This window comes from Cricetulus griseus, chromosome 5, assembly GCF_003668045.3.
Source record: "Cricetulus griseus strain 17A/GY chromosome 5, alternate assembly CriGri-PICRH-1.0, whole genome shotgun sequence".
NCBI lineage: Eukaryota > Metazoa > Chordata > Mammalia > Rodentia > Cricetidae > Cricetulus > Cricetulus griseus.
The window spans coordinates 143,348,050-143,467,135 of NC_048598.1; the positions used below are offsets into that span (position 1 = coordinate 143,348,050).

A 119,086-nucleotide genomic window follows, 5' to 3' on the forward strand; every position below is an offset into this window, starting at 1 on the left:
TTTGTCTGTACACACTGGGATTGACAAACAGATCTGCCACTTGTCGGGTGGGAAAGGGAAGTGTCAGAAACAACAGATTTGGGATTTAAACCTTTCCCTCCTGTTTCTTATCTTGAGTTAAAATAATGCAGTTTGAGCCCAAGAAGAAAAGTGCTCTTTGAAAAACAACCCTAGAAATGATGGGCTTGACTCTTTCAGGCATCAACACAGGCCCTCTGGAACCTGCACAGCAGTCTTCTCCTTGTGGGTGGGACAAAATAGAAAACAAATCCTATGATAGTTACTCTCTATGACATCTGTTTTTAGCTAGTCCATCGACAAAGTCCCCTTCCAGGCTGCTATCTACAGTTTACTAACTTCTACCAAATAAATACATGCAATATTATGCTCTGGCCCCACCTTAGGTGTCCTCTTAAGAAGTTTCATCACCAAGAAACTCCAGGTTCCTGGAGTCAGACGAACTACTTGTAACTGACCCCTATCCAAAACCACCTTGCCTTCCAGATCCCAGGGTCCCCTTCCATGGGCTACAAGCAACAGTCAAGCACAGGCATGATGGGTGCCCAAGCTTGGCTATCCCTGCCAAGGCTGCTCAGCACCACAGGGACGCGGCTACTGCACCCAGGACCCGCGGCTCCTGAGCCCAGGACTCACCCATTTCAGTAGCTCCAAAATCCATTGCACACACACCACAGAGGTCCAGGGCCCCGACATAACTGAGGCCATGGGTGGAGGCCCCGTAGCAGGCCCTCTAGCCAGCAGCACACCTGGGCTCAGTAAACTGGGTGCTGGGAATGGGTAGGCTTTGGTGGGATCGCACCACTGCTGCCCTGTTGGAGGAGCCCTGGTTGCACCCTTAGTCTTGCAAGCTAGGCAGAGAGGCCCCCTTTACCTCCTTAGCTCTGGGGACACTTCTCTGCTAGCACTGAAAGGGCCCACACTGTGCCCTCCAAAACCGGAGTAAGGGACAGCTAGAGCACGAAAAGCTGAAACAGCAAGTGTGGGGCTGCAGCCCTACACCCCGAGGACTGGGGTCCAGCCCCGGAGGGAAAACTCCCAGTCCCCGAGTCCCAGCTGCTATTGCACTCTGTCCTATCAAGTCTAAAAACCACACTGTTATGGAGAACTAAAAGCTGAAACACGGAGTTTGGGGCTGCAGCCCTACACCCCGAGACTGGGGCACAGCCCCGGAGTGAAAGCGGTCAGCCCCCTAGCTAGTCTCAGCTCCTATAGCACTGTCCTATCCTCTCCAGTACAAAAACCACACTGTGGAAACCAGGGGCAACCCTCCCTCCTATGCAGAGAAACTGACCTGCGTCATAATCCAGGTCACAATATAGTCTGGCGCACCAGTCCAAGGTTCAGAATTCTGGACACCGAGACGTCAGAGTTTAACCTCTTCTGGTCAAGCACACTTCATGTCTAGATATTTCAACCAAGATAGTTAAGGAAAATATAATTGCCAATATTTACTAAGCCCACGAAAATAAGCATACTTAGTAGGTTTCATTAAATATTCTATAGAGACTCAAATATCATGCTCCAATTAGTAAATTATGTTTTCAATTTCCTAATTTCTCTGGTATAATTTTCAGTGGAGGATATTTCTTTTTGTTTGTTTCCTGGTTTGTTTGTTTCCTGGTTTGTTTTTCCCCGAGACAGGTTTTCTCTTTGTAGCCCTGACTGTCCTGGAACTCACACTGTAAACCAGGCTGGCGGAGAACTCAGAGATTTGCCTGCCTCTGCCTGCCTTGTGCTGGGATTAAAGATGTGCTCCACCACTGTCAGGCTGCAGAAACTCCCACTCAGTGTTCCTGAAACGGCTCACGGAATCTTTTTGTTGTTATTGTTGTTGTTTTGGTTTGGTTTGGTTTTTCAAAACAGGGTTTTTCTGTGGCTTTGGAGGCTGCCCTGGAACTGGCTCTGTAGACAAGGCTGGCCTCCTACTCACAGAGATCCTCCTGCCTCTGCCTCCCTGGTGCTGGGATTAAAGGCAGGAGTCACCAACCCCAGGCAAGGAATCTTTGTTTTAATTTACTCTTTTACGGATTGAATTTGTTTTCATGCATATTTTAGTGCATTCTGCTTACTCTCTCCACCACCTCCTTTTGTTTCCCTCTCACCCAAGACCCCTCCCACTTCTTCCCTGAGCCCTTCCAGAATTCATGCTGTTTTGTTTTGTTTTGCTTTGGGATCCACTGCTTGTATGCAGGACTATCAGAGTGGCCACAAGTTTGGAACTATTCACTGGAGCCTGATGGGCTCACTACCTGGTAAAATACTGAAGGCAATAACTGTCCCTCCCTCACCACCAGAGTCCATCAGTTGTCAAGCATACAATAGGAAGAGAACTTAAAAAATAAAATAAAATAAAACTATATTGGCCGGGTGGTGGTGGCACACACCTTTAATTCCAGCACTTGGGAGGCAGAGGTAGGCAGATCTATGTGAGTTCAAGTCCAGCCTGTTCTACAAAGTGAGTTCCAGGACAGCCAGGGCTACACAGAGAAACCCTGTCTAGAAAAACAAATAAAAACAAAACCTCATTTGGGAAAACAATTTTAAATTTAAATATGGAATGTCAGAAAATGTTCAAACATTTTTGTCACCTGTGAAGTTATCTTTGCAATGTTTTTTATAGAGACTGCATTAGAAAAGGGTTCTCTAGAAAAACAGATCTGATGGAATGAATCTCTCTCTCTCTCTCTCTCTCTCTCTCTCTCTCTCTCTCTGTGTGTGTGTGTGTGTGTGTGTGTGTGTCTGTGTGTGTGTGTGTGTGTGTGTGTGTGTGTGTGTGTGTGTGTGTAACTGGCTGTAATAACTTAACAGGCTGCAGTGAATGGAAAGTTCAAGAATCTAGTAGCTGCTCAGTCCCAGGAGAAAGGGTGTCTCAGCTGGTATTCTGTTATGCTGGAATCCCAAAGTAGGCTCCAATCCAGTGAAGGAATGGATGTCTGAAGGCAAGTACAAGCAGCAAAGAGCCAAACCTTCCTTCTTCCTGTCCTTATTTAGGGTTGCAGAAGAATGTGTGGCCCATATTAAAAGTGTGTCATCCTGACTCAAGATCCAGATCAGAGGTGTGTCTTCCGGATTCAAAGGTCTGGACTACAAGTGGAATCACCCATTTCAAACAAAGCAGAACATCTCTCAGAGGTACTAGCTATATTTCTGGATTATAGTTCACTCCAAATATTGTCAAGTTGACAACCAAGAATGCAGGCCACAGAGATGTACACTAAAGTGAGGCTCCAGAAGTCTATGGCTCTCAAAAAATACTTAATGATTTTGAAATTGAATTTCAAATCCAAGTCTTCCTTTCCATATTTACTCTTACCATTTAATGCTCATAGAATGCTCAAAAAACATAATAATTACATAGAATTTTATAGGCAAGGGTTCAGACCTATCTTGAATATATTTTTATTAAAAGTACCAAGTGAGCAGATGGAAATTCAGAGGTAACAGGATGCTACTATTAGCAAAATGTACCAAATGAAATGTGAGTGGAAAGGTCTGCTCTCACAGGGCTAAAAACATCTACAACAGCTCATTTCTTAGTGTGTCCAAGAGACTGTTCCAACCCTTTGAAGCAGCAGACTCTGTTCAGCAGTCCCCAATTATTACATCAAATCTCTTACTCCTTTCTGATTTTGCTGCCTCTTACAATTTGAGTGAGCTACTTCGAATGCTGAGAATCTGAGGGCCTGTGTCTCAACAACTCCTTTCTGTGGGGGACAACAAACTAAGAAAAGCTCTCCTCCCCTACTTGTTCACAGGAGTACCATTTAACATTATAATACTTATTTTAACTCTCTGTTATTTTTATATACAGGGGTACATTGTTAATGAGGTGTACGGACACTGATACACAGATGATCCCAGTCTATGGGGCTCTCTTCAAAAACACTTCAATGACTTTATGAAGCTAAAAAGCAAAACCTGTCTCAACTCCCTAATTTGCTGTTCTTACCACTAAATGATCAGTAGCTACTGATAAAACATACTAATTACACACAACTTTTGCATATGAGGTCCAGAGAGCCTTTAAGTCTGGTTATCTGCCCAAAAGGTGAAAAGCCTTAGGCTTTTTGCTTCCTGCCCCTCTGAGGGCAAAGGTTGGTACTGTCATCACTAATGTCTATACCCTCTGGCACATAGTAGGCTCTTAATATTTAGAAAGACAATAGTACCCTGTATTTTCTTTAATCATCGCTTTGGGTCTCAAATTATAAAAACTCTTCCAAGGCTGCCTCACAGATAATACTACATTACCGTGGATTTAATTACTTCACTCAAGTATAAGATTTTTTTTCTAATTGAGTTTTATATCCAATTCTCTATCAGTTTGTAAACACATATAAGACTTTACAATTTCCTAGAGAGAAACTCTGATCGTGTTCATAGCAGCACTCCCAACAAGTCTGATTAGCCTCTCTTCTAAGTGATATTTCTGTTAACTTTGGGGAAGATAAGGTCAGTTTTAAGGGTTGGAGCCTGTTTGGGAATGCACAGACTTGCCCATCTTCTCTACAAGCACTACTTCTTGAGCAGTATGAATTGGTCAGTCACCACATTTTCTTTTTTTAATTCTATAAATGAACTTTTTAAAACAAGGAATAATCAATGAGCTCATCAAAATGAAAGCTGACTTATATAGTATTTGTGACTTGCTGGGAAACATTTTCTTTCAAGGTAAGTAAGGCTCAAATTTGATGGAGACGACACCTTCAACTTCAAGGCATCCTTATCGTCTGAGATAGTATCTGACATGGCTAAAGAAACTAACTTGCTGGGTGTTGGTGGTGCACTGCTTTACACCCAGCACTTCAAAGGCAGAGACAGGTGGATCTCTGTGTGTGTGTAGACCAGAGGCCAGACTGGTCTACAGAGGGAGTTCTAGGACAGAGAAACCCTTACTCAAGGAAAAGAAGAAGAAGAAGAAGAAGAAGAAGAAGAAGAAGAAGAAGAAGAAGAAGAAGAAGAAGAAGAAGAAGAAGAAGAAGAAGAAGAAGAAGAAAGAAGAAGAAGAAGAAGAAGAAGAAGAAGAAGAAGAAGAAGAAGAAGAAGAAGAAGAAGAAGAAGAAGAAGAAGGATAGAAAGAAAGAAAGAAAGAAAGAAAGAAGGAAAGAAAGAAAGAAAAAGAAACTTTACAGATGACATTTTTATACATGAATATAATGTAGATGATTATGGCCACCTCCCATCACCCTTTGCTGTTCCCCTTTCCACTTCTGCTTGTCCCTTCTACTTTCTAGACAACTTCTACTTTTTATTCACTTATAGTTGAAATACATACAGGAGAAAATGTGATACTTGTAGTCCCGATCTGGCAGATCTTTCATTTCATGCATTTTTCTGCAAAGGATGTTGCTGCTCTTCACACCTAAAGAAAATTCTCTTGTGGATACATCTCATTGATCCATTCAATCACGTCTTGATGGGCATCCAGGCTGACCTCATTTGTGATTACTGAGAGTAGCACAGCAGTAAACATGGATGTGCAAATATCTCTGCTATGTGTGGTGTGTTGGATGCATGTGTGGTGCATGCACATGTATGCAGCTGTGCATGCTCATATGCATGTTCATGCACACAGACGCCAGAGGAGGCTGTTGACTATCTTGACACAGTGTCCTTCACCCAACAGGAAGCTCACCTTTTCTGCTAAGCTGGCTGGCATGTGGGCTCCTAGGATCTACCTGTGTGTGTCCTCTGAGGTTACATGGGAACTGAGATTTAAACTCAGGTCCTTAGGCATCCACAGCAAATACTCTTACTCACTAAGCCATCTCCCCAGATCCTAATTAGTGTTTTTAATAGGACTTGTGTTATTATGTCTTAGTAGGATCACAATGAGGAGTATGATTTCTTCCCCATATAAGTCAAACAGCAAGACCAAATCTAAGAATTAATAGACTTTTTAAAATTGATTCTTTGTGGATTCCCCATCATGCTTAGTAGACTTTGTTAATGAGATAGTGCTGAAATTTGGATATGGATTATTCTCCAAGTCCAAGTATTAAAGTAGGCCTGCCTGGTTTGTCCGCCCACCACCCTCTGTCCTCCAGCTGCCACCCGAGCCTGAGGTAAGTCTGGGTGCTGCTCTGTCCCCAACCTCCCCCATCAACCCCTGCTCACCTCTGCCTGAACCCCACCCTGGGCAAGAGTGGACCTGCCCAGACCTGAAGGCCCACCCTGAGTCTGGACACACCTCACCCTGTGTGCCCTCCACCCTCGGCCCTCCGGCTGCCACCTGAGCCTGCTGCCTGAGCCTTAGCCCTCTAAATGCCACCTTTAGAGAGGGAGAGACGCCACCTGCACCCACTGGAAGAAGGGATGGAAAGATGACAGAATAAGAACACACTTAACAACAGAAAGACCAATATGACACCATCAGAATCTAGGGACTCCACATCAGCAAGAACTGAAAAGCCCAATGCAGAGGATGAAGAAGAGATGGACCTTAAAAATTATCTTTTTTAAAAAAAAGATTTTATTTATTTATTATGTATACAGTCTTGTGCCTGCATGCCAGCAGAGGACACCAGATCTCATTCAACGTGGTTGTGATGCTGGCAACACAAAAGCTGGGTAAACGATCAGGAACCACTGATGTAAGCATAGCCAATAAAATACAAGAGATGGAAGGGGGAATTTCAGGTGTTGAAGACTCATTAGAGGATTTACAGTCATCGACCAAAGAAAATCTCAAGTTCAACAAATCCCTAACACAAAATATCCAGGAAATATGGGACACCGTGAAAAGACCAGACCTAAGAATAATAGGTATAGAAGAAGGCAAAGAAATTCAGCTCAAAGGTTCATAAAACTTAGTCAACCAAATCACAGAAGAAAACTTCCCAAACCTAAAGAAGGATATCCCTATGAAAGTACAAGAAACTTACAGAACACCAAATAGATTGGGACAAAAAGAAGTCCCCTTGCCACATAATAATCAAAACACCAAACTTACAGAATAAAGAAAAAAATTTAAGAGCAGCAAAAGAAAAAGGCCAAGTAACATACAAAGGCAGACCTACCCAAATTTCACCAGACTTCTCAATGGAAACTTTGAAAGACAGAAGATCCTGGATAGATGTTCTACAAAAGCTAAGGGAACATGAATGTCAGCCCAGACTACTGTATCCAGCAAAGCTTTCAATCACTATAGATAGTATAGAAAACTAGATATTCCATGACAAAACCAGATTTAAGCAATATATATCCACATCCAGCCCTACAGAAATTACTGAAAGGAAAACAACCTAATGAAGATAACTACACTCAAAAAACCATAGGCAATAGATAATCCCACTTTACCAAACACCAAAAAAAAAGTTGGAAATCCACACACAATAACACCACCAACAACAACCCCCAAAAAAACAAGAATCAACAATCAATGGTCATTAATATCCCTCAATGTATATGGTCTTAACTTGCCTATAAAAAGATACAGGCAAACAGAATGGATACGAAGACAGAATCCATCCTTCTGCTGTTTACAAGAAACACACCTCAATTTCAAAGACAGACAGTACATCAGAATAAGGGGTTAGGAAAAGATTTTCCAATCAAATGGGCTCAAGAAACGAGCTGGTGTAGCAATCCTAACATCTATCAAATAAGACTTTAAACTAAAAGCAATCAAAAGAGATGAAGAAGGGCATTTCATACTCATCACAAGGAAAAGTCCATCAAGATGAAGTCTCAATCCTGAACATCTATGCCCCAAATACGAAAGCATCCACATTTGTAAAAGAAACATTACTAAAGCTCAAACGACACATAAAACCACACACACTTATAGTAGGAGACTTCAACACCCCCCTTATACCACTAGACAGGACCACCAGACAGAAACTTAACAAAGAAACAAAGGATCTGACAGAAGTTATGACCCAACTGGGTTTAACAGATATCTATAGAATATTCCATCCAAACACAAAAGAATATACCTTCTTCTCAGCGCCATATGGAACCTTCTCAAAAATGGACCACATAGTTGGCAGCAAAGCAAACCTCCACAGTTACAAAAGAATTGAAATAACTCCCTGTGTCTTATCAGACCACCATGCATTAAAGCTAGAATTAAACAACAATACGAATTGCAGAAAACCTACATATGCGTGGAAAATGAATAACACCCAATTGCACCATTCCTGTGTTTAGAAAGAAATAAAAAAAGAAATTAAAGACTTCCTAGAATTTAATGAAAATGCAGACACAACATACCCAAACTTATGGGACACTCTGAAAGCAGTGCTAAGAGGGAAGTTCATAGCACTAAGTGCCCACATGAAGAAACTGGAGGAAAGTCACATTAGAGAATTGACAGAACAACTGAAAGCTTTAGAGCAAAAAGAAGCAAACACACCAAGGAGGAGTAGATGCCAGGAAATAATCAACCTGAGAGCCGAAATCAACAAAGTAGAAACTAGGAAAACAGTACAAAGAATCAATGAAACAAAGAGTTGGTTCTTTGAGAAGATCAATAAGATAGACAAACCTCTAGCCAAACTAACCAAAAGGCAGAGAGAGAACATGTTAATTAACAAAATCAGAAATGAAAAGCGGGATATAACAATGGACACTGAGGAAATCCAGCGAATCTTCAGGTCATACTTTGAAAACCTGTATTCCACAAAATTCGAAAATCTAAAGGAAATGGACAGCTCTCTGGATAAATATCACTTACCAAAACTAAATCAAGATCAGATAAACAGCTTAAATCGACCTATAACCCCTAATGAAATAGAAGCAGTCATCAAAAGCCTCCCAACCAAAAAAAGCCCAGGGCCAGATGGCTTCACTGCAGAATTCTACCAGAAATTCAAACAAGAGCTAATTCCAGTACTCCTCAAACTGTTCCGCACAATAGAAGCAGATGGGATATTGCCAAACTCTTTCTACAAGGCTACAATCACTTTGATACCCAAGCCACACAAAGATATGACTAAGAAAGAGAACTACAGACTGATATCCCTCATGAACATCGATGCTAAAATACTCAATAAAATATTGGCGAACTGAATCCAAGAACATATCAGAAAAATCATCCACCATGATCAAGTAGGCTTCATCCCAGGGATGAAAGAATGGTTCAACCTACGAAAATCCATCAATGTAATCCACCATATAAGCAAACTGAAAAAGAAAAACCACATGATCATTACAATAGATGCTGAAAAAGCCTTTGACAAAATCCAACATACCTTCATGATAAAGATCTTGGAGAGAACAGGAATAACAGGAACATATCTAAACATGATAAACGCAATATACACCAAACCAACAGCCAACATCAAACTAAATGGAGAGAAATTCAAAGCGTTTCCTCTAAAATCAGGAACAAGACAAGGCTGTCCACTCTCTCCATATCTCCTCAATATTGTACTTGAAGTTCTGGCTAGAGCAATAAGACAAAAAAAGGGGATCAATGGGATACAAATTGGAAACGATGAAGTCAAACTTTCACTATTTGCAGACGACATGATAGTCCACATTAGTGACCAGAAAAACTCTACCAGGGAACTCCTACTGCTGATAAACACCTTCAGCAAGGTAGCAGGATACAAAATTAACTCAAAAAAATCAGTACTCCTACTATATACAGATGATAAATCCAATGAGAAAGAAATCAGGGAAACATCACCTTTCACAATATCCACAAGCAATATAAAATATCTTGGGGTAACACTAACCAAAAAAGTGAAAGACCTGTACAATAAGAACTTTGAGACTTTAAAGAAAGAAATTAAAGAAGATACCAGAAAATGGAAAGATCTCCCATGCTCTTGGATAGGTAGAATTAACATAGTAAAAATGGCAATCCTGCCAAAAGCAATCTACAGATTCAATGCAATCCCCATCAAAATCCCAAGACAGTTTTTCACAGACATTGAAAGAACAATACTCAAATTTATATGGAAAAATAAAAAACTGCAAGATAGCCAAAACAACTCTTTACAATAAAGGATCTTCTGGAGGCAGCACAATCCTGGACTTCAAGCTCTACTATATAGCCATAGTTCTGGTATTGGCACAAAAATAGACAGATAGACCAATGGAATTGAATTGAAAACCCTGATATTGTCCCACGAACCTACAAATACCTTATTTTTGACAAAGGTCCTAAATCTATACAATGGAAAAAAGATAGCATCTTCAACAAATGGTGCTGGTACAATTGGATTCAGACATGCAGAAGATTGCAGATAGATCCATACCTGTCACCATGCACAAAACTTAACTGCAAATGGATCAAAGATCTCAGCATAAATCCAGCCACACTGAATCTTCTAGAAGAGAAGGTGGGAATTACCCTTGAACAAATTGGCACAGGAGACCGCTTCCTGAACATTATGCCAGTAGCACAGACATTGAGGTCTGCAATTAATAAATGGGACCTCCTGAAACTGAGAAGCTTCTGCAAGGCAAAGGAAACAGTCAGTAGGACAAAACGACCACACACAGAATGGGAAAAGATCTTCACTGATCCCACATCTGACAGATTTCCAAAATATATAAGGAGCTCAAGAAGCTAGCCACCAAAACAACAAACAATGAAATGACAAAGTGAGGTGCAGAACTAAGTAGAGAATTATCAACAGAGGAATCTGAAATGGCTGAAATACACTTAAGAAAATGCTCAAAATCCTTGGTCATCAGAGAAATGCAACTCAAAACAACTCTGAGATACCACCTCACACTGTCAGAATGGCTAAAATCAAAAATACCAATGACAATCTATGCTGGAGAGGATGTGGAGAAAAAGGAACACTCCTCCATTGTTGGCGGGAGTGTGAACTTGTAAGACCACTCTGGAAATCAGTATGTAGGATGCTCAGAAAAATAGGAATCAGTCTACCTCAAGATCCAGCCATTCCTCTCTTGGGTATATACCCAAAAAGTGCATGTTCATACAACAAGGACATATGTTCAACCATGTTCATAGCAGCATTGTTTGTAATAGCCAGAACCTGGAAGCAACCTAGATGCCCCTCAACTGAAGAATGGATTGAGAAAATGTGGTACATTTATACAATGGAGTACTACTCAGCAGAAAAAAGCAATGGAATCTTGAAATTCGCAGGCAAATGGATGGAACTAGAAGAAACCATCCTGAGTGAGGTAACCCAGTCACAAAAAGACAAACATGGTATGTACTCACTCATATATGAATTTAAGACATTGAGCAAAGGATTACCAGCCTATAATTCTCTTCACCAAAGAAACTAGGAAGCATGAAGGACTCTAAGGGATAAATGTTGCCCAGGAATGGAAGTGGCATGAACTCCTGAACTAATTGGGAGCATGAGGGTAGTGGGGAGGGAGCTGCTACAATAAGAGCAAGAGAAGATGAGTAGAGGAGAGGAAATGGAGGGGCAGAAATATTGAGTTGGGGAAAGAATAGAGGAAAGAGAGCAGGATGAGAGATACCATATCAGAAGGAACCACTATAGGCCGAGAAGAGATCTGGAACCAGGGAGATCTCCAGAGACCTACAAGGATGACACGATCTGACAATCCAGGCAATGGTGGAGAGGATAACCTAAAAGCCCTTCCCCTAAAATGAGATTGATGACTACTCTTTATGCCATCCTAGAGCCCTCATCCAGTGGCTGATGGAAGCAGAGACAGACATCCACAGATATACACTGAGCTGAAATCGGGAATTTAGTTGAAGAGAGGGAGGAATGAAGAGCGAAGGGGTCTGTACCAGGTTGGAGAAACCCACAGACACAGTTGGCCTGAACAAGGGAGAGCACATCGACCCCAGATGCTGGCGGGGAGGCCAGTACAAGACTGATCCTGACCCCTGAATATGGATGTCAATAAGGAGACCTCTGCACTCCATGGAGCCTCTGGTGGTGGATTAGTATTTTTCCCTGGTACAAGAAGGGACTTTGAGAGCCCATCCCACGTGAAGGGATGCACTCTGGCCCTGGACACATGGGGAAGGGCCCAGTCCCAGCACAGGAAGATTTGGTGGACTTTGCAGAGCCCCCGTTGAGAGCCCTTCCCTGCCTGGAGAGTGGTGGGTGGATGGGTTGGGGGTAGGTTGGGGTTGGGGGAGGAGGGATGGGGGTGAGGGGAGGGAGAGGGAGAAGGGACTTACATGTGATACAAGCTTGTTCTCTAACTAGAACTAATAAATTAAAAAAACTTAGAAGCAATCAATATACCCTACATAAGTGGATGAATAAACTGATAATCTAGACAATAAAATATTATTCAGTGCTCAAAAGTGTGAGCTCTTAAACTATGAAAATACTGAAAAGCTTGAAAGTGTATTGCTAAATAAAACAAGCTAAAAAACTACATATTGGATGGTTTCAAATGTACAAAATTTTACAATAGGTAGGTCTATGGAGATGGTAAACAGATCAGTGGTTGCCAAGGGCTAGAGGCTTGTGGGTGTGTTTATTGTTTCCTGTATATGTGCCAGGGCACATGTGTGAAGGTCAGAGACAACTCTGGGAGTTGGTTCTTTACCCTTCAAGCCTACATGCAAGCACCTGTACCAACTGATCTTTCTCTCAAATCCATTTAAGCCAATCTGTGTTTTTTAATTGGAGATTTAAGACCATGTTGGAATTATTATTAAGATGTCTTTGAATTAGAGACTGACCACCATTTACATTTAGGGTTTTATTGAGAAGTGTGTGTTAATTCTTGCAATTGTGTTGTAGCAGTTTCCTGGTAGACTTTTCTTTCTCCCTTACTTGTCTTAAAGGTTTGCTGGCCTACTGACTACAATGTTTGGTTCTTTCCTATTCTGTGTACTTCTTCTGTTTTCTTTTTTTTTTTTTTTTTTCTGAGACAGGGTTTCTCTGTGTAGCTCTGGCAGTCCTGGAACTAGCTCTGTAGACCAGGCTGACGTCAAACTCAAAGAGATCCACCAGCCTCCGCCTCTCAAGTGCAGGGATTAAAGCCGTGAGCCACCACTGCCCAGCTTTATGTTCATTTCATCTTATGAAGTTTATTCTTAGCTTTTATAATTGTGACAATCTTTCTCATCTGTACATAGTGATCTTTTAAGTACTTTTTGTGGTGCTGACTTAAGAGATCAGGAATTGCTTAGTTTTTGCTTATCCTGGAGCCTGTATGGTCCATCCGTGGAAGGGATAACCATACCATTGCTAGATACAGAAACCTTGGCTTGCAGTTGTTTACTCTCGAGCTAGAAGCACATCACCCTGTACTCTTTGGCCTTTGCATTTCTCCCAAGAGGTCTGCTGTGATGCTGACAGGTTTGCCTGTGTCAGTCATGTGGCTTTTCTGTTGCAGCTTTGTGTCGTCTTTCTTTTCTCTGTATTCTTTGCAGGGAGAGGTTCTTTTCTAGTCATGTTGGGAGTTCTAGATGTTTCCGATACTTTTTCTTCTGCTTATTCTAGTGTGCAGTCCCCTGGATCCATATGGTATGCTCTCAACTGGGTCAAATTTGTTTTGTTTTTGCATTTGCTGAACTTTGTTATTTTAGAGCTTCTATGAGGAAGGAGTAGTGTGGAGTGGCTTTTAGAATCTCCCTTTGCTGAATCCCTTATACAGGTTGTTTAATTTTTAATCCTAGTCTTGAATTGACTTCCTTATGCCTATTTGAATCTTCTTTTCAGTCTTGGTCACTTTTAAAAGTGTTTTAATTCCTTAACATCTCAACCATTTCAATATCATTTGATTGGGTTTTGGAGACTGAACTTTAATAGCATTCATATTTCTGGTGTTTCTACGCTGCAAATTTGTACATCTGTTGGGATCTGTAAGTTTTACATAGGGGTCTTAGTGGAAGATGTCTCCTGAAGTTTCAGTCCTCATTGCCACTAAGAAGAGAGAAAGCATAGTTCAGGAGCTGACCAGATATTTTGAAACCTAGAAAAATAAAAGCTAGGTGTGTTAATGCCTTTTAATACTAGCATTTGGGGGCAGAAACAAGTGGGTCTCTAAGATGAAGTCCATTCTGGTCTACATACCCAGCTTTAGGCCAGCCAGGAGTACATAGAGAGACCCTGTCTCAAAAAAATGAAAGAAAGAAACAACAGCTAACTATGATAAATGCCGTCTCATGCCAGAGGCTGTGTGCTATATTATGTGGGCATGGGAAATCCCGCAATGCAGCTGAATTTCTAACCCTGTCTGTTGGACTTTGAAAGCATAAAAAGCAGTAGGGCCAAGGAAGTCTGTGTTGGCAGGTCGGGACACAGACACTTAAGTGTTCAATCGTAGCCAGCATGTGGGTCTCAGGCCCAGCTATTAGGGTCCTCCATGTCCCTCTGTGGTGGAGCCCACTCTTCTCCCACATAGACTCAGGTGCATAAATCAGTATCCCAGCCATAAGCAGTTCCCTGGACCCACTGATTCTCAAGGTGGTTGTAGGTAGAAGTATCTGTCCCACAAGCTGCTCCCAAAGCAACCACACAGAGACTTAATATTTACTATACATATTTGGCCAATAGCTCAGGCTTGTTAACTAGCTAACTCTTACATTTCACTTAACCCATATTTTTATTTTTATCTAGGCTTTGCCATGAGGCTTGGTACCTTTTCTCAGCACCATATATCCATCTTGGTTCTCTCTGCATCTGCTCGCTACTCCTTTGACTCTGTCCTTCTTCCTAGCATTCTCTGTTTGGCTCTCCCCCTAACCTTATCCTATCCAGATATTGGCCAGTCAGCTTCTTTACTAAACCAGTCACAGTGACATATTCATACAGTGTATATGAATATTCACAGTGATCACTTGGTTGGTGGAAAGAGGAGAACTTTAGGACTTGTGCATATAAAAATGCAATGGCTACTGCTATCATTGGAGGAGAAATTTGATGACAATGCCTCTCCTAAAATGATTCACCACCATAGTACCGTGAATGAGCTAGTGCAGAGGTCCCTTGCCCAGCATCTGTTTGCTGTGCAAATATCAGATTTCTCATTTTAAGCTGTGTTGAAGGTTTTCTTTTAGATCTGTTTTATATGTGTGGGTGTTTTGTTTGCATGTTATGTCTATGCACCTTGTGTGTTCAGTGCCTGCAAAAGCCATAAGAGGGCATTGGGTCCCATGGAACTGGAGTGAAAGGCAATTTTGAGTCACTAGGTGGGTGCTGGGGCCCAAACCCAGTGAGACCCCTCTCTAAAAGAAAGCGTAGTCCTCAAATTCATGTGGATTTGGAGATGGAGCCATTGGCAGATCCTTAGAATTAGGTCATAAGTGGAAAACTATGTTGGCATTAATAGCTTTTGAAAGTAAGAGAGACAGGTACTGGTGAGCTTGATTGGTCACGCTACGATCCCCTATCCCTTTCTTCCCCATGTGTGACGCACCAAGAATGTGCCCACCCTGTCTTTTAACTGCCCAGCCTCCAGAACTATGTGCTAGGTAAATTTGTTTCTTTTGTAAATTATCTGATCTGGGGTATTTTGTTATAGCAACAGAAAATGCACTAAGAAGATGATTAACTCTGCAGGTGTTAATGTTGATGTCAGTGTTGTGTCTTAGTTCAAAATATGAAAATCAGTTCATCTTAGTTTCATTCAAAGAAATGGACTAAGTCCCACTTTCATTTTTGTTTCTCAACTTAAATACAAATGTGTGGACTTTACCTCTAATGCACTTACTAGATTTACAATTATTTTCATCTGCAGAGAGCACTCATCTCAGAAACTGAGAAGGTACTTCCTTCTAAATTAGCAGAGACTACTTGAGACAAAAACAAAACAAACAAAAAGGTTTATTTAATTTTATCTGTATGTGTGTATGCCTGAGTATATGTTTGTATAACCCATGCATTCTGGAACCTGCAGGGTTAGATGTCCAGAACTAAAGATAAAGGGCATCCCAGACTTCAGCATGGAGGCTGAGAACTGAACCCAGGTCATGTGCAAAAGCAGTAAGCACACTTAATGGCTGAGCCATCTCTTCAGTCCCTTGCTCATTTTTTAAAAGGTGTATTTATTTATTGTGTATAGTGTTCTATCTACATAGTTGCCTGCACACCAGAAGAGGGCATCAGATCTCATTTTAGATGGCTGTGAGCCACCATGTAGTTGCCGGGAATTGACCTCAGTAACTCTGGAAGAGCAATTAATGTTCTTAGACTCTAAGCCATCTCTCCAGCCCCACTTACTCATTTTTTAAGTGTATAGCTCAGTAGATGTTTACAGATTAATTTTGCTAAATTCAAGATTTAGAACATTTTTTATCTAACAAATTCTACTCTTTTACCCTAAGAAAACAATGATCCAACCCTGCTATTTGATTGTTCCAGAATTTCATACAGATAAAATACAATTGTATTATATACAATTAATAAATGCAACTTGTATCCATATTATAGTATGTATTAGCACTTGGTTCTTTTTTATAGTTTATTCCATTGTGTGGAATAGTACCAACTGGGTAATATTTACATTGTTTCTAATTTAATTTCTATTATGAATGAAGTTGCTATGAAGTTTTGAATGAAATTCTTAATATACTTTCTTTTATCTATCCTGGGTAAGCTCTTACATTTGAAATTATTGATCTGTATCTAACTGTTCAACAAACTGATGAACAATTTTCTGAGTGTATCATTTTGCACTGTCGAAATAATATGTGTGAGTTTTAATTCCGTATCCTTGCCCACACTTGGTATTATAAATCTTTGTAATTTTAGACATTCTGGGGTATGTGTGGTTACTCATTGTGGTTTCAACATCCATTTCTCTGGTGAGGGATAGTGAAGAACATGTTTCCATGTGCTATTCACCTTTCTTTCATCTTGGTTGCAGTGCCCCTCCCAACCTGTTACTTGTATTTTATTGGCATTGTTTCTGCTGCTGCTGCTGCTGCTGTTTTTGTTGTTGTTTTCCTTTGTCTGAGACAGGCTCTAAATCTCCCACAGGCTGGTCTGGAACTCACTGTGTAGTAGTTTGGCCTTGAGCTTATGGCATTCCCTCTTGAGCCTCCCAGGTGCTAGAATTTCAAGCATGTGCCATCCCATCTGCTTAAAATGCTTTTTTGGATTGAAGTCTTTTAAATAAATATATGTCTTAAAAGTATGTAATAGGCACCAGTGACAGTTGGACTGAAGGGAAAAACACAGATTGTGTGACTGCTCTACTATTAGTAGGAATTGAAAATGATGCAATTTTTACTTTATAGAATCTCATCCTCTAACACTTAGAAGTATTTAAATTTTTTCTTCTGAGAAATTAACTGTTCTAAGAATTCCATATGTGACAAATTAGAATGAAGAAATGACAAAGTGGAAAATGCTTCCAAAGCAAACAGTTACAAACTGTGACACTGTGCCTGTGGTGTGTGAGATGCCAGTGCTCTCAAAACAGCACCTTTCTTTCTGTTATTTGGTTTGCTCTTTGCTTTCGCCTTTGTTTTCAGTTCTCTCTTATTTGGTTGGGAGGTGTTTGTTTTCTTTTTAGGAGGTTTTGTTTTGTTTTTAGACAGGGTCTCAGACAGGTGTGTAGCCCTGGCTGCTCTGGAACTCACTATATAGACCAGGCTGGCCTTGAACTTAGAGAGATCTGTCTATCTCCGCCTTCTGAGTGTTGAGAATAAAGGGGTGCACTGCCTGACAAGAGCAGCTTTCTGTTCCTTTGTCAACATGAAAAAATGTTGAGGTCTTTTTTTTTTTTCATGACTTTCTTTGAATATTTTATAAAGTAAACTGTTTCTAGCCACCATTGAGATGCTGTCTTGAGTTACTAGAATGATCGATTTGAAACTTTCTGAAGGACAAAAGTTAGATGATTTCCTTTAGCAGTCCTAACATTTTACCTTGATGGTGTTGCATTGGTTTTAATCACTTTCATAGATTAAACAGTTACCATTAAAGTTATCCTAAGTTTTATGTTATTAAATCTCCACATATGTTCTGCTATCTGAATGAAGAAAATCAATGAAAAGGAAAGGAAAGGACATGACTGCTCCTAGGTGTGGTGGAGGAGAAAGTTTATTGCATATAAAAAGGGAGAATGGAGGTAGAGGCAGGGACAGGGACATCTGGGAGAGTCCAGAGTGGACATGGCCACACTGAGCTGTGGGGAGAGGGGGAGGGGAAGGGAGAAGGGCGAGAGGGAACCAGGTACAAAGGGGGTGGCTAACCAATTGTCTGTTCATAAAAGGGAAGGGTGGCCCAGACTGTGGGATGCAGAGGTCAAGGTAGAGGGCAGCCAGCCAGACCCTGTGACAGGTAGGGAATGAGAGATACTGGAGACCCTGCCAGCCAGGTCCACTTTGATATGTGAATAAACATTTCAGCCATTTGTTCCAGGTTTGAAACTTAACACTACCATCTAGGAGTTTGTATCTTAACTATTCATTTGCTTTCTTGTATTTTATTTATACTTTTGCTATTAGAGAAGTATTTTATAGCTGAAATTATCTAAAACTTTAAGGATCTTTACAGAGTTTTTGTTTGGTTTGTTTTGTTTTGGGGGGACAAGGTTTCTCTGTGAGGTAGCTCTGGCTGTCTGTCCTAGAACTCTCTTTAGAGACCAGGATGGCCTTGAACTGTTCACAGAGAACTGCCTGCCTCTGCCTCCCCAGTGCTGGGATCAAAGGTGTGCACCATTACCACCTGTCTGACTTGAGAAGTTCTTGTGATTGACATCTCTTACAACTTCAAGTGCTCCTGTTCCCTGTGTAGCCTCATTACTTGTACCTGAGACCTGTGAGCTCAGCATTTGGCTTCGGTCACAGTGTTGTCCACAGTCATTAAAGCTTGAGCACAAGCTGCCTTTAGCATGTTTGCTGTTTCTCCATACATACTGTCACTCTGAACATGCACAGCAGTCTGAAGGTGGTTTGGCTAGAAGGTAGAAACTCCTCTGGAATATCCTTTCTACATATTTTACTGTGTATAATGTATTAAACATTTGGGAAATCATTTTGACCATTTTCCTCCCATAGGAACCTCCAGAAGTTTAGTCTGTTTGGAGATGTGAGTGTTGTCCAGCAGCAAGGAAGTTTATCCAGCACAGACCTCAGCAGGTAGACCCTGACTGCAAGAAGATTAAGCAGTAAGTACACAGTGACTCTACAGGGGCATGTGTTAATAGTGAGTCTAGCTTTTGACTGAAAACTCATGAGACACAATCAAGAACAATGATCTTAGTTTTCTTTAAAAAAAAAAATATGGAGGTAACCTATAGGTGAATACAGTTAAGAGATTGGATGAATCTCAGAAACAATTTTGGACTTTAAAACATTGTTGAGACACTGATAGACTATGGGGACTTTTAGAGTTGGACTAAATGCATTTTGTATTATGATATTGTTACAACCTTATGGGGGCTAGTGAGTAGAGTGTGGTAGTTTGAATGTAACTGGCCCCCATAATTTCACAGGGAGTGAAACTGGTAGGTGGTGTGGCTTTTTGGAGTTGGAGTGGGTATGGCCTTGTTGGAGGCAGTGTGTCACTGTGGGGGCAGGCTTTGAGGTTTCCTATGCTCAGGAAACCACCCAGTATTTCAGTAGACTTCCTGTTGTTTGCAAGATGTAGGACTCTGAGCTGTTCTTCCAGCACCACATCTGACTGTATGCCACCATGCTCCCTGCCACCATGGTAATGGACTGAACATCTGAAATTGCAAGTGAGCCACTCCAAATACGTGTTTCCTTTATAAGAGTTTCTGTGGTCATCGTGTCTCTTCACAGCAATAAAAACCCTAACTAGACACCATCCTACCACAGGACACTTGGTCAACTATGTTCTAGCAGCTTTATTCGTAACAGCCAGACACTGGAAACAATCCAGATGTCCCTCATCCTTTAATGGATAAATAAATGTGGTGCATTTACACAATGGAGTGTCACTCGGCTGCTCAAAAAAAAAAAAAAAAATCTGAAATTTTTAGGTAAATAAATGAAATTAGAAAAAAAAAATCATCCAGAGTGAGGTATCACAGACCCCAGAAAAACAAACATGATATATACCCACTTATAAGTGGGTATTAGTTATTAAGAATAAGATAATCATGCTACAATCCAGAGAGGCTAAGAGACAAGGAGAGTGGAGGGGAGGATATGCATATATCTCCCTAGGAAGAGGAAATACAATAGTGAGTGAGTGGACTGGGGGCAGATGGGAGTGGAAACAGGAGGGATCAGTTGAGGGTGGAGGATAGGGAGTGAGAGTACTGGGAGAGATGAGTGGAATGTGGGGGGCGTATTTCAGGGATGAGATAGAAACCTATTGCAATAAAAACTCCCAGCAATCTACAAGGGTGACCCCAGCTAAGACTGGTATTAGGGGATCCACACTCTGAACCTGCCATATTCTATAACCAGGTGAGGCTTCCAGTAGAGAGACTGAGAGACCAACTCATTAACAAAACCTTCAACTTACAAGTAGTCATGGCTGCAAAAATATGGTGGGGTAAAAGTGGCTTATAACTTGTGGGAGTGACCAACTGTGATGGTTTTAAAGAAAATGGTTCCCAAAGGGAGTGGCACTACTAGGAGATATTGCCTTGTTGGAGGAAGTGTCACTGTGGGGGAGGGGAGAGAGGGAGAACTAGGGTTTATATGTAAAATGAAAAAAAAATTAATGTTTATGGGTCTATGTAAATATATGATATGACCTAAATACATGAATCTATATTCAAAAAGATATTGGAAAGCCAGAAGGGACCATCACCTGGAGCGATGTAAACATTACCTCCTAACAGATGCTTTCCATTGTTTCAACCAATGTCTACCTTTCTGCAAGGATTATACATTGCTTTTCTTTATTTTTAAAAATTAGGCAGAGAAGATTACACATATAACCTATAATTACACACTCTTACTGGTCAACAGTAATGCCCAATTTAATTTCTTGAGCTTTAACCTGTCCCATTATCACTTCAAGTAGCCTAAGTATAAAGGTAACTAAATGTGTTACTGTTTCAGGCTCTTGTCTTGATGCTAAGAACAAACTATGACTGAGCCAGAAACTGGGTCACTAGGATTCACAGACAAGGAAACCTAAATTTTGTATGTGATTATTACGGGCCTGAATTAGCACTTAAATTATACATTTGATTTCTTCAATTGCAAATCTTAGGTCAGATATGGAACAATTATGCATGTTTGTATGCACAATAAAATTCATAGCATACTGGAAGTATAAATTGCTAACAGAAAGTAAGATCCTGACCAGGGAGACAAAGAAGAAAAGTGGGTTTAAACAGAGATTTAATGATGTCAAGAATACAAATGTTTCAATATAAAACTTGACTATAGATCGTAACTTCTTTCTTCATAGGAACAATACATAAACTGACAAATTTGCTGAACCAAGTAATAAAATGGAAGGAGTAGAATTTCATGTTGTAAAAATCTAGAATAAGAACAGGGAAAACAGTGAATTCAATGAAAAGCTTTTCTTTCTGTGTAGAGCAGAAATACCTCCTGACCATTGTTCCCAATGATGCTCAGGAAACATTCCAGTTACAATCACACCACTGTGCTTCAGTCCCTTAACACTGAAGAAAAAACCCAACTTAACAGGCTAAACACACTTATAGGAAATTCATTGGTTGGGTCTCACTCTCCATTCCTATCAGTGTGCAAGACCAAGAACAGGAACACTAGTCTGAAGACACTTGAACTCCCTTCCTTAAAAAGAGGGGCCTTGTGATGGTTACACTGTGGCAACTCTCAACACAGCCCACAGAACACAATCAACATCTTACAAGTTAACTATAAAATGTCAGGCTTGGTAGTGCTCTTAATCCCAGCACTCCATGGGCAGAAACAGGAATACTTCCAAATTCAAGGCCAACTTGGTCAACACAGCAAGTTCCAGGACAACCAGGGCTACACACAGAAACCGAGTGTCTAAGAAAGAAACAAACAAAATCAAAAAATAAAGTGAGAGAAAGAGAAATTATGTAAGAAAACCACTCAGTAGGACTGGCAGGATACAGAGGAAAGTGCTCACTGTGTGATCCTGAGAACTTGAGCTGTCTCCAGAACCCAATGTAGAAAGATAATCTTCCAGCTGTCCTCTGATCACCATACATCCTGCACGAGAGTGGGCTTGTGTGTGCCTGCTGTTGTGTGTGCGCTCTCTCTCTCTCTCTCTCTCTCTCTCTCTCTCTCTCTCTCTCTTCCTCTCTCTCCCTCTCTCTCTCACACACACACATTGTTTTTGAACTGTTAAAAGAAAACTAGCCAGTGAAATAAGTTTAAACAATTCTGAAATTCATCATTAGACAACATCCCCACTTTCTTTAAAATTTAATCCATATTTAAATTTTTAAATTTTATTACTTTGAGTCATTCATATCTAACTCTTAAGAAGTAGGATACATATTTTGCAAGATAATTAAATCAGAAAACCCACAATGCATTACCTTTTTCTATAATGTACATATGCAGATGTTTTGTCTACATGCATGCCTGTGCACTACACACGCCTGTGCATTAATCCATTCCTGCTGCACCACATGCATACCTTGCACACTACATGCATCCCTGGTGTTCTGAATGCATGTCTGTGCACTACATGTATGTATATCTTTGCACTACATGCATGCGTGTGTACTACATGCATTCCTAGTACACTTGGAAGCTGAAGAGGCCATTGGATTCTCCAAAGCTGGAACTGCCATGTGGATGCTGGGAACCAAGCCCAGTCCTCTGTTCTGCATGAGCACCCTGACTTAACCACTGAGCCACCATCTCTCCAACCCCAGACACTTCCCTTTTGAACCACTGAATTATTGGTACAGGTAAAAAGACTAAATTATGGAGCCATGCTTATGTGAAACTGGCTGGTTTTATTATTATCAATGCCAAACAAGACTTTAATTGAATTAAAATTTATTTGATTAAACAGTTACCTTTACATTTGTCTACACCATGGTGAACATATTCCTGGTAGAAACACACAGCCTTTTAGGTTTAAGATATCCCCAACTCTAAGATTACATGTATAAAACTACCATAATTATGGATGAGGTAATCAAAGTAAAATATACTATCCAGAATGAAATAAAATGGAAATAATTTACTCATAAAATTCATATTTAAATCTTTATTTACAAAATACTATCCTGAGAATTATAATTCCATTAAGCTTCAATTTGAGCAACAATGTAATCACATAAGTAACAGCAGTTACTTAAAAAGAAAAGGAGAAGAAATGACTCCGAGGAAACTGTCAGGTCTCCTGTGTTTCTGGAGGTTCAGGTGCAGGTTGTTTGGAAGGAGGAATCAAGTCTGGGGGCAGCTCATTTCTACTTTCAGGATGTGGGGGTGGGGGGAAGAACCCAGCTCTTGGGGGAAGGTAAGGTGGAAAGCCCCTCGGTTCGTACACATTTCTCCCTGTTCGAAGAGATGGATAAAGGACAGTGAAACCCCATACTGCACACTTGTTAAACCACTAGCTCCAGCCGCTATTCTGATGTCCAAACACTCACAACACAATATTTAATCTCACAAATAAATCTTGACATTGAAAACTGTACTTCTTAACTACATAGGATTAGTAAGAACATCACCATCAGATTCAGCTGTGTTTGTCCTATCTTGGCAGATACCCTAGATCCCAATACACTCAAGACTTACTGTAAAACAGCTTTTTAACGAAGTAAAATTTTCAACTTCACATTCAGATCAGTGATCCTGACCTGATATCCTACTGAAAACATTTCCTGTAATGTCAAGGATGACCTTAAAACGTCCCAAACAAAACTCATTTCATTCCTCTAGAAGATTAAGAGTAGAGGTGAGGGCAGAGAGCAGACACCTAGGACAAGCTGGTTCTTTCTAGTACTTGAATCATGATTTACTGTGTAGAAACTTGTGATTCTAAAGGGTAAAGTATGCTATAAAGGCAATAAATTACTTTTATTCTAAAATGTAAGGGTATGAAGGAATTTCAATAAATTCAACAAATAACTAAATTTGATCTTAGATTTTAAATATGATCATGTGGGAACTACTATTTATGAAAAATACCTTAAAACACTTTAGTCAGTAATCTTAAGACAAAAATATACGCAATTACTTTAAATAATGGCCGAAATACATTTCTATCAAATGAAATACACATAATTTTAATCTTAAAACTTCTTGTAGCTGTGCATTGGTGGCACACACTTTCAATCCCAGCACTTGGAAAGTAGACAGGTGGATCCCTGTGAGTTCAAGGTTAGCCTGGTCTACAGAGTAATAGTTCCAGGACAGGCTCCAAAGCTATAGACAAACCCTGCCTTGAGGAAAAAAAAACAAAACAAAACAAAAACAAAAAACAAGAAAGAGACCCGTTTGTAATCTTACTGATTTTCCGACCTATCACAATACAGTTAAAATTCAAAACTACCTAAGGTAGATCAAGGTGAAGCCTTGGCCTCCTTTGTTGCTGGACTGTAACCTGTGAGCCATATAAACTCTTTCCTCCTCAAGTTGGTTCTGACCAGTGTTTATCACAGTAACAAGAAAAGCACAGATAAATGTTGACACATACATGGACTTTTTAAAAAAGCCTACCTGGGAATGGCGGGAAGGGCGGGCCAGCAAAGTCCCTTGGTGGAAAATAGTCTGGAGGACCTGCATAGATGTTTCCTGGAGGAGGTGGTGGGAATGGGGGAGGCCCTCTCATAATGGGTCTTCTTGGATCCCCTGCAAAGGGAGGGCCTCTGGGGCCTCTAAACAGGGGAACTGGTGGAGGGATGAAGCCAGGGCCAGCTGTCTCACATTCAGCAGGAGGAGAGTTGGGCACAGTTGAGTTCTGTAAGAGAGTGACAACCAGCAGTCAGTAAAGCTGCTTGATGCCCAGCTCCTTTCCTGGGATTGTGAGGCATAGAAGAAACAGTCCATGACATTACACAAGGCCTGGGAACAGGCTCAGTTTCCACACCTGTGTAGGAGCCCCTTACATGCTCTCTGAAGTATTTTTACTAACTCAGCAATAAACTTTAAGCTTGGTACTACTAATAGTCTACCTGGCTCTCCCTAAAACACTAGTACAGATTCATACAACAAGGACATCTGTTCAATGATGTTCATAGCAGCACTATTTGTAATAGCTAGAAACTGGAAGCAGCCTAGATGCCCCTCAACTGAAGAATGGATAGAGAAAATGTGGTACATTTACACAATGGAGTACTATTCAGCAGGAAAAAATAAACAACGGAATCTTGAAATTTGCAGGAAAATGGATGGAACTAGAAGAAACCATTCTGAGTGAGGTAACCCAATCACAAAAAGACAAACATGGTATATACTCACTCATATGTGGATTTTAGACATAGAGTAAAGGATTACCAGCCTACACTCCACACTGCCAGAGAAGCTAGTAAACAAGGAGGACCCTAAGAAAGACATACAAGGTCCCCTGGAGAAGGGGAAAGGGTCAAGATCACCTGAGTAAACTGAGAGCAAGGGAAGAGGAGGGAGCTAGGAGAATGAGAAGGGAAGAAGAGGAGGGATGCAGAGGACATGAGGGAGCAGAAAAGGTTGAGTCAGGTGAAGATTAGAAGATAACAAGAATGGAGATACCATAATAGAGGAAGACATAATAGAGGTTTACAGAGATAGCAGGCACTAGGGAAATGTCTAGAGATCTATAAGATGACACCAGCTAACAATCTAAGCAACAGGGGAGAGGCTACCTTAAATGCCCTCCCCTGATAATGAGACTGATATGCCACCCGATAGCCCTCATCCAGTAGCTGGTGGAAGTAGAAGCACCACAACTTATCACTGAACTGAACTGGAACCCAGATGCAGAGAAGGAAGAGTGAAGAGCAAAGGGGTCCAGACCAGGCTGGTGAAACAAATGACCTGAACATCGGGGAACTCTTGCTCCCCAGACTAATAGCAGGGATACCAGCATGGGACTGATCCAGACCCCAGGAATATGGGTTTCATTGAGGAAACCTTGGAAATCTACAGGACCTCCTGTAGTAGATCAGTTCTTATCCCTAGCATAGGTGTGAACTTTGGGAGCCCATTCCACATAGAGGAATACTCCCTGAGCCAAGACACACAGGGGTGGGTACATGGGTAGAATTTACTTTCCAATACTTACCCCAGGGTCACCTTTGGTATCATTCTTCCTGGATTCCAATTTTGAGGACCCTGGCCCATCTAGACAAAGAAATTAAACCAGTAAAAATTCATGAATTCTTACTTTATTCCCTGACCGTTTGCAGATCCAAATACACTGACATTTTCCACTCCCCTTGCTTGGACAGGGAACAACTTGACACAAATACACTAACATTCCACATTAGGATCCCCAAAGCAGCCTGAGACCTGTAGAAATTTCAACAGAACAGACATTCTTTTGCAGTGTGCTGGTCACCTTTCCAGCTGGTTCCCAGGCCTTCTTGCTGCAGTAGCCAAAGTGAACGACTCAGGATGTAGCATCCACTTCCTGTCTTTTCTGTGTGCTCTCTTTTCCCTCAGCACATAATACATACTTTCATGAAAGTACCCTTATAGATAACTCAACAAATACATAGTGAAAGTAAAATTTTGGAATTTTATTTATTCTCCATGTTATTTACTTTAATAGGTATAATAGATACACATATTTCCCAGCTTCAGTGGGTAGTGAGTGATACTTGAATGGATTCTGACAAAGTCAATCTACTACTCATGAAATGATTAAATAAGATAACTAAGAACAAGAACCCAAATTATTTTGCTGGTAGTCCATTGACATTTGCCTGCCTAATATCCTTGACTACATATAAATGGATTAAAAACAATGAGAAGTTAGCTATGGGACAGAGTAAAGTTAGTATGGTACCAAAACTAACCTTCACCACATATATTAGATGACACACCTGAAATATGAGACAACAAGAAACGGCTGGAGAGATGGTTCAGTGCTTAGGAGTACTGGCTGCTCCTTCATAGGACCTGTACTTATCTCAACAACCACACAGCAGCTCACAACCATCTGTAACTCCACTTCCAGGGGCTCTGATGCCCTGTTCCGGCCTTCTCAGGCATCAGGCATGCATGGGATACACAGAAATAACACTTTAGAGATTCTAGAGTCATGGGATATCTGCCAAAGAGAGCTGCTGACGGGGAGTGCAACCAGCCCAAGAGAGAGAAGTGCATCGCAGTCAACAAAGCTGAACAGAGTTGGAGATCTGAAGAGTGTTTTGACATCACACATGGAGATGCACAGTTTGGAGTTGCCCAGCTGGTTTTCGGTCTTGCTTGGTCCAGTATTTCCTCACTATGATCCTTTCCCTATGTTTTGGAATGGTAATGCATATCCTGTACCATTATGTGTTGGAATTATGTGAACTGCTTTTTTAATTTTTACAGGTGATTACAGTTAAGTGATTGCATGACTCTCAGAAGCAACGTGAGACTTTAAAACATTGTTTAGACACTGATAGACTATAGGGACATTTAGAGTTGGACTAAAAGCATTTTGTATTATGATATTGCTACAACCTTATGGGGGCTGGTGAGTGGAATGTGGTAGTTTGGATGTAACTGGCCCCATAATTTCACAGGGAGTGGCACTGATAGGAGGTGTGGCTTTTTGGAGTTGGAGTAGGTATGGCCTTGTTGGAGACAGTGTGTCTTTGTGGGAGTAGCCAACTGTGGTGGTTTGAAAGAAAATTGCTCTCAAATGGAGTGGCACTATTAGGAGGTATGGCTCTGTTGGAGGAAGTGTGTCAGTGTAGGGGTGGGCTTTGAAGTGTCTTATGCTCAAGTTATGCAGTGTCACAGTTCAGTGAAATGATTCCTAATGATATTCTGCTATACTAGTAGAGTAGAGCTTAGCATAATCATCATCACAGATGATTTATCTAGCAACTGATGGAAACAGATACACATCCACAGCCAAACATTAGGTGGAGTTCAGAAAATCCTGCAGAAGAGGGAAAGAAGGGATGTAGGAGCCAGAGAAGTCAAGGACATAGTAAGACCCACAGAATGAACTAAGCAGTGCTCATAGGGACTCACAGAGACTGAACCCACAATCAAGGAGCATGTTTGGGTCCAACCTAGGTCCTCAAGGTTATGGTTCAGAAGCATGGTGTTCTTGTCCTGCCTTGATATAAGGTGAGTCTTAGCGTAATTTGATATGCCATGTTCACTTGATATCCCTGGGAGGCCATCAGAAAGAAAGAGTGAATTTGGGGAAGAAGGGAAGTGTAGGGGGCCTGGAGAGGAGGGAGGGGAAACTACATGAGAGAAGCAAAAATTAAAAAAAAAAAAAAGTAGTAGTAGTAGTCTGAATTAAACCATCCACAACCAGTTTGAGAATAACCTAGGAACGAGCTGTGTGTGACAAGCAGGACAATGTATACACCAAGCAGTTCAGCTCAGACCGTAAGAGAAAGAAAGTCAGCCTCCGGAGTACACAACTTGCAGTTCCCTGCTGTAGTCCGAAAACCTGAAGCCCCAGGACTGTACTTGGCATCCACAGCTGCAGCCCTCTGTGGTGGTCTGAATAGGAATGGCCCCCATAGGCTCGTGTGTGTGAATAGGAATGGCCTCATAGGCTCATGTGTGTGAATAGGAATGGCCCCATAGGCTCATGTGTGTGTGAATAGGAATGGCCCCATAGGCTCATGTGTGTGTGAATAGGAATGGCCCCATAGGCTCATGTGTGTGAATAGGAATGGCCCCATAGGCTCATGTGTGTGAATAGGAATGGCCCCATAGGTTTGTGTGTGTGAATAGGAATGGCCCCATAGGCTCATGTGTGTGAATAGGAATGGCCCCATAGGTTTGTGTGTGTGAATAGGAATGGCCCCATAGGCTCATGTGTGTGAATAGGAATGGCCCCATAGGTTTGTGTGTGTGAATAGGAATGGCCCCATAGGCTCATGTGTGTGTGAATAGGAATGGCCCCATAGGCTCATGTGTGTGAATAGGAATGGCCTCATAGGCTAATGTGTGTGTGAATAGGAATGGCCCCACAGGCTCATGTGTGTGAGTAGTTGGCCCATAGGGAGTGGCACTACTAGGAGGTACAGCCTTGTTGGAATAGGTGTGGCCCTGTTGGAGGAAGTGTGTCACTGTGGAAGTGAGCTTTGAGGTCTCATATATGCTCAAGCTACGCTGTGTGGCATACAGTCCCCTTTTGCTGTCTGCAGATCACGAAGTAGAACTCTCACCTCCTTCTCCAACACCCTGTCTACCTGCATGCCATCATGCTTCCTGTCATGATGACAATGAACAAAACCCCTGAAACTGTAGGCCAGCCCCAATTAAATGTTTTCCTTTATAAGAGATGCTGTGATCATGGTGTCTCTTCACAGCAATAGAAACCCTAACTCTCTACAGGCAAGCATCAGGGAAACTTAGAAAAGTAAAAGGCAGGTCTTTCACCTGTACATTTCTCTCACTCCCAAGTAGGAGACACTTGCCAGCCAGAACATTGATCACCCCAGAAAGTATGACCTGGGCAGTTTCAAGAAAGGTGGGAGAACCTGCTATAGATACAGGAAGATTGCTGAGAGTTCAAGCAGCAATGACAAATGACAAAAGAATTTTAACAACTATATTTGTGTGTGTGTGTGTGTGTGTGTGTGTGTGTGTGTGTGTGTGTGTGTGTGTGTGTATCCCTCAAGACATGTAACTAAATTTTGGGCAAGAAATGTTTGCTAAGACAACAATGAAAATATTTACTTTTGTAGCTCTACATCTCTACATTGTTCAGATTTTCAAAAATAAGCACATATTACTTGTATAAGCAATAGTAACAACTGGGAAAACTTCCTGTAACATGAACAGTCAACTCTTAATACTCCTTTTAAATACACTTATTTCTAAAACGTTTCACAATTTTTAAGATAGAGAACATATATGGTTCTCTTTCCTTCCATCACTGTGTCCCAAACACAAGATGCCTTGCAAATATGAATAGTGACTGTTGTTTTCACACACCAGGTGGAGGGGCCATCATCCTTCGGTCTTGTTCCCATGGAGGTGACAGGGACCTGTCAGAAGGTGCTCTGGGAGCATCAGATAATCTGTTATAGCTTGTCTCTCCTCTTTCAGTGTTCATCTGATGGTCCAGAGGATTCTGAGGGCCTCGTGAACCTAATTAAAGAAAACTCAAATCAATATAATCTCAAAATGTGTCAGAAAAGACCTATTGTCAAATAAAATCAACATGCTTTTTCCAAGGTGAATACAGAGTTAGATAAAGCTTCCCTGGAATATATTTAGATTATAATTCTACCAAAACCAGACGGGAAAATAAGTTTGCAATGTATATAAACCAATACTTGATATAGGCTGGAAGGATAGCTCAGAGATTAGAGTATTTGCTTAGCTAACAGAAAGCTCTGGCACAAAATAAATAAGTAAATAAATAGCCAACAACACTTGCCCACAAAATTTATCTTTAAGGATTACCACCATCATTATTTTGCAATTATAATCACTTGTTAGATAATAACTACTAAGTCTGAAAAATAAGGTATAGAAAGTAAATTGTAAAGACTTCTACTAAGCAAAAGTATAAAATAAGTAAAAGATAAGGTTTTTGTTGCTTAGGCATGATTTCTATCGATCATCATAGAGGCCACATTGCTATATCGGCGATTCTGCTACTAACCATGTAGTTTCACACAACTTCCTTGGATACTATACTAAGCCTAACATTAAGAGATCAAAACTTGCATCAGAAATTATAATAAGAATCTCTAATTCTATCCAACAATGAGTATACATTCTAGTAAATCCCCACATCTTTCCTCCTAATTAGTTCATGAGAAGAAGGCTGGGAAGAGAGAACACTCAGGAGTCCACTAGGCTCAGCATATCTCAAGCGAAGCACACAAGCCTTATGAGAGGTTCAAAGACTCTCCTCATCACGTGCTACCAGGACCAAAGCCACAAGCCATGTGACTATCAGGTGGACACTGCAAAACCTGAAAATACAAAAGCTTAAAAGGTTTTAAGAACAAGTATTTACAATTGACTCTCTAAAAATAAATTGCTTTCCTCACACACAATCTTATTCAAGCTTTCAAATTTCAAGATAGTAAGAGGAAGGAGAAGGAGGCACTCTGTCCTTTCACTGATCATAGGAAACTTGCTCCAAATTGAGATTTTAGGCCTGTTGGTAACTTACCAAGAATTTCTGTAGCTTTTTGACAGGAAACAACCTTATAAATAATCTAAACACAATGTCACTTAAAAGCAATTAAATAGAAGAGGAAAATACCTCAACAGAAGAGGAGAAAGGAAAGGTAACTTTTACGATAATTTCAAACATTCATTTGACTACAGGCAATCCTTGACTTATGCGATTCAAATTCCAGTGAGTTAGTTTAGCCAATTTCTAGGGCACTGTGCTCATATATGGATAGCTACTATCCTTGTGTGTTGTGCAAAATAAACTGTCTTAATGAACATTCTTCTCTTAATGAAATGTGATAAAACTGTACAGAAAGCATCAGAAATCACAAAGCGCAATGGCAAACACTTTAAATGTGGTGGCTTTAATTACATTTATATTGGCATGTCATGTGACATGGCACACATTTCTTACTCTAAGTCCAAGTGTAAAAGGTGGTGGCAAGGGGACTGACTGACAGCACTGAGCCCAAGGCTTACAGTAGACATGTAAATTTCAAAACTTAACCCCTTTCTGGAGTGTTCAGTACAACCCCGCTAGGACTCCATGACTGGCATAGTCATTTTCCCTTGAAGCTTCCAGTTCAAAGCCAGCACAAGCAAAGCTCTTCCTGAGGTGAGCCAGGACTGGCAGGAGGTAGGAAAACAGTTCTGAATGGAGCAAACTGAGGACCAAGAAGACAACAAAGAGGAAACAAGCTGAGCGGCTCCTTCCCCTGCAGCACTCAGGAACTGATCTTCTCACAAAGGATTCTGAAATATTGACAATGACCCTGACTTTAGCAGAAGTACAGTTTGCCTGAGACTCTAGAAATGAGCGCACTCATTGTGAAATGTTGACATGTTTGCTTTAGCTGGCTGTTTTCAGTCTTGCTTGTTCCTGCCTCACGTTTAGTTTGTTAGATCACTTACATAAATGGTTAGAGACATTCATTAGCAGTTCCTGTACTTAACATAGCTATGGAAATAGAGAAAAAGCAAGGTGGCATGGGAGCAATGCACACAACCCCGGCTTAGTCTCTCAAAATGTCAATAAAAGTTAGCACTCCTGAAAAGGCCCCATCCAAACGCTACCTACAAGAGCACTTCCTTCAGATTAAAAGGGGGGATAGGGGTTTTCACATTCCGATTTACTATTTTAAAAAAGTTACTGAAATAAATGTATACATATAAAATTCTACATTCTGATCCTGTTTCATCAAGCACATTTTATGCTGGTTATACTGCTCTATCTTACGTATTCTTTAAAAGGTTTTATGTAAAATATAATTTTGAAAGATACCCATTGACTCCTCATTATGCAGTGTAGGTTGAGTATTCCTTACTGGAAATGCATGGCACTAGAAGTGTCTGCAATTTCAGATGATGGGGGAAGTCCTCCTGTATGTATGTTTCTCTTATTGGCTAATGAATAGAACGATGATTGGCAGGCAGGAAGTATACGTAGGGCCAGGAGATGAGGAGAATGCTGGGAAATGCAGGCAAATGGGGTTGCAATGTAGCAGCCAAAGGAGTTAGAGGTCTGGGCTTTCTCTGGGAAGCCAAGACCATGTAAAAATGCATGGATTAGCAGAAATGGATTAGTAATTAAGACAGAGCTAGCCAATAAGAAGTCCAAGCTATGGGCCAATGATTTAATAACTAATATAGCGTTCGTGGGTTCATTTGGGGGCTAAAGGGCCAGACAGGACGAGACAAAGAACCTCCATTTAGGTTTTCTCCCCACCCACCACCCCCACCCCGTGTGTGTGTGTGTGTGTGTGTGTGTGTGTGTGTGTGTGTGTGTGTGTGTGTGTTTATACACCTTAAGGGTTGAGCACCACAAACTCAAAATCTGCAATATGAAATGCTTCAAAATTCACAACTTTTTGAGTACTACACCCAAAGAGTCTGCCATTGAGAGCACTCTGGATTTCTGCATTTCCATAGTTGGGATGGCCACCTGCCTTAAACTGTATGCAAAAGAAGCAAGGTGGTATGGAGGATTTTGCTGTTTGTTTTGTTTTTGGGGTTTTGTTTTTTTTTTTTTTTTTTTTGAGGCAGAATCTCACTATGCAGCAATGCATGTCCTGGAAACCAGGCTGACCTCAAACTCACAGGGATCCTCCTGCTTCTGCCTCCTAACTTCTAGAATTAAAGGCATGTGCCACCATATCGGCCCAAGATTCTTTTCCCAGTTAAAAAAATAAGTAAATCTATGATAAATGCAAGGAATGCCTGTACTTTCCAAATGTCTATTTCCAGATTATTTTAAAGGTAAGTTGAGATGAAAATATAAAGTAAGGAAGAAATTTAGAGTAATGAAAATGTTTAAACAAAATACCTCTTCCTCCTCCCCCTGGAAGCAAAGGTGAGAGTCTGAGTGGACCCTCCAACAAAGTTGGAGGAGAGAGAAAAGCTCTCGTTTCAGATGAAGGTCGGCCCAGTGGGGAGGGACCATATGGGGAGTGCTCTGGAATGATTAAAACAGCAGATGTAAATGCAGATCCAGTTAGCTGTACCATAAAGTCAGAATCCCATTCAACAACTGTCATTGGGTCATCCTACTGTCGGCTTACGTCTAATCTGTGCCTTGACACTATACAGACTTAGAGCTTGGTATTTTTAAAGCATTTCAACAAATTAGACATTTAGTCAAATAAAAGCATAAGGTTGTATACATAAAAATTCAGAACTTGAATTCGCTCAGCTTTACTCCTATGTACAGAGTTCTGATGTTTTTAAGGTTTTATTTTTAATTTGCCATGTGTGTGTGTGTCTATGTGTGGGATATGTACATGCAAATAACAGCGGCATATGAGGCCAGAGGCACTAGATCCTGTAGAGCTGAAGTTTACACGGACCATGAGCTACTCAATATGTGTTCTAGGAACTGAACTCAGGTCCTCTGCAAGAACAATAGGTACTTTTAACAGCTGAGCCACCTCTTCAGCCCTAAGACAGTTCTGATTTTTACAATGTGAAGGTCAGGGGCTGGTGAGATGGCTCAGAGGTTAAGAGCACTGACTGCTCTTCCAGAGGTCCTGAGTTCAATTCCCAGCAACCACATGGTGGCTCACAACCATCCGTTATGAGACCTGGTGCCCTCTTCTGGCAGATATACATTGAAGCAGAATGTTGTATTCATAATAAATAAAATCTTTAAAAAAAAAAATGTGAAGGTCATAAGGTCTGTGTTGAATGTTGCTTATTTTTATCTGTGCAATGCTGAAGGCAGGCCACAAGCTCAAGAGAAATTTTACCTGGTTAAATAAACACAATTCTCAAAATATACTGTACATAAAAACCAACCAACAAACAAAGGAACCACAAACAAAACCAAACCATTAGCTACTGTAAGTAACCACACAAGTTAAACAAAGGATGCTGGTGGTATTTAGGAGTCACTGAAGGATTCAGGGAGCATGAAGTGAGTTTGCTTTTTGTGTTGTTGTTTTATTTTGTTTCTTGAAATGGTTTCATTATGTAACACTAGCTGGCCTGGACCTGGATATGTAGACCTGATTGGCCTTAAACTCACAATGATTAGCCTGTGCTCGACTCAGAGTAGAGTTAATGGTGTCTGGCACCATACACAGATATTTTGGGAACTTTGTGACAGCATACTTCCCAATATTTCAACTGGGAATATTTACAACTTGGAAGTGCTTGATTTAAGTCAGAGCCAGATAGGTCATGGTCAACCATGAAATGTTCTAGTAAGAAAGTTTGGGGGTTTTTATTTTTTGTTTTGCTTTGTTTTTTAGTGTTTTGAAACAGAGTTTCTCTCTACATAGCCTTAGCTCTCCTGGAAATCACTCTGTAGACCAGGCTAGCCTGGAAATCAGAGATCTCTGCCTCCCAAGTGCTGGAACTAAAGGCGTGCGACACCACTGCCCAGCTAAAAGTCACATTTTTAAAAGTAAACAAATGTATAAAATACTCTGAAGAGTCAGAAATTACTTTTGAATTTTACAAGTTAAAGACTCAGATATTTCCGGGCGGTGGTGGCACATGCCTTTAATCACAGTACTCGGGAGGCAGAGGCAGGCGGATCTCTGTGAGTTCGAGACCAGGCTGGTCTACAAGAGCTAGTTGCAGGACAGCCTCCAAAGTCACAGAGAAACCCTGTCTCAAAAAAAAAGAAAAAGAAAAAAAGAGACTCAGATATTATCATGCATCCAATAAATTTATCTGTAATCCAGATGACTAAGAGCCCTAACATTTTACAAATTAATCATTCCAAATTGTGATTATGCTTCTGAAGGTAAAAAATCAGTAACAAAAAAGAACTTAAGACAGCAGGGAATTCCCACTTGAAACACAGTAACTCTTACAGAGTGTACACTGCCCCACCAAATGGTCTACAGAGAAGACCAAAGCGGGGTTCACCCTGCATAGAGTCCGGATCTATCCACTTGCCCCACTCCAAGCTTTGTCACTATCTGAAGTCTTCAATAATCTGATTATCTTAAAATATAAGACATATTTACATTGTAGTGAAAGTTAGCTCTCAAAAGTGATTTGAATTAAAGGTATATTCTACCCATAAAGATTTCACTTCATAACTATAGGACTTTAATTCCACTTCAACTAAAATCACTCTGAAAATGATTAGCTCTTTGGAAATCATTAAAATACTAACTCAGTAATAAACTGGCAGAGGTACTAACTGCATCTTTGAAGGGCTAACTTCCCTGGGATAATTACAGTCATCAAACTCTACAGCTTGCCCTAACTTTTAAATCAATACTTTAAGAATTTTTTTGAAAGGCCATGTTAATTATCAAGCAAGTTTCAAAGTATTGTTAATATGGAAATAGTCACAATGCTATTCCACTTAAGAACTTCCTATTCATTCTCCCAAAAACTAACCAATGATTAGTACGGTAGTACTAAGAGCTTTTCTCTGAGAAAGGGAGATACCAGTCATTTTCATTACTGCTAAGAAACCAAAACCCAGAGTTAACAAAACAGTTTCAAATAAAATCCTCCCTACAAAATCCACAATACTTTTAGGTGAAAATGTCAACTTACACTAAAGTAAACTATTATATACAATATATATGGATACACAATATGTATTTTAAACAAGGGGTTAAAAAAAAAAAGACTACCTCTGCCAAATGCTGTATTTGGAATATCAGGTGCATAGGGATCTTTTTCTAAAAGTTCAAATTTAAATTCTGCTTCAGTTAATCTGCAAACAAAGAACAAACATCTCTACGTTACTCACCCGAAAGAAACACCACATTTTAAGCAAAGGCCACTTCCAAAACAGCTCTAAGCTTAACATCTGCTGAAAGAAAAAGGCCTACCACTGGTCTGCCCAGATCCCTTTCTACAGTTCCCCACTTTCTTGGGGGTGACTGGCTTCTCCGTAGAGGTGCTCATGTTTAGAACTTCTTAGCTCGATGAGTGCTATGTCTAAGAGTACACATTTCTGAAGTAGAACATCCTAGATAAATGTGTCATTTTATAACTAAGGAAACTGAGGCAGGGACCTTAACTGACTCCTAAATGAAACGGCCTAGGAGACAGTGCAGAAATGCTCTTAGTTACCTACACTTAACCTTGTAAAACTTGAAATCCCATTAATTGATACAAGTATTATATTTCTTTTTTGTTTTTTGGGTTTTTTTGGGGTTTTTTGTTTTGTTTTGTTGTTTTTGTTTGTTTGTTTCGAGACAGGGTTTCTCTGTGTAGCTTTGGAGCTTATCCTGACACTCTCTCTGGAGACCAGGCTGGCCTCAAACTCACAGAGATTCGCCTGCCTCTGCCTCCCGGGTGCTGGGATTAAAGGCGTGCACCAATAACGCCAGGCCGAATATTATATTTCTAAACTTTGTATCTTTAAATTTACATTTTAAACAAATGTTACTTTAGTTCCTGGTTCTTAGACTTAAACAACTGTTTGACTTTAATTTCTGAGCTATGAGCCAGAAGACAGAAACCAGTTTGTTTTTTTTTTAATTTTATTTATTTAGTATGTATATAGTATCTTGCCTGCATGTGTCTCTTCATGCCAGAAGAGGGCACCAGATCTCATTACAGATGGTTGTGAGCCACCATGTGGTTGCTGGGAATTTAACTCAGGACCTTTGGAACAACAACCAGTGCTCTTAACCTCTGAGCCATCTCTCCAGCCCCAGAAACCAGTTTTTAATGATTCTAAAAATACAATTTGGTGGCACACACCTTTAATCCCAGCACTCAGGAGGCAGAGGCAGGAAGATCTCTGTGAATTCGAGGCCAGCCTGGTCTACAAGAGCTAGTTCCAGGACAGCCTCCAAAGCCACTGAGAAACCCTATCTCAAAAAACCCCCCACAGTGTTCTGTCTGCATGTATGTGTGCAGGCCAGAAGAGGGCACCAGATCTCATTACAGAGGGTGAGCCACCATGTGGTTGCTGGGAATTGAACTCAGGACCTCTGGAAGAGCAGCCCGTGCTCTTAACTTGAGCCATCTCTCCAGCCCAGGTTTAATTTTTTTAAGTGACACTTTTTACAGTGTAACTTGTAAAGCTTCTTAAAGCGCCACTGTATTTCATACAAATTAAAACTTCACAGCTAGTAAAACTAAATAGATATTTCATAACATTATGTGGATTTACTACAAATTTTTTTTAATTTAACCTTATACAAGCATTACATGATGAAGAAACTATTTCAAGTAAAGTATTTCCATGAATACTTACTTTTGTCTATTGAGAGCATTTTCTTTCCTTAAATCATTGATGTTTCTTTCCAAAGTCCGAGCTGCCAGCTTGAAGAAAATAATACATTGTGAAGCTGTATCTATACAAATTTAAATGTCAAGAGCATGATGGCATATAATATAACAACCCAAAACAGATTAAGAATCTGCACTTATTGTAGTCATTTAAATTTAGGGAATTATTCAAAAAGGGAATGAGTTTCATGCCAGCCAAATGCATAAATATAAAGCTGGAGTATAATTGGCACTTGTTAATGAATGTTGCTATTTAAATGCAAAATCAGGGCCTAAAATGATTTAATGATAAAAATATCCAATCATAAGAGGCATGCTAGCAGACTAGCTTAGGGCAAAGTCAATGGGAACAGATGGTCATTATGTCCCTAATTCTGGTAAAACAGTTTCACAGAATGCCAATACAGGTCATTTTTTAAAAACTAAATGCAATCAATACATATTGCTCATCTATTAAGTATTAGACAATGCACAAATACAATTTAAGTAGTTAATATTTGTATGCACATAAGTGCATGCATGCAAGCTCATGTTTTTGTGTGTGTATTTGTTGGTAATGTACAGCACCATGTCCGGCTTAGTTATAATAAATACCACGAACATGAAATATTCCCAAATAATCATTAACAAAGGCCAAACATATGACATTCTACATGTTTCCCAGCCATTCTGTGGACTCTACAGATTAGACACAGAATATAGAAAACATTAGATATATCAAATGCAAAATGTAAGTTTACCATACATAGGCAGCAAAGACTAACACTCTATAACCACTAACTATTTACAAGTAGAAGGAACTCTACTTTCAAAAACTTTGAAATACACATGAGAATTGACTTTAGCCAATGAATAAACTAAACATTCACAGAAAACATATTTTAGTACTATCAAAAAAGATTTTTTGGCTAGGCAGTGGTGGTGCACGCCTTTAATCCCACTACACAGGAGGCAGAGGCAGGTGCATCTCTAAGGACAGCCTGGTCTACAGAGCTAATTCCAGGACAGCCAGCAATATACAGAGAAACCTTGTCTCAAACCCCCACACACAAAAGGATTTCTTTTGTGTAATTATTTTCTAATATGTAATCATAAAATCAATTTTGAACAAAAAGGAATGCTGTAAAATGTAACAATTCACTTAACTGTTTTAACATTTTATTTAGTTTTATGTGTATGAGTGATCCTCCTGACTCTGCTATAACTGGACTTTTGTACAAGGTGCTTGCTGTCTGACACTTATATATGCACATGTGTGCATTTTATATGTGTGTGAGCACACACGAGTGTGAGTGGAAGTGTCCTAAAAGGACAGAAGAGGGTGTCAATTCACCTCGAACTAGAATCACAGGCAACTGTGAGCCATCTGACTTGCTCAGAATCAAACACAGCTCAGGTTCTCTGGAAGAGCAGCAAGTGCTGAGCTTAACTACTGAGCCATCTCTCCACCCCCACAAACTTCTTGTCATGTCTATGTGATTCTATAATTAATTCAGAGAGAAAAGTATAAATAAAGCACAAAATAAAAGATGATTACTTCTCAGTGCCTCCTATGGTCTGACTTTGTAACATGATTTTAAGACTGGTAAAATTAATAAAATTAATAGAAAGTGATTATTTTTTAAACACTGTCTATATTTTTACCTCATCTAAAATGAGTAGTATATATAGGGAACTGAAAAACTTACCCAATTATCATGTGCCTTTTTTTCATGAGCAATAACCTAAAAAAAAAAAAAAAAGTTGTTAAAATTATTCTTAAATAAAAACATTCATTCCCACCACTAAAATTTAAGGCCCAAACCATAAACTCACACTGCCTAGGCATATCTCAAGCACTATAAGCATTTTGAAAGCATAATTTCATGTATACAGATGACTTACTCTACTGAACTTTTAAACAAAAACTGATAATATAAGTGTTTTTAATGCCAACAAACTGCATGAGACGATCAACAGATAACAAGCATAACATGGGACTGCAATGGTAACAGATATTCTTTGGGTTGCATAGTCCTCATTAACAAAGAAAGGAACGTTTCAGAAGTTTTTGATTTCAGCGTCTTTGGCTCCCTGGGTATATTTTAGTCTCACAAAACACCCAGGAGGGATGGAAGCTACAGTCCTGCATCAGTGCTGTTGAGTCAGAGCATTCTGACTGTGTAGACAGCAGTCATGTGACATACATACCTGCCCTTGATAAGAACGAATTGTTCTCTCCAACTCTTCTTCGACATCCTTGGCACGCTGTCTATAAGGAACAAGTAGTTACTCCTCTGTGGTAACATATATTATGGAATGAGAGTACATAGCTACAAGAGTACAAACAAGAGTGTTCTATACTTAATTAGAACCCCAAGACTCATCTTTTGAGAGACACTGACAGATTTTAAAGATCATCTTCTCCTCACCTAATTCCAACCTCAATTAAACCTTGTGAGCACTACTGCTTGGGTGTGGCTAACACACTGCCACTAAGATTTAGACAATACAGAAGGTCTCGCCCTGCCTGGCCTCAGGCTCAGTTATAATCTTCCTATCCCTCCATCCTAAGTGCAGAAGTCACAGGCACATGCCTCCATGCCTGATGCTCAGGTTTTCCTTTTTCAGGACTCAGAATCCTGAAAGATTAACACACATCCTGTAATCTTAACAGAGTCCCAGGACAGGAACTCTTTTTTGTTTTGTTTTTTCAAGACAGGGTTTCTCTGTAGCCCTGGCAGTCCTAGAACTTGCTCTGTAGACCAGGCTGGCCTTGAACTCATAGAGATCTGCCTGCCTCTGCCACCACCACTCAGCTCAGGAGAGGAACTCTTTTTTTTTTTTTTTGGAGAGGAACTCTCAAAAGGTAAAATTACAACTAACTTACTGCCGTTATGAAACAAAGAAAGTAATTTGTCGTTTTAGACAAAGCCCAAACTTACTCTTCCAAAGGTAAAGGGAAGTGTTCCTATGACTCAAGCTGCTGTGTTCCTATGACTCAAACAGACATTTTGTGTTTCCTAAGATCCACTGAGGACTGAACCAAAAACTATAGCTAGGCATTTATTTACTAAAATGCTGTGTGGCTTGTTCATTTAGTGGCACACTCATTGAATGTTAATACTGTGAATGTTCTTCCCCATCCAAACAAAGTCCAATCAATGAGCTTGAATTAACTGCTCTCTCCATTTCCATCTTTGAGATGGGGGTCTCATGCAGTCCAAGCTAGCTTCAAACTCACTATTTAGCCAAGGCTGGCCCTGATCTTGTGATCATTCTGTTCCCAGTGCCAACACACAGCGATTAACTATTTACAAACTTCTTGATATTAACATAAAATATGTCTAAACTTATATATCAAAGTCCCCCAAAAGAAAACTTTTCCTTTTTATATTTTCTGAATATCTGCAAAATAACAAGAAATTCAAATGCAAAGTAATGGAATAAAAATAAGCCAATTCACTGAGTGGTGGTGGCGGGACACACACCTTTAGCACTTGGGAGGCAGAGGCAGGCGAATCTCTGAGATCAAGGCAAGTCTGGTCTACAGAGTGAGTTCCAGGTCAGCCAAGGATACAGAAAAACCTTGTCTCAAAAACAAACAAAGCCATTTTGTTACTGCTTCCTGCTTCTGAGCATCCCAACAAGAAAGAGTACTTCATACCTGTAGGTCTCCAGCTCCTTGGTCGCATGGCTGATCCTCTCGTCCACTTTGGAAAGTTTTTCCTCTTTCTCTAATCGGCAATTTTCTTCTACTGTTAATTTCCTTAACAAAGAGTATTTCATTTCTTTTAATGTATGGAATTCATATAATCAGCTACACTTTTAAAATCACATGAGAACTGGTGTGTCCCACAAAGCAATTTCCACACACCACGGCAAAGGCCACATGCAAAAAAAAAAAGTCTGTGTATTTCTGATATGAAATTTAACATTCTAAACCCAATATCACATTGTTCTCATTACAGTGCTATTAGTATTAACAGTCTCAAGTGTTTTACATTATCGTAATTTACCCAGTATAAATATTAATAAAAACTTTTATGACTAACATTTATCATGGTTTCTTGTAATAAGGCATAATGTTTGTTAGTAAGAAGTCAACAACTAAAACTATGGCTTGTTTTGTTTTGTGTTTTTAAGACAGGGTCTCACAATGCAGACCTGAAACTCACTCTGTAGACCAGGCTAACCTCTAGTTCACAAAGATCCACCTGTGTCTGCTTCTTGAGTGCTAGAATTAAGGGTGTGTAGCTCCAATATTTTAATTGGTAGTTTAAAATAATAAGAGAATAAACAATACCAGCACCAGCACTAATCATGCACTACTTTTTTCTTGTACTAATAGTAGATAACAGGTAACTCGCTGAACCATTAGTGTGTGCCAGAACTGTCACTAGACTTTTCTGTGGGCCATTAAACTAGTCAGCAGCTTTACAGGACTATTATTTCCGTTGCATAAAAATGAAAACACAGCACAGAGAAACCAAATACAGCCACATACTATGTAACAACAGGTCTCTGATAAATGAACCAACAAGCCATTTCACCACTCTGTGGACATCAGAGTATACTTACACACACCAAGAGGGCTAAGAATCAGTGGGTGGCATTGTCATATCTGTGGTGCATGGTTTACCAACATGTTGTTACATGTCACCTGATTGTCACAGGGAGCAGGCTTTGGGAGCACATAGCCTTACCCTACTTCTGGATTCCTCCCTCTCCTTCAAGTTTAGGTTATGATCTCTCAGCACCCATGCTCCCCTCACTATCACAGGCTCCTGCTCTGGAACTATTTGCCAAAGCAAGCTCTCCCTTCTACTAGCTGCCTTGATCAGAATATTTTGATATTTAGGGTTTTTTTTTTTTTTTTGCTTTATTTTGTTTAGTTTTTTTCAGTCATGGTATTTTATCACAGCAACAGAAAAGTGACTAATACTACCTTAAAGTTGAAATTCATACACTGTGAAAGTAAACTCTACTGATGGAACTTCAAAGAGAAATCACTTTTTTGGGGGGGAAAGATCAGGAGTTAAAGGTCATAGTTGACTATAATCAGGGTCAAGACAGCATGGACTACATGGAACATTCTTGAACAAAATAAAAGATGTCTTATTTAATATAAGGTGTAGATTTCCTAACATTAAACTCACAGTCAACAGCACTGTAAGTTATGACCAAACAAAGTTCATCTGATACATGGTATTTGCTCCACAAAATATATCATGGCCTTCTTACCATCAAGAACAAGACAGCACTTAAGCACATGCTTGGGGTCTATGCCAACAGCTACATCACCAAATAAACAATTCTCAAAAGATGTGGTACTCAGAGAAGGACATTTGTTTACAGAATGAGAACTGAAAGACATTGCAGCGTTAGTCCTCAACAGGGAGTGTTCACAATGGGTACCTCAGAAGCTTTATCATTCTCAGTATACCCACGAAAGGCCATGAAAGCCCCCCAAAAGAACAGGTTTTAAGGTTACAAATTTATCAATAGACTTTACATCACACATACATACATACATACAGACAGACAGACAGACAGACAGACAGATACAATGTATGAAGGATAAGGACTGGCAAGGGACTTCCATTAACTTCCTAAAAGAAAATAAAAGTCTGCTAGGTTTTATAATGAAAAGTCCATGCTATAATTCATACTTCGAAATCTGCAATTGCTGGATCGGTGTCTCAAGGGTCTTCTCTCTGCCTGTATCTGGGCATCTCTGTGTACAAGCATACAAGCACAACCTGCCATCAATATTTAAGTTGAGCACTGAGCACAAGTATTGACTGGAAATCTACTATTTTCCTTTCAGTTTAGGCACTGAGAATATAAACAAAAATAAGATACTTCCTACAGAGTTTAAATTAATATGAGGACATGATGTTTAGAGCACAAAAAGGACTGTGAAGAAAGATAAGGGAAGAGAATAGCAGGTATTGTTTTAGGATACCAGGGATCCCTTCTTTAAGATGACAGTGGAACCCAGATCAGAATGAAACAAAGGGTCGAACCATGCAAGCACACAGAACACCAGTCACTGCAAGCAAAAAAAAAAAAAAAAAGGCATAAAAGACCTTAAGATACAGATGTGCTTGGCACACCAAAAATTAAGAAAGCCAGTGTCAACAGAGAGCAACAAAGAAAAGAGACACAGAATAGGCTAGAGCTAGCCAAAAGGCAGGAACAGTAATCTTGGATCTGAGAAGCCAAGATTAAGTTTTGCTTTAAATCTGTTTAAATGCACTTAGGGGATCCAAGAAAGACAGTGATAGTCCCCACAATTCATGTTTTAAGAGTTATTCTGAGGTTACAGAGGAAAGACAGTGCAGGAGGTAAAGGTATAAAAACAACCATTCATAGGGCTACTGTGATAAGCCAACTACTGCCAATGATGGCTTTAAGCAGAGTACTGGCAGAGGGCAAAATGCCATCAGATTAAAGGTTAGGAAGGGTGACAGGATTTGATGATAAGACAAACAAATATGGGACACAAAGGGGGCATTTAAGGATGTCGAGCAGCTGCCCTGTACACAAAGCAAATGATACTGTCAGTTAGTAACTAGAACAAGGAATATTAAGCAAGACTAACTTACACAGAAGAAAGGAGTCAGTATTACATACACTAAGCAGTTCCATCCAAAGAGATCACTCAGATTCCCTGACCCGGTTTGTCAGCATTAGTTTAGGGCAATAATCTGATAAACGCTTACTAGACATTAAGGAAGATTTTGTGAGATAGCTTGGAAATTCCAACATATTTACATTTTCTTCCATGAAGAAAAACGTTCAAGACCAAATAACATTCTTAAAAGAGAATTATTTGGTCCCGGTGATATGGTAAACTCTTTTAATCCCAGCACTCGGGAGGCAAAGGCAGGTGGATCTCTGTGAGTTCAAGACCAGACTGGTCTACAGAGTGAGTTCCAGGACAGCCTCCAAAGCTACACACACAAACCCTGTCTCAAAAAACCAAACAAACAAACAAAGTGAATGATTCTATGTAATTGATAACGTCCAATAATCACATGTGTAAGGCCTCAAATATGTAACACATACTTTAAAGCCATTTTACTTGCCATTCAATGGAGTTGCCCAACACTTCTCACCTGTGAAGCTTCATTTCGTTGTCTTGGTACAGTTCCGTCATCACTGTGAGTTTCTGCTGAAGCTTCTGTTTCTCCTTTTCAAGTTCTGAGTTAGCTGACTGCAGAGACACTTGTTCAGACTCCAGACTTCTGATACACTCTAGAAGAAAGGTTCGAAGTCAAAAAGAAACAAAACTAAAGGAATTTCATAAAAATAAAATGTATTAAAGATAGAAAAGATTGGACATGCCTAGGGTGATACAGCTATAGACAATTACTACAGATAACAGCAAACCAAACTTCCTCCAGCAACAGCAGAAAATCACTAAGGTATTTTGTTTGCCTAATTGTTTTTCACTATTTTAACTAAGATGTCACTTTTAAATTATTATTATGAGGATCTCCCAAACCTTCAACATTCTAATTCTAGCATCTGATTGTCAACGTGAGAGGTAACAGCCACTGAAGGAAGGCTATGAGGATGAGAGTTTCAACAGTGGGCATTTCAGCTCAGCATTCCCTATTTCCTATGCTGAATGTCTGTTATATCCTAATGAGAAGTTGCCTCAATAAACTGATGGTTCAGGCTGGTGGACAGAGCCAAGAGGTAGAGCCCTGGCCTAGAACACACAAAGCCCTGGGTTCAGTCACCAGTACTTCTTTTTCAGCCAAAATTATACATGTGTTGTTATTCAAGCCAGCTGATAACAAATGCTCATTTTCCAGTTGGGTGAGAGACCCTGTCTCAAACAAGATCAAGACTGGAAAGAATAATGACTTGAACTTTATTTCAACTGCTAAACTACTGAATCACCCACAAAAATGGGGAGATAGCTCAGTCAGTAAAGTACTGGCCACACAAACATAAGGACCCAAGTTTGAGTCCCCAGCACCCACATAAGCTCTGTCAACATACAGGAAAGGGAAAAGCAGGATCCCTGGGGCTCACTGAGCAGCTGTTCTGGCCAAGCAGCACAATCTAGGTTTAGTGAGACCCTTTCTCAACAAACAAGGTGGAAAGCACCTGAAGAAAACCCTGAACATCGACCTTTGTCCTCTATACACATATGAACACACACTAAAACAGAAATGAACAATTCTAAGTGATTGTGAATTCTGTATAAACTAGCAAACCACTGTTTTTTCAAAATCTCATTTCTCTTTCATTATAATTACTACAACTCTAAACAACTCTAGTAGTGAAATGAGAACCTCAACTCTGACCTCCTCTAAGGTATCATTTCCCAAAACATGTGTGAACCAATCTAACACACACAAAAAAATGCACTATGTCGCAAAAGGGCAGTTTCAAAATCATAACAAAAATGGAAAAGTTTAGTAACTATATGTTACTATAACTACAACTATATGTTACTAAATTCTAAAATGCCAGCTAATTAAATAGACAGTTTGTGTAAATCACTAATAGTAAATGGTACATGTACAATAGAGGAAATCATGCATAGGTGTTTTCTGCAAAACCTGTATATCTATATCAGAAAAAATGTCCATTTATGCTGTTAGTCAATTCCAACAAGTCACTTAGCAAGAAATCAATGTTCAATATAAGCTCTACTATAACTGAATCATACCAATACAAAGAAGTCTTACAAAACAAGAATTCTTTTGCCCTTGTATACTCTAGCTCTTTTGTCTCATACTTTACTTTAAAACTTTTAAAAATTAGTTTGGGAGCATGGGGGGCAGGCGGGAGGATGGAAGTGGAGAGAGAGGAGGGAAGGGGAGTGGGAAAAAAAGTATAGCTCAATAAAAAAAAAAAAGGGTGTGTGTATGTCTGTCTGTCTGTGTCTGTGTGTCTGTGTCTGTGTGTTTGTGTATGCAAAGATCAGAGGACAACTAGGAGGGGGCTGTTCTCTCCTTCCATTGGAGACTGAATTCTGGTCATCAGGCTCAGCAGTGGAGCTTTTATGCACTGAGCCCACACACTTTATTTTAAGAGGGCACTGTACAGGCCAGGTACAGTAATTATCAGCCTATATAAATGCAGACATGTGGGAGGCTGAGGTAGAAGGGTCAGAACTTCAAGACAGCCTGGGATTACATAGAAACACTGACTCCAAGAAAAGAGCACTGTAAATGATTACCAAAAAGGGCAGAGACTAGGGGAGAAGAAGATGGTTAGAAGAAAATGTTCACATTAGATGAAAATCAATTACATTAGATGAAAATCAATTACTGAAAATTTTTATGTCCCATTGAGAAAAAAAAAGTTGGGTAGAGAGATGGCTCAGCAGTTAAGAGCACTGGCTGGTCTTCCAGAGGACCTGGGTTCATATCCTAGCACCCACATGGCAGCTCACAACTGTCTGTAACTCCAGTTCCAGGGGATCTGACACTCACACAGACATATATACAAGCAAAAATAATAATAATAATAATAATAATAATAATAATAATAATAATAAAATAAACAAAAACCATTAAATAATTACAAAAACACCAAGAGAAAAGAAAGTTGGATTTGGAGGAACGCTATACATAGACACAGGTTTCCAATATTACTTGGGGATGGGGGGGAAAAAGATTGGCCGAGACCCTGGAGGAATAACTGGTGAACTGATTCTTTGCTACACTGGTACTTCCTATTAAGACCCATATACGTTGATACATGCCATAAGGAAGCTGCCTAGAGAGCAGAGTGCCTATTCCTCTCTGGATCTTCCATGCTATTAATACTACTCTTCGCAGATAGCAGCATTTCTTTTTTTAAATTAGACTAGTGTTTCTTCAGATCTAATAAAAATACAAGTACTATAAACAATAAGCAGAGCAAAGGTCATTTTTTTTAGTCATTTTTATCCAGTGGTTCAATCTTTTTAAACATTTTGCTCATTTAAAAAAAAAAAATTCAAAAAAACCTTTGAGATCCAGACAAGGACCCTTCTGGTCTTTTTCTCATCAGATCTCAACACTGGTCTTGGAGGTCAGAAAGAAGTAAAAGTACACTGAAGCTAGCCTCACAACGATCAAGTCTGGTATAGAGCATAGGTCCAGATTCAAACAGGTCTGACTGCTCTTTATAAGACAGGATAAGTTGACAATTAAAAGAGAAATGGGAAGTTCTGGGCAGCTGTAGCAATGGTTGACTACATACCTGAGACACTTCTTGTCCTCATTGAGAGGATTTTTGTTTGTTTCTGGCTTACTTGTTTTTAGCTGGATAACCAATAAAGGGGGCTTGTCTGTGATCAATGTCTGTAGTTAGAAACAGGAGGGAATGAAGCTCCATAAGCAGAAGCTTTTGGCTAATGTTGTATCATTTATGTACGTGTAACTGGATCAATAAAGACTGTTTTGGAAAGAAAATATAGATGAGGAGAAATAAAAAGATGCCTGTAGTCCCATACTAACCAGTACAGACATTTGAATATGCCCTTCCATTCTTTTCAGATATAAAATATGAATTTATTTCTTTAACAAAGTGAGACGTGATATAATTTTTAAGCATCCCAAACACAACTGGCAGAATTTGTTTTTCAATCTGAACGCTATCAGCAAAATTTTTTAATGTTCTCAATAAAAAAAAGTATTGTTATAGGTCTAACATCACTCCTATATATGCTAATAAACTATACACATACATTAAAGTAGTAGACCATCCTAGTTAAACTACTGAAGATCAATTTCTCAATTAAAAAAATTTAATACTTTTTAACTTCTAAAACTGTATCAAACATTTAACACTGTGTGGTAGCTTGAATGAAAAGGTGCCATAGGCTCATAGGGAATGGGACTATTAGGAGGTGTGGCCTTGTTGGAGGAAGTTGTCACTAGGGGTGGGCTTTGAGGTTTCATTCTTCCTGCTGCCTGCAGACCTAGATATGGAACTCCCACTCTTTCTCCAGCACCATGTCCACCAGTGTGTCACCATGATGACGATGGACAATTGTGAAACTGATCTTTGGCAGTGGAACTAGTATGGTCTACTACTTTAATGTATTTATATAGTTTACAGGCCCTAAAACTCTGGACTGTAAGCCAAATCCGATTAAATGTGTGCCTTGTAAGAGCTGCCATGGTCTCGGTGTCTCTTCACAGCAATAGAAACTGAAATACCTTTACCACTAAAGGCAAAACTCAGAATCAATTCACTCTCTTTAAGGAGACATGCACATTGAGAAACCTTACCTGTAAGATCATCGTTTGCTTTATCTACTTCAGATAACTGAGTGTAATTTTGGTTTCTTTCTCCTTCTAAGGCTTTTAAAGAAGCACTTAACTTAAAGAAAGAAAGAAGAAAAGCAATAATCAGTTACACAAAAGACACACACATCCCTGATACACCCCACACTACAGTTCTGCAGGTATTTTCCCTCTGATGATGTTATCACAGACAACATAAAGCCATCAGTCAAGCTGCAAAACAGCCTTCACACTACATTATCAGGGCTTCTCACACAGATTAGCTAAGAACAGGCAGAAGGAATAAACCAGAAGAAAACAAAGTGATTATTTAGTTCTCAAAATAGTATATGGAGCCATCAGGGTAAGAAAGTAACAAAACCAGAAGGAGAACACTGCAAAGGGAACTATAATATAAATACATTAACATTTTTGAAGTATTTTTAACAGAAGGAATGAGTGTAGAATTTGAACTTTTCTAAATTCCCTAATTATTTAAATTTCTAAAGTTAATATAAAAAGCAATTGATAAAGAAAATTCTAGGGGCTGGAAAGATGGCTCAGAGGTTAAGAGCACTGACTGCTCTTCCAGAGGTCCTGAGTTCAATTCCCAGCAACCACATGGTGGCTCACAACCGTCCGTTATGAGAACTGGTGCCCTCTTCTGGTGTGCAGATATACATGGAAGCAGAATGTTGTATACATAATAAATAAAATCTTTAAAAAAAAAAAAAAAAAAGAAAGAAAAGAAAAAAAAATTTTAGGGGTTGGAGAGACAGCTCAGTGGTTGCTCTTCCTAGGAAGCAGGTTCAACTCTCACCACCCACATGGCATCTCTCACAACTGTCTGTAACTCCAGTTCCAGAGAATCTGACACCCTCACAAAAACATGCATGTTGGCAAAAACCAATGCATGAAAAATAAATAAATTAAAGAAAATTCTAATCATTTCTCATATAACCTTAAGAAAGCATAAAAGCAATCTTTAAATTAGTTACTAAGGACAGACAGATTTAATCTCTGCTGTAGGTCCTCCTACTCCTCATTTTTATATTTACATAATAATACAAACCTTAGTAGCATAAATTAGCTTCTTCAAAGCTCCCTTCGGCTGGTTACCTACAGGGAAAAATAAAACCATAATTATCGAAGACATCCAAATGAATGCATTAATTCCTCAGCTAGTCTTACAAACCCTCTTCAAGACACAATAAGCAACTTGGAGCTCAGCTTAGCAGCTCTTGCCTACAATCTCACTTCAAAGCTGAGACAAGGGAATTACCATGAGTTTGAGGCCAGCAGGGGCTACACGGTGAATTCCAGCCCAGGTTGACCTACAGTGAGACACTGTCTCAGAAAAACAGTAATTAAAATAAAAATAGCAATTTATATGAGGTGGAGTGACCTACACTCAAGAAGCTAGACTTTTAAAACAATTTAATGTACTACAAAGTCCCAACAAAAACAGAATATTCACCTAAACACTGTCCATGGACTTAACTATTAGTGAACCATGGCTCCAACATCCAATATATTAGTGAACCATGGCTCCAAATGAAGTAATATTAAACATGAATTCTATTAAAAAACTATTTCTTACATGATAAATTTAAATGAAAAAATACAAATATAACTTTTATTAAAGCTCCCCTTATCTATTTCAGGAGCAGTGTGTCCATCTGTCTGAAATGCCATGCACTCTGACCATCTCATTTAGCTAGAATTTTGAGTAAATCTTTCACCTCTTCAGAGTTGTAGCCTCTCTCTCCTTTGCCCTATGTATCATACTTCTCTTCATTACAACAACTTAAAAATTTGCATAACTACTGTGGTGCCTTTTTTTTTTTAACTAATCTTGTGGGCATAAGAATATTTGTGAAGCCCTTTGCATTAGACAGATTACAGTACCTTAACCTTGACCACCATTAATTGTTACTGCAGTTGCTGGTTAGAGTATGGCTGTCATAAATGTCACAAAACTAAGATCCATTGAGCTATCTACTGTATTTTCAAACCAATTCCTCACTAAAACTTTTTGTTTGTTTTTTGAGACAAGATTTGCTACGTGAGCCGAGCGTTGGTGGCGCACGCCTTTAATCCCAGCACTCAGGAGGCAGAGGCAGGCAGATCTCTGTGAGTTCGAGGCCAGCCTGGTCTACAAGAGCTAGTTCCAGGACAGCCTCCAAAGCCACAGAGGAACCCTGTCCCGAAAAACCAAAAAAAAAAAAAAAAAAAGATTTTCTATGTGTAACAGCCAAGTACAAGTGACCAAGGAGCACGACACACATGAAGAATGAAGAGGAAACAAGGAGCCAGTCTCCATACCTAAGTGCACATCATTTTCTAAGTCACTCTTGACTTCTAAATCAAGATTACCATCATCTGTTACATCTTCTCCAAACACAGAAGTCCAATCTTTCATCTTTAGCAGGCTCTCCATCAGAGACTGGATATTGAATAAAAGAAGAAAATAAAAAGAGAAAGTAATCACTCAGTCAAATAGCTTTACAATTTAAAACTTAATTAACAGTAATTTAAAATTCAATCCAGAGCCAATGAGATGGTTCAGCAGGTAAAGGCATCTGCCACTAGGCCTGTTGATCTGAGTTTGAACTCGAGAACCAACATGGTAAGAGAAGGGCCTCCCAAAAGCTGCCTTCTAAACTCCGTACACATATCATGGAAGGTACATACCACACAAATTTTTAAATCAATCCACATAAATAATTTTCATATGCTCTAATTTTCTACCTGCCATTAAGATACATAAAGTTGTTTTTTTTTGTAACTGCAACATTTATAGACTATTAAACCTTAAAAATAAAAAACAAAACTTGCTGAGGATGATACATCTTTTATCACAGCACTCAGAAGGGAGAGGCAGACATATCTCTGTGAGTTTGAGGCCAGGCTGATATACAAAGTGAGTTCTGGTAAGAAAGGACTACCTCGTGAGACCCTATATCCAAAAAGAAAGGAAAGAAGGAAGGGAGGGAGGGAGGGAAAGAGGGAGGAAGGCAGAGAGGGATGGGAGGGAAAGAAAGAGAGAAAGGGAAGGAAGGAAAGAGAGAAAACAAAATCAAACAATATTTTATGATGGTTCCTTCTTGCTAACCACTATATGACTACAAAAGAGTAAAGTATTTTCTTCTGTGTCATCTGCCCCTGAGTGTGCAGGGGCACATCCGGCTGCAAGAGCATGAGGCAGGAAGACACAAGTGTCTTCTCTCACACTCTAGCTTACGGCTTGGAGACAAGACCTCTCATGGAATCAGAATTCCACTACTTCAGAAGCTTAGGCTCTCAACAAGCTCTGGGATCCACTGTCTCTGTCCCCAGTGCTGGGGCTTACAGGCATGTACAGCCTTGCTCATCTTTTAAGTGGGTGCTTAGAATTCAAACACAGGTCCTCATGCTTCAGAGCAAGTGCACTAACCCATTAAACCATCACAGCAGCCCCTAAAATATTTTCTTATGGCGTTTCTTCCATATCTTACTAAGTAAGAGTTGAACTGGAGAGACAGCTCAGCAGTTAGGCACTTGTTACTCTGCTAGAGCATCTAACCTCCTTTCCCAGCACCCATATCAAGCAGCTCACAGCAGCTTGTAACTCCAGCTCCAGGAGATCCAATGGTCTCTTCTGGCCTGGGTGGGCATCCACAGGGTGGCCTTTAACATATAGGGTAAAAGCTGTGTGGTGTTTCATCTATCTGAGAGATACAAAAGCTATGAAGATGTATGAATATCTATAAAAAGATCATAGACACCTTGGCACTGCACTCCCAGGCTCATACCTACACATGGACACACACAGATACACACTATTTTTAAAAAAATGAACATCCCTCTGGAGAGAAGGCTCAGCAGGTAACAGCACACACTGTCTTGCAGAAGGCCCAAGTTCAATTCCCAGCACCCATATCCAACAGTTCTCAACTCCCTGTAACCTCAGCTGCAGGGACTCCAACACTTCTGCTTTCTGAGGGGAGGGAAACTCACACGCACAGACCCACAAAAAATAAGCCATAGATTCTTGATTTATTCAAGGAAACAACTAGCTGGAGAGTCCAACTGAGACAGACAGACACATTGTAAAAGGATTGGAATGGAGCCCTGGAAGTTCTCCAACTGTGTTTTTGCTGCTGTTGCTTTTTGAGACAGTCCGACCATATAGCCCTGGCTGGCCTGGAGCTCAGACACATCTGCCTGCCTCCCAGTGCTGGGACTGAAGGTGTGCACACCATGCCTGGCTCAGCAGTGCTGTTTTAATCTCCTGAAGGAAAGAGTATTTTCTAGTAACACAGGTAACGTTGCTTCTGAGCCTACTGACCAAAACCAAGTGTGATGTACAAGTAACAAGATGACTGTGCACCATGCCTTTCTCTGGAGGATCCCATCTGAAACTACTTGCTAATCTCTTCCCTTTCTTCAAGGCTTCTGGAAAAACAAAAATGCCCTCCAACCCTGAGAAGTGCTGAGGTCTCACATCCCATTCCTTTTTATTTAGGAAGAACCCTGAGCTTCCAAGTAGAATAAGGAAGTTAGAGGAAGGAAAACACAGTCATCCCTCAGCATCCACATTGCACTGCTCCAGGATACCTGTCACTACCATTGCATGAAGACAAACTGCATGGGTGTTCACGTCCTTTACATCAGATAGCAGTGCTTGCATATAACCTATATGTATCTTCATGTACACGTCAAATTCTCCTAGACGACTTGCAATAACGAATGCAACACAAACGCTGCATTAACAGTTACAGGGAATGAGAGGAAGTCTGCACATGCACAGTACACAGGCCATTATTTTCTTTTATTTATTATTAGTGTTTGTTTTGGTATGTCTGTGAATTGAGTATGTAGGGTAAGCACATGAAGGTCAGAGGACAACTGAAGTCAGCTGGCTTTCTCTTTTTACTTTTCTGAGTTTGGAGATCAAACTCAGGTCATCACTTTTACTCAATGAACCCTCGCATCAGCCCAAATTTGTTAAGAGCAATATTCTGTGATTGGTTGAATTTAGAGAGATAGAGAATCCAGTATATGGCAAACTGTGAGTAAAACTAAAGCTAGAATGTCTTGAAAACATTCTTATTATTTTTTTACATTTATTTATTTAGGTGGGGAGCAACATATGTGATGGCATATGCCGGAAGATCAGAGGGCAATTTAGGAGTCAATTCTCTCCCTCCACAGAGTGAGTCCTAAGAATCAAATGAACTCGTGTCAGGAAGTGTACAGCAAGTGCTTTTACACACTCAGTACACTCAATGGCCTAGGTAATGTTAATTTTGTATTCCTATAATTAGAATCAAGTTCCAATTAGTGTATGTGGGTGTGAACCGAGAGCCATAAGGACGGGTTCAAGTACACACACCACAAAAAACCTACACAGGTCAGAAGACAACTTTTGGGGTCAGTCGTTTCTTTCCACCTTGCTTGAGACACTGCTGTGGAATCCAGGCTAGCTGGCCTCAAGCTTCTGCCAGACTCTGCCTCCATCTCTCTACTACAGGGCACTGGCATTAGATACTATGCTACAAAACCCAGCTTCTAAGATTCTGGGGATCTGAACACATATTGTGCTTACGAAACACATGATTTATCGTGGGAGCCATCTTCCCAGCCTGAGTTTTAATTATTTAAAAAGTTTTTGTAGGAATGAAATAAATAACACAAACTTAGTAGGGATAATAAGAATATTCAGCCAATATAATATAAACTTTAAACCCGGTTTTTCAGAGTTTTCTTAATCAACAGCAGCAGATGTCAGCATAACAAGAAAAGGTAAAAGTCATTATTTTCTTTCTTTATTGATAAACATCAGGCTAAATTACTGGAGAACAAACACATGTCATATTAACATATATATTACAAATCTACGTATTTTCAAGAATCATTTGAAATGTGACAAAAGACAAAATAGCAATAAAAGATGTTAAAGGTATTTGTATTTCCAATTAAGTATAAAATTGTGGCCAACTAGTGACTAAAACCAACGAGCCATTACCTTGATCTGATTTTCTTTATCATTTAGGACTTGCTCTGCCTGTACTTTGGATTCTTCAAATGTTACTTTCTGATTATTCAGTTGGTCAGCTTGTTCTTTCATAACTTCAGCTTCCTGTAAAAGCTGATAGGAAAACAACAGCAAGAATGTGAAAGACAACACAATGTTAGATGCATTTATTTAAATATTTAAATGTATCATTAAAAGAGATTAAAAAGATAGGACTGCTACTTAAAAAAGGAACTCAGATGTGCCTCCCTTTCATAAAGAACTTTCAACACAGAAGACTGTGAAATAACAAATATTCTCCAACTGATTTACAAGGTAAATTTTTATCAAGATTTTGACACATACTTAATCTGATAAATCTAGTCAATTATTTCTTTGTATTGCATATAGTATGTCGTATCTCATTATTTCATGTTATTTTTCTCATTATTTAATGTTATTTTTTTAGTCACCATGCTGCTTTGTCCAGAGTTATCTGAAGATGGGTAACTCTCAAGCATACTATTGATCTAGAACAGATATTCTGCAGATGCTCTGAGCCTGAACTGCACTGAAAGTTCCAGTCTAGCCTGGGCTACATGGCAGGACTTTGAAGTGAGGAGGAGGCACTATTGATTACAGTATGGGAAATCTACACAGGAGTCCTCACCACCATGTTCTCTGAAATCTAAGATGACAGAACAAAGATGTAAAAGGAAAAGGCATCAACCCAAAAAGAAAATGGACAAATAGCACGTAGGGACACAGCAGTAATAAAAAAGACTCCACAGACAATAGACAGAAGAAAGCTAAGCCAGTTAGGCAAACAGAAAATAAGATGATTTCACACAACCCAGAAAGGCTCATGATTTGAAAGCAGTACTAACAGAGGGAGGAGTGGAAAACAAAAGGGAAGAACTGGGGAACTGGAGAGACAGTTGAGGAGTTAAAAGCACATGCTGCTCTGGCAGAGGATCCACGCTCAATTCCCTGCACCTGCGCTGAGCAGCTCACAAGTGCCTGTAATTCCAGAGGAGCTAATGTCCTCTTCTGGCCTCTAGGGTGCCTGCACACACATGCACACACCAACACCCAGAAGCACACACATACATTCTCCTGTTTTTTCTCTCCTTCTTCCTCCCTCCTGCTCCTGTCTTCTCCTAGACATGCATATACGCGTCTCATTCTCTGCCACTCATCTCTTATCTTTGTTTCCTTTATGCCTGCATATAGCTGGATGTTTCAGCCCTACTGGTGTGCTTCAATCATGCTGGAAGGTATTATGCATACACCAGAGGAAAAAATTATATCAATGTCACCTACCTGTGAACCATGCAAGATACAGTAACAACACACCTCCAACATATGCCTACTGGTACAGTAGTGCCATAAATGCTATGAAAGTAACCAACCACTTCCTAATTGGATTTAAGACGAGCCAGCTCAACAAGATGGAACCTAGCCCAGCACAGTCACACACATCTTTTATCTCAGTGATCAGGAGGCAGAGGCAGGTGGAATTCTGTGAGTTCAAGGTCAGCCTGAGCAGCATAGGGAGTTCCAGGATAGCCAGGATTACATAGAGAGATTCTGTCTCAAAAATTAAAAGCCAGGTGGGTGGGGGGAGATCCAAACCTGACACTATTAAGGCCTCTGGTCTCTACACACAGTTACACATATGTATTCACATGCACAGGTTAACATTCTCACACACTCAGACACACGCACGCACGCACGCACGCACGCACGCACGCACGCACGCACGCACGCACGCACATGCACACGCACACAAAATCAACAAATAAAAATGTTAAATTATCACAATAATTCCAGTAACCCACAGAATCAAGAGATTTCAGAATACAAATGTCCAACATATAAAAGAAACACTATGAGACATCATCACATAATCTCAGATAGCTAAAGATAACAGAAGGATATTGTTTGTGAAGAAAAAAGAGCAGGAAACAAAGAAGGCAACATAATCTACACAGCATTCAAGTCCCAAAACCAAAAGTAGAATGGGAAGACAGTAGGGGAACCTGTAGCCACGCCTGCAAGGGTGTGGTCAGTGGCTGGTCAATTTCAGTTTCTTTTTCCCTTTTGGCTTGGGTACAGGCTGCTGCCACGCCGGCTGGCTAGGTCGCTCTGTAAGTAAGGCTTTTCCCTATTAAATACCCTTATATTTCCACTTGGCTCCGTATTGGTAATTTCCCACTATAGAAGACAATGCAGCAATGTCAAACTTTTATTTAAAAAAATGCAGCACAGCAGAAAGATCTCTGGGTTTGAGGCTAGCCTGGGCTACACAGTGAGTGCCAGGACTATTTCACAGAGAAATACTGTCCCAAAAACCACAATAAGACTTGGCTTACTTCCTTCATGGGAGAAGACAGAGATGGAAGGACCCACTTTTAAATCCATTATGGAAGATGGAAGTCTGCATGGGACACTGGCTGCTCTCAAAAGCCTACTCATTCACTACACAACTCCACACATGGGTCAGTTGTGAGGTGTACAGAACATCAAACGCTATATTCAGATCTAAATGAGTATCTGTAGACTACAAACCTCCTTCTGGCTTTCCTGAAGTTGAGAATTTTCATTCAAGGTATCTTTTATTATTCCCTGAAGTCGTTCTTCATTTATTTCAAATATTCTCAGGGTAGTTTTGGCCTAAGTAAAAGAAATACAAAGTCTATAACAATTTTTATGTATTCTCTGAAGAACATAAAATTTAAGTAAAAGCCAAAACATGACACTATTAACAGCAGAGGCAGTATCAACACTACTTTGATGTAACACTCATTTGTCAAGTGACTTTGAGCAGAATTATTGAAGCTTGCATGTACAATGTGGACAATTTTGTTAACTACTGAAATAGAAAAGAACAATTATTATTTACTGAAATACTGGTTTATTTAGCGACTTAATTAAAACACTACTTGTACTGCTTATTTGCCAGACATGGCTTCACTTGCTACCAGGAACAGAATGACTTGGAGAAATAGATGAAACAATGGGTCGTTGCCCTTAGCAACCTGCTACTGCCAGATACACTTCAGCAAAATCTTGCTTGCTTGCTGCCCACATTGTGATTTTAGAAAAGAAACTAGACCCAGAATTAAAGGCTTTCAGGAGGTGCTCTGGCTACAGTCCACTGGTGATGGTGACATCTCTCTTCCACAATCACTAGTGCAGGAGTAGTTATTCCAGAAAGATCCCACACTACTCTTTGTCTCCTGCCCTAAACTTGATACTGCGGGGAAGCAACTCTGTTTAGTATCGTTACCTGTTATACAACTTCAAGAGTGCTCAGATACAGCCATAGTTTAAATCTATCCAGGGGAAAATGAATGTCACTCTAAGTAACTCAAGTTAAAGCAAATGCATATTTAAGAGTCTCTATATTTCAAATACTAATGCACTATTTTATCACCTAATGTGATGGCTATTCTTAGTTATCAACTATATCTGGAATTAACTAAAACCCAAGCAAGCTGTGAATAATTTTTCTCAAATCATTTTGAAGTGGGAAGACCCACCTTTGATCTGGATTTTTTGAGATGCTATACCTTCTGGCAGCAGCCTATCTAAAGGACTTAGAAGGAGGAAGCATGCTTGTCCTCACTCTCACTGGCAAGTCCATTCAGACTACTTCGTTGGAATTCCAGTGGATACTGAATATCAGGTGAGACGCCCAGCCTCATGGACTGAGCAACTACTGGATTCTTGAACTTTCTGTTGGTAGACTGCCATTTTTGGACTAACTGGACTGCAGCCTGACGATTACTCTAATAAATCCCCTTTAGATAGGTAGGTAGGTAGGTAGATACATGGATGGATGGATGGATGGATGGATGGATGGATGGATGGATGGATGTCATCCCGTTACTTATGTTTCTCCTAGAATTCTGACAAATATACCAAATAATAATATGAAAACATAAATGTTCTTCAAAAGTGACAGACCACTTAAAGTAATTCAACTTAACTTACTTCAGCTACTTGTGTCTTGACAGACTTTGATTCATCTTCTAGAGATTGTATACTTTTTGAAATGTCTGTCATCTGAAAAGACAGTATCAGTCAGTAAGTATTTAATGAGTCTCTTTTGCTCCAAGACAACATGCATTAGTTAGGTACACTGTGAATTTATTATTAATAAAAGTGAGAGGCCAGATGAAAAGGCCTTGTCAGCTTGCTTACCGTGTGCTCACAAGGATTTTACAAATCATAATAGTACGTCTTCACAAATTCAATGTATCACATTACTTTTCAAGTTCACTAATTCATATTTTAAATGAACTCACACACCTCAAGATTTTCCTTATGTCAAGATTTTCCTTATGAATTTAAAGTAAAAAAAGTTATAAATATTATAAGTTAATACACACACACACACACACACACACACACACAATGTATATCTCCTTCACTATGATTATTCAACTTATATTATTTATGGTTACTTCCACAGCACACATGGAAATTTCCCATGGAAATGTACAAGAGAGCCAAGTGTGGGGGTGCACACTTGTAATCCCAGCTCTTAGGAGGCACAGGTAGGAGGGCCATGAGTTTGAGGCCAGCCCCAGTTATACAGTTATGCAGTTTTACAGCTATACACTTATACAGACTGGGCTACATTCTAAGACTGTCTCAACAAATGAAAACAATACGAAAAAAGGAATATGCAAAAAACACTTAGGATCATAACATCTAAAAAGTAAAAATTTGACAAGAGATGGTGGAAACCGCCTTTAATGCCAGCAAACAGGAGGAAGAGGCAGGTGGATCTCTGTGAGTTTCAGGCCAGCCAGGTCAACAGAGTGAGTTTCAGGACAGTCACCAGGGCTATTATACAGAAAAACCCAGTCTGGAAAAACCATAAAACAAAATAACAAACAAAAAAAAGTGAAAAGATCTGATGTGGAAATTTTTGTTCTCATGATCTTCTACATTCTATTTTTTACATACATGAGTTTCTTGTTTTGTATTATTTTGCTTTGGTTAGATTTATTCTTTGGTTGGTTGGTTTATGAATTTTATTTATTTATTTTCATTTATTTATATTTTTGAAGATAGTGTATCCTCTCCTGTCAGGCCAGGATAGCTTAGAACTCTTGCCTCCTCCTCCCAAATGCTGGGATTACAGGTTTGTGTCACTATGGCTGGCTTACATGGAATATTTTCATCAATATCGTATTATTATATAAGATTCATAATTCTCTTGGAAATCACAGGACTCACCAATTCATTCTGTTCATTATGCTTAGCTCTCTCTTCTTCTAGTTTCTTCTCTAAAAGTAGTATTTCATCTTCAAGTTTAGATTTATCTCTTTCTAGATTTTCATAGGTTACCTAAAATGGAAAGCTAACTTTAACAAGCCAGACACAAGAAATTTTAGTGAGGGTAAAAATCAGATGAGTATAATCAAGCAAATTAATAAACACTTTATACATTTGTTCATTTCTCTAATATTAAAGTAACAGCAAGTGTGGCAGTAGGCAGCAACTTCTATAAAAGTGTAAATATATTTCAGGCACCCATCAGCACACCAAGACAAAAAAAGATTACCCCTGAAGGAATTAATATGGTTGCATTCCAATGTACAAAGACAGAAGGGGAAAAATCCAGTAAGCACACCTTGTCGACAGTCTAAAGTATGTTAAAAAGCATGTTACAGGAGAAAAGGACAAGTTTAATTAAATACAAAAATAAATTTAAAAATCAAGAGTATGTAATCATATTTTCCATTGAATGACAATTTGTATAATATTTTTAATTTAAAGTGATTAATTATTAGATTGGTTTTTGGATTTTAGATACTATAATTAACATACCTCTGATATTTGCGATCCTTCAACAAACTTGTTAAAAAGAACAAAACCAAAATGTATTATTGTAGTCTCAAAAACGGTTTACTTATAATCTCACCAAATTTGACTATTTCATTACAGGACTTTTGGCTTGAATGAAGATTACTCTATTGGTTTGATTTTTATCTGCAAAGTCAATTCTCAAGCTTTGTAAAACTTGTATTACATTATAGTTTGTGTGCAACTATGATTACTACCCCTAAAGACGGTTTCAATTACTAAAATTTGATAATTTTCTAAGGTATTCAATGTAGACAAATTTCAACTCATCTTACTCATAATTCTCATAAATTTACTGTCATGACAAACGTGTGTTTATATTACCTGTAACGTCAAGTCTGAATGAGTATTTGTCTTTGTTACCCAGTAACAACTATGCTGTAGCATGCCAAGCAGCTTCTAAAACTCTATGTGGTTTCGGTTTGTTATATCTGTGTCTAACATTTGTTTTGAGTGTGTATGTGTGTGTCTGTGTCTGTGTCTGTGTATGTATGGGGTGTGTGTGTGTGTGTGTGTGTGTGTGTGTGTATGTGTGTGTGTGTGTGTGTGTGTGTGTGTTTTGAGACAGATTTGGCAATCCTCCAACATTAGCTCCCCAAGTTCCGGAACGATAAGCATGCCCCACACCTGCTAAATTCCTTTCATTCGGGGAAACCAATAAGTTCCTATTGGGATAGCACTTACAATAGAGGCTCGAAACATAACACATAGCAATCACAAAAGGTTCTTGAGGCTTACCCAATAAAACATAGCAACTACAAAGGGCTCTTGAGGATTTCACAGGTAACAAATTAAGGAATGTATTTGGAGTCTAAACTTCTTGTGGGTTCTACAGGGGCATTCTAAATCATAAGACAGAATTTCTACTGAGGACAGACAATGACAGAACTGCCACGTTGGACTGAACACCTAAATCAAAGGTACAAGGTCTGTTTTCTGTTTTATCACCAGCAGGAGCAGGCTGTTTCTATTTACCATACAGGCTCACACTCACTTTTTACAGCCTTACATTGCAAACAGTCGAGGCTCTCCATCACATCCTACTCTGTCTGCTAAGATGAATAATTGTGTCCTGTGAAACAGGAGAGTTAACTCTCCTAAACTCTCCATTCACTGATATCATGTTAATGACTGAAAACTGGCCATGATAGAGTGTGTAGACAGGGATTAAATATTTATCTCCATGCCCCTATTTACAATGTAAACCTCTGGTCTAATATTAGATAAGGCCTACTACCAAGGTAAGAAAAAGATAATATGGTCACACCCTGCTTGTCTCCTACTATGTTTAAATTTGTGAGAGTTCTCTGTCTCTTTCCTGGAGCAAACTATGTCCAAAAAAAAAAAAAAAGGAATGGTGATTTCAATGCATTCTTAGGAGTACAGAATAAAGGATTTCGTTCTATAAATCTATAGATTCTGAAACAATGATTTTATATCCCTCAAAACAAGTTAATAACAAGACCTGAAAATGTTTTTTTTTAATGTTTTATGCTACCTCCAAATGTTCTATTTTCTCTTTTTCCGTAGAGTTTAAGATCCAGATATACCATTTCATATTTTCTGAAATAAATTATTTTGAGAAGATAATGTATTTTTAATAACAATCTTTTCCCTAACTTTTAAATCATACTTTTTTTTACCTCCAAACTCTGTGCTTCTGTTGGCGCCTTGTCAAAGTTGGCCTCCTTTAAAGATGACTCTAAGCCTTCATACTGAATGAAACAAGGCAACACGTGAGTAAAAACTACAAATTTTTTCTCAAATTGTATCTAAATAGATGCCAAAGAAGCAAACAGAATCTATCTCCACATATGTAAAATTCCCTTGGATTTTCTGAGCTTAGTTTTGCAATCTAACCACTGTGCTGAGCAAAGTCAGGACCGCAAACAAGCCACAACCACCAGCCTGGGCAACATATGGCACTACTTTACCCTTCTGACCAGCAAAGTTGTCCCAAGTCTGCTGGGGGTGAAAACTCTAACAGCAAGAGTGACTAAAGCATATCTGAAGAAGTGAGTTGTCTGTTATCCACTGAACAAATCAACAGCTTCTCCAGTCTTTCAATGGAGCCATGTGTAGTAACTGGCTATCACATTTACACCAAGTGACAACGCAAGAAAGGAAGATACGATTTTAAGTTCCAGAGCAGGAAGGAAGACGAAATCTGTCAGTCCGAGACCAGGCTGATCTACAGAGAGAGTCCCAGGACAGCCAAGGCTACACAGAGAAACCCTGTCTCTTAAGTCTCAGCACCTCAGAATGTGTGTTATTTGGACACAAAGCCTTTAAAAATCAGTAGGTTCAAATGAGGCGGTTAAAACGACCCTAACCTAACATGACTGGTACCCTAAGATGAGAGCATTAGGACAGAGTGAGACACAACAAGCAGACAGCTATCTACAAGTCAAGGGACAGGCCACAGAGGAAGCAAAGCCTGCCTACATCTCCATGGACTCATTTCCAGAACTGTAAGGAAATTCACTCCTGCTGCTAAAGTGGCATTTTGTCACAGCAGCCCTAGCTAACTAATACAAAGCCCAAATGAAGACAGTGAATAAAGTCTCTACACCATAACAAGTAACAAAGTACCTTTACATCCTTGATAAGTGAAAATCTCATGACACATTACACTGCATTAAAATTGTAATTCTAAGCCTCTACCTTCTAAGGCACCAAACAAGACAGAAACATAAGCCACAGAGTAAAAGATACTTACAAGTGATATATATCTGACAAAACTCTTATACATAAGATAGAAAATATTAAAAACAAAAGTCTTTCTATATGACATAAAGAGAAAAAGATTATGAGTGCATTTAAAAGGGTGGAAATGGGTCAGCAAGATGGCTAAGTAGTTAAGGAGCTTGCTGCTTAGACTGATTGCCTGAGTTCAATCCCAGGGACCCACTTGGTAAAAGGAGAAAACTGACTCCTCAACGTCCTATGATCACCACACAAATGCCTATGATCACCACACAAATGCGCGCGCGCACACCCACACACACACACACACAGACACAGACAGATAGACACAGTAATAATAGTCATTTTTTAAGGTGAAAAAGACTTAAAAGGCAATTTCACAGTATCTAAATGAGAATGAGCAAATCAAGGTGCTCTCACTCCTTAGTCAGGGAAGATAAGCACTATAGATCACCAGGAGGGCTGCAAAGATAAAGGCTAAATGATGAAGGTGAGGAGCAAGGGAACTCTGCAATGAAACAAAGCTCTGATGGCACTGAATAATCCATGGAGAACCATTAAGTGCCACACTACAATGGATGTTATTTTCAAACACATCTTACCTCCTTTTGAGCAAGGCTCACTTTTTCAAGTAGTTTACATTTCTCTTCCATTAGCACAGAAAGTTCAAGAGCAAGTCTTTTCTCTCTTACTGAGAAAAAAAAAGAAAGACTATTATTATAACTAAAGTGTTATAAGTTTTTAAATTATATACAACCACAAGATCTAAAATCAAAAAAGACTACTTACCCACATAAAATCGGCTTTGAATCTGAAACAAATTTTTAAGAAAAATTACATTAAAACAAATATACCTTCAAGTAAATCTATATGAAGTCTATTCCCAGCTTTAAGGTAACAACTTTCTTAAGGCCTTACAGTGAATGAATTACCCAAAAGCATTCTATTTCCAATGAAAACAATGCTACATAGTAGGATCCACCACCGAAACAGCCTCATTCTAAAGACACCTGTTTAATACCACTTAAACCCACATTTCCCACACATATATTTGGACCTAAAACAAAGTATTTTAAGGAACCCCTATTATTAAGTCTCCTACTGTAAATATTCAAAATAAAAGTCTATGAAATATCATGGGGGTCTAGGCCTAGACTGACTCTAAAAAACTCATTAGCCTTTGTCTTCTTTAAGCTTCAGCTCTCAATGAAGAAGGGAGAAATCCACCCTTGAGAGCACTGGTGCTAGGGAAAAACGATCAAGGGAAACAAACAAAAGACTTCTGCCACCTACACAACAGAGACAGAAAATCAGAAGAAAAAAATAGAAAGACAAGATAAAGTGGGATGTGTGTAAACAGATATAAGGACAACACGAGTAGAGGGTCTCCATGAAGAAAACAGAAGTCAGAGCACAGGGCAAATATCTAAAAAAGTCTCAGAGAGAAAAGGATATGGTATGACTCCCTTCTAAAAAACAAAATTAACTATAGGAAAGGCAATAAAGGATCCAGGACATGTGTACCTCCACACAGCAGGCCAGAGGGATGATATCAGGGATTATTAACTGAATATAAATGGCAGTAGTGTTTTTTACTCTAAGATGGGAGGTAGAAACATCTGCTGGCTTTTTAATACTGTTAAAACAAACACAGAACCAACCACCACTCCACCTCCCCATCCCGGGCAAAAAAAAAAAAAAAAAAAAGAAAGAAAGAAGAATGCGGATTTAGTACTAGTATATAGTATCCCTGCAAAGGAAATCTTATCCGTACACACAAAAATATTTCTCTAAATCTGTATTCAGTTTCTAATAACTACATATTACCTGCAACACTATGACCTGACTTATTTCGATGAATTAACAAGTTTTTCCAATTAGTTGTTCAGTCTAAACACAGAATGAGGGTTAAAGACATGGCTCAGTGGTTAAGAGTACCTGTTACTCTTGACCAACATTCAATTCCCATCACCCACAGTGTAGCTCACAATCATCAGTAACTCTAGTACCAGGGAATCCAACAATGCCCTCTTCTCACCTATATGTGTACCAGGAACACTCGATATATATTCATGCATACATACAGACAAAACATTCATATACATAAAAGAAAATAAATTTTAAAAACCCAGAATGACCATTCTCTTACTATGAGCGGGTACTTACTGATCGGAAGCCTCTCCAAAGAAGTAAAAAAACAGCAAGCAGTCCAAGAGTAAGCACACATATCACCAATTGGAATGATGCCCCACTAGAATCAAAGCTTGCTGTCATATCTTCCGGCAGTGCTGCCACAACCTTCAAGACAAAGAAGTTGAGCCTATAAACACCCATTTTCCACAGTACTGTTACAAAGACAGGTACAGGTGGCATGGTCAACTCTATTAATATGGAATGGGCTGCTGTAAAATACAAAGCAGAAAGCCTCCAATCACACTTTCTGGCAACTGACAATTGTTTTACCTGAGTGACTAAGTGTGGGGAAACACAATGGTTTTCAAACAAGAGTTATGAGGAGATCCTCAGAGCTTAACTCCATGAGGGTTGGAGGATAACCACAGAATGTCCAGAAAAGAATGTTGTGGAATATTTTTATGTGTTGACTTCTTTTATGTTGCATTTGTTTACCTCTGTAAAGCTGTGTTACTCTACCTGCCTAAAATACCTGATTGCTCTAATAAAGAGCTGAACAGGCCAACAGCTAGGCAGGAGAAAGGATATTCAGAGCTGGCATGCAGACAGAATACATAGGAGGAGAAACCTAGAGAAGATTGAGTGAGAAAAGCTGAAGAGGAGGACGACACAAGGGGCCAGCCATGCAGTAAGAAGAAAAGAAAGACATACAGAATAAAGGAAGGAAAAAAAGCCCAGAGGCAAAACATAGTTAAAGAGAAACGGGATAATTTAAGTTAGAAAAGCTCACTAGAATAAAGTTCAGCTAAGGCCAGGAGTTCATAAACAAGGACTCTCTGTATATTTACTTGGGAGCTGGGTGGGAGACCCACAAAAAGTTATTATTTAAAAAAAAAAAAAAGGCAACTACAACAGAATGTCAATGACCTGGGTTTCCTGCTTTTCCCTGACTTCAAGTTCATGATTTGTCTGTACACACTGGGATTGACAAACAGATCTGCAACTTGTCGGGTGGGAAAGGGAAGTGTCAGAAACAACTAACAGAGCTTTAGATTTGGGATTTAAACCTTTCCCTCCTGTCTCTTATCTTGAGTTAAAATAATGCAGTTTGAGCCCAAGAAGAAAAGTGCTCTTTGAAAAACAACCCTAGAAATGATGGGCTTGACTCTTTCAGACATCAACACAGGCCCTCTGGAACCTGCACAGCAGTCTTCTCCTTGGGGGTGGGACAAAATAGACAACAAACAACTCCTATGATAGTTACTCTGTATGACATCTGTTTTTAGCTAGTATATGGACAAGGTCCCCTTCCAATTGCTATCTACAGTTTATTAACTTCTACCAAATAAATGCATGCAATATTACGCTCTTTTTTTTTTAAGCCCCGTATCTTTATTTTCCTTTTTACATCTGTGACTCCATACAGGATCCAAGAGGAGGTGCACAGCCTCTGCTCTGGGTTTAATGGAGAGTTCCTTTACCCTTCCTGTTAGCCTCTTAAGGTATAGCACCAACCTCAAAAGGGCACAGAAAAGGGTGAAAAGTCTTTTATCCTGATCCTGTCTCGCCCTTCCTCACCTGGGCCTGATACACCAAAATGTGACATCATATTGCTAGGCAATGATAAAAGGATTTGCCTCCCGGATCACAAGGACAGAGATTCAGTAAAGTCAACTCTTTCCATCATCTCTCCGCAGAGAAAATGAATGCATAACCGGGCCCTCCACATTCCTTCTGAAATGCTCTTCTACACCTCATAGATTAAGGCCTGTAGTTGATTTGTATTTTACCTCTTCCTGAGCCCATCCTCCTTCAGCGGGTTATTCTAGTCTTTACCACCAGGTCCCAGATACTAACTGATTATCAACAGGTGGATTCACTACTCTGATATCAGATAAAAAAGACTTTAAGACAAAAACTGTTACTAGAAACAAAGACACAATGGCCAAGGCAGGCTCAGTCTTTAGGATGTAGTTTTATCCAACTAAAGAAGCACAAAACGAAGGAAATCTGGTGAAGTAAAGGAAAACACAGGTTCCTCAACAGTAGTTAGGGATTTCAAGATCTCACTTTCAGTGAGTCAGCATGAAAAGAGAAAACTGAAACAAGGCTACAAACCAGTTAGGCTAACACACTAACAAAATACTACACAACAACAACAGAAAAGACATTCATTCTTAAATGTATATGGCAGAAACTTCAGAACAAATCCAGGAATCAAGCTAAAATAAACCTCAATGTTTTTTTTAAATAATCAAATTACAGGGCCCAGCTCATAGAAACAGCTCAGCAGCTAAACACATTTGTTGCTCTTGCAGAGGACCACAGTTCTGTTCTCAGAATCCATGACAGGTTGTCCTTAACCACCTGCCCATAACTCCAGCTCTAGGAGATCTGATGCCCTCTTCTGGCCTCTTCAGGCACCTGAAGCCACATGCATACACACACATATACACACATACACATAATTTAAAATAGTAAAAATTCATTTAAAAAATTTAAATCTTCAGAAGCATGTGCTCTGATTACAATGAGTTAGAATTAGCTATCAAAGGGACTGGAGAGATGGCTCAGCAGCTAAGGGCACTGACTGCTTTTCCAAAGGACCTGGGTTCAATTCCCAGCACCCACATGGCAGCTCACAGCTGTTACAGTTCCAGGGGACCTGACACCCTCACACAGAGATACATGCAGGCTAAACACCAATGCACATGAAATAAAATAAATAAATAATTTAAAATAAAGAATTAGCCATCAAAAAACAGGAATACTTGAGAGATGGCTCAGCAGTTAAAAGCATTTGTCATTCTTATAGAGGAAGCAGGTTTCGTTCCCAGCATGCACATTGTGGCTCACTGCTATCCATGTCTCCAGTTCCTGGGGAATATGACACCCTATTCTGGTATCTTCAGGTGAAAGACCCGCTCGAAATGCCCCTGAGCCCCCTGCCCCGAAGCTGCCGGAGCCTCCCAAGCCTTCACCCCGGCAGGGCTCGCGCCCCTGGCCCGCCCCGCCTGGCACCGCGCCTCGGGGCTGGGGCCGAGCAACGAGCACCAGGTGGGCAGGCCCGAGAACGAGCACCGGGTGGGCCGGCCCGAGAATGAGCACCAGGTGGGCCAGCCCGAGAACGAGCAGCCCGAGCAACGAGCACCAGGTGGGCCGGCCCGAGAATGAGCACCAGGTGGGCCAGCCCGAGAACGAGCACCGGGTGGGCCGGCACGAGGGCGAGCACCAGGTGGGTCGGCACGAGAACAAACACCGAGTGAGCCGGCCTGGAGCCCTGCCCCTGAGCCCCCGCCCCGCCCGAAGAGAAACACTCCGTCCCAAGGTCTCCGCCCCCAAGGTCAGCCATCAGGAAAGGGGGGGGAATTGAGTCTGCTGTACCAGACACCAGACCTTGAGAATATGCTGATCTGGAATGGCTCTGTGTCTCATTTGAACCATCCAATGGAAATGATTCTGTATTTCGCCTCATTTGAAAGACTCTGTGTTTCACCTCATTTGAATAACTCTGTACTTTGCCTCATTTGAATAACCCTGTATAGCGCCTCATATACATTGACCAATGGGAATAGCTCTGTATAATGCCTCATTAGAATTATCCAATAGAATCCCTGCTCCTAGCTTGCGCCTTTTTCCTATATAAGGACCCCTTTTCCCTTGGCTCGAGGCGCTTAGCCACACAAAGCTAAGTCGCCCCGGGTACCCGCGTCTCCAATAAAGCCTCTTGTTTTTTGCATCCAGTTCGTGGCCTCGCTGATTCCTGGGTGTGTGGGTCTCCCTCTACGAAAGTGCCTCTTCGGGGGTCTTCAGGCACTGCAAACATGTGGTGCACGGACATACATGCAAGAACAAAACACCCATGCACATAAAATAGATTTTTTTTGTAATAAAAATAAAATACTTTCAGATAAGTTGAAACAATGCAACACAAAACTTATAGAAGGCAACTAATTCCGTATGTAACAGGGAAATTTACAGTTGTAAAAACATTTTTAAGGGCTGGAGAGATGGCTCAGAGGTTAAGAGCACTTGGCTCCTTCCTCTTCCAGAGGTCATGAGTTCAATTCCCAGCAACCACATGGTAGCTCACAACCATCTGTTATGAGATCTGGTGCCCTCTTCTGGTGTGCAGATATACATGGAAGCAGAATGTTGTATACATAATAAATAAATAAAATCTTTTTAAAAAAGTTATTGGGGATGGGGCTGGAGAGATAGCTCAGTGGTTTAGAACACTAGCTGGTCTTGTAGAGGTCCTTATTTCAATTCCCAGCTCCCACATGGTGGCTCACAACCATCTGTAACTAGATCTGATGCCCTCTTCTGGCCTGCAGAAACATAGGCAGACAGAACATCATATATATAATAAATAAATCTAATAACAATAAAAAGTTATTGGGCCGAGGAGCTCCCTGCTCCCTGAATCTGGTAGCACCCAACTCTTCCATCCTTTCCACTGACTGACCCAGGAACTTGAGCCCTCATCCAGTGACTGATGGAAGCAGAGACAGACATCCACAGATATACACTGAGCTGAAATCGGGAATTTAGTTGAAGAGAGGGAGGAATGAAGAGTGGAGGAGTCTGTACCAGGTTGGAGAAACCCACAGGAACAGTTGGCCTGAACAAGGGAGAGCACATGGACCCCAGATGCTGTCTGGGGGGCCAGTCCAAGACTGATCCAGACCCCTGAACATGGATGTCAATAAGGAGGCCTCTGCATTCCAGGGAGCCTCTGGTGTTGGATTAGTATTTTTCCCTGGTGCAAGAAGGGACTTTGAGAGCCCATCCCACGTGAAGGGTTACACTCTGGCCCTGGACACATGGGGAAGGGCCCAGGACCAGCACAGGAAGATTTGGTGGACTTTGCAGAGCCCCCGTTGAGGGCCCTACCCTGCCTGGGGAGTGGTGGGTGGATGGGGTGGGGGTAGGTGGGGTGGGGGAGGAGGGATGGGGGTGAGGGGAAGGAGAGGGAAGAGGGACTTACATGTGAAACAAGCTTGTTCCCTAACTAGAACTAATAAATTAAAAAAAAAAAAAAAGCAAGCAGCAGAACCCTTCTGCAAAACTGTGCATTGGCAAATGTATTTTAAGAACTCAGTGTCCTGCAGGATCAAAATTATACCAAACTAAGAGGCAAAAGCAAGAAATGGAGAAAAATATGAGTTTGAGCAGAGATGGGATATTTTTCTGGTTAAAAAGGAAAGAATAAAAAATTATTTTTCTTAAAAAAAAAAAAAGTTATTGGGCCAGGAAGATGTATCAACATTTAAGAACTTTGCCACCAAGCCTGACTACCTGAGTTTGACACCCCCCCCCCAGGAAATCACATGGTAAAAGGAAAACGCAGACTCTTGGGCCTTTGGATTTCTGTGCACACACACACACACATACATACATACACACACACACACATACACACACACACACACACACACACACACACACACACACGAATGTAATTTTCAAGTTAAAAAAAATCAATGTCATATATCACAGTAAAATAAAAAAAGATCTCAACAGATATTAAGGATATATTTAACGAAATCAAGAGACTGCAAACTATGATTACATTTCTCAATCTGACAAACAGCACCAATATAAGACCCACAGCTAACACCATCCTGAAGGTGAGAGAAGGACTGTTCCCCTAAGACTAGCCACACACATCCACACAGCCCACTGAACCACAGAAATCCTGTCAAGTCTGCAAAATTTCTCCATGTCCCTCATTCCCAACCTTATCAAAACCAAGTGTTGTTAACTGCGAGGTGCATGTGTGTTTTATGTGTCTGCTGCATGAAGCATGCACAGAAAAGCCAGAGGTTGATGTGGCAAGGTCTTTCTTCTCCACCCTAACTTTCCTGAGACCGGGTCGCTCACTGAATCTAGAACTCACACAGTATTTGCTAAGCAGATGACCAGTGAACCTGGGATTCCTTTACACACACCTCCACCCAGCATTTACACTGCCTTAGAGGACTCCAACTCCACATCATGCTTGCATGGCAAGCCCTCTCCCCACCAAGCCATCTCCCTAGGGAATAACTGTTGCTTCTGAGGGAGATACGTGTGATTTGAAATTGTCTCTCATCTACAATACCCTTCTCTTCCCATAAACCCCATCTCGGTAATTTAGGTGACACGGTCAGGAACTTAGAATTATTCCAGATTCTTCCCACATCCCATCCCTCTCGACAGCTAATCAAGAGAGTCATTTTAGCTCTTACTTCATCTTGCCCCATTAGGGACCAGCTTCTGTCTCTTACCACTGTCATTTCTCCCTCCTGACATTTGAACTACACACTATCAGGAAGATCTATACATTTTTCTGTGAGTCTAACCACTGAAGGGTCTCTGCTGGCTCTCTTGCACCCTACAGCATCCTAGGGACCCGCTTGTCTACAGGAAGCATCATTTCACATCACACCCTTGGCTCACTTTCAGCTCTGGGCAGCAGAGCTCCTGTGCATGCTATGTTTTCACAAACCATCTTCTTCAACTTACTTGCTCAGTCTAAAGTCGTTCTCAAGAACCCAGAAACTACAATCTCTCCTCCCCTTGCTTTGCACGTGTGCTGCTATTGGCAACAGGCTTCTATTGTGGATTAATTTTGTGTGCTCTCTCCCTAAAAAGACAACATGATGGCAATAACCAAATTCCTTAGTTCATTTAGAACCTTCATAGAGCTTTTTCATTCACGGGTAAATGAACCCTGAGCATGACAACACTACTTTAAATTCACAGAATATGAAGATAATTACAACTGGTGAATTGGAACAGCTGCAATATTTAAATGGTCTTTTTAAAAATGCAATGCAGTTTTCAAAAACTCTGTGTGTGTGTGTGTGTGTGTGTGTGTGTGTGTGTGTGTGTGTGTCCCTAAACGTGTCAACAACAACACAGCTACCTACAAACACTTAAAGAGCAAAAAATCTCTGCCATCTGGTAACAAAATGAAACAAACAAAAAACACTATCTGTAGAGTTTACCAGAACACCTTTTACAGTAACAATACAAAAAGGAGGAAGGAACTCTATGGTTAAAGCAACTAACTCCAAAGGGCATTCTTTATTGGGGAAAAATAATGCAGAATTACAATCTTAGCTCTGGCCCCAGATTGGGTGTCCTCTTAAGAAGTTTCATCACCAAGAAACTCCAGTTCCGGCAGTCAGAAGAACCACGTGTAAACTGACCCCTGTCCAAAATAAATAACGCTCAGGCAAATTGACTCGGGAGTCTGGAATGATACCACCATTCTGGGGCTTCCACCTTGCCTTCCGGATCCCCGGGCCCCTTCCCCGCGCGGCAAGCGGCAGCCGAGCACAGGCCTGGTGGGCGCGCCAAGCTCGGGCTTCCCCGCCAAGGCCGTTCGGCCCCACCGGGCCCGCGGCTCCTGCGCCCAGGACTCACCCCGAGCAGCAGCTCCAAAATCCGCGGTACACACACCGCGGCGGTCCAGGGCCCCGCCATAGCCGCGGCCACGGGCGGAGGCCTCGCAGCCGGCCCGCCGGCCAGCAGCACACCCGGGCGCAGTGAGCCGGGCGCTGGGAACGGGAAGGCGCCCGCGGCCGGCTCGCACCACTGCTGCCCTGTCGGGGGAGCCCTCGTCTCACCCCCGGCCTTGGTCTCGCCGGCGCGGCGGAAACGCCCCCTCCACCTCCTTAGCTCTGTGGACACGTCCGCGCTCGCACTTAAAGGGCCCGCACTCCTGCCTCCAACACCGGAGTAAGGGAGAGCTAGAGCGAGAAAAACCGAAACAGCAAGTGGGGGGCTGCAGCCCTACACCCCGAGGCCTGGGGTACAGCCCCGGAGGGAAAGCGCCCAGCCCCCCTCGTCCCAGCTGCTATCGCACTCTGTCCTATCCTCTCCAGTCCAAAAACCACATAAGGGAACCCTCCCTCCTAGGCAGACACCGACCTCTGTCATAGTCCCGGTCAGAATATAGTTTGGCGAACCAACCGACGCTTCTGCACTTCGAACTCTGGACACCGAGGCGTTAGGGTCAACTGCGCTCTGGTCAGAGTTTAACCTCTCCTGTTCAAGCACTCTTCGATCCTCCTATGCCCAACATTCAGGTTCACTCACCTGAGTTCACCTGGTGGTTACTAGTCAGGCAGGCGTCCAGGGCTTAAATCCATTGGCGCCCAGGTACCTAAATCAAGCCCAGCACCAGGCGCTCACTGAGAAAAGAACTAAATGTAGCAGCTTGTCCTCTAAATTTAGGGCTCTGTTTCTGCAGCCATTGCCTGAAGTACTGGGAGAGATGATCTTAAACATAAGGTTTAAAAAATAACCTGTCTCTAGTGTATGTCTTCTTTATCGACGCCATCATCTTATCCCAAACTTCAGTGAAGCCATTCAAAGAGGAGCAGCTGCCCAAGAGAACTTGATAAACGAAATCATAAACTCTTTGTAAATTCCTGCAATATAATCTTCTAGTGAAAACATCCCTTTCATGCCACAAGCACTCACACACAAAATCAGAAACATCCACAGTTACAGCCTCTGACTTCAGACCACACTGAGGCCTACTTTGTTGAAACTCAAATTGTTCTTTGCCACATCACCCTAGGGAGTTTCAGAAACTGCTACTATCAGAGATAGCAGAAGTTGCTCAATACTCCAGGTTTAAGGTAGTGCACGACTTTCAAACGATTGCGTTGAAATTAGCTTATGTGAATGCTAAAGTCAGAAGTGCGATTAAAACTTTTATCTTTAGAATTTCAAAGGTGTTTAAAGCTTCCATTCCAACAATGTTACTCAAATAAAAATTGTTCAGTGAGTCTGGGCATCTTTAACGAGCTCCAGAATCTTACTGGGATTTTAGGATCTGTAAATAGAAAAGAAAAAAATTGCTTTGCTCTGCCTGTCTTTCCTATGTTCATGTGTTCCCCCTTTCCTATCTGCAGTAGTTACCATCCCAAATGCTAAAGCAGAAATGAGACAAGTGACGTTTTAGAAAGAAGGAAAACCCAAGCATATCTATAGCAAAAATTTCTCCAAAGCAAAAATCGTAAACTTAATAGTCAGTGAAAAATCCTCAATCTAACTTCTGAACACATTACAATCATTGACATAGTTACCTCTTCATCCAGACCTTCTGGGTCCATATCTTAGGAATTTCATGTTAAAATACCCTAACATGTAAATAAAGTTCTCTTAAATACATCATATCCTTGAGAAAGATTCCAGATTTTAATACCTTCTGCACTTCTGTGTCCACAGAGTGTGATCTTGTTCTGACACTGAGATAAAGGGGTGCTATAGGTGGAGCTGTGACTACCAACCCATAATCCAATTTCATGGACGTATAACTTATGAAATATATGTGTGCCTGTATGTAGGTATTTTCCTAAATATTATACATCATATTAAAATCCACAACTAGAAAGAAAAATCCTAAGATTACTAACTACTGAAACACTAAAGATTTTATCCTAGGGTCTATTCACATAAATTTCTACCAGATGAAAGATATTCAAAGACTGTTCTCCATAAATAGACATGGGATTTTATAATCTTATAAAGGACCAACTTTCAAGGGAACATTCAAGCAAATGTTATTAGTGCTCGTAACAGCTACGAGAGAGCATCCACTGACTCTAGACATTGCTAACCAGAAAATCTACTCCATGGCCTAGAAACTGGTTTCCCTCCTGAAGGCCCTGTATTGGGGCTGTAAGGACTAGCTGCTCCCACTTAGTTCGGCACTAGTGACAGACATAAAAGCACTCCTCCTTTGGAAGGAAATCAGCACTGCTGTGCCACATTGCTATTTTCTGTATGACGTAAGAGTTGTTCTCAGAATATATTGAATCAGGAGCTACCTGTTCAACAGGAATGGGCCATCTCCTTGTTTGACACCTTTAAATGAAGCATTCTGTGGAGTAAATGAATGTTAGAATCTCCAGAGTCTTCTCAGCTATAAAATAAAGTTGATATAAAGCTGTGCTGGCTTCTATTACTTGAGTGATTCAAGGAAGGTACCTGAAACACTAATTAATTGAAACAATCACCTCAATTGGGCAAGAGAAATCTCACTCAAGATTAACTGGAAAATTGATCCAATTTTTTTTGTCTGCAGAAGCTTTTCAAATCTGTTATGGGTGCCTCAAAGTTGTGCCAGATTGCTAGGTTCCAGGTTTGTTAAAAGCTCTCCAGAACATTTAATCCTATGATTGTGGGCCAAGCGCCCCAGAGAAGCCAAGCAGGCAAAATCCATGCAAGCAGTTGAACAGCACAAGTCTACATTTGTAATTGCTACCAGTTTGAGCTTCTGGTTGCCAGACTAGAGACGTTTCTACAACAATCTTTTAGCTTTTTGAGAGAAGCCGGAATTGTTAAATGAACTCACATTTTAAATATTGACAATTGGTGTGTGTGTGTGTGTGTGTGTGTGTGTGTGTGTGTGTGTGTGTGTGTGTGTTCGATGTTTTTTGTTAGTCACAGTTGTTTTCAGTACTGAGACATTGAACCCAACACCTGTGCAACGCATGCAAGTTCTCTCCTCAGTGGAGTTGCATCACTAGTCCACATCACCAGTGTCTATAATCTAACAAATAAAGCTTGCCTGAAAAACAGAGTGCAAAGTTAGCCGCGCTAGTTAGCCATAGAGGCCAGGCAGTGGTAGCACACACCTTTAATTCCAGGACTCAGGAGACAGAGGCAGATGTGAGTTCAAAGCCACCCTGAGCTACAGGAGAGTCAATCAGTGTAAAAGAGAAATAGAGCTCACACAAAGGTGATCTCAGCACTTGGGATCCCATGCCTTTAACCCCAGCATGAGAGAAGAATATAAGGCAGGAGGAGGTAGGAGCTGAGGTTCAGTGGATCCCTCTTTTGGTCTGAGTGTTGGTAGAGGTGAGAACTCTCTAGATGCTGGCCTCTTTGCTTCTTCCATCTTCAGCTTTAACCTCAACCTTCTCTGGGTTTTTAATATTCATGCTACTACCAGCGAATCAATGACTTTGTTTTGTTTGTTTTTACGAGTCAGGGTTTCTCTGTGTAGCTCTGGCTATCCTGGAACTTACTCCATACACCAGGCTGGTCTCAAAGTCACAGAGATCTGCCTGCCTCTGCCTCCAGAGTGCTGGGACTAAAGGCATGCTCCACCATCTCTAGGCCCAACAATGACTTTTAAAAAACAATGTACAAGACCACTTCACCAGAGGCTTGTTAGCTAGTCTCAGGCCCTAACACTGAAGGTTTAATACTGAGATGGCTTCTCCAAAGAAGACGTAACTTTTCAAGAGCACAAGATAATTAAAATAAATTTAAATTCACTATTTTCATGTTTAAATAATTTCAACCAAGATACTTAAGGGAAATATAATTGACTATATTTACTAAGCCCACAAAAGTAAGCATGCTTAGTATGTTTCATTAAATAAATACGTTATAGAGACTAAAATATCATGCTCTGATTAGTAAATTATCTTTTCAACTTCTTAATTTCTCTGGTATAATTTTCAGAGGAGGATTTTTCTTTTTGTTTGTTTTTCCCTGGGACAAGGTTTCTCTGTGTAGCCCTGGCTGTCCTAAAACTCACTCTGTAAACCTTGAACTCAGAGATTTACCTGCCTCTGCCTTCCATGTGCTGAGATTAAAGATGTGTACCATCACTGTCCCACTGCAGAAGATTTCTTTTGTGCTAAATATTAAAGTGTGGCCTTGACACGTGTTGGTGGCGCACGCCTTTAATCCCAGCACTCAGGAGGCAGAGGCAGACGTATCTCTGTGGGTTCGAGGCCAGCCTGGTCTCCAGAGCAAGTGTCAGGATGGGCTCCAAAGCTACATAGAGAAACCCTGTCTCAAAAAAAACCAATAAAAAAAGTGTGGCCTTGTTGCAAGACTATATCTAATTTCATAATAAGTTTATTAAAGATGAGAATTAAGTATCACACTTCTGGTTGATTTTGTATTCTTTTTTATTTATCTATATTTTATGTATGAATGCTCTGAATGCGGGCCAGAAGAGGGCACCAGATCTCACTATAGATGGTTGTGGGTGCTAGGAATTGAACTCAGGACCTCTAGAAGAGCAGCCAGTGCTCTTAACCTCTGAGCCATTTCCCTAGCCCATGATTTTGTATTCTTATTATGACACTTCAAGATCACACTGTCATTTGGTAGTAACAATTTGCAATTTGCTCAAGACTCTTTAACTCATACTATTTCTAATCGACTCATTTTGTATAATTTTACCAAAAAGAAAACCAAAAAAAACAGAAAAGCATTATTCAAAATATTTTTAAAAAAAAATTTCTACTGGGCCATGGTGGTGCATGCCTTAAATCACAGCACTCACGAGGCAGAGGGAGGCAGATCTCCAAGTTTGAAGCAAGCCTGGTCTATAGAGTGAGCTCCAGGACAGACAGGGTTACAGAGAAACCTTGATTTGAAAAACAAATATTCCTAACAACATCTATTAACAAAACCTTTATCTACGGAGAACTCACACATAAGATTTCATAGAAAGGGAAACACTGTGAGGTTTGTAGAGAGAAGAGATGCTCAACCCTATAAGAAAAATGATTACAAAAGATTTAAAACTCCATAGGGTGGCTGAGATGGCTCATCTGGTAGAGGTGCCTGCTGCCAAGACTAACCAAGACTAACAGTTTTGATGCCTAAGACTCACATGGTGTAAGGAGAGAACAAATTGTCCTCTGACCTCCACATATGTATTGTGACTCACACACACACACACACACACACACACACACACACACACACACACACACAAAGAGAGGGGGGCAGAGAGAGCAAGGGCACACTAAATTAGACAAAAATTTTAAATCTGACTCACCCTTTCTATAAGAATTTCAGTTGATGAAAAAGCAAGATTCATGAATCCGTAGATGTCGATTTGAAATAAATACTTCAGAATCTGAAACTCTGCATCATGTTCTGTTGTTTTAGAAATAAAACATATCACCACTCGGTATATAATTTCTGAATCTAATTTCTTCTTCAGATGATGAATTGGAACACATAACCATCTCTTACCTTTTTGAGAAACCAGCTGACTATGGAGCAAGGCACCTTCCACAGACATGTCAGTTTCTGCCACAGCAGGCCCTTCAGAGTCCACCCATGACTCTGAATCTTCCTCACTCCTTTTTGAAGATGAGGTTTTGAAATGTATTCCTTCATGGACTCTCAAAGGTAACTCTACTTCAGAGGTCATATCTACAAATACATAAAGAAAAATGTCTTTTCTCAAACACTTGCTTCATAGTTGGCTTCTTTTTTTTTTTCTGCAAAGTTATTGTTTGAAACAACATGACCGGTATGACACTTCATTTGAGAAAGCACACAAATCATTAGCTGTGGCCTGTACACGTTCTTAAAGTAGTGTGACAAATGACCACAAGCTTTTGGCTTAAGTAATAGACTTTTCTCTGATAGACTTTTGGAATCAAAAATCTTAAAGCCCTATTTGCAAAACTGTGTTCCTTCTGGAGACTTGAAGAAAAATTCAGATCCTTGACTTTCATAGATTCCTGAAGCATTTCCCAGATCCCTTGCTTCATAGAACCATTCTCCGTTTCACACCAGCAGTGTAGACCCCTCTCACCTCATACTTGCATTGCACTGCTTTCTTCTCATGAAGAACCCTGGGGTTACATTGTACCCAACCCCTGAAGTCCTTTCTGCATGTGTAATAACATGCTCACTCACAGGGCTGGAGGTTAAGACAGGCCTTGAGGGGCCTTTAGTCAAATGAACACATAGTGCCTCCTTTATACACTGACCAAGATAGATCCAAAAAGAAGGACTTTACTCAGATCTATTATATTCGGTTTTTTGTCCTAAAAATTATGTTTAAGCAAGCAAATATAATGTATTTTAAAAATTAAAACATGGGGGAAAAAATGAAGCCAAGCAAAGTGGCTCAGGTTTGTAATCCCAACATTTCATAAACAAAGACAGGGGAGTCACAAATTCAAAATCAGCCTGGGTGACCTAGCAAGACCCATATTTTAAAGAAAGGGAAACTGGAAATTAATAAACATCAACAACTTTCTTCTACTGTATAAACTCATGAGTAAGAATAATAAATAGGACCCATTAAGATTTCATTCCTTGCCAGGCAATGGTGATGCATGCCTTTTATTCCAGCACTAAGGAGACAGAGACAGGTAGATCTCTGTGAGTTCCAGGCCAACCTGGTTTACAGAGTGAGTTCCAGGACAGCCAGGGCTACACAGAGAAACCCTGTCTCCCTAAAAAGTAACCACCCTTCCCCCACAAAAAAATTTCATTCCTTAGGCTGACCGAGGTAAAGGTGCTTGCTAGGAAGTATGGCAGCCTGAGTTCAATATGTAGGCCACACATAGTGAAAGAAGAGAAGCAGTGTGGAGCTGGAGAGATGGGCCATCGGTTTAGATCACTGGCTGGTCTTCCAAAGGACCCAGATTCAATTCCTGGCACCTACATGGCAACTGTCTGTAACTCTAGGTCCAGAGGATCCAAAATCCTCACACAGACATACATGTAGGCAAAACACCAATGCACATGAAGTATAAGTTAGAGACAGAGACAGAAACAGAGACAGAGACGGGGGAGTGGCGAGACTCATGCCTTTAATCCCAGCACTCAAAAGGCAGAGGCAGGTGGATTTCTGTGAGTTTGAGGTCCACCTGGTGTACAGAGCTAATTCCAGGACAGACAGGGCTACACAGAGAAACCTTGCCTTGAAAAACCAAGAGAGAGAGAGAGAGAGAGAGAGAGAGAAACACTAAATTCTACAGTTTGTCCTCTGATCATCACATACACACCTTGACACATGCACACACACACACACACACACACACACACACACACACACTCACACACACACAAATTAAAATACATATTTTTAAAGTAAATAAATAATTTTTTATAGACTTAATTCCTGGAGCGTAAGAGATGGTTTAGTGGTTAAGAGACTTGCTGTGTTTGCAGAGACCCAAGTTCAATTCCCAGCACACATAATGGCTTAAAACCATGTTTAACTCCAATTCCAGGAGACTCAATTCTGGCTTCCGGTGGAGCACAAACATACCTACAGGCAAAACACTCACATAAATACAATAATAAAATTAATTTAAAAAAAAAAGATTTCTGCCAGGCATGGTAGTACATTCTTTGATCCCCACACTAGGGGGCAGAGGCAGGTGAATCTCTAAGTTTGAGGCCGCGTTGGTTTACAGAGCGAGTTCCAGGTCAGCAAAGACTACAGAGAGAAACCCTGTCTCAAAAAAAAAATAATAATAATAATAATAATAAAAAATTTTATTCCTGTTAGAAACATGTATCCAAAAAGACAAAATATGCAGACATCACTCAATGAAACAGATCTTGCTTACTTTATCTGTTAGATAACCAGGGAGTCAGAATGACCAAAATTATTTACAGTATCTACAGGATGCTTAATACTGGTAGCTCATTCTACTTCATAAATAGAACAAATAGTTACAACAAGAAAAGCCATACTAGAATTTACAGTAATTGATTTCCAAGTTCCAAAACTGAACCCACTACATCATGTGTATGTACTAATATGCACCACAAAATATAAAAATTACTATCGCTCAAGCATAGATGCATGTGTGCACAGCACACGTGTGGAGGTCAGAGGCCTTTTGCAGGAGTCAATACTTTCCTTGTACAATGCGAGTCTTGCAGATCAAATATTTATACAAAAAAAGGCCAGCATCACTACACTATTAGGAAGAAATTTGAAAATGACAAAGTGCCAATCAAATGTCACACATTGCTTTTTTTTTTTATGTTCTTTTGATGATTCATCAAATTCAAATTCCATCCTTGTTTGTCCCTTTCTGTTCTCTTTTGTTTGTTTTTACATTTTTTCAAGACAGGCTTTCTCTGTGTTACCTGGCCTGTCCTGAAACTTACTTTACAGACCAGACTGACCTTGAACCAGAGATCTGCCTGTCTCTGCCCTCCTAGTGCTGGGATTAAAGATGTGAGCCACCAAGCCTGGCATTGGTTGTCCCTGGAACTCCATGTCTATTCCATTCCATTAGTATATACGATACCATACTACATAGTTGAGGGAGCATATTAAGAAAAGCCATTACTTTTTAAAAGGCTTTTAAAGTCAGGCAGTGGTGGCACACACCTTTAATCCCAGCAAAGATAGGTGGATCTTTGTGAGTTCAAGCCCAGCCTGGTCTACAGAGCAAGTTCCAGGGCAACCAGAGCTATGCAGAGAGAACCTGTCTTGAAAACAAAAAACAAAAAAGAAAACAAAAACAAAAAAGGCTTTTAAAATCCCACAGTCAAACCATCCTTTATATCAACTGAAAATTTCAGAGGAATCCTTCTTAACTAACACAATGTCTTATATTATATACTTGATGTATTTACTTATTGGAGCAGGGCGTCACTCTGAAGTGCATCATGGTTTCACACAGGATGTGCTCTTGTCTAAACCTTCCCAGTGCTGGATTATAGAGATGCACAACCACATACAGCTCTGGGTTCATCTTGTATTTAGAGTACATTATGTTAGTGACTCATGCTAGAAGGTGTTGTGTAACACAAAGTAAAAAAAAAAAAAGTCTTAGCCAGGGATTATGGTGCATACCTATAAAGCCAACACTTGGGAGGTGAAGGTAGGAGGATGACGACCTGAAGGCTATCCTCTGCTAGTGAGGTTAAGGCTAGCCTGAGCTACATGAGACCCTGTCTCAAAGAAACAAACAAGAAACATTGGCAGAGGTAAAACAATGTGTAGTTCTGTGTTGGTTCTGTGCATGGAAGATACAGACATTGTAAAAATACAAAAAAGCAACTGTGAAATCCATGCTGCCATGAGTTTGTACACCCAAGCGCTTCTTTTCTCTTTCAAGCCAAACACAGGACAAGGCTGTGTTGAGAAATTAAGTTAAACACAATACTAAGCTGTATTTTAGATCATTTTGGCTGAGACCACTTCAGGCAAAAGAAAACTCTCACCCAAGATTACTTTTCCTTTGGTGATTTCAGAAGGTTCACAAACTGCTTTGGCAAAATAAGAATGTCAAATTACTGAAAGCAATCTCAGGAAACTATGAAATTTATCACTACCTTTTGTTCCCTCAGAAATCACATCTGTTTAAATAAAAATCCATGTTATCAACCAAGCATGGAGGTACACTCCTGTAATCAAGCACTCATGAGGCTAAGACAGGAGAATTATGAGTTCAGGGACAGCCTAGGCTGCATAGCCAAGCCTTGTCTTAAAAACTCAAAAAAAGTATCTAGGTGTTGATAGCACACGACTTTAATCCCAGTACTTGGGAGGCAGAGGCACATGAATCTCTGAGTTCGAGGCCAGCCTGATCTACAGAGTGAGTCTCAGAACAGCCTCCAAAGCTACAGAGACACTCTGTCTTGAAAAAAATGTGTGTGTGTGTGTGTGTGTGTGTGTGTGAGAGAGAGAGAGAGAGAGAGAGAGAGAGAGAGAGAGAGAGAGAGAACATAAAGGGACAACCAGAAACTTGAGTTACAGGAAATATGGGCTACCGTGAAAAGACCAAACCTAAGAATAATAGGTATAGAAGAAGGTGAAGAAATATAGCTTGAAGATACAGAAAACATATTCAACAAAATCATAGAAGAAAACTTTCCCAACCTAAAGACAGGCATGCCTATGAAAGTCCAAGAAGCTTACAGAACACCAAATAGACTGAACCACAAAAACAAGTCCCCTCACCACATAATAAACAAAACACCAAGCTTATAGAATAAAGAAAAAATATTAGGAGCAGCAAAGGAAAAAGGCCAAGTAACATATAAAGGCAGACCTATCAGAATTATACCCAACTTCTCAGTGGAAACTCTGAAAGCCAGAGGTCCTGGATATATGTTCTACAAACATTAAGGGACTAAGGATGCCAGCCCAGACTACTATACCCAGCAAAGCTTTCAATCCCTATAAATGGAAAAAACAAGATATTCCATGACAAAACCAGATTTAAATACTACATACACACAAATCCAGACCTACAGAAAGTACTGGAAGGAAAACTCCAACCCAAGAAAGTTAACTACAACCAGAAAAACATAGGCAATAGATAATCCCACTTTACCAAACACCAAAAGAAAAAAGAGGGAGAGGGGAAATCCACACACTACCAACAACAACAAATCCAAAACAAACAAGAATTAACAGCCAGTGGTTACTAGTACCCCTTGATATCAATGGTCTTAACTCACTATACAAAGACACAGTCTAACAGAATGGATAAGAAGACAGAATCCATCCTTCTGCTGCATACAAAAAACACACCTCACCTCAAAGACAGACATTACCTCAGAGTAAAGGGTTGGGAAAAGATTTTCCAATCAAATGAACCCAAGGAAGAAGCTGGTGTAGCAATCCTAATATCTAACAAATTAGACTTCAGACTAAAAATCAATCAAAAGAGATGAAGAAGGGCATTTCATACTCATCACAGGAGAAGTCCATCAAGATGAAGTCTCAATTCTGAACATCTATGCCCGAAATACAAAGGCACTCACATTCATAAAAGAAACATTACTAAAGCTTAAATCACACATAAAACCCCACACACTTATAGTGGGAGACTTCAACACCCCACTCACCACTAGACAGGACCACCGGAGAGAAACATAACAAAGAAAGAAAGAAACTAACATAAGGTATGACCCAATTGGGTTTAACAGACATTTATAGAACATTACATTCAAACACAAAAGAATATAACTTCTTCTCAGCCCCACATGGAATCTTCTCTAAAATTAACTACATACTTGGAAGCATAGCATACCGCAACAGATAAAAAAAAAAAAAAAAAAAAGGAATAACCCCCTGTATCCTATCAGACCACCATGCTTTAAAGTTAGAATTCAACAACAACACAAATTGCAGAAACCCTACAAGCTCATGGAAATTGAACAATTCCCAATTGCATCATTCCTGGGTCAAGGAAGAAATGAAGGAAGAAATTAAAGACTTCCTAGAATTCAATGAGAATGAAGACACAACCTACCCAAACTTATGGGACATTTGGAAAGCAGTGCTAAGAGGAAAATTCATAGCACTAAGCACCCACATGAAGAAACTGGAGAATAGTCACACTAGAGAATTAACAGCACAAAACTGAAAGCTCTAGAACAAAAAGAAGCAAACTTACCCAGGAGGAGTACACCAGGAAATAATCAAATTGAGGGCAGAAAGCAATAAAGTAGAAACAAATAAAACAAAGAGTTGGTTCTTGGAGAAAATCAACAAAATAGACAAACCTTTATCCAAACTAACCAAAAGGCTGAGAGAGAGCATGCAAATTAACAAAATCAAAAATGAAAATGGGGACATAACAACAGACACAGAGGAAATCCAGAGATTCATCAGGTCATACTTTGAAAACCTGTACTCCACAAAATTTGAAAATTTAAAAGAAAGGGACAATTTTCTGGATAGACACCACACACCAAAATTAAATCATGAACAGATAAGCAATTTAAATAGACCTATCACCCCTAATGAAATAGAAGCAGTCATCAAAAGTCTCCCAATCAAAAAGAGCCCAGGGCCAGATAGTTTCAGTGCAGAATTCTACCAGAAATTCAAAGAAGATCTAATACCAATACTCCTCAAACTGTTCCACACAATAGAAGCAGAAGGGTCATTGCCAAACTCTACAATTACCTTGGTACCCAAGCCATACAAAGATACAACTTAGAAAGACAACTACAGACAAATCTTCCTCATGAACATTGATGCAAAAATACTCAATACTGGCAAATTGACTTCAAGAACACATCAGAAAAATCATCCATCATGATCAAGTAGGCTTCATTCATTCCAGGGATGCAAGGATGGTTCCAAATACAAAAATCCATCAATGTAATCCACCATATAAACAAACTGAAAAAGAAAAACCACATGATCATCTCACTAGATGCTGAAAAAGCCTTTGACAAAATTCAACACCCCTTTACAATAAAGGTCTTAGAGAGATCAGGGATAACAGGAACATACCTAAACATAATAAAAGCAATATATAGTAAACCAACAGCCAACATCAAACTAAATGGAGAAAATCTCAACATGATTCCTCTAAAATCAGGAATAAGACAAGGCTGTCCACTCTCTCCATATCTCTTCAATATTGTACTTGAAGTCCTAGATAGAGCAATAAGACAACAAAAGGAGATCAAGAGGATACAATTTGGAAATGAAGTAGTCAAACTTTCACTATTTGCAAATGATATGATAGTTTAGACCTGAGAAACTATACCAGGGAACTCCTACAGCTGATAAACACCTTCAGCAAAGTGGCATGATACAAAATTAACTAAAAAAAAATCAGTAGCCCTACTATATACAGACAATAAATGGGCTGAGAAAGAAATCAGAGAAATATCACCCTTTACAATAACCACAAACAACACAAAATATCTTGAGGTAATGCTAACCATAACAAGGGAAAGACCTGTATGACAAGAGCTTTGAGTCTTTAAAGAAAGAAATTAAAGAAGATACCAGAAAATGGAAAGATCTCCCATGCTCTTGGATAGGTAGGATCAACATAGTAAAAATGGCAATCTTGCCAAAAGCAATCTACAGATTCAATGCAATCCCCAGCAAAATCCCAGCAAAATTCTTCACAGACCTTGAAAGAACAATACTCAATTTTATATGGAAAAAAAAACCCCAGGGTAGCCAAAACAACCCTGCACTATAAAGGAACTTCCAGAGGCATCACTATTCCTGATTTCAAGTTCTATCATAGAGCTATAGTCCTGAAAACAGCTTGGTATTGGCACAAAAATAGGCAGGTAGACCAATGGAATCGAATTGAAAATCCAGATATTAACCCACACACCATGAACACCTGATTTTTGACAAGGAAGCTAAAATTATAACAATGAAAAAAAGAAAGCATCTTCAACAAATGGTGCTGGCATAACTGGATGCTGACATGTAGAAGACTTCAGATAGATTCTTATCTAACATCATGTACAAAACTTAAGTTCAAATGGATCAAAGACGTCAATATAAATCCAGCCACACTGTACTTCTTAGAAGAGGAAGTGGGAGGTACCCTTGAACCTATTCGTACAGGAGACTGCTTCCTGAACATAATGCCAGTATCCCAGAAACTGAGATCGACAATTAATAAATGGGACCTTCAGAAACTGAGAAGCATCTGTCAGACAATAGTCAACAAGACAAAATGGCAGCCCACAGAATGGGAAAAGATCCTCACTAACCTCACATCTGACAAAGGGCTGATTTCCAAAATATACAAAGAACTCAATAAACTAGTCACCAAAACACCAAACAATCCAATTAAAAAAGTGGGGTGCAGAACTAAATAGAGAATTCTCAACAGAGGAATCTAAAATAGCTGAAAGACACTTAAGAAAGTGTTCAACAAGCTGGGTGTTGGTGGCACACACCTTTAGTCCTAGCACTTGGGAGGCAGAGGCAGGTGGATCTCTTTGAGTTTGAGGCCAGCCTGGTCTACAGAGTGAGTGACAGACAGGCTCCAAAGCAATATAGGAACTGTCTCGAAAACACGAGGGAGGGAGGGAGGGAGGGAAGGAGTGCTCAATATCCATAGCCATCAGGGAAATGCAAATCAAAACAACTCTGAAATACCATCTTACACCAGCCAGAATGGCTAAAATCAAAAACACCAATGACAGTCTATGCTGTAGAAGATGTGTAGAAAGGGCAACACTCCTCCACTGTGGGTGGGAGTGTCAACTTGTACAGCTACTTTGGAAATCACTATTGCAGTTTCTCAGGAAAATGGGAATCAGTCCACCTCAAGATCCAACAATTCCACTCTTAGGCACATACCCAAAGGATGCACATTTGTACAATGAGGACATCTGTTCAACTATGTTCATAGCACCATTGTTTGTAATAGCCAGAACCTGGAAGCAACCTAGATGTCCCTCAACTGAAGAATGGATGGACAAAATGTGGTACTTTTACACAGTGGATTATTACTCAGTGGGGAAAAAAACAAAACAAAACAATGAAATCGTGAAATTCGAAGGCAAATGGATGGAACTAGAAGAAACCATCCTGAGTGAGGTAACCCAGTCACAGAAAGACAAGCATGGTATGTACTCACTCATATATGGATATTAGACATAGAGCAAAGGATTACTAGCCTACAATCCACACCTCCAGAGAAGCTAGGAAACCAGGAGGACCCTAAGAGAGAAATACGTGGTTCCCCGGAGAAGGGGAAAAGGACAAGAACTCCTGAGCAATGAGCATGGGGGAGGGGGAAGGAGGTAAGAAAAAAAGAAGGGAAGAGGAGGGGGGCGGACAACAAGAGGGATCAGGAAGACTGAATCAAGGGAGGAATAGAAGAGAGCAAGAAAAGACATGCCTTAATAGAGAGAACCAGTATAGGTTTAAAGAAAAATATGACACTATGGAAATGTTCAGAGATCCACAAAGATGACCCCAACTAAGAATCTAGGTCGTTGTGGAGAGGTTGCCTTTGATGCCCTTCCCCTATAATGAGATTGATGACTACCTTAATTGCCATCCTAGAGCCTTCATCCAGTAGCTGATGGAAGCCGAAGCAGAGATCCATAGCTAAACACTGAGCTAAACACTAAACTCCTGGAATCCAGTTGTAGAGAGGGAGGCGGGATGAGCAAAGGAGTCAAGACCATGCTGGAGAAACCCACAGAAACAGCTGACTTGACCAAGTGGGAGATTACAGATCCCAGTCAGATACCTGGGGAACCAGCAATGGACCAAACCAAGCCCTCTAAATGTGAGTGCCAGTTAGGAGGCCTGGGCAGTCTATGGGACTTCTAACAATGGAACCAGTATTTATCCCTAGTGTACAAATGGACTTTGGGAGTTCATTCTTTATGGAGGGATACTATTTCAGCCCAGATGCACAGAGGAGGGCTTAGGCCCTCCCACAAATGATGTGACAGACTTTGATGATCCCCCATGCAAGGCCTCACTATCCTTGGGGAGCAGGTGGGGGTGGGTTGGGACTGTTGGTAGCGGGGGACATAGGAGTATAGAAGGGAGAGGGAATGGGGGTGGGGATTGATATGTAAAAGGATTGTTTCTAAATTTTAAAAAAAAATAGTTCTGAAAAACATGAACTTTTTTCTTTTTAGAGTGTGTATGTGGCCTACAGAATCAACAAAGCAGGGCTCATAGGGGCTCTCAAGAGACTGAAGCAACAATCACAGACTCTGCCTGGGTCTGGGCTAGGTCCTCTGATCGTATGTTATGGCTGTGTAGGATAGTGTTCTTGTGGGACTCCTAACAGTGGCAGTGTGTACAGCAGGTGTCTCTGACTCTTTTGCCTGCGTTTGGGACCCTTTTCCCACTACTGGGTCACCTCATCCAGTCTTGATACAAGGTGTGTGTAGTCTTATTGTAACTTGTTATGTCATATTCAGTTGACATCCCTAGAAGGCCTACTCTTTTTTTTTTTTTTTTTTAAGAGAAATGGAGGAGGGCTGGATCTGGGAGAAAGGAGGTTAGGTGGCAGGGAGAGTGGAAGGAGGGGAAACTAAGGTCAGGATGTAATATGTAAGAGAAGAATAAATTAAGTGAACAAATAATGAGAGTGTGTATGTATTTGGTTATGTGGGAGTGTGCGAGTGCAGAGGCCTGAGTGAACATCTTTTGTCCTCCTCGGTGCTCTGTACCTTACTTACTGAAGCAGGGTCTCTCACTGAAGTTGGAACTCAATAGTTCCAGCTAGTCTAGCCAGCCAGCTTGCCCCTGTATTCCTCTGCCTCTGCCTCCTGGGTGCTGAGTTTACAAGTAGCCACCATACCTGCCCTGTTCTTCATCTGTCGGGGGGGGGGGGGGGAGGATCCAAATTCCTCATCGTGCTTATGCAGCAGGTGCTTAATCCACTGAGCAGTCTCCCCAGTGCAAACGTGAACCTTCTCATCCGATGGGTACTAATGAAAATAAATTAATGAATACATTATAAGTCTTCTCATACCAACCTGACAGGCTGTATCTGTCCTCCAGCGTCACGGGATCTTTCATGCTCTCTGTGGCAGAATTTTCAGTGGAAAGTCTTTCAGTTTTGTCATTTTCTGCTCTGTTATCTTGATCCAGCATCTGTGTGGACAACGGTAATTCTGGGTCCTCTGGGAGACTCTGGAAGCTCCAAGGGTTATGGAAGAACTTCTTGAGATATTGCATAGAATCGGAATCATCTCTCTTCTCCAGGGCCCTTTCCTTACCTACCTGATCTTCTGTTTCCACGACTGTTATCATTCCCCTTTCTTGTTCCTTTCCAGGGTCAATGTCATCTGCTACCGGATGTTTGTAATTATCTACCTCTCCATCTTCACGCTTCCTGTTGTCTGAAATCCTTTTGTCTTCATCAGCATATGCAAGGCCTAGCATACCAAAACTAAAGTCAAACCAAGACGGACCAGGAGTTGAGTTGTCATTAATGACTGTATCTTCCTTGTCTGCTGACATTTCTCTGAATGGAGCTGGGGCTTCTTCATCAGGTGAAACAGAATCCGGAACATCTTGTAAAGGCGGATTACTTTCTTTGGACAATAACTCAAGTCCTGCATCCTCCTCTCCAAAACCTAAAAGCCTTGTAAATCCACTATCAAACCAGCCAGTGGCTTGAGGCTTAAGGCTGTTCTCCGACTCAGACACAAGTTCATACTGCTCCTCTGGCACTGGACTAAATTCTGGTGTCTCTGAATCAAACTGTGGTTTTGGATCTTGCTCAAGTTCCATTTGGGGTTCACCATTGTTTAATTTCTCTAAGTCATTCTCTTCCACTGTTAATTTTCTACTTTGAAATGAGCTTTCTTGTGTGGGGTCAGTATCTGCTTCAAAAGCCTTCTCTTTGGCTTCTTCTTTCCCCAGTCCAAACCATCCTTGCGTTTCAGACGTACTTAGGGATGGCAAGGCATGGTCCAGGTCAGGAGTGTAACCCTGCTCCCCATTGCCCACACGTCCAGTCTCATCCCAGTCCGCAGACTCACTGGAAACCCTGAACTCTTCACCAGCTTCTGAGGCTGAAATTTGGTCTTCAAACAAAGTCCCTTCAGAAGCTGCATAAAAGTCAGGTTCTAGCTGAAAATCACTTTCATATATATTATATTCTTGGTCTTCATCTTCTTCAGATGGGTACATATTTCCATCACCCTCGCTGTTTAACTCACTATGTTCACTTCCAAATATGTAGCCTTCTCCAAGCAGACAAAGAAAGTCAGATTCCTAAAAGACAAAAAAAAAGTCATAAATGTATCTCCTTAAACATTTTAAGACAGCAGTCTATAACTAGGTGTGCTGTTTCACACCTATAAGCCCAGTATTTTGGAGACTGAGTCAGGAGGATTGTGAATTTGAGGCTAGCTAATCTATATAGAAAGACTTTGTCTTTGGGTGGAAAGATGGCTCAGCAATTAAGAACACTTGGGGCAGCCAGGCAATGGTGGTGCATGCTTTTAATCCCAGCACTCAGGAGGCAGAGGCAGGCAAATATCTGAGTTCCAGGACAGCAGCCTGGGCTACAGAGTGAGTTCCAGGATAGCCAGAGCTACAAAGAGAAACCTGTCTTGAAAAACAAGACAAGGGGCTGGAGAGATGGCTCAGAGGTTAAGAGCACTGACTGCTCTTCCAGAGGTCCTCAGTTCATTCCCTGCAACCACATGGTGGCTCACAACCATCTGTAATGAGATCTTGTGCCCTCTGCTGGCCTGCAGGCATATGTGCAGAGACAGAATGCTGAATACTAAATACATCTTTCTTTAAAGAAAGAAAGGAAAACAAACCAGAAGACCTGAGCTTCAGTTTCCAGGACCTACATCAGGTGGCTCACTCACTGCCTATAATGCTAGTTCCAGGGAATCCAATACCCTCTTTTTGCCTCCCTGGGCACCTGAACATGTGGCATACACTCACACAAAGTCAATAAGACTATTTCAAAAATAAAATAAAGTAAAAGATTGAAAAAAAAAATATTGACCCCGGAGCAAAACCTAAAATCAAGTCTCTGAATCTCAAACACAGGTATCACAAATGACTCCCTGCCAGGCATACATCCCAGCATTCTGGGGGTGGGGGTGGGAGGTAGAGGCAGGAGGATCTCTGTTAGTTCAAGGTCCTAGTCTGTAGAAGGAGTTCCAGGACAGACTGCAAAGCTAAAAAGAAACCCTGTCTCGAAAAAAAACAAAAAACAAAAACAAAAAAAAAAACTGACTTCCAAGGATTAATGATATAAACTTAAATGAAAAAAACTCTTAGAGTATGCTTTATTTGTTATCAAATAGTTGAGAAGCATAGATTGTTAATGCTTTGAGTATATTCTACAAATAGATTCTGACAAGAAGGTATATGTGTAGTAGCTACAAAATCTGGCACCTCCTAAGAGTGTACTGAGTGAATGCACCCGTTTGTGCAGTAATTTCAGGACACAGGCTATATATCTTAGATGTTTCCCCCAAAAGCACATATATGAAACTAATTACAACAGTCTTAGGAGATGGACCCTCATGGTAAGTAATTAGGCCATGAGGGTAGTGTGAATGGATAAAAGCTTTTAGCATTCCCAGGGGAGTGGGTGCTATTGAAGGAGAGAACGGACTCCTCAAAGTTGTCCTCTAACTGCCACAGGCCCATGGCAATGACTCTTCCCTCACCATGAACATAAAGCACAATAATAATAAAAAATGGTGAAAAAGGATGGCAACGCCTTGGAAGAGGTCTGCAAGAGTGGAAATACAGAGAAGAGAATGTGCTACAGATACTGTAAAGAGATAGAATTGACAGGGCCCAGTATCTAGCAGGAAGTAGACAGCTAATCCCAGTGCCAACAATAGACAGTTTGTGGAAGCAAACAGTCTTACTTCACGATGACCTTACTCGTGGTAAAACCTGGAATCTGAATTAAATTGGCAAGTCAAATTTATATATTTTAAATATCATTTTCTGATTCTTTTTCCTTTTTTATATATTTATTATTATGTATTTCCTTTCTATATACTCTTTTCCTTAATTATTTTATTTGGAGTGTGTCTCTGGAGAGTATATATATTGTTTTATTTTATGTGCATTGGTGTGAGGGTGTCAGGTCCCCTGTGACAGAAAGCTTTTTTTGTTGTTTTTCTTTTTTGTTTTTTCGAGACAGGGTTTCTCTGTGTAGCTTTGGAGCCTATCCTGGCACTCGCTCTGGAGACCAGGCTGGCCTCAAACTCACAGAGATCCGCCTGCCTCTGCCTCCAGAGTGCTGGGATTAAAGGCAGGCGCCACCAACGCCCGGCGACAGACAAGCTTAAGCTGTCATGTGGATGCTGAGAACTGAACCTGAGTCCTCTGGAAGAGCAGCCAGTGTTCTTAACCCCAGAGCCATCTCTCCAGCCCCATTACCAAGCTTAACATGATTTGGAATTAAAGGCTGCCACCCAGAATTCACTCTTTAAACTGCTGTACTCTATTGTCCCGTTAATTGCTCAGAAACCAAAGTCTTTAGCTGTCATCAATCCTGTTTTATCTCATTGTAGTCACATACCCAAACCATACCAAGAACAAGTTCTTAATAACAGTTTGTTACAGTTGCTAAATGAGGTACACAACTGATAAACATTTATTCCAAGGAAGCCATTTTTTCCGAGAATTTTTTAATTCAATTAATAGGTGAGGATGAGTTTACTCACTTTAGTTGGCATTTCGACTTCTTCAGATATGAACACCTCTTCAATCTGGACTGCATCTCTGGGAAAAAATCCAAAGTCCTTTCCTTTCTATCAAAACAAAGAATAACGGCTATAAAGGAAAAATAATTGAAGCAGTAATAACATTGAGCTTCATTTTGCTCTGTGACCTTGGCTGTGAGCTACGTTAAATCACAAAACATTAAATGGCTATCAAATGCCATCTAAAAATCATGAGTGGGGACTGGGAATATAATGAAGTGGTAAAGTGCTTACTTAGCATACACAGGGCCCTGGATTCATGCCCCAATGCCAAAAGAACTAACAACAATCAAACAACATGCCTGACTGAGGCCTTATTTATTTTTGTTATTGGATGGAATGATATCAACTTAGGGCCTAATGACCTATACTGTAAGATGCCACTGTCACAAACTCCAGTATGAGAACTGTACTATCTACTCTCCTTCTCTCCTTTTTTTTTTTTTTTTTTTAAGATTTATGTGTTTTTATTTTATCTGTATGGGTGTTTTGCCTGTAGTAACTGTGGGGACCAGAAGAGGCCATCAGATCCCCTAGAACTGGAGTTACAGACAGTTCTGAGTGGCCATGTGGATACTGGGAACCAAACCCACATCCTCTGGAAGTGTATCAAGTGTTGTTAGCCCCTGGCCATTGTTCCAGCCCAAGCCTTCCCTTATTTTCTACCGACCTTGTTTGCTCAGGTTCTGCAGATTCACACTTTTCTATTTGAGATATCAAAAGGTAACAATTCAGGTGACAACTAGGGAAGACTCCAGAGGATACGACAAACTGGGAGTTTTCAATGTGTCACATCCAAGAAATGGATTTAAACTCCCAGAAGCTGGAGATTAATTTCTCGAGGTAGTTAAGGTTCGTGTGTCCACAAGGGAGGATGTACTTCCTTTTGGTTTTTCTGAGCTAGCCTGGTAACAGATTCTCTTGACCAAGTTCAAGCACATGCAAGCACAAGTAGGATGTCCCCTAAGAGTGAAGTCACCACCTAACCACTAAGAGCCCTTCTTATGCCTGTTAAAGTTTCACAGATATTTTCTGTCTTCTGATCTCACATTATCACACATTAAATATGATTCTTCTAGCTCCCCTGTTAATCATCATTTACAATACATAGTGATAGCAATGTATATATTGCATAGTCTATAGACTATTTGTAAATGGTCTATGAGTCCTTAAATGGTTATTAAGTACAGGCCATCCATCTCTACTTCATCTTAGCAAAAAGGCAGAGAAGCAATTAGACTAAACATTTAATGTACCAAACTAAAAGCAACTGAGACTTCACCCAGAATTTTATCCATTAAACAGCATTTTGTGTAGAATTATTATTTTCATACTTGGTAAACAAAAAAGGTGGTTTTCTTTGCCTCTTATGACTTATACTATGTCATTTTCTTATACCTGCATCAGATTTCTGTGATGCATTCAAAACACAAACTGGTTTTTTAAAGCCATTCTAAGCAGTAAGGAGTCCTGGAAGCTGTAGAACAGAAAGCAAATCTGGCCAGTGGCTAAGGCTGGTTACACATGCCCTGGTATGAAGAGGAAGGTTTCAGATATAGTCCATGCCCTCAGACGGGTATCATGTTATACACCAGCAACATCCACATGGGAGAGATCTAGCATTCAGGCTCATCCTCAACTATATTGGGAGTTTATGGATGGCCTGGGCTACATGAAACTGTCTCAGACAGTGAGCTTAGAGACTGCATTGGGGAAGAACCTGATACATACACAACGTGGGAACTATGTGGGACTCTATCAGATTGGTCATGTCTGTTGAGCTTGGAGGTAAACTCATCTATCATAGCATGCCGTTATTACAAAACATAATACACAGCAGAGATATAAATCTTTTCGAGTGAAAACATTAATTATTATCCTCAGAGATAGTTTAGGCTGCTTTTAGTTTGGCCAAATAAAAGATCGTGCAGTTATTCTTTTGTTTTCCATGGAATCTTATATACCTTTCTTCCCTAGAGTACCAGAGTTCCGCTGACCTCTACAACACAGTTCAGCCCTCTCTGTGCAGAGAGGCATACTTTGAAATCTGATCAACTAACTTCTCAGTCTTTCTCAAACTTGGTCACTGACAGCACAGAGAGATGATTGTGGTTGCTATTATACATGTCAGTACTCCTAAAGACTTTCTAAATAAATACAAACGCTAAGCTTAAAACTGTGCATATTATGTAAAAAAAAAAAAATCTCAAGGCACCCCTTTAGTCCTTCATCTCAAACTTATTTCCCAAAAACTCCTTTTACAGAAATTTTAGATATTTTTACTGAAATTTTGTGATTTTTTTTTTTTTTTTTTGAGCCCTGGCTGGTCTGGAAATTGCTATATAGACCAGGCAGGCCTTGTACCGAGTGCTTGGATGAAAGGCATGCATGTGCTCATTTTTTTGTTTGTTTGCCTGCTTAAATGTGATGAGGATTTTCATGTTTATACAGTGATAAGAGTTCACAGTGAGTATCCTTATGCAAGTTGGACATTTATTCCGCATTCAGTTCTTAAAACTAGATACTTACACTTCCTGCCCACAGATCTTCTCTCTCTCCTGAAAGTTTGACATAAACAGATATCTCGTCACCCTTAGTGAAGTTCAGGTACTGGCAGTCAGGTCCTGTGTGGTCTCTCAGGGCTAAGACTCTGCTGATTAAAGCTACATAGACACAAAGAAAATCACACACTTTGAAATGTCATTGCTTCTTATTTACCTTATAGGCAAGGTCTTGCTATGTGTCCTACACTGACCTCTAACTTAAAATCTTCCTGCTTCCACTTCGTCCAAGTGCTGAGATTATAGATACATGCCACCAGACTTGACTCTTCCATCCATTTTGCCTTTCTTCAATCTGTTCTTTTAGTTTTGTGTTTTGGTTTTGCTTTTGGATTTTGTTTTCCTTTTTTTGTTTCGTGTTTGTTTGGTTTGGTTTTCCGAGACAGGGTTTCTGTGAGTAACAGCTCTGGCAGTTCTGGAACCAGCTCTGTAAACCAGGCTGGCCTCAAACTCACAGAGATCCACCAGCCTCTGCCTCCCAAGTGCTGGGATTAAAGGTGTGCACCACCAACACCAAGCTCATCCTTTAAATTGGGAAATGATAGCTGGGCCTAATAGTTCACACCTGTAATTGTAGCACTCATGAAGCTGAGGCAGGAGGATTTCAATAGTTTGGGCCATGTCTTGGGATTTCTATTGCTGTGAAGAGATACCATGACCACAGCAACTCATTTAATTGGGGTGGCTTACAGTTCAGAGTCCATTATCATCATGGTGGGGGGAATGGTGGTGTGCAGGCCGACATGGTGCTGTGACACTAGGTGGTATCTTGAGCATAAGAAACCTCAAAGTCACCCCCACAGTGACACACTTCCTCCAACAAGGCCATGCCTACTCTAACAAAGCTGCATCTCCTAATAGTGCCACTCTCTATGAGCTTATGAGGGACAATTACATTCAAATTACCATAGGCTAGTTCTATAATAACAACAACAACAATAATAATAATAATAATAAAGTTTGAAATGCTAATTTACTGATATTATGATCTCAAAAACCAAAATAAACTTTTCACTACACACAGATTCAAATCCAGATTTTTTGGCACAGTATTTAAGATTATTTACAACCTGATCCCACTTATCTATTTTTTTTTAACTTAAATTACTGCACATGCTCAAGCACGCATTTGTGTGTGTGTGTGTGTGTGTGTGTGTGTGTGTGTGTGTGTGTGTGTATACATGTAATGCACATGTAGAGGTCAGAATACAACTTTTGTGGGTCAATTCTCTCCTTATATCCTGTGGATCCTGGTTGTCTTTTGAACTCAGGTTGTCAGGGTTGGCAGCAAGTGCCTTTACCCACTGAGTCATCGCAAGGCTCTCCCTTCCTTATTGTGTTTTCCATCTTTAAGATGTTTATATTTTATTTTATGTGTTTGAGTGTTTTGCTTGCATGTATTTCTGTGTACCAAATGTGTGTGCCTGGTGCTCACAAAGGCCAGAGAGGGTACCAGATCCACTAGAAGGGGATCTATAGGTGGTTGTACACTGCCATGTAGGTGCTGGGAACTGAAAACCCAGGTTCTCTGCAAGAGCAGTAAGCGCTCTTAACTACAGATCCATCTCTGAAGCCTGTGTCCTTCCCTATTTTAAGCAATCTCTCCTGTTTGCACAAATTCAGGGCTGCGCTCCAGCTTGTTGTCCTCAGAGGAGTCACCACTGAGGACGCTGTGTGTAGGATGCTGGCTTTCTTTCTGGTATCTTTACATTCGTAAGCATTATATTTTCATTCTGTTAAGTCCTCAGTGCTGGTCTGTAAAGTAAACAACCCCATTTCATTCTAACAAGTGAGCCTTTAGCTAAGGCCTAGGGGGCCAGCTAAGGCTCTGGTTGGCTAGATCTACCCTGGGATTTTTTTTCACTGCAACATCACCTTCTTTATCCTAAGTGTCTATCTTCCCTCTGCCCAGAAAGAAGTCCATCTCTCTTCTTGCTTAGCTCATACCTTGCTTCCTCTCTGAGTCTGAACTGCAGCAATACCTGCTATCCTAACAATTTTATATCACTATTGTTTCACCTTCATTTGTGTTGTCATTATTAAATAAAATGACTATTCCTACAGAGTAAGAAACAGCTGACATTGTGCTTTGTTACTTTTAAAATACATTGTATTAAAACACATACCCTGGAGATATAGTAGGCCCTCAATAACTCTGAGTATATCACATATGCTTGATTCAGCCCATCAGTGTCTAAACATACATACCATATAATGTGTGAAATTTAAAAGCATACTACTGATGAAGTCCTTCAATAGGAGTTAAAATAGCAGTATAAATTACTACTATGAACTTGAATTTCCATTGGACTCTAAAGATATTAAAGTAATGCTATAACGCGAAGTGGCATTGTCACTGTAAAGTACTGAGGTCTCAGACTTCTCTACATATTGAATGACTTTTCCAAAAGAAAAAAGGATTGTGCATAAAAATATCACTTGCAAAATTCTTACATTTAAACTAATCATCTTTTGCATTTTGAAATGCCATCTTCTGGATGTGATGCGGCTGCCACACTCACCAAAGACCTGTACAAGATCAAGCCATTGACATCCCAAAACAGAGCAGGGATGGGCTAATAAGGCCCCTGCTGCTAATGGAGGAGCTAAGGAGTCCATGGCTTCTGAAGGAAGAGAGTCATTTTTCTCCAGGGGTGTGGCCACTGAAAGGTTACACATGCTCTGATGGTATGGAACACGTGGTGGTTCTCAAGGATCTGTAACGCCAGTTCCAGGGGGTTTCATGCCCTCCTCTGACCTCTGTCAGCACCAGGCATGCAAGTGGTATGCAGAAATACATGCAGACAAAACACTCACACATAAAATAAAATGGATAAATTTTTAAGAACTTTCTTTTTAAAATCAAAAAAGAGAATTTGGAGAGAGGATGTTGCAGAGGCTGCAGGAGGAGTTGGAAATGAGATATGGGGTAGACTTGATCAAAAGCACATTGTATAAATGGATGAAATTTGCCAAAGGATAAATAAAAACATTATTAAATGTAGCACGCAGTTATTAGAGAAAAATTAAAGGGCCTTTATTATGAAATGCCATGTAGTTGGTAGGGACTGGAGATGCAACCCTTTAATCCCGGCAACTTGGGAGGCAGATACAGGCAGATCTCTGTGAGTTTAAGGCCAACCTGGTGTACACAGAGAGTTCCAGGACACCCATGACTATGTATAGAAACTGTCTCCAAAAAACAAAACAAGGAAAAAGGGAAGGAAGGAAGGAGGGAAGGAAAAGAAAAGAAAGATGTTGTGAGCATGTTTCAAATGACTTCTGAGAAAGGCTACAAAATTTTTTATTCATAAAAATATTACTAACGGGCCAGGCAGTGGTGGCTCAGGCCTTTAACCCCAGTACTTGGGAGGCAGAAGCAGGTGGGTCTCTGAGTTAGACGTCAGCCTGATCTACAGTGTGAGTTTCAGGACAGCCAAGGCTACACAAAGAAACCCTGTCTTGGGGGAAAAAAAAATGACTGGGGCTGGAGACATGGCTGAGAAAATGGGAGCACTGGCTGCTCTCCTAGAGCACCTGGGTTCAGTTCCCAGCACCCAAATTGTGGCTGTCCATCTGTGACTCCAGCCAGTGGATTCAGTACTTTCTCTGGCCTCTGAGGGAACCAAGCACACACCCAGTGCCTTTACATGCATGCAGGCAAAACACTGATACACATAGAATAAAGGTAAGTAGATCTTTCCTGTATATCTGTTGGCAATTTTTTGTTTTATATGATTATACTTTGTATTTTAATTTACATTTTTTGCAAAATTAGAAATAGCTTTCATGTGGGAAAGACAAAAGTTATTTTCAACATCTAAGATAAAGATACAATATTTTCCTTCTCTGTTTTTTGTTATTCTTTTATTTTGAAATGAAGAACTCTCTATGTAGATCAAGCTGGCCTGGGACTAGAGATCTGCCGGATTCTGCCTCCTGATTGCTGGGGCTAAAGATGTGTGCCACTGTACTCAGCAGGATAACGTTATTCTGCATCATCGTGTGGATAAGAAAAAATTAAGTTCTTGGAGCTGGAGAGATGATGAGTGGTTAAGAGTACATACTGCTCTTGCAGCCACATGGCAGGTCATAACTGCCATGTAATTCATAACTGTCTGTAATTCAAGTGCCCGGGAATCCAATACCCTCTTTTGAATTCCGTGAGCACTAGGCACATATATTGTATAATACCTGCATACATACATACATACATGCATACATACATACATACATACCTGTAGGCAAAATACCCATATACAAAATAAAAATTTATTTATTTATTTATTTATTTATTATTTATTGGTTTTTCAAGACAGGGTTTCTCTGTGTAGCTTTGGAGACTATCCTGGCACTCACTCTGGAGACCAGGCTGGCCTCGAACTCACAGAGATCTGCCTGCCTCTGCCTCCAGAGTGCTGGGATTAAAGGCCACCAACGCCCGGCAAAAATTTTAAATGTAAGTTCTTAAACAACAAAGTAGAAATTAATTTCTCATCATAGAAATGCAAGAGCATTTAATATTGAATGTTATAAATCATATATATCTATATTAGAACACTTATTTTAACATTTTTATATAATAAATTAACACAAATGATTAGCATTTGATAAAATTTAGACAACTAGATCATGATGTTTGAAATAAAAACATTTTCAGGGAAACTCATGAGAATCAGAAAGTCCTGATTGTGAAATAGGAACTAAAATGTAGAAATTTTATAAATAGTGAATTACCAAACTGCCTGATATCTTCTTAAACAACTCAATTATCTTTTAAAAAAAAAAGTTTTTATTTAGTTTTTGATACATGGATTAATACCATTTCTGACATATTTCTATACGAGTCTTATTTTTGTCTTCTATGTTAAATTTATAATAATGCTATCACAAAATATTTTGCTTCTAGAATTCCTTTTTCATATCAAACTATAGTTTATAATTCAACTATTTCTCAATATTATTATTGTTGATTTCATCATACAGGCTCACAGTAACATTTAATGTAATTTCAGAACTCAGTGTGAAAACGAAGAAGAAAACTTACTTTCACATTCCAAGTCACCACACTTTTTGAGGTGAGCCAGCAGCTTTGTACCTTCCAGACACTTGGCCAGAGAAACAACCAAAAGAAGGATTCTTCGAACACTAATTTCCACCATGGTTAAACAAGACACCAGGAATCCTAAACAAGCATTAAAATGCTTGTTAGGTCACAGACATGCCAGCAAAACAGCAGATACTCTCTTCGTTTGTACAAGAGGAAGAGATTGAGTAATTTTCAGTTCCTCCGTAGTTACATTTTCTTGTCGGTGTACTGGTAGCTTCAGGAATTAACACTCTCTGGTCTCAACCTGCAGTGTCAGTTAGCCAGATAATACAGAAGGGCTTAATAATTAACAGGGATTTTTAGTTGGACTAATGTTTTATAAAGTAGCCCCATGTGAAACTGACTCACTTGAAGGCACCTTTGCTCGGCACCACAGCTTTTAAAGCTGCCACAGAAAGGTAGTTAATCTCTACCATTGTCTTCAGGCAGGTCAGTCAGCATGTACAAAACCAAATATTTACTGCATGCACATTCTAACTTCAAAAGAGAAGGTATAGAGCCAGAAAATGAGTGAATAAGGCAGTGAATAAAAGCATTCACCGTGAAGGCTGATGACCTGAGTTTACTATTGCCTGGATAGAAGGGCAGAACGGATTCATACACACATGAGAGAAAGAGAGGGAGGGAGGGAGGGAGGGAGGGAGAGAGAGAGAGAGAGAGAGAGAGAGAGAGAGAGAGAGAGAGAGAGAGAGAGACTGGCAGAGAGGAGTGTGTGTAAATAAGAAATGTAATTTTAAAATCCCAGCACTCGGGAGGCAGAGGCAGGCGGATCTCTGTGAGTTCGAGACCAGCCTGGTCTACAAGAGCTAGTTCCAGAACAGCCTCCAAAGCCACAGAGAAACCCTGGCTTGAAAAACAAACAAACAAACAAAGTCAAAGATTACACGTGTATTTCTGAAAGTGGAAGGAGGCTCCCTGTAGGTAGAAATGTGATTTCAGAATGTATTCTCCTTCATAGTGAGCATAAGTCATTTAAAAGTAAGTTATGAACATCGAGTTATTTGAATGTTGTTGTTGCTTTAAAAGATCAAAGTCCTATATTGGGAAATTTTGCGTAAGGGACTAGATCTGAAGGTCCCCGGGTCCCCAAAGCACACTGCACTCTGGTGCCGGACAGAATCGACACATATCCATCCCCCCACCACCCCCAACAAGCTAAAGTACCTTTGCTTCCAAAGTCCTAGAACAGAAATACGATTGCTTGCTGGTTTGTTTACCCTTGGAAATCTGCTCTCTCCGAGATAAGGTTTGTACATTTCCAAAAAAAAAGCCAATCAAACATTCACTTGAGGGTCAGTTGGCTTGCAACAGAGCATTTCATAGTTGCGCGCGCACATGAGCGCGCGCGGTGTTAACTGAACTTCTTGAACGACTTCATTGGTCTGAAATATCGTTAATAACATTTAAATAGAAATCAGCTCTTTGGGCCCAGGTGTGGTAGTACCTGCCTTTAATCTTAGCACTCTATGGAAGCAGGATCTCTGTGAATTCCAAGTCAATTTGGTCTATACAGAAAGAGCTGTCAGTGAGAGTGTTAACTCTTCATCCTCCAGATTTGGTGTGAAGTTATTTGCACAGTTTATTTTATCCAAGCCAATATTAGAAGCATCAGTGGTGGCTCATCTGCAAAGGGCATGTGTGCTTTTGTGGAGGGCCCAAGTTTTGAGTCCCCAGTAGCCAAAGGGATCTAACACCTCTAGCCTCTGAGGGTGCCTGCACCTCATGTGCACAAATCTAAACATAGACACATAATTGAAAATAATAAGACTAAGCCAGGCAGTGGGGGCTCACACCTATAAGCCCAGCATTCAGGAGGTAAAGGCAGGCAGATCTCTGTGAGTTCAAGGCCAGCCTAATTTACAGAGTGAGAGCCAGGACAGCCAGGACTACACAGAGAAACACTATCTCAAAAAAACAAATCAAACAAGCAAAAACAACAGCAACAAAAGGTTAATAAGTAAATAAAAGCAAAATCTTAAAAGTTAAAACCGATAATAAATTGAGAACACTTAGCAATTTTAGTATCATTCTTGTTTATATTCAATAATAAAGACCTCATGAACCAAATTCATAATTAATGATGTTCTAAATTAGCAATAAATGAATAGGTGAGATGGCTCAGTGAGTGAGTTGCTTGTCCTGCAAACCTGCTGACCAGAGTTTAATGGAGGTGAAAGAAAAGAACTGACTCCCTCCACATATGCACCATGACGTCTGCACACATCATGAAAGCATATGCACAGGCTTGTATGAACACCAGGCCCCAACAACCAGGTTCCACAGGGTGGAAGGAGAGAACCAACTGCACTCCGACCTCTAGGCACTTACACTCACACATATACATATGAAGCTAGACGGACAGACAAGCCAGAAAGATGGTTCAGGGGTAAAGGTACTTACCACAAACCATAAAGACCTGCATTCAATCCCTGGAACCCACACAAGAGTAAAGGAGAGACAACTCCTCCTGTGATTGGCACATCCCACTGTAGCTCCAGGGTACGTATACACACAGACACACACAGACACACAGACACACAGACACACAGACACACACACACACACACACACACACACACACACACAAATAAATAAATAAAAATAATAAAATTTAATTCCAAGAAAAAAGCAATAAGAGCCTGGTAAAGTTTAAACTCGTCTGCTGAACGCATAAAAAGATGTAAGTTGATAGAGAAGAAATTCAGAGATCGGTCTACTATGTGTAGCTACTTGTGCACTCGGTGATCTCATTCTCTGTTTAGATCATGATTCTTTTAAAGATAAAAGAACATGAAGCCGGGCAGTGGTGGCACATTCCTTTAATTCCACCACTCATGAGGCAGAGGCAGATGGATCTCTGTGAGTTCAAGGCCAGCCTAATCTACAGAGAGTTCCAGGACAGCCAAGGCTATGCAGTAAAATCCATCTCAAAGAGAAAATAAAAAAAGAAATTGCTATAAATAACAGCTACATCAACTTATTAGTTACCTAACAACTGATACAGTGTGTAGATTAAATGTATCTATATTCATCTACAAAGCCAACACTACATGTCATGGCAACAAAATGCAGCCATGGGAGGTAAGAGAGCCTACTGTACAAAGCTGAAGACTGAACTGTCAAAGTCACACATCGCATCCTCCAGATAAAATCTCAGAGCAGCCTTTCCCTCAGAACATAAAAGCATCCTAATGGGTATTTGATTCTTATTGTATGGTGTTATTATTGCCAGCTCTATACAGTATTGCCTCCCTTCTTAATGTCTCAAATTTCCTAAAGTGAAAACGTATTTCCTTAAGCCACCTGCCTGTCACTCTGGCAATTTATAAGTTCAATCAGGAGTACCTTAGAATACAGAACTGAGTAAACCAGTAGGGTTTTTACCAAGATCCAGGCATGAGAACAGAGCCCTTGTATAAAATCCCTTCGGTAGGCAGGCTCATAGAAAAAAAAAAGGCCTAGGAACCACTGAGAGTGAAGCTTGTGTGGAGGACATGGAGAGGCTTGGTCTCTGATCCTCCAGGAAGGACTTTCTGCCAAGCTGCTCCAAGTCCAATCAGCTGACAGTGTGCATCAGGCTGTGATGTCAAAGTCTGCCTTCTCTGCAGGGAGTAGCCTTACCCAAGATTACACCTCCTGGGTGTCCTAGTGCATTTGGGAAATAAACAAGATAGGAAAGGGCAAGGCCATTTCTCATCCAGTGCTTCCTGCTGACTAAGCCTTGCAATTTGAAGTCTTCTGTGTTTTCTGCTTTTTTCCTCTTTCTTTTGAGGAAGTGAATCCCTGGAGCCCAAAACCCCATCTCAGACTCTGTGGTGATGTTTTGTTTATGATCTAACAAATAAAACTTGTCTGAAGATCAGAATGCAGAGCTAAGCCACTAGTTAGCCACACACACACCTAAGCCACTAGTTAGTCAAAGAGGGCAGGCAGTGGTGGCCACACCTTTAATTCCAGTGCTTTTGAGAAAGAGGCAGATAGATCTCTGAGTGTTCAAGGCCACCCTGGGCTATGTGAGAGTAAATCAATCTAAAAGAGAAACAAAGCTCAAACCTTTGATCCCAGCACTTGGGATGACACACCTTTAATCTCAGCACTAGGGAGGAAAATAAGACTAGGACAGGAGGAGACAGATGCAGTCAGATCAATTTGGATTTGTGCAGACAAGATCGGATCACCCATTTCGGTCTGAGGCAGAGGTAAAAGCTAATGGCTGGCTGCTTTGTTTCTCTGATCTTCAGCTTTAACCCCAGTATCTGTCTCTGGGTTTTTATTACTCATGTTACAAGCATCCTCTTTGAGAAGACCCAATGTTGGAAGCCACAAGATAAAAAAAAAAAAGAAAAAAAAAAGACAACAACAAACCCATGTTTTAGCCTATCATTTGTGCTAGTCACTCTATGACTTCCTTGTCTGTTTTGTGTTGCTGAAGTCCACAGTGTAATTCTACTCACCATTTTATGTTTTGTTTCTTGGTTTTGTTTTTTGTTTGTTTTGTTTTCAAGACAGGATTCCTCTGTGTAGCCCTGGCTGTCCTAGAACTTGCTCTGTAAACCAGGCTGTCCTTGAACTCAAGAGATCTGCCTGCCTCTGTCACCTGAGTGCTGGGATTAAAGGTGTGCACCGCTGCTGCCACCGCCGCCGCCACCACCACCACAACCAGGTTTGTGTTTTGTTTCTACCAATAGGAAATGAATAGACATTGAGATTGAAGGGCTGATATCTGGTGATGATTCTGAAGGGACAGTTCACAAAGGTAGAGACTAGGTTAAAGGGGAGAAACAAGGATGTAACATTCTCAGACAGGGAGGAATTCTGACTTGCTTGGCCAGAGTTACAGGAGAGGCTTGGCCAACAGGACTTGAGGCCTTCAGAAACTTCAGTGAAACCCAGTCAAGAGCGCCTCATTCTTCATTGTCTTTTGCTGCCCTGACGGTACTTTCCATTGACCAGAACCAGCAGATACTAGCAAAGCAAGGAATCCTTTGAAGCAGCTGTAAATGTCTGCCTTCTGGAGGTGTCAAGCACAGTGACAAATGGAAGAGTGGATTAGAAGCAGCAAAGAAAACACAGGCAGGTCATGAATTCCTTCCCTGTACATTGTCAAGACACAAGACAGCCTTGGATAGTAGCTAGTCTTTTTTTAAAGTGTGTGTGTGTGTGTGTGTGTGTGTGTGTGTGTGTGTGTGTGTGTGTGTGTGTGTGTGATGACATACAAATGAAGGGAGAACTTTCAGGAATCTGTTCTTTTCTTTCACCATGGATTTCTGGGATCAAACTCAAGTGTTAGACTTGTGTGGAGAGTACCTTCACCCCACTGAGTCATCTTGCTGACCATAGCTCATAGCTCATCTTTAACAGCACCTTCCTTACTTCTACAATGCAGACCAACGAGGCCATGCTGTATGGAACATACTCCTCCATCTCAGAAATTTCTAAGAGTCAGAGACTTCCTTTGTTCTTATATCTGAAGGGAAATGGCAGACCTGAAGAATCTGTATCCCTTTGGGGGCCTCATCATGGCTGTTTGTGACCATGAGCCTATCTCATCTCTTTAAAGGAGGAACCTACTTTTCAAGAAAGATTTATTTATTTGTATTTTATTGATGTGTTTTCCAGTGTGTGTATGGATGTACGCATGTGCATGCCTGCTGCCACAGGTTACCAAAGAGTACTTGGATCTCTGATCCACCATGTGGGTCCCAGAAACTGAACCTGTAAGACCCCCGGGAAAGCTCAGGCTTTCAGGATCTTAGCCCAGGACCTCGGCCACCCCAATCACCAGGCAGATTTGAAAGCTGCAAACTGAACAAGGCTTTATTGTTGTTTAACGAGCTAACCCCATGTTAGCTTGGATCTTTCACCCACCCGCCATGGCAGACGGCTAGCAAAGACAGTTCCAAGCAGCTGCATAGAGACTTATAGGGCAGCGTAAGGGGAGTGTCTAGGGGTACACACAGGCTCAGGATTGGTGTGCCTCCAGGCTTGGAGGGTTTGCCTTGTGTTGATTGGTCAACTGGTTATTATGGCCCATAGACCCTCCCAGGGTGGTTGCTATGCTCTGCGAGTCATTGCTGTGCACTTGTCCATAAATCACACCCAGAGCCGTAAAGCATACCACCACCAGCTAACTTCTGATTGGTTCCCTGCCACGAGGCAGGCACCTAACCTCTAGTGACCAAGGCAAGGTCAGACAAGCACATGCCCAGTTGTTATGGCTGCCGAAATGGGGAGCTGGTCCCTTCAAACCCTGGCCATCTGCAAGAATAGCAAGTGCTCTTAATATCTGAGCCAAATCTCCAGTCCACAAACCTGCTTTTTATTATGTTATACCTCTTAACATGTACAGGCTTCCGCCTCCCCCATTGTCATTCTCTAAACGTCATGCTCTAAATACAGCAACTATTTGCATAGCATTTACATTATTTTAGGTATCATAATTAATTTAGACATGATAAAGTATATTAGAGGGTATATGTGGGCTATCTATAAATATAACATTTTATTTGTGGCTTATATGTAAAATATACTCTGTTGGAGAGGGAGTGTCATAGAACCAGTCCCAAGGGATGATTGTATAGTCAATAAATGTGAAGGTAGGGCTGGGTTATGGCTCAGTGGTGTAGTACTTACACAGCATACACTAAGTCCTGAGTTCAGTTCAGCATTATAAGCACTGTCACACACATTCGAACACAGAAAGCATGAAGGCAGTTGGGAATGGGTAGGAAAGTCAACAGAAGCCAGACAGCAATGCAATCATAATGGGATCATTATTAACTGTGGAAGTGCAGAGTGTGAGGTTTTTTTATGTAGAAAAGTAAGCTATACAAAGTTTTAAGGAAGCAGGAGATATGATTTCTTGTTTTTTCATGTGACTGCTATCCTAGATTGTACTTTTTCTTCAGGACTCAAACAAAACCACATAAATATTAGTACTTAATTTTTTTTGAAATAATGCAAAGATGAATGAGTAAATGAGTAGATTTCTTTTCAAGAGTAAGTCATATCTCATAACTAAATAAAATCCTGTGTTCAGATGGATGGTCCCCCTGCTGGCTCAAATTTAAAAAAGAATCAAGCAACCTTTATCTCTTAGTGAGAGATCATTGACTCAGGTCTGACAAATGGGGAGCCTGCATAAGACCCAACTAGACTCCCTTAACAAAGGTGACAATGGTGCAGCTGGGACAATAGATGAGGTCACTGGCAGTGGGTCTAAGATCTAACTCTAATGCACAAACTGACTTTGTGGTACCCATTCTATATGGAGAGATACCTTGCTCAACCTGTGTGGGGGGTGGAGGGAGGTTTGGTTCTGCCTCAGGGTTATAATGGGACAGACTTAGTAGACTTCTTAGGGGAGGCCTTCCCTCTCCTAGGAGCAGATATGACATGGGGAGAGGGAGTGGGGGGATTGGGAGGAGAGGAGGGAGGGAGTACTGGGATTGGAATATAAAAAATAAATTAATAAAAAAGAAAAACAATCAAAATAGAAACTATATGGTCAGAAGTTCAAGGTCAACTAGGCTACATGAGACCATTTCAAAAATATGTTAAGTATTTTTGAATTTTTATTTCATACAATCAAGAAAGATTCAAATATATTTTCTGTATACTTCATCTACCTTCCCCAAATGGTAACATCTTCTGTAGTTAACAGAAATAAGCTAATGTTATATTATAATTTATTAACTGAACTACATACTGTATTCTTTATTTCTGAATTTTTAAAATAATGTTTCCTTTTTGTTCAAGAATCTTAATTCAGAGCCAATGTTTTGTGCTACTTGCCTGTGATCCCAATACTTGAGATGCTAAGGTAGGGGAATCACAAGTACCTAGCCAGCTAAGGGTACATAGGGAGACCTTGTCTCAAAAAAAAAAAAAAAAATCTAACAGAATATAGCAAATTGTATTGGTTTTTGTGCCTCCTCTATATTCTTCGAAAGGCTTTGGTCTACACTTTGGAACGTTCCTTGCTGTTCCTGTACTTCCAGTAGACCAGGAACTCCTGTAGGCCACTCCCAGAAAGCTGTTTGGTGCTTTTGGGAGAGAGGGGGAGAAAGGCACCACAGAACAGCATCCTAATGGTTACATCTGACTGAAGTAATGTCTTTCAGACATCTCCAAAGTAAAGTAACGTTTGCTTCTGTTCTACTTATGTGGGGATAGTTACTAGGTCCACCCCACTTTCAAGAAGGAGACTTTTGCTTTAGTCTTGAGGATTATCAAGGAACTTATCAGAAGGTTCTCCAATGGTAAGAAACCCAGATCATTAGCTTCACAATAATCACCTACTTGTTCTCCACCGTATGTAAAGTTTCAGAACTGACAGCCTAGGCCAGGTACTGAACAAATTTACCAGGGAGGTGTTTGCCTGCTCTCCTTTCTGATTGCCCTGCAGTGTCTAATTGCATTTTTGCAAAATGATTTAGGTCAGCCTCTGCTTTTCCATACTGGCAAAACAGTGATTTCATATATTTGTAATATATTTGAACTTCCTTATCGCAGCCTATATTCCATCTTGAGTTCCTCTGCTGTCTTAGCTGATGTGTAGACAGTAAAAATTAATTCTTTGTGGCCTACAGTTCTATGGATTTTGATGAACATATAGCTGTATATCCACTACCACTATTCCACACATAACAGTTCCAAGGCATTTTAAAGTTAACTTTTAATATGAAATTTTATTTTATTTGAATTATATAAAGAATTCTTAACTTTGTCTGTTCTGTTGACAAGGTTTTTTAATCCTTTAGCAGAACTGAAAAACACTTAAAGTGCCAGGCCCTGGTGGTGCATGCCTTTAATCCCAGCACTTGGGAGACAGAGGCAGGAGGATCTCTGTGAGTTGGAAACCAGCCTGGTCTACAAGAGCTAGTTACAGTGACAGCCTCCAAAGCCACAGAGAAACCCTGCCTTGGAACCCCCTCCCCCCCACCTGAAAAAAAAAAAGAAAAAGAAAAAGAAAAACACTTAAAGCATAAGATCATTGAAAGCAAAATGAATGTCTTTGTCTTTTAATCTTTGTAAAATTAAACTCCAATAAAGGTTACCTTTGCACTCTTCAAAGATGAAAATGCTCCAACAGATACCTTTTGAGGCTTTTTGTCCTGAGTCGAGAACCTAGTCAATCACACGGGTCTAACACAGCATACATAAAGAACTATATGGTCCTGGAGGTGGTGGCACACACCTTTAATTCCAGTGCTCAGGAGGCAGAGGCAGACAGAGTTTGACACCAGCCTGGTCTACAGGGCAAGTTCCAGGACAGTCAGGACTACACAAAGAAACTCTGTCTCGAAAAACTATCCCCCCCCCAAAAAAAGAACTGTAAATTAAAAGTCACATGTTAGAATCAAAGTGTTTAATTAAAATACATTTATAAACCTAATTGCTTTAATATGTTATATCTTCAAAAATGATTTTCAGGGGGCTGGAGAGATGGCACAGTGGTTAAGAGCACTGGCTGTTCTTCCAGAGGACCTGAGTTCAATTTGGGTGGCTCACATCTATCTGTAATGAGACGTGGTGCCCTCTTCTGGCCTGCAGCCACAATGATGTATACACAACAAATAAATAAATCTTAAAAAAAAAAAAATTCCATAACCCATTCTGTTCACAAAACACTGCCAGGCAACTTCACTGCTTTTACAAATACATCCTAGCCCTCCAGCTAGCTTGGCTTCTAACTAGTGACAGGTGCTAGGTGGTGGTGGGGCCACACACCTTTAATTCCAGTACTCTGTAGGAAAAGGCAGGTGAATCTCTGAGTTTGAGGCCAGCTTGGTCTATAGAGTGACTTCCAAGACAACCAGGGCTACATAGAGAAATGCTGTCTTAGAAAAAATAGGAAGAAAGAAAGCAAGGAAGAAAGAAAGAAAGAAAGAAAGAAAGAAAGAAAGAAAGAAAGAAAGAGGGAGGAAGGAAGGAAGGAAGTTGCAATAGAAAGAGAGAGCAGCAAGAGAAAGGAAGGTACATGTCCCTCACCTGTGCTTCCCACTTCTAGAAAGACTAAGGCAGGAGTTTTGCTTGAAATACAAAACAGCAAGATTCCTAGCTCCTAAAATGCGAAATAATAGAAGCCACATAGGATCCAGAGAGGGCTAAAAGAGGTGTAACTACATTCCGAAATGCACTCACTGGCTACTCTCTGCAAGGTCTTTGGGAACAGAAGGTACTGGGAATTAGGTAGATACAAGAGAGAGAGAGTGTCCTTACTGTGTTGTGCCCAAATTCTGAAACCCCAAAATCACCAAGAGACCCATTTTGATGCAAAGCAGAGAGTCTTTTATTGTAGTTGTTTAATGAGCTAACCCCATTAGCTTGGGCCCTTCATCCATCCACCACAGTGCATAGTTGGGGAAAGACCCCAAGAAACCATCAGATAGAGTAAGGGGAGTATCTAGGGGTATGCACAGTCTCAGGATTGGTGTGCTTCTAGGCTTGGGCAACCTGTCCTGTGTTGATTGGTCAATTGTTGTTATGGCCTGTTGGGTGGTGGTGTGGTGGTGCACACCTTTACTCCCAACTCTGTGCGTACCCCTAGACACTCCCCTTATGCTGCCCTACAAGATCTCTATGCAGACGCTTTGAGCTGTGTTTTCTAGCCATCCGCCATAGTGGGTGGATGAAAGACCCGAGCTAACATGGGGCTAGTTCGTTAAACAGCTATAATAAAGCCTCATGCAGTTTGCATCAAGCTTTCGCCTCTGCCTGGTGATTGGGGTGGCCGAGGTCCTGGGCTGAGATCCTGGAGGCCTGAGCTTTTCAGGGGTCTTACAGCACTATTAGGTATAGCCTTGTTGGAGTAGGTGTGGTCTTCTTGGAGGAAGTGTGTCACTGTGGAGATAGGCTTTGAGGTCTCTTTTCTCAAGCTTCATTCAGTGTGACAGTCAGTCGACTTCCTGTTGCCAGCAGGATGTAGTACTCTCAGCTCCAGCACCACATCTGCCTGCACGCCACCATGCTCCCTGCCATGATAGTGGACTGAACCTCTGAAACTGTAAGCCAGCCACCTCAATTAAATGTTTTCTTTGCAAGAGTTGCTGTGGTAATCACAAAAAGACAAACATGATATGTCCTCACTCATATGTGGATTTTAAACAGAGTAAGGGATTACCAGCCTACGATACACACCGCCAGAGAAACTAGTAAACAAGGAGGACCCTAAAAGAGACAAACTTTGTCCCCTGGAGAAGGGGAAAGGGTCCAGATCCCCTGAGCAAATTGAGAACTTGGGAAGAGGACGGAGGGAGCTAGCTACAAGAATGAGAAGGGGTGCTTGCTTCGGCAGCACATATACTAAAATTGGAACGATACAGAGAAGATTAACATGGCCCCTGCGCAAGGATGACACGCAAATTCTTGAAGCGTTCCATATCTTGCACCAGCTCTACTTTTCCAAAAAAAAAAAAAAAAAAAAAAAATGGGTGGGGAGAGAATGAGAAGGGAAGAAGAGGAAGCATACAGAGGTCATGAGGGAGCAGAAAGGTTGAGTCAGGGGAAGATTAGAAGAAAGGATATGTGACAGGTAGGGTTTTAGTTGGGGGGTGGTAGGGGAGGAGGGGAGGGAGAAGGGAACTGGGATTGTCATGTAATTCAATCGTGTTTAGAACTCAAATAAAAAAAAAAAAAGAAAAAAAAAAGAGTTGCTGTGGTCATGGTATCTCTTCACAACAGTAAAAAGCCTAACTAGGTTGGGCATGTTGGTACACGCCTTTAATCCCAATACTTGGGAGGCAGAGGTAGGCAGATCTCTGTTGAGTTGAGTCCAGCCAGGTCTACAAATTGAGTTCCAGGACAGCCAGAGCTACACAGAGACACCCTGTCTTGAAAAAACAAACAAAAATCCAACTATCCCCAGGCCCCGGGGGAAAAAACAAACAAACTAACTAAGACAGATTGCGTTTCACCAAGTTTCCCAGGATGATCTTAACTTTGCTCTGTAGCCCAAGCAGTCTTTGAACTTGCAATTCTCCTGCGTCAGACTCCCAAGTAGCTAGAATTACAGTCTTATATTGGCCTGGCCTCAGAAATATTCTACTTGAACAATATGACTACCTCAGAGAACTTAAGAGAATCATTCAGTTGAATGGTGTGTGTGTGTGTGTGTGTGTGTAGCCTCAGGTTCACTATCAGCACTGTAAAAGGTATATTTAAGTATCCAGTTTTGAGCCGGGCCTTGGCGCACGCCTTTAATCCCAGCACTCGGGAGGCAGAGGCAGAGGCAGAGGCAGGCTGATCTCTATGAGTTCGAGGCCTGCCTGGTCTCCAGAGCGAGTTCCAGGATAGGCTCCAAAGCTACACAGAGAAACCCTGTCTCGAAAAACCAAAAAAAAAAAAAAAAAAAAAAGTATCCAGTTTTGCAGAATTCCTGCTGGCTTGGCTCCAGAGTGTTAGCAACTAGCCCTAATCCCCGCTGGGTTCCACCTGGCCTAGCTCTGGAGCGTTCACACCTAGCCCTAATCTACCTTTTATTTAGAAGATACCCTTTGTTTCCCTATGTGAATCTTGTTGAGTTCCCCAAGGATACAAAGCCTATGCAAAATTGTGGTACTGCGATAAATTGACAATTTGCATTTGTCTTGGGAAGCCTCATTCAAGTTGTTCTGGCTAAAGTGTAAATATTGAAAAACAAATAAAAATGCATTGGGCAAGGGGAAAGTGCTTCAGTCCTTTGAGACTAAAGACCCCTGAAGCCTCGAAAGGCTAAATTCATTCTTAAAGTATCTCTGAGCCTTCTTTCGATGTTCCAGTAAAATACTGAACTGCAGCAAAACTGGTTGTTCCTTTTCAATACCAATTTATGAATCATCACCCTGGATTATCATCACACAAGGATTATTTCCAAATATAGTTTTGCTAGCTTGCTTGCTTTGAGACAAGGTCTCGCTCTTAGCCCAGCCTAGCCTAACTAGAGCTTACTATTTAGCCCAGGCTATCCTGGAATCCTTCAGCCTCCCAAGTGCTGACATTATAGTCATTGAAAAGTTTCTACACCCAGATAAGCCTCTCCACCGATGCAACAATCCAAACCAAACCAAATCAAACCGAATTAGAAAAAGCCCATGTTTAATGGATACAATACTCCAGGATGGCCTTCCAGTCCCCCAGAGGGAGACAGGAAAAAAACGAGTCTGTTCTCTGGGGGACAGTTTAAATACTCTGTGGCAGTTGAAAGGTTCAGGCACTATGCTGGCCTGCCCCTGTTACCTGATAGAATCCACTCAGGCAGTACCTGGTCAGCCCAGGGTTCCATGGGAACCAAATCCGCCTGCAGGTGTAAAGAGCACCTTTAAAAGACAGACCCTGGCCACTTACACTCTCTTCTCTTCTCACAGTCACACCCTCTTCTGCTTTCCTTTCTTTCTTCTCTCTTTTCTTGCTCTCCCCCTCTCCCCCTTTAATAAACTATGGTTAATGTATCTCTCGTTCCCACGTCTCTCTCTTGCGCCTTTTAAAAAATATTTTCAAACTTTTACAAAAGAATAACAAGTGGTCTTGAGTACCTCTGCGGGAGGGGCTATCATTTGTCAGGCTTTCTGAGATGCAGAGGGGTTTGGAGGGAGATGGGGGAGGGGGGTTTGGGTGGAACTTCCACTATAACATCCCAGGCTCTTTGGGTATATGGCTGCCAGGGGCTGGGGTGAAGCTTCCACCTCAATATCCCAGACTCTTTGGGGATATGGACATCGCTGGTTCATGTCTGGCTTCTTCCTGCTGACGAGGGATGATGTCAGGAGTTGATGGGTTCACGCTCAGCAGGAGGTGTGAGTGAAGAAGCATTCGGTTAGCTGCCATCCTATAGACCTCAGGCACCAGTTCCTTGAGGAGTTGCAGAAGGCAGGTTGCTAGGAGAAAAGTAGATTGTTTTCATTGATCCTATAAATGGGGCTAGCCACGGGAAGGGTGATAACCACCAGAATGAAGGGAATGGAGAGGTGTCCTGGTTGTCCAGAAGAGGCAAGGGTGAATGAGTGAGACAGGAAAGCAGATGAGTCCTTCATTGGTACAGCTTGGAAAACCAGATTCCAGTTGTTGGGTAGGTTTCCACTTAAGCCTGGAGAGGTGGTACCAATGGTGATGTCCCAGCAGCTGGTGCAGATGCTGGTGTTATCTGGAGGACCCTCTGTGGGCTGGCCTTGGCACCAGGCAGGAGGAGTGAACCTGCAAGATATGCTCGAAAATGGGTGGGGAAAAAAAAATGGGTTCTGGAGACTGTTTTTTATCAGACTAGATTTCTTGATATAGAAGAACTTCTCCCAGGAAATTGCAGGTATGTGTAAGTCAGCTGGAAGAGGAGGGAGGGGGAAAAGAGGAAGGTGGATCAGGAGGAGGCAGCTGTTACTAGACCTTTGTCCTTGAGGGGAAGGAAGGGGAAAAGGTGGATGGGGGAGGAATGAGAGGAATATGGGTCACTGAATGGAACATATGGTCCTGTAGGAGGGGGTTGGGCAGGCAGAGTTGGGGAGGAGCCAGAGAGGGGGCCAGTGTCTCAAGCAGCAAGGTCAGGGCAGAATTTTCAGGGTCCCAGTGTTGCTAGAGTTTTTCTTTCCAGCCTGGTCCCACAGCCGTTAAGCCCCAAAGAAACACATGGACGCTATATTAATTATTAAATTGTTGGCCTAATGGTTTGGGCTTCTTACTGGCTAGCTCTGTCTTAATTATTAGCCCATTTCTGTTGATCTATGTATTGCCATGGGGCTGTGGCTTACCCATAATCCAGCATGTTACTTCTTCAGCAGCATGATGTCTCCTCAAGGTGCCTCTCTACCCAGCATTCTCCTCGTCTCCTAGCCCCACCTATTTTCCTGCCTCTACTGGCCAAACAGTGTTTTATTCACCAACCAATAAGAGAAACATATGTATAGAAGGACATCCCCCAACATCCCAGTTCCCAGATAGGCAGGAATCTAGAGGGGCCTTAACCCTAACCAACAAGACCAGTACTGTGAGACACAGGCTACTGAGGGAAGGGCGGGAGCGCAGTATCTAAAAACCATGGATATATAGGGGTTCTGTTCTCGTGTTCCCACACCGGCAAAAAGTTTCAAGATCACGGAGGATGGAAAAATCAAAAGTTACCTCCAGTGGCCATCATGTTTCATTGTCAAGGGCATATTATATTGAAGCCAGGCTTTAGTGTACAGAGAAATCAGGCATTCAGGACACATGGAGTCAGATAGCCCCAATTTAAAAAGATTTTTTGTAAAAGGCAGCCCAAGGGCATTTGGGGATCTGGCTTTGAATGCCAGGTGCCCATTTCACAAGTCTATGCAACCCATAGAATTGGAGATAAATTTATCTATGTGGCTTCCATAATTAAACAACTCCTAAAAAGTCATTATTACACCAGACTTTTTAATTGCAGCACTCAGGAGTCAGAGTCAGGCAGATCTCTGTGAGTTCCTTGCCAACCTGATCTACATAGTTAGTTCCAGACTACTCAAGGCTACCCAGAAAGATGCTGTCTCAAAAATAAATAAAATTTTAAAAAGTAAATAGTGTATTGCTTTGAACTCAATTGCAGTAAGATGTTATAGTAATAAATAATCCATAATTTAAGACAAAAACAAGCTTATCTTTCATTTCCCAAGTCAATCAGGCTGTTTTTCATTAGTTACTTTCTTCTAGATGGTAACCCAGAGTTCCAGGGTATTTTCATTTTGTGACTTTGCATTCTAGGTCACATGGCCTCTGAAGTCATAACAGAAGTGAAAGAGAACATGCGGAGAACCACATGTGGACTTTCACGGTCCAGCCTAAGAACACATCCCCTTTACTTGCAGGCACTGCAGAACCAATCCCATGGCCACAACCTGACTGCCAGAAAGGCTGAAGTGAGTCCCCAGGAAGGTGATGGTGAAATACTCGGCCTTAAGGTAGCCTCTCATCAAACTTATGCAGTATGGTTTCCTGCAGATAGGCATTGGTAGTTCTGTAGCCCTTGCCTCAGAATTTCATTGTCATGATTTGTTTAAATGAACATTATGGTAGAATTTTGTTCAAACTGGTTACAGCTCTGAGTAACAGATCATAATCCCAACGTATAGAACACACTGTTCCGCACCGCCTGCTCAGTGCTGAATCATATGCTGTCACTCTGAGCAGAGCTAATGACGGTCTTAGGAAAGCTGAGGAGTTCAAAAGGTTGAGTGACTAAACAGGAAATTACCTTGCAGCCCCACCCTAAAAGTAAGTCAAAAAAGGACTAAGGACAACAGACTTGACATGTAGAAAAAGTAATTTTGCATTTGCTCCAGGACATAGAATCATCAAACTATAAAGTTCTAAGTTAACATTGTCCAACATCAATAGACTAAGTGTGAACAGTGAGATGGCCCAGTGGGTAAAAAGCACTTGCTACCAAGCCTAATGACCTGAGTTCAATTCCCCTGGTCCAGATGGTAGGAGATGACCAATTCCCAAAAGTTTTTCTCAGATTTTAACACATGCTCCATGACATACATTCCCATATACACACTAAATAAAGCTTTAAAATTAAGGTAGAGAATGATAGAGGAAGACACCTGAAGACAACCTCTTGCTTGCGTTATGGTGAAAGCTTCACTCCAGCCCCTGGCACCCAAAGAGTCTGGGATGTTATGGTGGAAGTTCCACACAAGGCTCCCTCCCCTATCTCCCTCTAAACCCTGAGGCATCTCCGAGAGCCTGCCAAATGATGGCTCCTCCCCCAGGGATGCTCAAGACCACTCCCACAGGGTATTTAAGCTGAAGTTTTCCAGTCTCTTTCCTGTCTCCCCTCTGGGGGACTGGAAGGCCATCCAGGAGTGTTGTATCCATTAAATGTGGGCTTTTTCCAGTTTGGTTTGATTTGGTCTGATTTGGATGGCTGCGTTGGCGGAGAGGCTTATGGGGTGTAGAATACATGCTCCCACTGTCATTCTTTTGTTTATATTTCAAGGCGCGATGGAATACGAACCAAGAAAATCATTAACTATGGAGTTTATTAAAGGGGGGAGAACGAAGAGAGAGAGAGAGAGACAAAGTGGGAGACAGAGGGCGAGAGAGTAGGAGAGCGTAAGTGGGCAGGGGAGGGGTCTGTCTTTTAAAGGGGTCCTTTTGCACCTGCGTTCAGACTAGTACTCATGGAACTCTGGGCTGACCGGAGTTTTGACTGAGTGCATCCTGCCAGGTGACAGGAGCAGGCCATTGTAATGCCTGAATCCTTACATCCACCCCCACATTCAAAATTATCTTCAGCTACATAATGAGTTTGAGGTAAACCTGGTATCCCCCCCCCCAAAAAAAGAAAAGGGTCTGTATGTGCATGTGTGTATTTGCACTAACTACATACATGACTGTTGCTCACAGAAGACATAAGGTCAGAAGACATCAGATCCCCTACAGGTGGTTGTGAACCACTATGTTAGATACTGGGATTGGAACCCAGGGTCATCTGCAAGATCAGCAGGTGCTCCTAACCACTGAGCTTTGTCTCCAGCCCCCAAGATTCTTTCTTGTCATGCTAGAGTGATGGATATGAAGTGAGCATAAAACAGCTAACCTTTGGCTAAGCCATCTAGAATATGAGGTATCCCAGTTTCTGTACCCATGATAGAATGGAACTGGGGAATAACACTTTACAACGGACCACGCCCTTGGATCTCTGTGAGTTTAGGGACAGCCTGGTCTATATAGCAAATTCCAGGACAGCCAGGTTACATTGAGACTAATCAAAGACCATGCCTGAAAGTGGTTTGTGTGACTCCTGGAGTTGGAAGGCTGAGAGCTGAGTAACCAATGGTGTAGTTCCAGTCTAAAAGTTTGACACTCAAATCAGTTAAACATGTCAATGGGTCCAACCACAAAAGGCTTGTCTTGTCTTCCTGGAGGATTCCTTATGTATTCTGATTCAATAAAGTTTAGCTAGAAAATGTCACAGGAGTCTATTCTGGAGACAAGAGGAAAACAGAGGGTTCTTACATTATAGAAGGACCTTTAAAGCCATTTCAAAATATA

General features: G+C 40.7%; 1 protein-coding gene and 3 non-coding genes across 13 annotated transcripts; 2 read left to right on the forward strand and 2 right to left on the reverse strand.

The window, feature by feature from the left end:
- Positions 1-22,744: 22,744 nt before the first annotated feature.
- LOC100768570 (MIA SH3 domain ER export factor 2) lies at positions 22,745-101,165 on the reverse strand. Of its 10 annotated transcripts, XM_027419641.2 has the most exons (29): positions 101,036-101,165; positions 95,957-96,090; positions 93,389-93,475; positions 89,705-90,950; positions 78,734-78,916; positions 78,534-78,634; positions 65,753-65,884; positions 64,376-64,397; positions 64,189-64,277; positions 62,524-62,595; positions 60,845-60,871; positions 60,251-60,361; positions 58,997-59,068; positions 57,569-57,673; positions 55,010-55,132; positions 51,325-51,445; positions 50,072-50,118; positions 49,006-49,096; positions 44,878-45,016; positions 41,421-41,522; positions 39,965-40,025; positions 39,463-39,498; positions 37,740-37,807; positions 36,160-36,242; positions 33,387-33,515; positions 29,864-30,019; positions 26,022-26,080; positions 24,479-24,719; positions 22,745-23,311 (listed from the first exon to the last, which is right to left on the reverse strand). In XM_027419641.2, exons 1-29 carry the CDS (start codon positions 101,148-101,150, stop codon positions 23,148-23,150), a joined length of 4,116 nt encoding a protein of 1,371 aa, XP_027275442.1. In that variant the 5' UTR covers positions 101,151-101,165; the 3' UTR covers positions 22,745-23,147. The 10 variants fall into 10 exon arrangements, with proteins under 10 accessions (XP_027275442.1, XP_035300770.1, XP_027275455.1 ...); XM_027419654.2 differs by lacking the exons at positions 78,534-78,634; positions 78,734-78,916; positions 89,705-90,950; ... (1 more) ...; positions 95,957-96,090; positions 101,036-101,165 and adding an exon at positions 74,928-74,982 and having other exon boundaries at positions 22,791-23,311; XM_027419653.2 differs by lacking the exons at positions 78,534-78,634; positions 78,734-78,916; positions 89,705-90,950; ... (1 more) ...; positions 95,957-96,090; positions 101,036-101,165 and adding an exon at positions 74,809-74,945 and having other exon boundaries at positions 22,791-23,311.
- LOC113836218 lies at positions 47,755-47,883 on the forward strand. The gene has a single exon (XR_003486205.1). It is a non-coding gene; the product is annotated as a small nucleolar RNA SNORA61 (small nucleolar RNA).
- LOC113836219 lies at positions 67,128-67,247 on the reverse strand. The gene has a single exon (XR_003486206.1). It is a non-coding gene; the product is annotated as a small nucleolar RNA SNORA26 (small nucleolar RNA).
- An 11,216-nt stretch (positions 101,166-112,381) lies between the features above and the next one.
- LOC113831589 lies at positions 112,382-112,488 on the forward strand. The gene has a single exon (XR_003486211.1). It is a non-coding gene; the product is annotated as a U6 spliceosomal RNA (small nuclear RNA).
- Positions 112,489-119,086: the final 6,598 nt, after the last annotated feature.

Bases quoted from the DNA above. Each gene is read 5' to 3' on its own strand.
- LOC100768570 (XM_027419641.2), bottom strand. From the start codon at position 101,150: ATGGTGGAAATTAGTGTTCGAAGAATCCTTCTTTTGGTTGTTTCTCTG. The intron at 64,278-64,375 runs GTAAGTAGTCTT...TTTTTTTCTCAG, and splicing joins TCAAAGCCGATTTTATGTGG to TAAGAGAGAAAAGACTTGCT. The intron at 41,523-44,877 runs GTGAGAAGTGTT...CTCTTTGTTAAG, and splicing joins AACGAAATGAAGCTTCACAG to GAAATTAACAGTAGAAGAAA.